This window comes from Stenella coeruleoalba, assembly GCF_951394435.1.
Source record: "Stenella coeruleoalba genome assembly, chromosome: X".
In the NCBI taxonomy this organism is placed as follows: domain Eukaryota; kingdom Metazoa; phylum Chordata; class Mammalia; order Artiodactyla; family Delphinidae; genus Stenella; species Stenella coeruleoalba.
Genome location: NC_137152.1, coordinates 30,098,503 through 30,242,681, shown reverse-complemented (window position 1 = coordinate 30,242,681; position 144,179 = coordinate 30,098,503). Strand labels below are relative to the sequence as shown.

Here is a 144,179-nt window from a genome sequence, read left to right as displayed (position 1 = left end):
GGCCTCAGAGGGACTCGGGGAGAGGTGGCCTTTGTATGGGGGCAGCTAATGCCCGCGCGGCCGCCGTTTATCTTTGCTGCCACTCACACCAGGCTGGCCTCGCTGCTGGCTGGCCCAGGGCACACGCAGCAGCTCAGAGCTGTCCTCCAGGTCCTTATCTGTGTCACGGGCAGGAGACCGGAGGGGGAGCAGTGGGGGGCTATCTCAGCCCACCCAGAGGTCCATTGTGTTGGCTGCACAGAGCGACAGATCCGCACCGCAGAAATTTCTTTGCTCAGCCCCATTCTTCAGGGCACAGCATCCTCTCTCTCTTTCTCTCATTCTCTCTCTGCCTCTCTTCTCTTCCTTGCATTCATCCCCCTCCTGCCAGCGGGGCTGGGGGCTTTGGGGCGAGCACGGATTCTTGGCCGAGGCCAGCTGTTCTGAGAGCATTTTGTTGCACACACACGCACACACCCTCCCAGCCCTGCCTGTCAGCCGGGCTCCGGAGCCCGAGCAATCTTTTTATAGAAACGCTGAGGTGACGCGGCTGTCTTGTGGCGGGTCCTTGCCTGAGCGCTGGGGCTGTTTTGTCCTCGAAGATTGCCCTCCGGCAATGCCGGGCCAACGAAGCTCGGGCAGACTCTGTTTCCCCAAGGAAACGGCTTGGGCAGAGAGAGCTTTTTAGCTGTGCAGGGGCTTGGGCTATTTGGGGGCTCCTTTGGGGAGTCTGTTTTTATAGCTTCCAGGGCTCACTTTCACACACAAGATCATTTGATCCTCATAATAACCCAATGTTACAGGGTGTAGATCCGTCCCAATTCCTGGATGAGTAAACTGAGGCACAGAGAAGCCACACTGGTCTGATTTTACCAGCAGGGAAATTGCATAAGAGCAAAGTGAAGTAAATTGCCTACACCGCATTTGTTTCCATCCCAACCCACGAGATTTCAGGGTACACCGCCTATGCCCTTGTAGATTTCAGGATATACCGCCTATGCCCTTGAAGATTTCAGGGTACACCGCCTATGCCCTTGTAGATTTCAGGATACACCGCCTGTGCCCTTGTAGATTTCAGGATACACCACCTATGTCCTTGTAGATTTCAGGATACGCGGCCTATGCCCTTGTAGATTTCAGGATACACCGCCTATGCCCTTGTAGACAGCTATTAACCAGCTCAACATCGCTTGCTTTAAAAGCAACGTGACCTCGCCTCACTGACATGTCACAAGGTCCCTGACAGCAAAGCTGCTTTATACAGTAAAAGGCAAGGTCTTGGGGACCCAAAGTCACAAAGAACCATGGTCCGTAAGACCAACATAGGTGTTTGAGATTAAGCCAGGAGGAGACAGGGGCTGGGAGAGTGGGGTTGCACAGACAGAAATAGGACTGGAGGAATCTAGCCCTTTCTTCCTGGTTAGGACCATGTTGATGGCAATGAGAAGATGGGAAGAACAAAAGTTGGAGGGGGGGATGGGGAGTATTGGCAGGGCCATCCCTTTGGGTATCTGCTACGGGTGGTTGGAAGTGTCTAGAATTGCTCAAAATTTTAAATCCAGCCTTGGAGAAACATGCTGGGTACTACCACTTGTAAGTTTCTGCTTTAGATGGGCACGGACCTTGGAAGAGCCAGCCATCTAATTTTGTGTCTTTAGGGCACGGCCCTGCATCTGGAAGCTTTTGGCTCAGGGAGGTGGCTCAGGGCTGTCCTTGGCACCAAAGGATGAGGTGCTATGGCGTCCCCAAGCCTGGCTCAGGAAGGGGCTTCTGGACCCGGGCTCATACCATCATCCCTATTAGTTGCCATAGAATTGAAGTGCTTCTGCATCCGTTGTCCTAAGTGTCCCCTCCCCACTGGCTGCCCTGACACAGCTCAGAGCACACAGGTCCCTGACCCAGGGCTGAGGCTAGCACCCATTCAGAATGGCGGAGGCCCAGGCTGTTCCAGTTGTTGAGTATTTTGGATGTCACCCCCGTGGAGCCCTGCGGCTCGCTCCCACAACCGCATGGGTTTTTGCTCCCGCCCACCCAAGGCCTCTGAGCTCAGCAATGCCAAACGCTCAGCGAATTCGGGTTAAGCTGGCCTTGCTGCATTCTGTGAGCCGCGCCGCCCAGAGAATAATAGCAGCTCCCAGGATGTCAGGAAAACAGCCCCTGTTGATTTTCCAGCCCTTGAATAGCAGCTTTGGGGAAAATGTTTCTGATTTGTGCGGAGGCTCTCCCCTAGCCCCGGCCCCCGAGCGGCCGGTGTAATGCTTCTTTTCATGTGGCAGGATCGGATACGACCAGCGTGGGTTCTTTCTGTCAGATATTACGAGTGGTTATTACCGTGGCAGCCCAGCTGCCATGCAGGGCTCGGCCCTCGCTCGGGGTCTGGCGAGGCGCGGCTGTCGTATCTGAATTTCTTCATCTACAAGATCTGAATCCAATCTAGTGGCTGCGAGCCTGTTTGTGTAGCAGAAAGGAGGGGGGACGTGAGGGGGGATGGGGTGGGGGAGGCCCACGTGAGGTCGCCCATCCTTCCGGGAGGCTTTGCTGGTTAATGAAATCTCTGATTTGTTGGCTAGGGGAGGCCCCCTTTGGCTGACGTTGAACAGCTGAGGGGGACATCGGCGTGTCAGGATGCCAAATGGTGACAGTTTGGACCTGCACCAACAGAACAGGGTATTTTCCACCCTGATTGCCTCCAGTTCAAATGAGAGTGGGCTTATTTGAATCAGGTAGATCTGGGAAACAATCAGAGAGAAAAAGCAGAGGCAGGCTTCAGCGCTGTGTGCGCACGTGTGTATGTGGTGGCTGGCCATCATTTATAATGCCACATTTATAGAATTCGCAGGGCTGCATGTGTTTTTAAGCTTTATTTGAATCCTGATGCTCTCTAGACAGGCCAATTATTTCTCCCCCGAGGAATGCAGGCCCCAGAAGGATGGGGCCCTCAGCCCCACCCAGGCTCTGCTGCGTAGCTCCTGCGCAGGAGGAATATTCCTCTAGTCGGGAGCCCAACTTCCTGTGGGCTCTCCCCAGTCCTGTGCACGCTGAGCCTAGGCTAGGAGTCCATGGTTCTTTGATCCCCTTCCGGAAGTCAGTGGGGAGAACATTACCAAAAAGAAGGTTCCCCAGACACATGCTGCTGTGTCTGGAAGGCGCTTGCAAAGGGCAGGCACGTTTGGCTGCCTCAGCTGTGGTTTGAAGAGAGAGGATTAGGAAGGATCTGGCCCTGCTTCATCTCCTCACCTATGGAGAGCCTCCCCGAGGACGGGCACAGGAGGGAAGCGTACTGCGGTGGGGGAAGGGAAGGCACCTTCAGCAAGGTGAGCCTTTCTGCTTGGATTTATTTCTAGTGAAAAGCCATGGCTTTTCTCCTGGGTTCACACCAGCCCCAAACGCTCATCAGACCATGTGTTGATAAGGTGATCAGTTGAAATAACGCATTGCTCCGTCAGCCCAAGGCAGCCACGCCCTGAGTACTCCACGGCTGGCCCTGCGGGCAGGCCCTGTGCAACAAGGGCGAGGGGTGGGGAGGGAGGTCTGGGGACGGTGCGGGCAGCTGTGCTCCAGGCTTTTTCCCAGGTGCTGGGAAGTCAGATACTTTGCCCGGAGGGTCACTAGCCGTGCTCTGGGTGGGTGGGTGGGGAGGGAGGTCGGGTGGGTCTGTTTTCTTTCTGCATGCTGGGGATCTTACAGCTCCAGGAAAGCTCTATGGGGGCCGGACTCCCTGAGACACACTTAGGGTGCTTTCTCTGGTGGCATAGCCAGAATGAACCACTTCTCGCCCAGTCTAGTTTTTCATTAATTCATTCTGTTTTTGATCACTCCTTGTGTGACCAGCACTGAGCAGATGTCCTTGAGGAGCTCAAGATGGGGGACTGGATGGCGAGTACGACTCACAAGGCTGGGGATCAAGTGCCAGGTGTGTTTGGGAGGGGGAAGTGCATTCCTCAGGGAAGAAGGGAGAGTCACTCTAATGATAACCGACACACTGATTTAAACATTTATTCACTCCAATCACACAGATACACGCACGCATGCTCTCAGCACAAACAGCAGGGAGGCGGCGTCCTGGAGGCTCTACCTTTAGCTACAGCTGGAGTCTTTCTACTGAAGACTCTGCTTATTCTGACCAAGTCTCGCATCTGATGCCACACAGTATACTGCTGCACTGCACAAACCAGAGACCTATGGGGACAGTTCTCAGGGCTTCCAAGGGCTCTGATGTAGGTGAATGTGCCCTCTGTCTGGTCTCGTGAGAACCCGGTGACTGTTCCTTCCGGGGTGCTGTCCAGGCCGAGTTCCCCAGGAAGCAGGCTCTGGTTGGAGATTTGCATGTGCCGAGCTGATGGAGGAGTGCCCTCGGGAACAGCATCCGTAAGGGAGCACAGGCGGTAGGATGGGGCAGAGGAGAAATTGAATTGCGTGCGACGGGATCGCACCAGAGGCTCAGCTGATCCCACGGGCAGCTCTGGAACCAGGAGAGCCCTGCAGAGTTGTTCTGAAATTGAAGTGAGAAGGCAGGGACTATGTACCCCAGCATGGACTGGTCATTTGTAGCTGGGTACACATGGGGAGGGGTCAGTGACCTTGGGTGAAACCAACTCCATTGGCCGGGCGACTTCCAAGAGGGGACTCAGCTGAGGGTCTTCAGCAGCTGACACCCCAACAGCTGGGAGAATGCGAGCCTCAGCTGGGAAGGGGATATCTGGGGGGTGCTTCATAGAGTCCATCACAGATGTCTCCACAGAGTTTGCTGCTTCAGGGAGGACCCACACCGGCCTTATAGGCCACAGCAGGCTGGGAGATCCTCGCTCATGTCCCAGCCCCAGGCCCCTGAGTCACCTTTAGTAACACCCAGTCACACACACGGACATGTATCTGGAGTATTCATCACATATTTGGCTTTGATTAAGCTTTTTTTCGCTTTTTTTTCTATGAATAGGTTTTATTTTTTTAGAACAGTTTCAAGTTTATAGCACAATTGATAGGAAGGCACAGAGATTTCCCATATACCCCCCTGCAGCCCCCAACACACAGCCTCCCCCATGATTGACATCCCCCACCAGAGTGGTACGTTTGTTATAATCAATGAACCTACATCAGTACGTCATCATCACCCAAAGTCCATAGTTCACATTAAGGTTCACTCTCGGTGTTGTACGTTCTGTGAGTCTGGACATCTGATGGATCCATCGTTGTATGATTTTGCTTGGCTTCTTATGTTCCAGCTATCCTGTGGGGAGAATTTATCCTGCATCGCCATTTGTCTCCGGATGAGACAAGCACAGCAGACCTGAATCCAATTTATAATCTGAAGTTGAATCCAACCGAGTCCAGCTGAAATCAGCTAAATTGTAGCTGACCTGCAGATCTACGAGTGAGAAAAGCAGATGTTTACTTCTAGGTGACTCGGCTTCGGGGGTTTGTTTGTTATGCAGGAGTATCATGATGATAGCTGGCTAATACATTAACCCTGCTTGTTCTTTAGAATGATTGGGGAGTTTTAAAATATCCCTATCCTCAGGCATCACTCCCAGAGATTCTGATTGAATTGGTCTGGGGTGGGGCCCAGGTATTGGTAATTTTTCAAAGCTCCCCGGGGGATTCCAAGGTCCAGCCCAGGGTTGAAAACCATGAATCTAGGCCAACAAAGTCATAGCAGCCCATACCTATATGTATTCATCAGGGTGGCCTAAGCAAAATTATAAAGTCTTTAATACACCACCTCTTGCTCTTGGGTTCCTTCTGCCTTTTCACCATTACTATTTACTATTGTCCCCCTCCCCCATCAGCGTAACATCTTTTTTCCTTTAGACCCTCTTCTTTTCACTGTCCTTTACACCTTAGTGTGAATTCAGATAAAGGAGTTGCCTCCCCTGGGATTATTTGCAATTCAAGCTTCATCTCTGTGTTGTAGAATAAAAGGATTATCTCCTGTGAAAAGATCTGTAAAACTGGGCAGAAGAACAGAAGAGTATTTGGGCGGCAGGTAAGTTATCCCAAATCCCTCCCGCACTAGGAATTTGGACCTTCTCTTGGAGCAGAGAGGGGTGGGCTGCAATCAGGGGTCAGGCACCGAGACAGAGGTGCAGCAGGCCCCCGACTCCCAGAGCACTGAAGATTAGGGAGCGTACTGAACTCTTTTCCAATGCACAGAAATGGGTAGGATCCAGGTGGGTTAATGGCCTGCCTCCCTGAGTCTCCCGAATGTTAGGGGAACACAGCCGCTGTTCTGGGTAGTCTGCCGGCATCCCAGTCTCCTGGACCACAAACCAACCCTTAGACAAGCTAGGGCAGGCTCCTCCGCTAGGTTTGGGGCCCCGAAGTCCCCTCCCTGGCCATTCCCTTGCCCTCCTTATTGCTCCTCAGGCCAGACACCCCTTCTTTACTGCCTCTGACCCCAGTGAGCTGATCTTGCCGTCTTTTTCAGGCAATTGAGTTTGATTATCTACAACTGGGTCCAGACCTTTAAATCACAAAAATCCCTTTATACGCGGGCTTCAGGGAGGCCCACATGGGCCTGGTGGCTCCCCACTTTTTATCCTTAAACACAAAAGGCCAGTTATTATCCAGCCTGGTGGGACGTCATGCCTCAGCACTGACTCACACTCCCAAAGGGAGCCCGAGAGATTCCCTTGTCCTGCTCTAAACACAGTAAAGGTGGAAATTCAAGTTTAATCTCCAACAGGACATTCTGTTACAACCTCTTTTCCTAAAGGTTAAGGTGTCACCGATGGAGACATCGGTGGCATGGAAGATGCAGTAGCAAGCACTGTTTTCATTACATATCTAATATCTTCCATGAGGATTGGTGCAAATGACAGCATTTGGGGTGGGCGCTGTGATGCACGTCTCGGGGCCCCTTTAGTGAAGGGCTGATTGACCCAGCTGCTGCTGAGAGTGGTACTGAGTCTTCTGTATCTTCAGGGGCTGCCTCAGAGGGAAGGACCCTCGGTCACACCTCTTCCTGGGGCAGCTCGTGTCCAATGACTAATCAATGTGATACTGTAAAAGCCTGGCCATTTCGGCCCAATGAGGGACAACTTGGAAGGTCATTCTAGTTTCAGAGCTCCCCCTGGAGTCAAGGTCTTAGCTCTCTTTTGCTAACAGTGCCCCGGGCCCCTCACTTTTTGATGAGTTTGTGATAAACTCACTTCCTCTTTGCTTCCATTTCTCCTCGTCTGCTAGCCTGCTCCAAAGGGCTATTGGTCCAGTGTCCCCTGAAGAAAGATGCCCCGTCCTTGACTTCCTGGGATTGCCCGCTGGGTACCAATGCGCTGCAGTCCCTACTTAGCATTTGCGACAACTGTTCACAGAACTCGTGGCCACCAGTTTCCTGTGGTCAGCGGGCAATTCCCCCCACTTCTTAGCAACCATCCTTTCATATGGATTCATTCTGCTCGTCTCCATCTTTAGAGAGAGGGCGTGTGTCATGCTGGAAATAATTAATTCTCGATAACTAGTGGTCTCAGAAATGAGTAGATGACACACTCATAATCACCAGATGATGCCGATAATAATTATTATAAGAAAACATTGTGCACTATTTATTTGATATAGTTGTTTACCTTCTACTTTATGGAACTTGGAATCAGTTTATTAGCAAATAAGAAAACTTACTGACTCGAGCTTTGCCTCTTGCATCTTCCCCTGTAAGAAGACTCCTTCCGAGCACCAAAATGGTCGAAAACATGCAGCAGGAGGGAGCACCTAGAGGGGCAGCCAGGGCGAGATCCGGGTAACCATCCCCCAGACACCCGCAAGTTGGTTTAGCTGAGCTTCACTACTTACTTTGTAACTCTAGTGGATGTTTGTGTTTTTGTCTCCCCTGTATCTGGTAACAGCATCGTTTGAGAAATTAACCGTGACGGTTAATTGTAGGCGTCAATGTGGCTGGGTCACGGTGTGCCCACATATGTGGTCAAACATTATTCTGGTGTTTTGGAATAAGATTGACATTTAAATTGGTGGACTTTGAATAAAGCGGATGACTCTCCCTAATGTAGGTGGGCTTCATCCTATCAGTTAAGGCCTGAGTGGAACAAAAGACTGGCTTCTCCTGAGCAAGACGAATTGTCCCAGCAGATGGCCTTTGGACTTGAACTGCACCATTAGCTCTTTGTGGGTCTCCAGCCTGCTGGCCCACCCTGCAGATTTTGGATTTGCCAGCCTCCCTAATCGTATGAGCCAATTCCTTAAAATAAATCTCTCTCTTTCTATATATATATACACACACATATTGGTTCCGTTTCTCTGGAGAATCCTGACTCTCTCCCATTTCAGGGCATGAGGTTTGCTGGGGCAGCCGCTCACACCCTTAGCTCTAGGGGCAAAGCACACGTCCCAGGTTTGACCCATTAACAGAAGCCAACCACTAGCCACACAGTGACTTATCCACAGAGCCATGAAACACAAGCCTGGCCAATGAGACCTAATTGTGAGACATTGGCTGGAACTATTCGAAAAGAGAAGCTCTCTTTCTGCTGCAGTTTCTAAAGCAGTAGGATGTAAGCCTGGAGCTGCCAATGGGGTGTCTTTACCACCACTCCAGAGAAGCTTTCTTGACGATGAAGTCAACGCAAAGAGGGGCAGAACCAATAAATGGGAACATAGAGAATGAGTACTAATGATGTCATTTGAATGCCTAGATCCAGCCACACCTGAAACTAACTACCTCTGGACTTTTTAGTTACATGAAGCAATAAACTCACTGTTCTAAGATAGTTTGAATTGAGTTTCTATGACTTTTCAACCAAAGGAATCCTAATCGATCCAGTAACCCAAAGGCTTTTTTGCCTAATGTGTGTGGCCGAGTGGGTCAGCCCCATCAGGGTAAAGGTACACAGGGAGATGATAATGGAACACCCCTGGTTGTTTGATGATATATCCTGGGAGGTTGATGCTGTGTGCATGGTTAATTAAGGAGGCCTTGCAGTGTTGGAGCCCCCTGTGGTGCCCTGTTCCATTGGTAGCCCCCAGTGAATCACAGCTTCCGGTATTCACGTCCTGGTGTAGTCCTTTGCCATACCAATGCTGCAGACTTATCCATGTGACTTGCTTTGGCCAGAGGGACATTAGCAAGCATCATGCAAGCAGAGGCTTAATAAGTACTTCTACATTGGAGTTTGTCCCCTTGGAATGCTCCCATTTGGTACTCAGTAGCCATGTTGTGAGGAAGCCCAAGCCAGTGTGTGGAGAGGGCACGTGGAAGAGAACCGTGGCAACCCTGCTATCAGCCAGTGACAACGAATACGACTGTGAGTGGGGCCATCTTGGGCATTGCGAGCCCTGGTGAAACCTCCACATGTCTGCAGCTGCGTGAGTAACCTCAGCTAACAGAAGGTCCGCCCAGTCAAGACTCCTGAGAGAAATAATCAATTTGGTTGTTTTAAACCACTAAGTTTGGGGATGATTTGTTATGCAGCAATAGATAACTAAACATCCTCCAAAGCGAGCGCTAACAAGAACATGAATGAGGATAAGTGACAAGAGCTCCACTGGGGTGGATGACCTGTGTCTCACCCTCAAGGGTCAATGGTTGGGAGAAACAGAGCTCTGGTTTTGTGTGTGTGTGTGTGTGTGTGTGTACGCACGTGCTATAGCACCTAGGGACCTCCCATCTCATTAGCTGAGATAGAAAAACGGCCCCTCCAAAGGCCAAACCGTAGAAGGGGCTGGACACTATGATGTCTTCAAAGCCCCTAACATCTATTTTTGTGTTTTCGCGTTAAGTAAGAACAAATGAACAAACAAGCCCCAGGAATGGAGTTGTTGAGGAACTGAGTTGACGAGGACTGTGAAGGGAGGATTTTGAGAATGGAAAGGAGAAATCTTAGGTTATTAAGTCTCTTAGCTAATAATGTTAATTTCTCAAACTTACAGAGCACTTCCTAAGCGCCAAGCGCTTCGCGAACCTCCTCCCTTTCAATCCTCCTCGTGATTTCGCCGAGGAAGTTTCTGTTATTGCTCCAGTTGTACAGGTAGGTAAACTTGAAAGTTAAGTGATTTAGGTGGGGTTTCTCCCCGAATCAGACCCTAAGCTGAGATTGCAGCACCAGTGGTGAATAAAAATGGTGCTTCCAGAAGGCACCAGAAGGAAGTGGAGGCGGGGAGCCAGTAATGGGCAGGTGAGTGCCGTGGGCAACTGGGACCCAGTCCTCCTGGGGAACTCTGGGAGACCGTAGAACACACCTCAGAGCTGTTTCACCCAGAGGCAAGGGAGCCGGGGGATTTGTTTTCTAACTCCTGACCTCGTTGGCTGAAGACTGCTCCGGGGACTCTCAGTTTCTTTGGCACCTCAGTCCTGCCCTGTGGAAAGTGGCATTTGCTCCTGCAGCCAGAGAAAGCCCTTAGGCTTCTCGCAGGTTCCTGCAAGTAAGCAGCTACCAGCTTGCCTGGGGATAGTGAGTGCCGGGTGCACACAAGCAGGACATCGGCGCATCTGCCACGTTAACTACTTGCCCAGGGTCACGGCCAGGGGCAGTGGTGAAGCTGCGATCTGAACCCAGTCAGCCTGACTCCAAGTGTGTGCCCTTCCTTGACCTCTCTGTGCCCCAGCGTCCCTCTCGGTGGAAAAGAGCAGACCTATGGACAGCACCTTTTCCTGACAACCCATTTGAAATGGTGTTAAAATAATTCATCCCAAGCAAGGCAAAGCCACAGCTTCCACGCCCTGAAAGAACCCCAACGAGTCTGTGAAAGAAATCCTTCGTGACACATCCCTGAGCTGTTGCTGTTTTAGAAAAATGCTCCCAGCGGATGCCGACCTGCTGTTCCGGAGGCCCGCAGAGGCCGGTCTTGCCCTGGGTCGGCTGCATCCGCCCTGAGGGCGTGATGGACCCACGGCCAGGGGTGGGGAGCGAGATCAAAGGCCCTGTGCACGTTCTCACTTTTTGAGGGCTTGGTGAGCTGCGCCATTATAGATGCCTTTAGTGGCTGCGGCGGCCCAAAGGCTCGAACACAGCGAGGTGTGTCCGTCCAGGCTGCCGGGACACGTTGCCTCTGCTCAGCTCAGGTTTCCATTTTGGGTTGGGTCCCCAGCGTTGCCTCCATAGCCCCAAGACAGGAAAAAAGGCTGGGAGGCGGGCAGCGTGAGGAGCAGAATCTAGCCACTGAAGGAGGGGAAGGAGGCAGTGCGGTGATGGCGCGGCGAGTATGCCAGCAGGGCTCTGGTGTTTGCCGGAGAAAACCTCGGGCTCAGGAAAGCACGAACCCCTTGGAGGCAGAGGAGATTAACCTCGCTCCTCTGGAGAGAGCCTTGCAAAGCCGGCCTCAGGCTATGAGCGATCCTGAAACTGCCTGCGAGCGCTGGGCCCCAGTGGGCTGGGCTTGAGAATGGAGAATCGCTCGCTGTTCAGCGGTGGAGAGCTTGAGCCAGGCAGCCTCGGGGACACTCAGGGCCTGAAGAGTGGCAGGACCTCGATGATGCTGGCAGGACCCGCGGACAGCATGTAACCCAACTTTGATTCTCAGAAACTGAGACTCAGCTGCCCGACCCACGGGTGCTTGGGGCTGGGAATTCAAAGCGGCGGGCAGAGAGGGCCAGGCTGAGCAGAAGGCAGGTGTGGCTTCTGCCCCCATCCTTCTCCAGAAAATAACTCGGCCGTATTTTTTCTGTGTCTGCTTTCCCTCCTGCCTCGAAGCCGTCCGTTTCCATAGTGCATGAATTTCCGAGCAGGTAGGGAATGCCTCACCCATCTCTCAGGAAATACACGTTCTTTGAACCCGTCTCATCAGTATGATGAAGAAACAGAGAGCAGATCTAATCTATTGGTGAGTTTTTCTAATTACCAGATTGATTTACTAGGGAAGTCTCCCCAGGAATTTGAGTGCCTTGCAAGGTCTTGCAAGCTGTAAACGTGTTCTCTGAAAAAAGCCCGGCCAAATCCACACAGATATGGGGGAACCGGGTCCCTCTAATCAGGGCACAGAGTTTATTTGTTTTCTAATGGAATCTGAATAGAATTTAACGCACAGCCATTCCGTGTGGAGTGCGTTTATATTTTTAATTAACAAATGAGGAGCTATTTTGTTCCCCTTTGAACAGCAGTCATGTGGGCCTGGTTCCTTTTCGGCCAATTTAGTCAACTTGGATGATTTTAATTATAACAGTCACGAGCACCAGAAATTCCTGCCTCTGACAGCTTCCCGACCTGGTCCATTGACTCTCATTTAAAAACAAGTTCTCCCAGAACAGAGGTCTCCGAGGGCGCAGGTACGCGTCGGGAGAGGGGGCCGGGGACTGTGCCCTAGGGCACAGGCGGAGAAGAACCTCTTCTTCCATTCTGAGACCCATTAGTCCTGATTACAAGGTTTAAAGGAGCAGCGGCCCCTCACGGGAAGCGCTGGCGAAACACGTGGACGTGTAGGAAAACCGTCCCAGCTCTCAAGCTCCCTGGCCCTGCCGTCCTTTCCTCAGGAACTTGGCCTCGGTCCCACGCTTCTTAAACTTGAACATGCACACCAAGCCCCTGGGGATCTTGCCCACGTATAGATTCTTGACTCAGTTGGCTTGGGGTGAGGCCTGAGATTCTGCATTTTCAACGAGCAAGTCACTGCTGCTGGTCCACGGACCATATTTTGAGAGGCAAAGCTTTGGCTGGCGTATCCGTTTCTGGGGGCGGTCCGGAATCTAGAAGGGGGCAGTTGCCTGGAATGCACTCAGGAAGGGCAGGTGCGGTGGTGACTAGGACTGGGTACGGGGAGACACATGGAAGGCAGTCTTTGGTGCAGTCACAGTACCTCCTTGGGGCTGCTGCAGCACCAGAGACACCCCCCACTCCCGTGCCCTGGCACCCCTCAACACATTCCCCATCAAGGTGGTTGCCTGAGCCCTCAAGGCAACGCCAGTGGCCTTGGCTGACCGTCACGGAGCAGTCAACCATGTGCGTGAAGGTCTGATGATTGGGCTGGTTGAGCAGGGGCGTCTGGGGGAGGTCAGGAGCTCTCTGGGGGCTGAGGGAGCCAGCCAAACCACTTTGGAGGCAGAGACAGTCCATTCTGGAAACCAATCTGTCCCCCAGCCCTCCCTGGGCTGGCAGAATGGATGCTGAATTAGCAAAGCGGAGGGAACACGGGAACACAATGTTCCCTGAGAGGTTGCAATCAAAAGGGTCCCAGCCCCCCACCCCCTGCTGAGAATTCTGTGAATTTATGATGTGTCGACAGTTTGAGCCCCAGCACATAGCAGTCTGATGGGCTACAATTAGGAGTCTGTGTTAAGCCCCTCCCGATTCCTCCATCATGTATTCATGGAATTTATGTGGTATCAGCAAAGTGAGCTATGTGCACATTTGGGGCAGGAATTTTAGAACTATGATGTAATCATCCCCAGAGAGGTGGCCACGAGAGGAGAAAAGTATAACAGTAAAGATGAATTAAAAGTCCCAAGCCTATTTAGATCTGGATTCAAAACAATGTGTCATGATTATTTTTATGACATTTCTGAGACAACTGGAGACTTGAACACTGCGTATTTGACGGCATTGAGGAATTTTTGTTAATTTGGGGGTGTGATAATGGAACGATGGCTATGTTAAACAGAGAGCCCTTATCTTTAGTGATGTGTGCTAAAATATTGATGGATGAAATGATATGATGTCTGGGATTTGCTTTAAAATAACACAGGGACAGGAGAAGTGGATGAGAGTGTGAAAGAAGATTGATCGTGAATTAGTAATTGTTGGAGTTGGGCGACGGGTACCTGGGGGTTTCCTCTATGATTCTATCTATTTTTGTATGTTTCAAGTTCTCCATATGAAAATGAAAAAAATTCTAACTCACATCATGCATTTTGCTGATATCACATAAATGCCATGAATGCACGATGGTGGGTGGGGAGGTCTCCAAGTTTGTGGAAAGACACTGCTCTCGTCTCCCCTGTGCTCTGGGCTGGAAAAGGGGAGAAAAATGTTAAGAACATGATAAGCCGATTCACCCACACCTCAGTGATGTACTGCAAAGGAAACGAATGAGACTTCACTTTTGAAGACTGTCTGGGGAGAAAACACTAGTCTATTCTGGAATATGTCTCCAGAGCTCCGAATTAGTTCATCCATCTTTCTCTGTGGGTCTCCTTCTGGATTTTCAGATGAATAGAATCTTGGGAGTCATCTTATTGATTTGTTTGACCCTTATCCCCACCCAAGGCTGGTAGACCAGCTGCCCCGAGCAGACTGCAAGACTGACTGAGCTTGAGAGTGTTAGAGGTGAGTCTCTGAATTGGGAAGGTGGGCTGCACCGTGTTCGTCATGGCCAAAGCAATCCAAGGTCAAAATTTTAATTTAGCCTCAAACTGAGTTGACCAGGGGATGCTGAGGAAAGGGATCATCATGGGACTAGATGTGATGATCACGCGACTAGGCGGAGCAGAGCTAAGTGGGGTGGGAGCGGGGAAGAGGTATGGGTTTCAATCACTTTTGCTCAGGCTCGCCTAAGTTTCCAACAATGTCATAGTTAGCAAAAATCAACCTGGTTTGGTTTTAAGTATAACAACAGATACACGTCCCTGAGCATTTGCTATGAATCTAACACTGCGTTACCACTTGATGAGCACCTCTGTAGTAGGTATTTATTCCCATTTTCCAGATGAAGAAACTGCGGCTTAGAGAACTCAAGCCATTGGCCAAGATACATAACTAGTAACATTCAGGGTCAGGGTCCGGACTAGGGTGAGGCAAGTGAAGACTCAGGGCACAAAATGTGAGGAAACCTTCACTCTCAGGGTCAAGAGAGGGTTGATCCTTAAATTCTGCACCCAGTCACCTTGCTTGCCTCAACCTAACTCTGGCCCTGGTCAGGATTCAAACCCAGGTCTGTACAACTTCTGCGTCTACACTCCTAAATGAGCGCCCAGGGATTTTTCTTCTCTAGTAAGGGATTGATTGGATGGGGTAGCTAGGGAATTATGATCGAGGGAGCAAGAACTCTAACCTGTAATTGGTGGGATAAGAAGGGAGGACTGGAAAATAATCCCTTTGTACTCCACCACGACAGGCTCATCCCTGAACTTGACGTTTTAGGATCACAGTTTTTATTGTAGGGCTTTGTTCTCTCTCTGTGAAATTGCACCTTGCCTGTCCCATGAGTCTGGGTACTGGAAGTCTGCAATTTTTCCACCTGAGCCTTTGCAGCCCAGGGTCTCTGCAATAGAACTAGGCATAGACTTCTTTGAGGCCTTCACCTCAAACTTCTAGTAATCAGCCTCACTTGCACCCTGATCAGTCCTGGTAGACAGGAACTTCCTTACTCTTTGGGGTTATTTTAATATTAGACAAAGACCTTTGCCAAAGTCTTTTGCCCTATACACTGCTGGTGGGGATGTAAATTGGTTCAACCCCTTTGGAAGGCTGTTTAGCAATATCTACTAAAGCTAGCCCTAAACCAACCACCCAGCAATTCCACTTTCAGGTATGTGCACAGAACGTTCACAGCGGCTTTATTCATGATGGCCCCAGACTGGAAACCACCCAGATGTCTGTCAACACGAGGATGGGGAAATAGACTGTAGAATACTACACAGCACTGAAAAAGAAGGGCCAGGGATGAATCTCACAGTTTAAAAAAATGCTGAGCAAAGAAGCCAGACACAAGAGAGGTTAGAATGTATGATTTATTCCATTAATATGAAATTCAAAACCAGGCAAAACTAATCTATGGTGATAAGAATCATAACAATGGTTACCTTCGGAGGTTTATTGATTGGGAATGGGCGCAAGGATGTTTTCTGGGCTGCTGGCAGTGCTGTAGCTCTTATTTCTTGCATTTAAAAAAAGGCATTGCTTTTATCTCTTTTTCATTTGGCAGAATATCTAAACTGCCCCCCCCAATAGCTCAAGGTTCTCGCTTGCAAACCACAGAGTCCACTCTAAATTGCTTAAGCAGAAAGGGATTTATTATGAGATACTAAGTAGCTAAAGAATGCCTAGGAATTCCAAAGACCAGGCCTTGGATGCTTCAGATCCAGGGCAACGCAGACAGGACAACTTAGCAGGAAACACCCGACCACAGCAAACGAGTGTTGTAGCTGGAGCACCCCTGACCCCTCTGCCTACAGCTTAGCCCCTTTGACCCTCAGCAGCGGGTGCCAGAAGCTCTACCTCGGCTGTCCCAAACTGGATGCCTCTGCCACAATTCTCGCCAGAAGAGCTGATGTCTTTGTGTGAGACTGATGCCTCGTATCGCTCACATTTGCATCCAGATCTTACTGTGACTGATCGGTGGTACTCAAGTCATGCGCCTGACCCCTGACCATAGAGGATCCTGGGGGTTGTAGTTTTTAGCTTTTGGGCCCTATAATGGTGGAAGGCAATCCAAGGGCATTAGAATGGGTGTAAAGTGAGCCACTCACACTTCTCTTTTGCCTTTTTCTTTTTCATGGGGAACTGGGGCAATCAGCATTAAGCAAGTGATACGGCAAAGTCCTTGTCCCTGGTGGGAAGGCTGGATGCCCTTTCTCTATGGGTCTTGTCCACATTTAGCCCTGCACGACTCTCTCCCATGCCCTGAAGCGGGCCTTAGTTGGCTTCAGATGAATTCCCTCACATGGTTGGCTAGGAAAGACCAAAAGTCACTGATTTGGAAAACACAGCAGAACCACAGGCCAAATTTCACCCACAAGAGAGAAATAAGAATGACATCCAGGATACCTCGGGGGAATTTCTGTGAGTATGCTCTTGCCTTATTTCCTGAAAAATTCAGAGCATTTTTTAAAACTTAGAAACCATATTTGACAATCCCAGCTGATTTTTGCCAGTGCAATAAGATGGATAAATTTATACGATTAACATGTTTCTTAGGGAATGGACCGTATGTGTGTGGAACTATCTCAGGAAGCCTTTTGGGGTAGAAGCTGAGTTGGGTGGGAAAATTACTCTTCAAGAAAAGAGAGGGGAATCTAGCAGCATCTGAGGGGGAGCTGGTTTCAGGAATAAGGTAGTATGGAGAGAGACAACCAGACGGCACTGACCAGAGGCTGCGTGATGTAAAGTCATCAAGGACTTTACTGAACTCATGAATTCTTTGGTAAGAATGAATGGCTTGGGGATTCTAGGATTGTGATTCTGAAGAAATAAAGGAAACTTGGCATCTGTTTTGTTTTTTGGCACACCATGCAGCTTGTGGGATTTTAGTTCCCCAGCCAGGGATTGAACCTGGGCCCTCGGCAGTGAAAGAGCAGAGTCCTAACCACTGGACTGCCAGGGAATTCCTGCCATCTGTGTTTTCAACAAACCCTCTTTATAATCATGATGCAGTTGGCTTAGGCTGACATGCTTCTAAGGTGACCCCAAGTGTTATTTACTTCCCCTCCAAGCAGGTTTTCAAGAGGACTCACCTCTCACATTTCGTTTAGGTCTTCCCAACCTTCCTCCCCACAGTAAAGCATTGCAGAGGGCTCTGCGGAAATCGATGTTTCCAGAAAACGTGTGTGATATAAGAATGTTTGGGGCTGCAAGTACTAGGTTAGCAAACTAAATGTGGTTTAAATAATGAGAATGTCTAACAAGAAGTCTGGTTTCAGGGTTGGTTAATTCAGCTTTTTAGACAGGTCATTAAAAACTGAAGATCTTCCCATCCTTCTCCATCACCCTCAGAATATTGCATTTTAATCTTCAGCATGTCTACTCGTGATCACAAAATGGTTGCCACAGCTCCAGGCGTCATATTCTTACCCAATCATGTCCAAGGCAGAGCATAAAGAGGAGTTCCTCATTACATACCTTTTTCAACCAGGGAGAAGCATCTGTCCCAGAAGTTGCCCAAAAGCCTCCCCTTCAGGTACCCCAGGGTTATATGGCCATGATCTAGCCACAAGGGAGCCTGGGGAAGTGAATATCTGGTAGTTTCAGTCTTTTAGGGTAGGAAGGCTTTGACAGGAACAGAGAAGTAGGAGAGAAAAAACTGTTGGAGAGTATCTGCCATGGCTACTACTTCTAGTAGCAATGAAGTGTCTTCAACGGTTTTTGATGTTTGTGTTTCCCTCTCTTCTTGAACAGAGATACTGAACCACCCCTCTTCTTATGCAGGTTCAACATAGAGCAGAGAAAAGAGAATACCCAAAATATTAGGGAATTTGTGTTTCTCTGCTAACTGGCTGTGAGTTCTTTGATAAGTCACACCCTCACCTCCTGTTCTGTGAGGTCAAGACCTTTCCAGCTCTAGCCTTTAGCATCATGCCATCCCTTACAGCACTGAGGTTTCACAGCTGTGTGTCTACCTTCCGGGTTTTTTTTTGGGGGGGGGGCAGTATCTTGATCTCCAAATGTCAACTGTTACTTCTTCTGTTGTCTTTATGCTTGCCATTTCCTCCTTCTACCTTTTTATTTCTAATTCTATTGTGGGCTGAGAAATCAGATAACCAAGTTTGTTAGGAATCTGTGTTGATTATGAGTCACTAAGCTCTGAATGGGGGACCAGGAAGTTTCCAGTGTTAGTGTAATGTCTAGAGTGGCTCAGAGGCGCAGAGACTTTTTTTTTGGGGAAGGAGGTAATCTATCTATCTATCTATAGGTCCCACATACCTCGGAGCAACTAAGCCCGTGCACCACAACTACTGAGCCTGCGTGCTGCAACTACTGAAGCCCACGCGCCTAGAGGCCATGCTCCGCAACAAGAGAAGCCACCGCAATGAGAAGCCCGCGCACCGCAACGAAGAGTAGCCCCGGCTTGCCGCAACTAGAGGAAGCCTGCGCACGGCAATGAAGACCCAACGCAGCCAAAAATAAATAAATAAATAAAATCTTTGTAGTTTGAAAATAATCAAACTTACAGAAAAGTTACAGAAACAGTATTGTAAATTCCTACATACACAAGTCATTAGGAGTCAACAATTCTTTTTACCTCATTTTCTTTTCTCCCCCCATCTCTTTCTCTCCGTGTACACACACACATACATACATGCATGATGATCATTGCTATTGTTGCTACTATTATTACTGTTGTTACTATTGTTATGGCCGAACCACTTGAGAATACATTGCAGACATCATGATATTTTAATCCTAAATACTTCCACATGTACCTCCTAGGAACATGGGCATTCTCCTACGTAACCACAGTACAATGATCAAATTCAGGAAATCTGACATTGAGACAACTATTATTTACTCTACAGGCCTTATTCAGATAGTGCTAATTTTCCCAATGATGTGCTTTATAGCATTAGTTTTCTGATCCAGTGTCCAGTGTCCAAATCAAAGTCCCATGTTGAATGAGACCTTTTATTTTTTTATTATTATTTTTTAACATCTTTATTGGAGTATAATTGCTTTACAATGGTGTGTTAGTTTCTGCTGTATAACAAAGTTAAGAGACCTTTTAAAATCATTATTGAGTTGGGGGGTCTGTCTTCTGAGAGCTGTGGGTGCCGGACCACTCATCTGCAGATAATGAGTTGTTCTCAGGGTGGACAGCTAGAGAGGTCTTTAAACTTTTCCGAAACTTCTTTCACTTACTTATCTCACTTGATCCTTAAAACAGGCCTGTGAGGTAAGTAGGGCACAGGTTAGCATTTCCATTGTATGGATAAGGAAACAGAGCCTCAGAGGGTCACACGGTGGGTTCAAGCCAGGAGATCTGCGGTCTGGCCCCGGCTTTGTGCTAATCCCCGGACCTTTCCTCCACTCCCCAGCAGATTAGTGGGCAGATGAGAGTTTAGCCAGGCCTCACCCCTGTGGGAGTTGGCACTGGTGCAGATGACACCACCTGTCTCCCGGTTGGCTGTTGTCCCTCTGGTGCCAGGGACTAGGCAAGCAGAGGTCTAGAAGAATGCCAAGGTAGGCAAGTGGGGAGGGTCTTCCCTCTCCCCTAGTCCTGGCAGCGGTGTTACTCAATGACATCTGAGTGCTACACTGGGGCAATGAGTGGCTCAGGGACCAGTTTTTCCATCCCCTGCAGAAGAGGCTGGCCCGATGGCTTCGTGCTCCCTTCCTGCCACATGAATCCTGAATGCTGCGGCTGCCCCACCCATAGCCCTTTGGCCCTTACCATTTAATTCGCTCCCTGCCCTTCCAGTTGCCAGCCCCTCTGCATCTCTTTGTCCAAGGGCTTTTGCTGCGCCTACACACACACTGAGAGAACTGATGCCGACCGTTGCCTGGGAGCAAGCCTCAACGGATGCACTGTTACATAAATACCCCAGCTCCCTTGCCCCTCACATGGGTGAACTCTGAGACACGGGTACAAAGTGTGGTCCTTGGACTGGTGCCAGTCTGGAAACTGTCTATCACTGGTTTGCAAAAAGAACCAAAATTGAGAGTAAGCATTTGGAAACTTCTGTAGTAATTTCATAGAGTAGTTATGGGTTTCACAAGTTTTTTTTCAAGAAATTGGGGTTTGTATTTTGTATGTTTTTAAATTTTTCTAGTAATTCCTTTTTATTGTCTATTCAAGTATCAGGGGGAAAAAGTATTGGTCCATTGGAGATTAAAAAAAAAAAACCCAAACCCCGCAATCCTTCACCATAGGTAGTTTGAGAACTGTTGTCCACCATTTCCCAGCAGCGGGACTCAGTCCCGTTCCCGCCCCTCAGTAATGCATGCTCTGTCACTTATCTTCCCTTCCCTGTTTTGCCTCCCTACCACCTACAGTGCTTCCCGAGATAGTCCCCGAAATAAACTATTTACATGCAAATTCTTGTCTCAGGGTCTGCTCTGAGGGGGAACTCAGCCTAAGACAATGATTTCTATTCCTTTCCAATTTATTCTAGAACCCAGTGACATCCTGTGATTTTTCAAGTGTTTATACTTTAGGAGATGAAATGCCTAAAGTTTCTACTTGGAAATACCCTTTAAAAATACCTCAAGACTTTAACAGCCTTTAGAATCATGCAGGAGGCATTTTCTTTTCTTTTTAAATAATAAGAAAAATGTATTCCCTTCATTTTAAGAAGCCCAGTCAGTACTCAGGGTTGGGTAATTCAGTGGCTCAGCGATGTCACCAGTGACCCAGGTTTTCCATCAAGAGGCATTTTCTATCCCTCCCATGTCTTAATTCACTAAAATAAATGATTATGAGTGAGACTTCCTGGAAGGTGATCACCTATACCGATCCACACCTTAATTTCACAAAAACATCTAATTGCCTGCTGCCTTCTACTCCCTTTACCCTGCTTCGCCACCGCAAAAGCCTCGAGCATTGCCTGTACCTTGCATCTGTCTCCTCAGCGCTGGAGTTCTCGAGACCCTGGGAGAGACCAGGGCTGTGAAGCAGGATCATTTTCATTCTCAGTCTTCCAAATGCAGGGGATTTCGAAAGAGCTGATCACAAATCAATGCAAAGAGCCACAGTTTTGGCTTTGTTCCCCGTCTGCCGTTTGTATATTTTATATTATGCATGGGCCGGGGGCGCCCACGGTGAGGCCTGCTGGTTATAACCACGATCAATCCATCCCAACCTATTTTTAGGACCTGCCAGCCATCAGGACAACTTCCATAACTATTGGTGTCTTCTTTTCCTTACTTAAAGATTGGTGAAAGGATGCAAAAATACTTAGTGAAAGGGTCGGGCTGACCAAGTGACAGACTGGCTTAGGACTCGAGGTCCAGGCTGTCAGACGGCCATTAGCACCTTGATCTCCGAGCAGGGCAGGCAGACGGACTGGGCACCCGGACGTGGTTTTATCCCTGTCATTAGGATACGGTGGGCTCTGGGTAAGCCTCACAGCTCTAGTGTAATGCAGAAGAGGTGTCAAAGGGGCCAACGAGACAATACTGGTTTGCCACTGTCTTTTCAGTCTAGAACTTTGCCCCTAACCACACCATAGTGACCGATACTCCCCAATACTATAAGCGGTGGCCCAGGGCAATACCAGTGGTTCTGCAGGGCACGTGTGCACAGCAGCATAATTACCTAACGGGAGCAGCAAAGGCCTACACTGTCACCTTTGAACTTGGGGTGCCTGATAATATAAAGGACGGCCAGGTACATTTGCATTTCAGGTAAATAATATTTGTCAGTGTAAGTATATCCCAAACTGTGCATGGGGGTATACTTATACTAAAAAAGAAGATTGATTGCCTATCTGAAATGCAAATGTAACTGGCCATCCTGTATTTTTTTTTTTTCTGGTACGCGGGCCTCCCACCACTGCGGCCTCTCCCGTTGCGGAGCACAGGCTCCGGACGTGCAGGCTCAGCGGCCATGGCTCACGGGCCCAGCCTCTCCGCGGCATGTGGGATCTTCCCGGACCGGGGCACGAACCCGTGTCCCCTGCATCGGCAGGTGGACTCTCAACCACTGTGCCACCAGGGAAGCCCATCATCCTGTATTTTTATTTGCTAAATCTGGCAGCCTTACCCTCGATCCCCGTTACCATTTCTGCACGCCCCTCCCCGCAGCTTCTACTGGTTTTGCTCCCAATGGGCTGCACCTCTGATTCTTCTCGGCAGGCCTGCTCTTGGGCTGCTGGAACCTCTTTGCCTACCAAGGTGGAGGGTGGAAGTGCCTGGGAGTTTACATCCCCCATCCCCCCCCCAGGGTGGTCCTTAGCCAACCACCAATGATTGCGCGGCGCGGGAGTGAGAGAGGCTAGCTCCGGTGCCCTGGGTCCAGCAGGGTCAGGCTGAAGCTCCCCTCTGCAGAGCTGGGCCCAAGAGTACGCATGAGCACATGACTGGCTTCCTCTCCTTCCCTGTCCTGCTTCCCTACCCCCTTACCAGTGTCTCCCGGGAGCACTTCCTTCAGAAGTCGCTTGCACCGGAATCCTCAGCTCAAGGTCTGCTTTGGGGGAACTCTGAGACAACTAAGCAAGGGAGGGGATTTCAGGGGAGTGGGGAGGCTGACAGTGAGTTTTCAAGAGGGAAGGGAAGGGCAATGGGGAAGGCTTCCAGGGAGAAAAGCCCTCCGCTGTATGCGTCCTTTATATTATGGGAGAGGGAGCCGGTGAAATTAAGCCACCCTGATTCCTGATTCCTTCCCGGCTGGGCTGGAGCCGAAGGGTTGACAGCCAGTTGGCCTCCTGAGAGGGGGATGGGCACCTACATCCTTCCAGGAAACCCACTACCATCAGTGATGCTCTAAAGTGTAAGCTCGTATTGAGGGTCTATTAGCTGGATACCAGCCGTCACTCTCCAAGACTGCTCGGCTCAGTTTGGCCGTTGGTAGGACTTGCAAGCGCTTAGCAAGCTGCCTGCCGGGTAGAAGGTACCCTGGATATGCAGGAAGAACGAATGACTAAATGGAGTGACCCCCCCATCCTTACAGCCATGGGCCATGCTTCCCCAAGGCCTACCTGGTTGGATCCAGTCTCTTAAAAATGCTGCAAATGTGCCGAAGACACAGGATATTTAACAAGCCTTCAGATTCTTTTTTTAATTTATTTTTTAAATTGAAGTATAGTTGATTGACAATGTTGTGTTCATTTCTGCTGTCCAGCAAAGTGACTCAGTTATACATATATACATTCTTTTTCATATTCTTTTCCATTATGGTTTATCCCAGGATATTGAATATAGTTCCCTGTGCTATACAGTAGGACCTCGTTGTTTATCCGTTCTATATGTAGTAACAAGCCTTTAGATTCTTTTTTTTAAAAAAGATTTATCTATTATTTGTTTATTTACTTACTTTCTTTTTGGCTGCGTCGGGTCTTAGTTGTGGCGCACGGGATCGTTGAGGCATGCAGGATCTTTCGTTGCGGCACTTGGGCTCTTTGTTGTAGCGAGCGGGCTTCTCTCTAGTTGTGGTCTGCGCGTTTTCTGGGTTTTCTCTTCTCTAGCTGTGGTGCGCAGGCTCCAGGGCGTGTGGGCTCTGTAGTCTGCGGCACGCGGGCTCTAGTTGAGGTGTGTGAGCTCAGTAGTTGTGGCGCGCGGGCTTACCGGCCCCGTGGCATGTGGGATCTTAGTTCCCCGACCAGGGATCGAGCCCACGTCCCCTGCATTGTAAAGCGGCTTCTTTACCACTGGACCTTCAGGGAAGTCCCTGGATTCTTAAGAGCTGGGGCAGGGAGGCTATGTACACTGCTTTGCCCTGTGGAGAGTGCGAGCAAGCAGTAGCAGAGGGACAGGTGCTGGGCCAGCTTGGGTCCCTTAAAAAAGGAAAGTTCATTCTCAACCTCCACTGCCTGTTAAAATAACCTGGGACAGCTTGAAAAAATCCTGATGCTTGCGTCTCACCCCCAGAGATTCTGCTTTCATGGGTCAGGATGTGACCTGGGCATCAGGATTTTTTTAAAGTTTCCGGGAGATTGTATTATGCAGCTAGAGTTGAGAGCCGCCGGACTAGAAAATTCTGTGTCTGGATGGAATGCCTCAGGACACAGATTAAATGGGATGACGGTGTTGGAGATAATCAAGGCATTTGGTTAGTTGGGCTCCATTATTTAAAATTCTGCAGTGTCTGAATTTAAGGAAATAAATGGTTCCTAGATTGAAGAAAGCTGTTCTATTTCAGCAGTTACTAACGTGGTTCTCAAACCTAAGTGTGCCGCAGATTTACCTGCAGGGCTTGTGAAAACACAGGCTGTTGGGCCCTGCCCCTAGAGTTTCTATTTCAGTAGGTCCAGGGAAAGGCCCCAGAATTTGCATTTCTGAAAAGTTCCCAGGCGATGCGGATGCTGCCGGTCTGGGGACCACATCTGGAGAACCACCGAGTTACTGTGAACTATATTTGGGGCTGAGCTGACTCTCTTTCGAATGAGTTTTGCTTTCACTCATTCATTCCCCCTTGCTTTATCCCTCAAAAGTGTCCTTAGGGACTGTGTATTAGTTGGTTTCTTTCTGTTATCACGCTGTGTAACAGTCCCCCAGATCTCAGTGACTTATAGCTACTAATGTTCATTTCACAGTTGCAGATCTGGAGGTTGGCTACAGTTCAAGCCGGGCTAGATTTGAGTCCAGGCTTCAGTCTGGGTTCCTGTTTGCCCCACATGGATTCATTCTGAGACCCAGGCTGAAGAAGCAATGGCTACCTGGGACATGCTCTTTTCATAACGGAGGACAGAAGATTCTAGAGCGCTGGCAGAAGCTTAAAGCTTTAGCTTTTAATTGTCACACTGTCACTTTCAGCCACGTTCTATTGGCCGAAGCAATTCACATGGCCAAGCTCAGTCAGAAGATGGGGAGATACATTCTGTCCACAGTAGACAGTATCAGAGACAAGGAGTAAAGAAAGAATGATGGACAAATAACATGATCTCTCTCAACCTGTTAGGTATCAGGCCCCACATGAAGTTCTGTAGAGATGCAGAGAGATAAAACAGGGTCCCAGCCTCTGAGAAGCACAGATTGGCGAGACACAAAGCTACAAGAGGGTGACGTGGATGACACGGAGGGTGAATGAGCAGCAGCACGGAGGTGGGACTGGCTCTCATTGCTGGGATGTCTACCCTCCCACATGATGTAACCAAGGCCCTTGGAGCTGTGCCCAGGCTTCTGGGAGCCAGGACAGCGTGTGGGAACAGCTGAGCTGGCCCACAGCTGCAGGGCATCGAGCAAAAGGAATTGAATCTGGGCCTGGGCTGGGGCAAGTTTGTTCCAGAAAGCAAGTACCTAGTCCGAAGCAGAGAACAACTGAGAAGGAGAACTGGCTTTTTATCAAAGGGCTGGCACAGAAAGCCAGAAACACGAGTGGGCCTTGGGGAAGCGAAGCCCATGGTGATTTTTGGAGGCAAGAGGTTGGAGGGTAAGGGCTGTTTGATGGGGTGCCTATTGCGCTGAATTGGAGGCAGGGAAGGCCCTATGCAAGTCATCAAGTTGGAGGAGAGGAAAAGGGAAGTGAATCTGGGCAGCCTTCCCAGAGGAGAGGGCATTCCAACTGGGGCATGGATGGTGAGTAGGAGTTTGTTAGAAGGTGGAGGTTAGATGGTGGAAAGAGGAGTTTCAGGGGTTTGGGTGATAATTCCAGGGGCACACAGACCCCTCCTTTTTCCATAAAGTTCCTGCAGTTGTTATCTTCGACTAGTTCACTCCCCACCACAAGCCAGCATTCTGTTGGATGCTCCAGGCTGCCCTGCCGCCCACAGCTGTCTCTGTGTTTTGCAGGTCACTGAGGTTTTATTGCCTCTGAGGTTCAAGGATTTTTCCTCTTCAAGTAATTACCACTGAAATTATGTGGTTTGATCTCGGAGTGATTATAAAACTCTGAGAGTCCCAAACAATATAACTTAGACTGAGTTTTCCAGGGACTGGGGCCCAGAACCGACATCCACAGCGCTGGGCTCAAACACACGATCGGCCAGGACTCTTGCCCTTCAACTGCCCTCCCAGTGTGGGTGGGGGAGAGCCCTGCCTCCTGCAAGTGCTTGCTCTGCTCCCAGAGACTGGGTCAACATTTGGTGAGCTGCTATTTTTAGAGAAGCACAGTAAATCCCCCAGGGTGGCGTGATTAAACACTCCAAGGTCTTAAAGTCACCTTTCAAGGGATCTAAAGGTGTGCATGAAAATGAGCCTTCTGGGGAGTCTGCCATGACATCCCTAAGCTTCTGAACTGGATGAGCTGATGAGGCCAGGAGGACCTCAACTCCAGAAAGAAAAGCATTTGAGATGGAAGCAAAAACTTGCTCAAAGGCATGAAGGGGTACGCATGGCAAAGGCGTTGGGAGAGCATGCTCAGTGGGTCTGGGCCAGTGGAAGTGGGCGGGCCTGGAGAATGAGGCTGTTGTGGAGGACGCTAAAAGGGTCGGGCTTTGTCTTGTAGGCGGTGGGAACCAGAAAAGCCTTTAAAAAGGGGAAGTGGCATCCTCCAAACCTTATCAAGTTTCCGCTGAGAGTTCCGTGGAAGATGCAGGAGACTGGAGAGCGATAAGAGAGAACCCTGGTTAGGGTCATGTCATTGGAGCTGGGGAAGAGAAGATTGGCATCTTCTCTTTAGTCCAACCTTTAGTTTTTTTCTGCAGGAATTTCAAAGTCAACCTCCTACAGGGATGGAGGAAGGGTGACGTAAGGGAAGGAGCAGGCTGAAATTGTTTTTCTTTTTCCCCATAATGGCGTCATGGGCTTTGTGTGTGAGGTGCAGAAACACCTTGCGGAGTAATCACGGGAGAAGAATCTCCACTTCTGCCAAGATATACATTCACTTCTGCTTTCCTTTAAACACATGGCCCTCTCTCTTCTGAACTTTTGATGGAGACATGGATGTATAAAGAAATATTTCACTTTCCTCTTAATAACACCATACCAGACCCACAAAATGAAGGGAAATGATTTATGGCAACTAATACCTGGCCTCAATGTCAAGGAGTAACAGAGGGTGCTGGGGACTGTGAAAAGCCAGATAGACATGTCGAGGTCTAAAAGGGGCCATCGGCTTCTCTGCTTTAGCTGCTGAGATCAGATTTTCTAATTTTGCAAAAGAAACAGGAAAATTATTTTAACATGAAATCTTTCGGTTTTGAAGCAGTGGCTCTAATTCACATTTTTTACAACACTATAGAGGCCAGATGTGCGGCGTGGACCCCAATTTGCATCTGCGCCCCCAGATCTTCATTGGGGATAGTCCCCTTCGATGTGGGATGGTCGACTTTCCCCGAGAGCGACACCTTCAAGACAGACAGACACGGTCCAGATGACAAGGCTATGTCAAAGGGCCAGAGAACTGGGGTGGGCACAGGGGTCCAGATGGTGGCCCTCAGAGAACTGCAGAGGGAAGAAGGCTTTTGCTTCTGGATTTGGTTATTCCAAATAACCAAAGTGAGACACTGCTCGCGCCAGGTGATGCTGCCTGCTCCCCTTGCAATAATGTTTAATACACTAAAATCTAGATCAGTCAAGAGTCCACGGGCGGCCGGGAGTCACGGCGGGGGCAGGCAGACAGTTGCCCGGCCAGAACCCACTGAAGCTGGGGGCAGCCAGGCTGACTGTGTTCGTTTCTTAGGGTGCTACAACAAAGTAACCACAGCCAGATGGATTCAAGCAACGGAGATTGAGTCTCTCAGAGTTCTGAAGGCTAGAAGTCTGAAATCAATGTGTCGGCAGGGCCACACCTCTGAAGGCTCTAGGGGAGGATCCTTCCTGACCTCTTCCAGCTTCTGGCGGTCACAGGCACTCCTTGGTGTTCCTTGGCTTGTAGGCGCCTCCCGTCTCACACAGATAGCTTCCCTCTGCGTGCAAGGAGCATGCGCACCACCTCCTTTGGAAGGTGGCCTCCCCGAGGCAGAGATGATATCAAATGCCGTCAAATCTAACGCTCCTTGGAGTTTTGAGCCCTCTCTCCACGGCCTCTCCTCAGCGTCACCCCATGCTTCAGAAAACCACTAAGGCAGCCCGATTCATGTTAGACAACTCTAATCTTTATCAAATTCGTCCTGATGCTGAGTCAGAATCTTGCCTCCCTGGCACTCCACCCCCTTAATCCTTAAGTTTACCCACTGGGGCCTGGCGCGCAGATATAATTCATCAAATCATCAGGTATCAGAACTGAAGGCCACCGAAGGCCAACCCCTCATCTTAAGCTCCTTCTCCTGCCTTGGTCGGAATTGGCTGCCACCTGTATATGTCTGCTTCGCCCCTGGATTGGAATCGTATTTTATTCTTATTGCCACACCAGGCTTGGATGCCCTTTTTGAAAACTCAGCTTGCCCTTGTCCTCCCAGGAAGGAAGGGAGGGTGGCAAAGGCGCTCTGCACAGGTCTGGCAAATGGAGGACTCGTGGCCACGCTCGCGAGCCAAGACCCCAGTGGGCGGGAGATGCCTTCACCGCAGATGGGGCGATGGCGGCAGGCCTGTCTCCCCGCAAACCCTGGACCTACACGTGACCCATAGCTGCAAACAGCTGCTACTTCTCCTCACGCCCCCCCAGCCCAATATAAAAGCACACCCATCATCGTATTTATAGAACTAGTAAATAAAGAATAAAATAGCAAGTTAAAGTAGGTTTTGATTGCCTACGTGTTGGTAAAACCCAGCTGGAATAATTTGATTCATGCATGGAAAAATGCCTCCGAAGCAGGGCCTTTTTTTAGTGTGCCGGAACTGAGTCCCTCCAGCCGCAGATAGAAATTTCTGCTCCTAGAGTTTGGCTCCAAGACTAAGAATTAAAATCTAAAACGAGATTCCAAGAGAACTAATTATTTGCTCCCTTGAAACATGCCAACTAGCCTTTCCCCAATCTTGCAGACAAAGCGGCTGAAGGAAGGAAGGGGCGAAATTTTCCTTTCTGGCACCCAGCCTCTTGCTGGGAGGTGCCTCCCGAACCCCCATGGAAGGGAGCGAAGGCTGTGTCGTCTGTCAGGACTCTGGACATAGCCCCGTGGCACAGAGAGCTGTGTTTTTAGGCCAAATTAGCCTCCTCGTGAATTCGATTGCTGTTCCCAATATCAAGGGGCTGTGACTAATTTTATATTCTGCGAGCGCTTTTTGAGGAATGAAAAATCTATCCTTCCTCAACCACCCACTCCCTCAAAGAAGGGTTTCCCTTTCCCAAGATGCCAGATTGCTTTGCAGACAATGCCACTCACTTGTTATGGGAGATTCTGTGTGATGTTGGCATGGAAGAGGCATCACTACTCCTGTTCCAGGCTGTCCTCTGGCTTAATGGACACTGGATTTATCCATGGTTGCTGACAGCTGCTGCTTTTCCTGCCTACGATGCCCCCTTAGTCACACTTGTGCGTGCACGCGTGTACACACACACGCGCATGCACGAAACCTCAATGTGGTGAGCTTGGAAAATACTTTTGTTTTAGAGATTGTGTGGGCTGGTGGAAAGATGGAAGGAAGCTATAACAATTAAGAGCTGTGCTTTGGGGATTCGATCCCAGGAGGCAAACTCTCAGAAAACGTTCCTCTACTGCTCTTGACAGTTTTTCTTTTCCTTTGCTACATGGGCTACCGAGTTGGCATCCGGTTGGGTTTCTGACATTTGTCTTAAAAAAATAGGAATTCTTCTGAGAGGATGAAGGGGTTCTCAGTCACTCACATTTTAGTGAGAATTAGTCCAATAAACTTGTTGTCCTCTGAACGCCTTTTTGGGTTCAGCTACACTGAGACAGTGAGATTTGGAGAAAGAGGGGTGATTTTGGAAACAGTGTGCCTTGGGGATGTGAAGAGGCTTACTGGGTCCAAGGGAGGGAAGGAGATGAGAGATGGAAAATGGACAAGGAAGGCAGGTTCCTTCTCTCCTGTCACATTGCACAGACGCCTACATTTGGCTTCCGACCTTTTCTAGCATTCAGCTGCAGCTGATAGACTTTGGTGATTTGTCTAAGGAGACTGACCACCATTTTAAACACTGTTTTCATGGGGGACATTTGTCCCCGGTTCTGAACAACCAGTTTGCAAGGGAATCTTTTCAGTCAGTAATTTAGGCTGTGCAAATGATGAAACTGACATTCACAAAGGCCAAGAGGTGTCACATGTGTCAGAGTGAAAAAAGGCATTCTTCTAGACGTAGGGCGCGTGTCAGAGATCAAGGAAGTGCTCTCGGCACAAAGAAATCCATGAGGACGAGCTTGCGGGGTCATGGTCAAGTGCTTTGTCACTGCCGTCTGCCAAACCCCTCGACTCCCTGCTAGCCTTTATTTTGAGTTCTACCCTGACAGGGGCTTTCCGGGGTGTGGCCCCAGAAGTGCCCAGATCCCTGTCTGCTGCCAACGGCATCCCTGTGGAAGTTCATTCTCACCCTAAGAAACTTCCATGGAAACCTAATTATCCACATTGCTCTGATTGCCGTGGCTCCAGCAATTGAAGTGACGCACGGCTTCTTGTCATCAGGACGCCACCGGAATGGTCAGGATCCTGTCCCTGTGAGGTGCAGGATCCGTGTCTGAGGCTAGAGAAGGCGTTTGTGCTTTGGAGCCCACGAACACCTGCGATTGCGTGCAAAATGCCATGTGTACATTTTGGGGGGAAGGGAGCTCATTGTTTTATCAGATCCTCGAAGAAGTCCTGACCTTCCCCACCACCAAGATTAAACATTTGCACAGATCATAATTTTAGCGTCACAGTAAATGATTTCTTATTAGAGAAGATAGTCAAATGAGGAAGATACCTAGTGAAATAATTGCATCTGTCAGAATAAGTAAAACTAGGCTGCACTAACAAATTCAGTGGCTTAATATAAAAAAGTTTATTCCTTACTCACACTTTGTGCTCGACGTGGGTGGGCCAGGAGAGTATGCCCACCACAGTCACTCAGACAACCAGGCAGAGAAAGTTTTCACCTCCTACATAAGCTTCCCCCATCACTACAGCAGCAGGAGAGCAAGTTGACCCCTAAGCTCGCGGGCTGTCGAGGTTCCACCCAGGAGGGCTCACGTTTAATTGGCCCAAACAAGCCACACGCAGAGAGGTAACTCCCCAACTGGAGGGGATGTCCGATCCAGCCACGTGCCCAAACGGAGAAGCGGAATATTTGTGAACAGCCCTAATGACTACCGCTGTGATGTAAAATTTTTTGAAAGAAAACCATAAAATGTTCAGCTCATCGACTTTAAAAATTAAGAGCAAGGAACATAAAACTGTATTCAATAAATATAGTAGATAATAAAAAGAATTTCACGTCCATGTTATGACCAATTAAGATAGAAAAAGTTAAGGGGAAAGAGATTGAAAAAGAAGGAGGGAAAGAAAGTGAGAGGAGAAAGAATCGGGAAGAAAATGGAAGGGGCTTTTGTGGGGAGAAGTGGGGGCCAGGACAAATGCCACAGCCAGGTCGGTCTTTTCTGCCGGCTGAGCCCCACATCTCATACCATTTCACCCCAACCTGCAGCCCCAGGGGGCCATATCCTCAGGCTCCTGGTGGTCTTCCAATTTCCCCAGCCGCCCATCTTCTGGGGACTGCTGCCAGTAAACAGCAGGACCCAGTGCCCTGAGGGGGGCTCCTTGCAGGAAGCACCCTCACATGTGTGTTTCATGGGGGGCAGCATCCGACAGGCCATCAAAGTGAAGCTAAAAGCCAGGCATGGCCTATGGGCCAGTTTCCCACCCCAGGCCACGCCCCTCCCACCCCCATCAGCCACCAGGGGTCCTTTTGTGTGCGAGGACAAAGGCTGGGGACCTACACAGGTGCGTCAAAAGCAGCGAAGCAAATCACCCCTAATGCAGGAACTCAATTCACTGCACGTGGTGAAACTATTACATAAATATGCTAAGCACGTATTTTATAATAGAAAAGACTAGTTCGTTCTCTCTGTACGTCTGCATGGTTTTTTTTTTTTTTTTTTTTTGCTGTACGAGGGCCTCTCACTGTTTTGGCCTCTCCCGTTGCGGAGCACAGGCTCCGGACGCGCAGGCCCAGCGGCCATGGCTCACGGGCCCAGCCGCTCCGCGGCATGTGGGATCTTCCCAGACCGGGGCACGAACCCGTGTCCCCTGCATCGGCAGGCGGACTCTCAACCACTGCGCCACCAGGGAAGCCCCGTCTGCATGTTTTAAAGGCATCAACTAGCCCCAGGGGCTGGGTCTTCCTCCACCCGCACTCCTCTCCCGGCTCCCGGAGCTGAGCCTGCCTTTTGCCCTAGGAAGCAATGCATGTGTGACCATCCCCTTGTGGCCACCTGCTATTCCCACCCAAGGTCCACTGCCGAGGAATGAAGAGGTCCCCCAGGACTTCTCTCTGTGCCCCTGCAGGAGGTATGTATGTAGCTGAGAGATGGGAAAAATCGGGGGCCGAGGGTGGAACCTTAGTGGGGACACAGGGCTGGGGTGTCTTGTATTTTCCAGATCGGTTTTGGTTCCTTCTTCAGTGCCATCACCCTGGGATAAAATGGTGAGAACATTGCTATTCAAGAGGCATGGCCCCTGTCTCAGTGAGCTCTTGCTGTTTAACCAACTACCCCAAGATTTAGTGGTCTAAAACATGACCGTTTATCATTTCTCACTAGTCTTTGGCTGGGCCAGGTGCTTCTTCCAGTCTGGGCTGGGCTCTGTAGATCTCCACTGGCCTCATTCATGGGTCCATCTAGCTGGTATGTTGACTGGGACATCTCTCTCCCTCTACCAGGCTAGCCCTGGGATTGTTCAAGGCCATTGTAGGGTTCCAGGGACAAAAAGAGGACAAGTGCCAATGCTCAAGTGCTTTTCAGACCTCTGGGTCACTTTTGTTCCTATCTCATTGGCCAGAGTAAGTCACATGGCCAATCTAGATTAAGGGGTAGGGAAATAGGTTTTATTCCTTGATGGGAGGAGCTATAAAGTCACATTGTAAGGATAGGGATACGGGGAGGGGACTAGTTTGGAATCATTTGCACCCCACCACTCCTGAATCCCAGCCTTTTTATTCCACTTCTTCTCTGGTATAGGGTCTCTCCAGTGCCCTTCCCCTCCACCCCACAATCCAGGGCACACAGTCAGTATGGGGCCAATGTGCACCATACTGTGAGAGAGTTCAGGTGCCATTACACATAGGCAAAGGTACCATCTCTTGGAATATAATAAAACTAATCCAAATAACTGTGCGTTTAAAATAAAATAGGAAGTTCTCTCTCTCAGGTTAAACAGCCAGAGACCAAGGTTTCTTCCAGCTCACTGATTTACCACCTCCAGACAACGTCCCTTGTCCTCATTGTCTAAAAAGGCTGCCAGAGCTCCAGCCATCACAACCATAGGCAGCAATATGGAGGAAATGTAGAAGAAGGACATATCCCTCTCTTAAAGGAGAACTTCCCAAGCCTCACTCTTTCTTGCTTCCTCACTGGTCTGAAATTAGCCGTTCGCATGGGTACAGGACACACCTACCTGCAAGGGAGACCCAGAAAAAGCTGGGGCACATTGATACTGCTAATAAATTTCCCGTGACTAAGGAGGGGGAGCATAATGAATGTTGGGATCTTTGCCAAACCAGGTTTTTCACAAACATGTTATGTGACTGTGAAATCATGAGACATCTTTGCATGTCTCATTAGCATAATCATCACACCTGGGGTGGACTCATGTCACCTAGTTAGTTCGGTTCAGGTAAAGGTACACAGTCCCCTAGGCAATTGTCATCCCCTTGTGGCCCAGCAGCCTCTTAGGCAATGCTCTGAGAGGGCCCAGGACGGGTCCACCTACTTCATGGCAGGGCTGAGGTTCCCTTTCATTTTTTCCCAATTTTAATTGAGATGTGACAACCACACAGTAAAGTTCACGAAGTTTAAGCATGCAGCTCGATGAATATGTGTAACCACTACCCAGATCAAGTTAGAGAACATCTTCAGGCCTCCTACCCCCACCCAGAAAGTTCCCTCCTGCCTCTATGCCATCAATACGCACCCTCAGAGGTAACCATGATTCTAATTTCTGTCACCATTGAGATAATAGGCTCTTTTCAGGCTGTGCGGATTCTTCCAAAGGGGACCTATGCTGTTGGCCTCTGCTCTCTACCTGTGTTTTTTAGGCAACGCTCCTCTCTCCCTGTCTACTGCAACCAAGCAGGAGGAGAATAAGAAATAAGGTGGCAGTACCCAGGGTAGGGTGGAGGAATGGGTGGATATAAACCCTTCCTGCTGAGGTCGACCGGAGCTACGGTTCCACAATACAATACCCTGTCTGCTGTGCTGGGTTTAAATACACCCCATCAATCACCGTTACGGCCGAGACCTCCAGACACCCAGGTTATAAAAGAGCATGAAGCAGTCATTCTCAGGTATCTGCTCCTCCGGTCTCCTCTCGTGAAGCTTTTATTTGCTCTCTGGTCCTGGTCTTGCCATCTCTCAAGTCTTCCCGCTCCCAAAGGAAGATGGTCTTTCCTGTTTGGCTTCCCCTCCCAATACCACCATCCTGCCCCATCATGTTCTCCCTGCCGGCACCCGATCAAAGGAATCTGATGATTTATAGGACAATTGGACACATTCTTCGTGACCGCCGTGACTGATGGGTAGAGGTACACGGAGACCCACTTCGGTTCAATCGAATAGACTTTATGACATCGCTATTCAAAGCACCGTCCCCAGACTAGCAGCGTTGACCTCACCTGGGGACGTGTGCAAAATCCAGATTATTGGGCCCCATCCCAGACCCACTGAATCACAATCTGCATTTTCACAAGATCCCCAGGGGATTCAACTGCCCAGAACGTTTCGGTCGTAACACCCGTGCTCTAAGGTGGCACGGGTACTTTATCAGGAAGTAGGGGCCCCCAGAAGCACCTGGGTCCGGGTGGCCCCCTTCCAGCCTCTGTGCCCCGGGTAGGAGCTGGGCAGAAGGGTCCCAATGCTGTATTATTCCATGAGGGCCCTGTCGCACTGGCTCTAGTTTTGGAAACTCTCTTTCCTTACTACCGGTCCACAATCCCTGATCTGCAACAGAAATGCAAAGGTTCAATACGTTTCACAGAAATGTATTTGGCAGCAAAACCTGGTCTGAGCTGATGTGAGCCTTTTTATAGTCATTATTTCCCCCGCTTTCTGTGACTATTCGTATGTTTGAGCACAGCAATATTCATGTAGCTGATTACCCACCAGGGGATGTTTCCTAAGACGTGGTCTTACTTTCTACAGGTCTGCCTTTTCTAATAAAGGAAAACCTCTCAATTCTGGAATTTATCTGGCCTGAAGGGTTTGGGTGGGTTCTGGACCTTTATCTCCTTTTCTCCTCATAGATGATGCATTCAATTTCTTTAATTTTCCCTCTCATTTTAAATAATAACAATAATAATCATTATTATGGATTACAAAACTAAGTCTGGTTTAGAGAAATTCAGACTATGGAAACAGGGGATCCTGCCTCAGCTCCCGATCACAGCATGGTGTCTGTATTTTCTTTCTCTTTCTTACGTACACGTATAGGTGCACCCGGAAACACACACGTGCACACATACATTTTAATAACAAAAATGCAATCACACCTTGCATAGCCCTCTGCACCCGCCCCCCTCCCCCACGCCGCTGCCACACACGCACTTAATGTATCAGGAGAAACCCCACGACAACGCTTATGTTTGGTACATGCTTTCGGTACCCGATCGGCTGCATCCCTGGAGACTTCCCGCTTCCTGGCATGCCTTCTAACTGCCAGGGTCCACATCTTTCGGCTTGAGTGCTTTCCCAAAGCTCTGCTAAAAGCAGGGAAGGCTGGCTGGCAGTGCCAGGGAATTAACAGCCCAGGGAGCAGCCCTCAACCTAGGAACCTCGGGAGCTGGTGTTTAATTCTGCCCGCTCACGCGCTGTTCCTCGGGTGCGGTAACGCTGGGGCATCTCTTCGAACTCCCCTGCAGGAATGAGCCCCGGTTGCCCACAGTGGTAAGTAGCTTGAGAACACACCTCTTACTGGCGGCCTTCCCTTCCCTGCCTCCCTTCCCCCTCCCCTCCACCTACCGCCCACACCTCTCCTGTGTTTCCTCTACCTCTTGAATAAATAATTTGCACTTGTCTTAGGGTCTGTTTCTCCAGAAACCCATACTATGACAATCTAGAGATACTTTTTGCTCGTTATTAACTGCCGAGGATGCCACAGTATGGATACACCATTTCTTTAACCGTTCCTTATTGCTCTCCTATTATTAGATAATTATGGTGCTGCTAATTTTTCAACATGACAGTTGAGGCTGGTAGACCTCTTGGTGCGTGTATTTTTGGGTGCAAGCATTTCTCTTAAAATATTTTGGACCACCTTCTCTTTTAGTTTCTCTGCTCCATCTAGGCAGGCTCTATTCTGCTTTTCTGCTCAGAATCTGCGTTCTCCTGGGAGCTGGTGCCAGAATGTCTCAGCCAAGGTCACCACCTGTCCTAGTTTTCCCTCAGGACTTGGGACTTTCAGTGCTATAACTGAGACAGTCCCTGGCAAACCAAAATGGTTGGTCACCCTATCTCTGATCCTTCATCCGGGCTCTCAGTTTCCAGAGCACCTGCTTTCAATCCCTCTGCCCTCAGCCTCCACACCCAGGATCTCCTATTCTAGCTGCCTCAGGGTTGCCCCTCCCAGCTCACAGGGGACCTTCGGCTCCCAGAAGCCAGCTTCATCACTAGTTAAACACACTCACATGCACACCTGCAGTTTCACAATTGTCCCTCAGGCTGTGATGTCACAGCAACCCTATAAGGTAAGTACTCGGACTGCATTTGATCGATGAGGTTCAGAGAGATTAAGCAACTTGCCCAAGGTCACACAGCTAGGACGGGATGCAGCCAAACTTGGATTTGGGTCTGGGTGACCTGAAGACCCCTGTGTTTTGCTGCCTTTCTTGCTCCCGTCCTGCCGCCCTTCACCCAAGTTCATCAGCTATCATTTTAACGCACCAGCATCTTCTCCCATCAGGCGCCATCCTCTCAGGTCTTACCCCCACCAAAAGCAAAAAATACCAAGTGATTACTTGGTTTCCTTTTCCCTGGTCCTGTCTGTTTCTTTCCAGGTCCCTGGCTCACTTATTCCCCTGCATTTTCCTCATTTGCATAGAGGCTCCTTCCCTGATCTGACGTCTCCATCCTGCTTCTCCGTAGACACAGCAAGAAAGAAGCCCCAAACCGCAGATAGGAAAGCAGAGACACAGACAGGTGGTGTGAGAGGCTGAGGCCACAGCTGGTGGCTGGCAGAGACTGGCTTGAAATCCAAGTTTGCCTCTTAAACCTCGGGGTGTCTCCATAAATATACGGTGTTTACCGAATGCCTGTTGGTCCACCCTGCTGTCCAGATTCCCACGGACAGGGAGCCACATGTGACCTCCCGGGGGACGGAGCCATGGTTCCTGTCTTTATCGGCATTTGGCAAAATGAATTCCAGTCTCCCCGGATGTGTCTGTGAAGAGGGGGATGAACAAAACAGTTCCCCGAGGAGCTGGGAGCCTGAGAAAGGCCCGGCTCCACCTTCCAGCTATCTCCGGCCCATCTGGCCAGAGCAACCCTTCCTTGCAGGAGCCTGGCCTGTGCTTCTCTACGCTGCGGCTCCCGCAGTGTTGATACATAAGGCCTGCAAAGCCCTTGGAGGGAAGCCTCCGCCAGGGGCCCAGGGGCCAGGAGAATGCAGGCCCTGTTCAGCTGTCGCCCGGCAACGCCACACACAAACATTTGCTGACAGGAAGAGGCGAGCGGCATTAAAGCCGCCTGACAGGGAGGTGATGGGGCAGCGGGGAGAGGCAGAGGTAGACAGTGTGTAATTGCCAAGCCGGAAGGCTGGCCTGTGGCCAGCGCGTTGAGTTTAACCGCCTGTGTCACTGCCCTCCACATCCAAGGAAGATGCTGCCCGCGGCCATGTTTCCAGGCTGAGTGCCCTGTCGTGGTCTGGCCTGGGCTGACCCTGTCACAGCCTGGGCAGCTGTCCCCGGGGCCCAACTGCGGAAGGAAAGGCCAGCTCTGGCTCTGGGGCGCCCCCTCCGGCAGGGCTGCCCCTGCTTTCATCTGAACAGCTGGCGGGGCCTCGGGTCCCTGCCCCTGTTCCCCCTGCCCCTCCCGTGCTGCTGCAAGCTGGCCGTTCTGGAAACAGCCTCTGACAAAGCAACGGGGCCCACAGAGGGTCTTTTGGCGACCACAGCCCCTGTTCCCTGACACTCTCCCACCAGTAGACCTGGAGCTCGGCCCAAGCCTGGGGCCAGCACAGACACCCTGAGGCATCCAGGTGGGTTTTGGCAATGCTAGAAGCGTCTTCCTCTGGAAGGCTGAAGATTCTCTCCCGCCTTCCTGAGGTTCCTGCTTCTCCTGCCCATGTGCGCTTCATGAACCTCCCGCTCAGCCCTAAATCAGCCACAAAGCCCCTTCCAACGTGCCCACAGTGGCTGCACGATGGGGACCCAGGAAAGAGATGGACGCAGCGAGGAGCAGCGGTGAAACTGTGCCCCCAAAGGCAGCCGGCCCCTCGGCCTACAGAAGGTCAGCCCGCCGGCAGGCAGGCTGTGAAATCTGATAGCAGTCCTGTAGCTTCCAAGAAATAATTATTCCCAGGAAAGTGTTTTCAAGTTTTAGATAAACTGCTGTTTAAGAAGCAGAGAGGACAGAACCCGAACAGTGGCAACCGTCTGCGGCTTCCCCCAGCGGGCCCGTCATTAACCATTGCTCCCGGAGCTAAAGGCTGCGGCTCTATCCCCAATTAACAGCCGCATTCCAGCAAGCTCCCTGTTTATCAAGGCATTAACACTGACATCTGGGGATGGCGCCTGCCCTGGCCTGCCAGCAGGGAGGATTGAGCGTCCATCCACCCGCACTCAGGCTGACGGCCCCATCCCTTGCCTCCTCGACCACGGGTGGGCGCAGATGGGATGCTGTGGTCCCCTCCCTCCCGCACCCTTCCCCCCACCGCTGTGTCACTCTACAGCCCGCCGAGTGTGGGCCAAGCAGCCCCGTCCCTATGGGTGTGTGCACGCGTGCCCTGGTGTGAGAACCTTATATTTCAGGAGAGGATGGCGTCTGGGGAGGATTCTCCAAGGAATTCTTTGAGAACAGAAATGATTTCTCTCCCCTTCTCAACCCCGTGTGTGTGTGTGTGTGTGTGTGTGTGTGAGTGTGTGTGTGTGTGTGTGTGTGTGTGTGTAGGCGTGCCACAGTTACTCCCCTTCTCCTATTTCTCCCCTTGGTTCTGTCTTTTGCTTCCTCTCCAGTCACTAGCATGAAAGCATTGATTAAACACCCTTCTGCCCCGTTTTCTAGGCTGAAGCAAATTCTGTTGAGTATGTACCTGTTGGAGGGACATGAACCCTGGTCCACCAGCCCTTGTTGGAGCAGAAAGGCCACCGGCTGCCTCATTCCAAGGACCTGAGACCACTGGAGTTGGGAAACTATTCATTCTTCATCAACAGCCCTTCCCACATGTGTCCCTGCCCCCAGCCCCGCCAAGCACCCACCCCCGTTCCATCCAATTTTCATTACTTCTGCTGCACATTCACTGGCTTCTTTGTGGCCATGTTCCTCGTCTGATCCCCTCGATGTGGGCATCTCCCAAGGCCCACTACCCACTTCCTGCTTCCCTCTCTCCCCAAACTTCCCGTAGGAGCCAGGCCAAACCATGCCCCGGGCTCGGTGGTGATTTCAGGACCCTGAAATCCACAGCTCTGGCCTCAGCCCGTGGTCACTTTCACCGGAACGCTCTTGTGGCACCTTCAATCCATATGAACCCCACTTCTCTCCCCATAGTGTTCCCCGTTTCCGTCGGAGATGTCTGTCACTATTCCCTCAGCCCACACTGGAGAATCGCATCTGACTCAGCCACTCCCTCCTTCAAAGCCAGTTTCCAAACCTGAGCTGGTTGTTACCCTATGCCTACACCCTGCCCCTCTCCTTGTCCCTCCTGCCACGCCACCCTGGGACTTTACTGATGAATTGGAAAGAGACAGGCATGGGCCCCCCAGCTGTGAAGAAGATCCCCAACCCAACGAAACTCACCAGGCTCTGGACCCTTCGTCCCTCCTACATGCAGCCGCCAGGTTCATCTTCCCCCGCCGGGGCCGCCCACCTCTGGGCCTTCGCGTGGTCAGGTTTCCCCAGCCTAGGATTGATTCCAGTGTGTTAAGAGATTAAATGGTACAGGTGCCAGCCCTTTGCAATTTGTGGCTTTGAACAAATGCTAGTTACTATTTAAACAAGGAGGGGGGGCTCAAGTCTCACCTCCTTAGAGAAGCCTTCTGGAAGGGGAGAGCAGTTCTTTTGCCTGACCCGTCAGTACCTGTTACCCATCCCCCCCCCCCCGAGTCTGTAGGAATCAAGTGAACCCAGCCACGTGCCCAGGATCCTGGGGCGGGCCATAGCTCGAGCTGGCCCCAGTTCTAGCCAGGCAGTGGCAGACCTGGGGAATTTTCTGGAACTGTTGGGAAAGCGCATCCTCTCTGTCACAGTCGCTCTACTGACGAAACGTGAGTCTGAGGCCTCTGGTGGCCATCTTGTCACCACCACTTGGGATAAGTGCCTGGAATCAGCCCTGCCTGAAGCCAAGCACCTTTTAACGTGCTGGTTTCCGGAGCCAGTAACTTCCGTGCCCCCACCCCTACCCACTGAGCCAGTTTGAGTGGCGTTTCTCTGCCTTACAACCAGAAGGGTCCTGCCTGCCCCTGAGACATCTCTCTCGGTTTGCAGCTCTAAACTGTTGCTTTCCCTACCCCTCACTGGGCTCCGGCCGCATTCGGCTTTGCGGTGTTATTTGGACCTGCAGGCAGAGAACCCTATCTCCAACTGGCCTGAGCCCCTCCTGAGGGGGGGCCCTGTCTCCTGTGTGCTAGCAGCCTGCGGCGGGTGATCGTTACCAGCAGGAACGCAGATGGTCTCCCCCTTACAGCCTCCTCACAATTCCCAGCCCACTGAGAGCTTTACCTATGCCGACCCAATTCTTACAACCACCTGAGGTCGGAATTATGACTGTCCCCATTTTGCCGATCAGAAAACTGAGGCATAGGAAGGTTATGTACTCGACCTAAGTAATGCAGTTCATTGGTTGCAGAGGCAAGATTTGACTCCGGGCCAGTTTGCTCCTAGACACTGACCAACGGAGCCTTTTAAAAGTTTGGCTGATATGTCCCTTGTTTTCTTGGTCCGGGGTGCTTTGAGTTCCTCCTATGGCCCTCAGTGCTTCCACTCAGGATCTGAATTCCTCTTCCTGCCAGACGGGGATAGGTGCATCACGACCTCCCTTGAGATCTATGGTGGGCCCCTCACCTGTGTGTGCTTTGGAACAGCTAGAGAGCCTGGGTTATTCGCTATCCCTCACAGCGTCCCCTGAGGGAGCCTGTCCTATCCCTGAGTCCTGTGTGCATTGTGCAGGGACCCCCTTGGCACTGTGGGTGGGGTGTGAGGCGGCTCCAGTCCCACATCTAACTGCTGTGTTTTAGCTGCCCCTCTGCATCTGTCCTTCCAGGGCTAGGCCCACTGGAAGGCCTTTACGCTGGCGGCCTGTGCGGCCAAACAGCTTGCATTTGCAGGCAACAGAGGCTGGAGTTAGGGCTACCCTTGGGATGCTGCCAGTTATCCCTTGTCCTACGCTTCGGTGGCCGCCTAATTTTGCGGGACGGTGTAGCCGGAGTGTATGGGCTGAAAGCAATCCCTCAGAATCACAGATTTCGATTCGATGAACACCTCCCTCACCTCCAACAGTGTAACATCTACATCGTGTTCTGCAGTTTCAACACTAACCGTTCATTTCATCATTACAACAGCCCTGTTCGTTGTCATGATTCCCACTGAGGCTCAGGGAGGCTCTAAGTAAGGGATGGTAAGATAGAGACTCAAAGCCGTGTCTCCTGGCTCGGGGTGAAGAATCTTTGTCTTCTTGACATCACGGGGATTTGGCCCTTTCAGTGATGCTCATTGATTTAACAATCGTACATCGGACGTTTTCTGTCTGCCTGGCACAGAACTGGGAGCTGGAGATACAGAGGTGATCACAGAGCTCAGAGCCTCAAAACAGCCCCTTTCAATGTGGTAAGAGTCACGATGGTGTTAAGAATGGAGTATGGTGGGAACACGAAGGAGGAGACGGTGAATTCTCCCATTTGGGGAAAGTGACAGTGTTAGAGAAAGTTCTGGAGAAGGACAGTCACCTGCTTGTCTTCTGTGATGCACAGACAGGTCACTTAGTTGTGACACAGATGTGGGCCCCCACAGGACAAGGACAAAGTTCTTAAGTCTTCCCCAGGCTGGTTCTCGTGTTTGTTCACTTGTCAGCTAGACCTGCACACACACACTCTGTCTTATCCTCACTCCGAAGGCAAGATCGCTAACATGCCCATTTTACAGGCAAGAAAACCGAAGCCCAGAGAAGTCCAAAGCCTCAGCCCTCTTGTCTCAATTCAGAAGAACTTAGAAGGGCCGTCTTCACTCTGGAGGTCCCTGTGGGATCCACCAAAGCCACTACTGTGATCTCATTGCCATTCGACTTCTCTGCCCAATTCTCTCGCTCCAACTCAAGCGTTGATCTTGAGACCACACGCCATTAAACCTCCTCCTTATAAGTTTCCATCTCGAAGTCTGTGTGTGTCCTGGAGAACCTGATCTAAGACGCCATGTTGCGTATCTTTTCATTTCGATTTTGGTCATCTGTGAGTAAGAAACCCTCCAAAATAACAATGACCTAGACACGCCGGAAATGGACCTCTCACATAAAAGCCCAGAGGTCGGAAGTAAGACAAGTGACTCAGGTGCCTTTGATCTTGTTCTGCCCAGCATGGCTTCCCGTCCCAAAGTTACCTCATGGCTCAAGATGGCTGCTCGAGCGCCCCATGACCTCCCTGTTCTATCGGGCAGAAAGGAGAAGAAACCAAAGAGGGATGCACTCCCTTCCCTTCTACAACACATTCCGGAAGTTGCTTCTGCTTATATCCCATTGGCCAAACTTAGTCACATGGCCGTACCATACTGGCTGGGGCCTGTGTGGTCTTTATTCGGGTAGAGGAGCACATGTCCAGCTAAATACTGGGGATTTTATGTCTACGGGGGAAGAAGAAGGTGGATATTTGAGACAGCTAGTAGGCTCTGGATGTGTGCCCCCCACGAAGCTACTCAGGACAGTGCAGACCGCCAGGGAGGGCAGAGGCTGTGTGTGGACTGCCAGGCATTTGGGCTGTCCTGCTAGTCTCTGGAAATCACCTCTCACCTCCACGCCTCAGCTTGGATCCCTGAGGACAGGCTGCTCTTGCTACCTGAGGGTCTTTTGGCCTTGCTTGAGGTCTCCTTGAAGGCCAAATCGGGTCACCCCTGCTTCCCAGAAGCTCCCAGGGGAAGAATGACTTTTCCTCTCATTTTCTCTCTCCCTTTCTCTTTGATCTTGTGGTTCTTAAACCGGGCGTCTTTAAGTCTCTCCTGGGGCAAAAAGGCATCCCTTGTATACCCACAAATAATTAAGTGCTACAGTCATTTAAGGTATACACAGACGGCATCACTGTAATTACAGAAAATATATTACACATCAGGCACAGGGGATGGGGGCAATTCACCACCCAGCATGGCCTAGAACCGGAGGTGAATGGATGCCTCGGGCTGGCCCCGGGTGGTATCCCTGCCTGGGCCCCTCTGTACATTTCCGGCCCTCTCTCCACGCCCTGCAGGCCTTGGAGCTGTGAAGAGTGGCCCCCTCCGATTGTACATGCATCGCCAAGTCTCCCCCTGCATTCCCCTTTTTGCTGAGGCAGTAGAAATGGTGAGTTTGGGAGTGCTGACTGTGTAATTGACCAAAGGAGAGGAAGTGATGGAATAGGGTAGAGAGGACATCTCAGCCCTGAAGGGGCGGGGGGAGAGGAAGAGAAGGGAGGGGTAACGGGGAGGAGAAACGGCAAAGGCAGAGAGATCAGTGGCTCCGAAATCCTCCCCAGGGTGTTTCCCAGGAAGAGAGAATAACCGTGAAGATCTACAGCTCGGAGAACAAGGCTTGTCAAAACAAGGCTCGTCAGTGTGCACCTGAATCACCTGGAAGGAAAGAGGTGCTGTGAGCCTGGGGGTTGATTGAGTAGGTCTGGGCGGGGCCTGAGAGTCTGCGTTTCTAACGTGGCCGCACTTGGAGTAGTAAGGATTTACAGGAACTTTGGAGGCACCCTCGCCTTTCACCCTCACAATGACCCTGGTTTACAGACCAGGGAATTGAGGCTCAGAGATGCCAAGTACCTTGTGTGAGTTCTCACGGACGGCCAGCCCTTGGCTTTCTGTTAGTCTGTAAGGCCGTGTCCCAGAGTGAGCGGGAGAGCATTTCCGCATGTGGAGGCTGGGGACGGTGCTTCCAGCTCGGAGGGTCGGCAGATGCCTGGGATGTGTCCTGGATGTGAGCCCAGAGGCCTGGGTTTTCAAGGACTGAGAAGCCGAGACACAGGGAGGAAAGAAACGGCTGGGGGTGGGGTGGGATGGGGGCAGCATAAAAACAGAGTAGGATTAAAAAGAGGAGTTGACCGTATCATCTGTAAACCGAGGCAAAGCTGGACTTTGTTACTAAGCCGTGTGCCTGGAATTTCTCAACCTGGGTATCGGCTGTCTCTCGGAAAATGCTCACACTTTGTAAGATCAGATCTCTGTGTTCTGCCTGCCCATGTCTTGATGCGGAGTCGCAGAGGAGGAGGGGCTGCTAAGTGAGAGCGAAGCCATAGAACTGCGTTTGGAAGAAGGGCATCCTCCGGATGGATGGGGGTGGGTGTGGGCGATGGGGGTGCGTGCCGAGAGGGTTAGGCGTCAAGTGAGGTAACGCACGTAAACAGCTTAGCATCGGGCTCTGGACTCCTCGGGCAATAGTAATTGTGAATTATATTAATAAATCCCAGAAATCTCTTGAAATATGATGTAAGAGTTTGGTGGCAAGGTCCTCCCTGCGATGGGTCAGCAACGCCTCTGAGAAACAGCAAAGGGAGGAGCCTTAGGGATGTTGTAAGTTCTCACAGAGCTTAGAATCTACCAGGGAGATGCCAGAGTACCAAGAGGCTCCTAATGGGTGAGCCAATTCAGGTGTCTGCAAGGGCTTCGTATCGGCTAGAGGCCGGGTGGTCCATCTGGGAAGGCCGTGCCGAGAATGGAGGAGGAGAACGTGGCAATGCTTCTGGGGTAGCCCGGGTCCTCCGAGAAGCAGATGTCAGGAGAGGATGTGCCAGGATTTTATTAGGGGAAATGCCTGTGGAGGGAGCTGGCAAAGCGGGCAGAGCAGGGGGGGCTGTGATGCCGTCTGACCCGAGAGAAGGCGAGAGGGCAAGGAGCATCTTAGACCGTCCTGCAGTCTCTGGAAGGTTCAGTGAGGCCAGTAGGCTGTCCTCAAACCAAAGTCAGCTGGCAGAAGAGTCCCGTTTCTCCTTAGCACCGCGCCTCGCTCAGTCATTGGCTGGGGTGGCCAAAGGGAGGTGCAGCCTCGGCCGAGATGCTGGGATGCATTTCAGAGCTGGGCAGCTGGGGCCCTGGTGCAGTTATGTTCCCTGAAGTTGGAGAGCTGTGAAGCACAGTTTCCAGTACAGTTGCTTTCCAATAATTTGCCTACCAGACGGGGAAAGCCCTTGAATTCTGTTGGGACAGGGGCCCCAAGCCAACTGCAGGGCTTTGCATGTAGTTGTCACTCCATAAATATTTGTTAAATGACTACAGAACTGGAAAGTGAATCCGTCCCAAAGTGCATGCTTTCCTTTTGCTAAATAGATCCTCCCGACGAGACTGATTACTTTCTTTCCGATAGTTTTCCCTTTTGTGACATTAGTCTATGTTTGCGAAAATTGCCAGGGCCTGGTGCAGCCCGCTGTGAAAAGTCTCACAGGGTGAGAGGCCCGAGGCCTTTTCCGCTCTTTGTGGACAGCACGGTCCTGCTGGATTCTCTCACTCGGGAAGAGCCTTGGTCCAGCAGAGCCACCTTGGGGTCAGATCGGCCACGAGTCAAGAAGCTAAGTAGAGGCTGCCTTGCTTCTAGAGGGAAAGGCCCTGTAAGTCCTTCGTCTCCGCTGATCGCTCCCATCCCTGCCCCTCCGCCTCACAGCCCACACGTCGTCCCCTTGGAGACCGTGTACACAGCAGAAAGCCTGCTGCACACACAACAGCCAGAAGAGGGAGGGGGCTTTGGAATCAGGCAGGTGCCGGGAGACTGGGCTTGCTATTAGGAGACAAGTGGCAGCGACCCACAGGACCCGGCCTCCAAGTCCCCCTAGGACTCCCGAGGTCCGGGCCCCGAGGGCAGCCTCTGCCTTGCTTCTCTAGGGGCCGCGGAGCCAGCTGGGACGTGTTTTCCTCTGTCAGTGCACCAGATGCTGTGCATCAGTCTTCTACACACGTGCTTCTGCCGGAGAGGATAAAGCGGCTTGTTCCTCCTGCACTACTACCTGAGTGTGGTGTGGCCACCGGTTACGGAATGTAGGTGTGTGTGCGTGCGTGTAGGCATGTGAGTTAGGGAGAGGGGTTGATGCCAAGGACGGGATAGCGTCAGGGATGCTACATTTCGCCCCCGACAGCTGTGTCTCGAGCATAAGTCGAACAGGATCTCTTAGCGCTAATGACCTAGAATCCGAAAACAACAGCACAGGTCCTGTTCTGAGCCCTTTATGTATATAAACTCATTTAACCCCGAAAACGCCCGTGAGAAGGTCCTACCATCATTCCGGTTTACAGATGGGCAAACCAAGGCACAGAGAGGCTAAGTAATTCACTTCAGGTAGTTCATGCCGGAAGTGGCAGCACAAATACTCGGAACTGCTCTACTACAGGGTCTGTCGTCACCTTTTAGTGCCTCAGCGTGGCCTTTGGCCTGAGTGGGAGAAGAAAACAGAAAGGTGTTCCCCAAGTAGGAGTGGACTTCTGTAACGCTCCCATTGCAGAGCCCCAGAGCGGTGACTGCACCGTGGGGAAATCCATGCTTCGTGCTAAAAAAGAAAAAAGACCCTTCGTGTCCAGATTACCAGCTACCCAAACCCCTCTAGTCAGTAGAGGACACAGTTCCTGGCACCAAAGAGAACGTCTGGAAATGTTGGACTGAATGTGTGTGACCCATAGGCATTGCTTTTGGAAACGATTCCCGCCTTTATGTCATTTGCTTGTTCATTACTTCCGAGGAGTTCAGAAGCCAGCAATTCTGGTCACACGTGCTTTCCAGTTTGCTGCACGGATTGTGAATAAACCCAGGTACGGTCTGGGAGTCTTGGTGGCTTGGACCCCTGCCTCTGATACCTGGACCCTGTGCTATGACAACGGACACTCCCCTGTGCTCTGCACCTCCCTGGATGCCTTTTTTTTTTTTTTTTGCGGTACGCGGGCCTCTCACTGTTGTGGCCTCTCCCGTTGCGGAGCACAGGCTCCGGACGCGCAGGCTCAGCGGCCATGGCTCACGGGCCCAGCCACTCCGCGGCATGTGGGATCTTCCCGGACCGGGGCACGAACCCATGTCCCCTGCATCGGCAGGCAGACGCTCAACCACTGCACCACCAGGGAAGCCCCCTGGATGCCTTTTGACGATCAGAGAGAGATTGGGTTGTTTGGTCTTGGTTTAGTAATTACTGTACATCTTCTATTTTTATTTTTATCATCAGCCTTTGAGAGTTGGTTTTATGGACATAGAAGCTTGGTGGGCTACAACAGAAGCAGCCATTTTGTGACATTCCATGGTTTCTGTGGGTCAGGAACTCAGGAAGGCCTCAGCTGAGCCATTCTGCTCAGAGTCTCTGATGCGGTTGCAGTTGGAAAGGGGCTGGAACGGGAACGGCTGGGGTGGGGGGTTACTGAGCCATTTCTCTCCTTGCCCGTGGCCTCAGGGCCTCTCCGCCTGGTCTTTTAGCCTAGGCTGCTTGGGGCTTCCTTACAGCGTGGTGGCCTCAGGACAGTGAGACATGGTAGCTCAGGGTCCCAAGCCCGAGTGTTCCACGGACCCAGGCAGAAGCTGCATCATCTCCTGTGACCTAGTCTTGGAAGTCACATAGGGTCACTTCCTCCACAGTTAGGTTTAAGGCAAGGGAACAGGGCCCTCACCTCTCCATGGAAGGAGTGTCCAAGTCACCAAGAGGAACCATCTCTGGAAAATGCAATCTGCCACAGAGGGGCGTTGGCAGGGGCTCCAGGACAATGCGAGAGCCCTACAGGGGTCTCTTGATCCCGGCTGTGTCCCTGATACTTACAAACCTTGGGCGCCTAGCTGCCCGAGGGCACTGCTCAGGGAGGTGCTGGATGGAGCCTTGCCTGGAGCAGGTGCCCTGGGAAGTCAGGGCTTCAGGGAGGCATTGAGGGGAGGGGTCCCAAGGGACGGGAGGAGCTGAGTGACAGCCATCCAAATCAGAGAGGTGAAACAGTGGATCCCGGGCCGAGAGGAGCTGAGTTCAGACCGCCCTATGGACAGCTCAGACCCCGCTTTGGAGAAGGGGAGGGGCTAAGAGTGGGGACAGGGCCCAGAATGGCGAGTTAGCATTCAGGATGCCTGCTGCCCTCGCGAGGGGCACTGGGGAAAGGGCTTTGAGGAGGGGAGGCAGGCTCTGGCATTCCGTGTCTGCCTGAGTTAGCAGGGTGTCACCCCTGGCTGGTCTCCCGCCACTAGCATCCCAGGCAGACAGAAACACATCCCTCTCAGGGTGGAGGTGGGGGGAAGGTCTCCAGCGGGGGAGGTAGAGGTGTGGGTTGAGGGGCTGCGTCCCAAATCCCTGCTCGGGAGCACGTGGCCCCCAGCCAGGCCTGTGTGAGAAATTGATTCCACAGCCAACCTGACCGCCTAAGGCCTCGACAAAGCGGAGAGCGGCACCCAGAAAGTGCTACCCCCCACGCCCAGCACCTCGGCGGCCCCTGTTTGAAGGTAAGTCCATCCGTAAGCCTGCCGTCACTCTGGGCTTAATGTACATGATTTCTGGCACTTACAGCAGCGCAGCTCCGAACGCTGGAGGAAACTCCAGCGGAATAATTTGCCAGGGGAAGGCGCGCGGAGCGGCAATTGCTCATGCACATCCGAACAGCGACGGCTCCCGGGCCAACAAGCTCCCTGACAATCCTGGCCCCCCTGGCCTCTCTGCACCGCTCACCTCGCCGCTAAGCAGGGGTTTTCTGAGACGGAGATTGTGCGCTCTGTGGCCTTTGACTCCGTGTATAGGCGCTGGTGTTGGGTGTCTTTGAACCCCTGAGTCGGGGTGGAAGCTGGAGGCGGGGCGATGGGTGGGGTGGGCCCTGCTGCCTCTCAGCCTGATGCCAGCACAGCAGAGGGATGGATGGGGGTTGGTCCCCGGGGCCCTAAGGATTTTCTAGGATGTCGGGACACTCAACTTTGAGTCAACGTGACTCACGGTGGTGCAGGCTCATCCCTTGGCTTGAGGGGCTGGGGGCCAGTCGCCACCCCCGCCTCTAGGGCTGCCTGCTCCCACCTGAGCCCCTGAGAGCATCCCCGGCCTCTTTCTATGGCTGCCTGGCTCTCTCCCCTCTGCTTCTGTTTCTCAGATTCTCTCTCCTTTTTCTGTTTCTGCGTCTCCCACCTTCATCCCCTCTCTGGGTCTCTCTCCCTTCTGTCTTGGTGTGTCTTGGCTTCGATCCGCGTGTGTCCCCAAATCCCTTGGTCTCTGTGTCTCCCTGTCTCCTTCTGTGTCTCATACTCCTTCTCTCTCTCTCCCTCTCCCTGTCTCTCTGTTTCTATTTCTACCTATCTCTTTCTTGCTGTCTCTCTCTTCTTCCCGGCCCCCCCCACCGCCTCAATTTCTCTGTCTCTCTCCTTTTTTCCCGTCTCTCTCCTGGATCCTGAGGCAGTGCGTAGCCTGAGCGTGCATCCTGAGGGGACTGTGGGGCCAGCAAGCCCAGCACAGCATCTCTTTTCCTCACCCAGCATCTCCCTCAGCCCCACCCGCCTCCCTGCCAACCCAGTCCTCCCAGCCTAGCAGTGCGTGAGGGCTGCAGTCAGACAGGGCAGCCTCGCCTCCCGGACTCACGGGCTATTTTTACCACATTTAGCTCCGGGTCTGCTGGCTGGGGGCTTTAGCTCTCTGAGCCGGTTAGAGACATGTGCACACATGAGCACATCCCAGAAGCAAGGCCTCCTGGCGCTGCCCTGGCCATTTCCCTGCCACGGGGACCCTGTTCCTTCCTCCTGCCTCCTTTAATTATTTGACTTGAGGGCATTGATGTCTACCCACGTGATGCAAATATGACCCCCTGGACCTGGGTTTGGATGGTATGAAACTCTCATACCTTATGTTTATTTACTCATCAAATCCCCAAAACAACCCTATGAAGTAGTTACTGTTATTATCTCCACTTTACAGATGGGGAAAACTGAGGCATAGAGATACTGTCTCCCCAGGAGGCACGATGAGTAAGTGGCAGAGCCGGGATTCGTACGCAGGAAGAGTGGTTCCCGAACTCCATTCATAAGTATCACGCTGCTCCCAGTCTCCTCCCACATGTGGTCGGAAACACATGGAAGTGATCCCCCATCCTCCAGCATCAGAAATGCTGACTTTCATCCCTCCACAAACACTCCATTTTTAGAAATAAACTCTGAATGTCAACTTGTACTGATTCTTGCAGTGGTTTTCATGTTTTTAAAAGCCCACATTTTATAGCCGCTGGTCTTAAATTTACTACTTTTTGGGACAAATGCCAAATGGCACAGAAAAAAAAAGAAAGAGACCCCTAAAGGAGAGAGGCCATGCCTTCTCTGTAAACCCAGCCCCTGAGAAAAACCTTCACCTTGTAGCCAACAACAGTAACAAAAGCTTCTGCCTCCATGGGCAAAGGGTAGGAATGTGGGTTATAGTCCATTTTCTAGGTAGCAGCAACCAAGCAGTTGACAAAAATTTCCTTGGGACGTTTGTAAGTCTGAGGCTGCCTAACTGGCCACCCGGTGTCCACTCACACTCCTTTGCAAAGCAGCCAGAGCCATGCAGATACGGTCATAGCACTGACCTGTTTTTAAGCCCCCAATAGCTTCCCATCACTCTTGGGCTAAAAACTGAACTTGGAGTCATTGTGCTGCACCATCTGGCCCCTGTGGACATCTTCAGACTCATCTTCCACCTCTGGCACTCCCCTGTGCCCACCAAACTCCAGCCACGCTGGCCTCACAGAGCCTCAGACTCTCCTTCCTGACCCCAGGACCTTTGAACATGCTGTTCTCCCAGTTCAGAATATGCTTCTCCAACCTCCTTTGAGCCAGTTCAGTGGTTCTCATAGGGAAGTCCTGAGAACAGCAGCATCAGCCTCAACTGGGACCTTGTTAGTAAAGCCAATCCTCAGGCCCGACCCCAGACCCGCTGAATCAGACACTCTGGGGGTGGGGTCCAGCACGCTCAGCTCTAACCAGCCACCTAGGGGATTCTGATGCCTGTTGAAGGTTGAGAATTCCTGGCCCAATCAACCTGTCCTTGGCTTCCATGTTTCAGCTCTCACACCACAATTTGTGCCTCAGGGACGATGCCCTGACAACGTCCACCTGAGCGTAGGTTGGGGTGCTCTCCTGCAAAGGAACTGTTTCAGTTTGCAATTGTACAAGTGTTGTGGGATTAATTGATTACAGCCCGTCTCTCTGACTAGACTGTAAGCTCCATGAGGGCAGGGATCATACCCATTTTGCTCTCAACATGGATCTCCAGAACTCTGCATGATGCCTGACACATGAATTACACAATGTTAACTGAATGAGCGAACGGAGGTTGAATCCTAGTCCTGAAGTTCCCGACTCCCCAGAATCCTGGCCTCCTGTCTGTTACATGGGGATGCCAGAACTGGCCTCTGACCTCCTGGACACGCCGTGATGGGGAGAACAGCCACCAGCAGCAGTAGTACTGCCACCAACGGTGCTCACGATGGACCGGGTGCTGTCCTAAGCAATCTGCAGGTGTAAATACCAGGAAAAGTGCATTGACAAGTCTGCACAGATGTGGAGATTTCCTCTCCAACCACTCATATCCATTCTCTGATCTTTGTTCTGTTCTTGTCTCAGGAGGCTGACCTCTGCAGATGGCATCACTGGGCTCCCTGGCCCTCTGGCTCCCTGTTGGGTGTTGCCAATGGGAGGCACCTGCAGGGGTTTGGAGTGAGAGAGGAGAGTGAGGCAGGGTATTTATCCTACCTCCTGAATCTCTTTTCCGGGTCACAGTATTGAGACTGGCTGCATTTCTCTACCAATAGCCACAGCTCCTGTCTGATGGCCTTGCTTCCGTGGTTGCCGAGCTGAACTGGGGCAAAACCACTGGTTCCCTTTTCCCTTTCAAGCCATCTTAGTCAGTTTGGGCTGCTTAAACAACGGATATCTATCTCTCATGGTTCTGGAGGTTGGGAAGTCCAGGATCAAGGTGCTGGCAGATCTGGTGTCTGGTGAGGACCCACTTCCTGGTCTGCAGATGGCTATCTTCTCCTGGTCTCCTCACATGGCAGACAGCAAAGAAGGAGAAAAGCAAGGTCTCTTGTGTCTTTTTTCTGAGGGCACTAACCTCATTCATGAGGGCTTCACCCTCGTGGCCTGTTCTCCTCTCAAAGGCCCCACGTCCTAATACCGTCACCTTGGAGATTAGGTTTTTAACATATGCATTTTGGGGAGACACAAACATGCAGTCCATGGCACAGGCCTAGGAGTGGTCACAGTGTCCTGCTGTTGCTAGCCCCCAGGTGTGTCACCATTCACTGTGTTTGGTTTGTTTTGATAGTGTTTTTCTTCCTTTTCTAAATGTATCATCTGTACTTTCTCCTCAACAGCAGTGTCCCGGTGAATAGAAAAGCATCCCAGCCCAGTGGGATTCCACTACCAGGCTAGATAAGGAAACCCAGACCACCAGGCAATTTAAGCCACTCCCGTATCCCCTCCCCTCCCCCACCCCACCCCCAGCAGGGAAGAAGAAATCCTTGGCCGCCACTGCCCAGCCCTGCCATCGGTAAAGCCCACCAAAGCCACTGCCTTGGACACCCACTCAGTTGCTACCTGGTAACTTCCCTTGGAGCACTTGGGGGGCAAAGGAGAGGGAACATGCCTGCAACGTAATTAACACTATAACAACTTGTTTCCCCCTTGGGGAAACACCATTAGCTGCTTCAATTGTGCATGAAATATAAATTACATTACTCGGAGGCATCCTGTCGGAGCAGACGCAATGCTAAGTGACGAGGCTCTCCACGGTGCATCCCACTCCCCAGCCAGCGGGTCACAAGGAACACGAGCCCTGAGGCCTAAAGCCAGCAGATCTGCCCTGTGACCTCCCTGGCTGATCCAGCCTCAGAGGACCCAGGGTGGAGAATCTTTGCGGGAGGAAGCCATGTCCAGACAGCATCATCCCCAGCCCTTTCTCGCTTTCTGAAAGGGTTTGGAGCCCTGGACCAAGCCTCTTCTCATGCCCAGCTCCCAGACACAAGTAGAAAAAAGGGGCTGCTTTCCTTCTCACTCTGTGTGTGTGTGCGCGCACGTGCACGTGTGTGTGTGTGTGTGTGTCAGTGTGTGTGTGAAGGGTAGAGGAGCTAGTCCGGGGTATTAACCTGTCAGGCTGAATGGGAAGCCAGTGGGCAAATGTACTTGAGAAGAGAGGGAGGTAATCCTTCACCAGTCAGACCCAAAGTTGTCCCCGGCCTCCATTCATCCTGCCGTCCATTAATTCACCTTGCTGAAAGGCTCACGTTCCCCACCTGGGCCAGGCCCCTGCAGCTCTCTACCTTGTTTCAACGCCAGCTGTCTGGCACTAACCTAAGCCAGCTTGAGACCCTCACTCTGCGTATCATTAGGTCCGGGTTGATAAGCTGCTGAGAAATAGGGTGCAGGGTTTCGGTCTGTCATCTTTCTTTGAAGACAGTGAGGAGCTTTCCAAGTCCTGGTGTCACGAGAAGGCAGTCTTTGCTTTGTCAGAAGAGACACGGGTTGATTTGTATCTGTTTCCATTTTGAGAGGGGGAAGGGACCCTGGGTACACTTAGCCATGACCACAGTTGTGCCTTTTATCTGAAGCCACCGGGCCGCCGATCCAGGGGCGCCATTCCACCTCTTTCCTAGCACCCTGGTGCCTGGTCCCCTGGGAAGAGCGGGGTGGGCTGCCCCTGGGTGTCATCGACAGCTGCCGGGCAGGCTCAGAGCCAGTCCCCTCTCACCAGAGCCCCTGTTAGGGCAGGAAGTTTGGAAACCCAGCCTGAAGCTGCAGGAGAAATTTGGGAAAATATCGTGCAATTACCCTAATGACAGCTGTACAAATCACACAACCACCCGTCATATCCCCCGCCGCCAAGCAGAGCCAAAAACAGGAAGCGCCAAAACCCACATATGGATTCAGGGAGACCTCTGGAAGCTGTCCCTGCAGAGGGCCTGGGGGGCGGGGGCGGGGGGGGGCGGCAGGAGCCAGAGCTGAAAAGGCTGCAGGGGCTTTGGCGCTGGTCGGGCCAGAGGGGACCACCTCAGGCCCGCCCCCTCTGGCACAAACCTATTCTGAGGACCCCCAGCTCATGGAGATCCTCCCGGCTGCCTTCTCTGCCAGGCTTCTGGCCTCACGCTCCCTTCCAGATCAGAGCAGTCCAGGAGACTCTGAACAGGGGCCGGGGGGACAGCTGTCAGCTCCTGGTATTCGTCTGGCTTGGGAAACCGCCTCCATTCGGAACATCCAGATATCGTCTTGGACTTTGATCAAGACCCGGATCAAATCTGTCCTCTTCCTTTTCTCACAGAGCCATCCCAGGCTCCCATACCCCGGTCAGAATTGCCTAAAAACACACCATTGTGCTCTGCAGTCCGCCTCTTGATTTCCGGCTCCCTTACAACCATCTGCCGTGAGCAAGCACAAAAGTACCAGGTGGGGGACAGGAGGTTTCTGTTTCAGATGTCTCTGTCTCTCTTTCTCTGGCTGCACCAGAGTTCCAGGCACACCGTAGGTGTTTCATCATAGATCCGCGGGACCATGCGAAACGATTGTTTTTCAATCGTCTGATTTCATGGGATAGAATTCGAGGTAGGTATTAATGGCTCCATTTTACAGATTGGGAAACTGAGACTTGAGAGGCGGCACAGAGGTAGCTCACAGATACTTGGTGTTTGTTGAGTACTCGTGCCAGGCTCAGGATTAGGCGCTGGGGATTACAGATATGAGGATGTCATCAGCCCTGGCCCTGGGGGCTTATTGCTCAATGAGAGGGTGGGAGACTAGGTCTCTTTGCTTTGTGACCTGTAGATGAGAGAGTTGCAGAGAAGCGCATCCCTGGGGCGTCCCACACAAATGACTGAAAAGCAAAGACCAGAGAAAGAAGACTGCTCTGAACTTGTGGCTGGAATGGTTGTCCCTTGCCTGTAGATTAGATGAGAACTGGAGGGCCATTAGAGATCATATCGTTTAGTGAGGAATAAGAAAAGATGGCTGATTTCTCAAGGACAAGGTGGCTTCTAATGCAATTCATGACAACAACAGCTACTAGTCTTTGAAAAGTCACCCCGTGGCAGGCCTGGTGCCGAATCGTTTCCTCACATTATCTCTGCAGCAGAAAAGGGTGCTGGTTACCACTGTGGCCTGTTGCCAGGCTGCCCTGGGCTCCAATCCTGACTCTATCACCATCTCCCAGCTATGTGACCTTGGGTGAGTCATGGAACCTCCTCTGGCTCTGTTTGTAGAAAGGGGATGTAATAGTTCTTCGCTCATTGAGGGGTTGTGGAGATGAATGGATTAACAGACGCAGAGAGTTTAGAACACCGGTGTTCGAAGTGTGGTCTGTGGACCAGCGGCTTCTGCATCCCCCACTAGAAATGCAGGGCTCAGGCCCTGTCCCAGGCCTGCCGAATCTGAATCTATATTTCCAAGACCCCGAGGGGGTTCACATACATGCTAGAAGCACTGGCTGGAAATAGCACCTGGAGTGGGGTAAGTGCTCTGTAACCGTCCGCTGTGATGAGTGTTTTATTTATCATTACATCTATCCCGCAACACACCACAGGGCAGGAATCTGAGACTCAGACAAGGTAAGTATGCGGTCCCAGCTCCCACACCCAGGAGGCAGGATTCCAGTGTAAAGACAGTCAGCAACCAGCCCTCTGCGCCCAGAAATGAGGGGCTTTCAGTGCTAAAAGCAAGATGGCCCCAGGAGAGCCAGTGTGGGTTCGGTTGGTCTCCATAGGTGCAGATAACACCAAATTTCAGGGGCCCTGCCTACGGCACACAGCATCACAGCAACATGCATTTTTTTTTCTTTTTTTTTCTGTGGTTAAATACAAACGTCAGAAAATGTACCATTTAAAGTGTACAATTCTGGGGACTTCCCTGGTGGCGCAGTGGTTAAGAATCCACCTGCCAATGCAGGGGACATGGGTTCGAGCCCTGGTCCGGGAAGGTCCCACATGCCGCGGAGCAGCTAAGCCCGCGCGCCACAACTACTGAGCCTGCGCTCTAGAGCCCGCGAGCCACAACTGCTGAAGCCCGCATGCCTAGAGCCCATGCTCTGCAACAAGAGAAACCACCGCAATGAGAAGCCCGCGCACCGCAGCAAAGAGTAGCTCCTGCTCGCCGCAACTAGAGAAAACCTGTGCACAGCAATGAAGACCCAACGCGGCCAAAAAAAATAATTAATCAATTTAAAAAAATAAAAAAATAAAGTGTACAATTCTGTAGCATTGAGTAGATTCATAATATCCTGCAACCATCACCACTTTCTAGTTCCAGAAGTCTTCCATGCCCCTGAATGGAAGCCCCGTACCCACGAGCCTCTCCCATTATCCTCTCCTCCCCAGCCCCTGGCAACTACTGATTTACTTTCTCTCTATAGATTCGTCTATACCGGACATTTCATATAAATAGAATGGACAGTATGTGGTCTTTTGTGTCTGGCTTCTTTCACTTAACATAGTGTTTCTGAGGTTCACACATTGCAGCATGTGTCAGAATTTCACTCCTTTTTATGGTTCCATTGTACGCACAGACAGCATTTTATTTACCCATTCATCCCCTGATGGACACTTTGGCTCTTTCCACCTTTGGCTATTGTGAATAATACTGCTATGAACATTGCCGTACAAGTGCTGTACAAGTATCTGTTCGAGTCCCTGTGTTCAATTCTTCGGGGTCTGTACCTAAGAGCTGAACTGCTCCTAGGGTCATGTGGGAGTTCTACATTTAACTTGTTGAGGAACAGCATGCATTTTTAAGGCCCTCTGTGTGTTGGGCACTGAAAAAACCCTTCAGATCCAGAGAGAAACACCACCTGGACTCTGCCCTTGCAGGCATCCGTCCAGGGGTGAGTCAGCGCGCGTGCCCGTTGAGGCCCAGGTGCCCCCCACCCCCGTCCCCTCGGTTGCTGGCCCAGGCTGGAGAGCCTCCATTTTGCTTTCCCCTGCTCTGCAGCCTCCTTCGAGGAACTAGAACAGAAATTTCTGTTGCTCAGTTACACTGAAGGAGCCAACGGGGGCTAAGGAAACCGAGTGGAGAGCACGAAAGTGTGTTGTAGTCCTCGAGTGCGTGGCCATCGGTGCCAGGGAGTTAAGAGATGGAGGGAAGAAGGCGGTGGGGGGAGAGGAGGGAGAGTCAATTTCTGGATCCATCCTTGGGGAAGCAGGAGTAGCCTCAAAGTAAAAGGGTGAAAATCCCTCTTTGCTTTCAAGAGGAACTGCTGGGCCACACCTCGTCTAAGGTGGCCAGGTCTGGTGGCGGAATTGAAGTGCTAGGTGTGGGAGGGTGGTCGATGCCTGGGTGGTCACCATTCAGGGGCTTCCTATGTATTCTGGGCTAATGAAGAGCCTTTGCTGATTTCCCAGATTCTTTCCCTGGGACCTCCACCTGCCCCGCCCCCCAACAATGGCAGGTGAAGGCTGCCGCGGGAGGTGGGAAGGTGGGCCAGGAGACAGCCCCCAACCAGGCTGCAGCAGGAAGCAAGCAGGGCTGTCTCCTTCGCCCCAGACCCCGGCAAGATGCGAATTGGGCTTTGTGGCTTCCTCCAGGTTAGAAGCCAAGACAGAGCAAGAGAGGTGAGAGCAGAGAGAGGAAAAGGAGGAGGAGACGAGGAAGAGAGAGCTTCTGCTGGAGGAAATAATGCCCAGAAGGGCTACAAGTCAGGACGAGGGGTGGCGGGGACGCCAATACTGCTGCTAGGGTTGGCGGGTAACGAACGAGGGGAGAGGGAAGGGCGCGAGGTCAGCGAAGGCCAGCCTCCAAGCTGTCTCGAATTATGTTTCCACTCCCTGACACAGCTGAACAGGCTGTTTTTTTTTCCTCTCTCCACTGTAAACACTCCAGCCTTCACCTCCACCGCACACTGAACCCCAAAGTGGGGCCCTTATCTGCCCGCCCCTCCCACCAACCTGTCCCTGTTGCCATGGAAACTATCTGGGGTAAGGTGATCTCTCTCTACTTCCAACCTCCCTGCTTTCAGCACCAATCAATCAAACCCCCCAACCCCATCTCTCAGGGGGAGGTCCTAGGGGAGAGTGAGGAAGGAGAGAAATTAAACACAGGAAAAAGAACAACAGTAAAGAAAAATGAACAAAGAGAAGGGGTGATGTAATTCCGGCTGTTGATCAATTCCTTTTGTCCCTCCAGCGACCACACCCTCCCTGTTCTTAACTCCTAAAGGTGGAAGGGACTCTCCGTGGGGGGTTTCCAGAGCCTCCAGCCTGGACCCAGGGCAGTATTTCTGGCCATGGAGACCTTCTGAGGATTTGCCTTCCAACTGTCCCCGCCCCTCCTCTGAAGGAAGGTCATTGGAATGACAAATCAGCCTGGTCATGGGTAATTAGAGACGGGCTGGGGCTTACCTGCCAGAGCGAGCAAGGTTATAACGGGGTTGACCATTGAGGATTTATTTCCTGTGGCAGATCGTATTTTGCACAAATGGCTAAAACAATAGCTTCTGCCTTACATGCTCTCCGGGAACCTTGTCTCGCTCACATGCAAAGGTGGAATCTATGTCCCTTCCCCTTGAACCTGGGCACCAATCAGAGTCCTTACGGCCTCGAACTACTCGAATGCTACAACTCGAATCGCCTGGCTGAGCCCAGCCAATCCCCAACTGATTGTTTTGGCTTTCTGCCATCGGCTTTGGGATGGCTTGTTTCACAGCAATAGAAAACTAGAATGAAATCAGACGTTAGGAATTAGAGGTCTGGGCGCTATGGCAAGATTTCCCACAACGAGCTCACCTCAACATCTCAACTTATCTGCCTCTAAAAACAAAGATGTTTAACTGCTTCTCCTATGACCTGGTTGACAGTTGGCTTTGTGCTGGGTACACATAGCCATAATCAGTCACTGCTCTGATTGCAAAAGGCTGTGAGAGATCTAGGTGACAATTATGGTCCAGATGCCGATTTCGTGCACCGAAAGAAACAGCCGTCCCATTTCCACCGGGTGCTTGTCTTAGCAGTTTGCCCAGGGATGTCAGACTTAACCATGCCAGCCGGTAACCTGCAGGTTATCTATTCTTTGTTAGTTACAAAACCAATGGACTATCTGTATGTTCTCTCGATACTTCCTTCCGTTTGTGAAGTACGGTCCAACTTTCAGTCCTAACTGTGCACTGTCTCCCCTGTACGAAGCTGTCACCTAGCTTTCTGCTCAAACTTCTTGAAAGTTGTATGCATCGGTGGTCTCAACCTTTAGCCTATCAGAATCACCTGGAGGGCTTGGTAAACCCCAAATTCCTGGACTCCACCCTCAGAATTCCAGTAGGTCTGATTCAGTGAGGCCCAAGATTGTGTGTTTCTAACAGGCTTCCAGATGTTGCGATGCACTGGTATATATTGGTACCTCCCCTTCTCCTTCTACTCCCCCTTCAGCCTAGTACGGTGTGATTTTTCCCTCCCCCAGGATTGTGTAATAGTCAAACCGAATGACTTCTGCTCATTCCCTACCCTCCTTTGACACCTAGGCATCGTTCAATGCCATTCGCCACTTTTTCCTTCTTGCAAACTTCCTCTTCCCTTTGCCTCCTGCTACATCTCTTGCGGTTCTGAACCCACCTTATTGCTCTCTCTTCCTCTCTTTTTCTTTGCTCTTCTCTCGAAGGTCGACATGCTCTACTGTTCTCTTCTTGATCTTTTCTCAGCCTCTACCCTTCCTGCCTGGTTCCTACCATCTACACACCAATGCCTTCCAAATGTATAGCTCCTGCCGTAGCCTCTTTGCTGATCTCCAGGCCCATATTTCCACCAGCCTACTGACATCTTGAGCTGGGGATCCTGTATACATTCGCCATGTCCAAAACCATCCTTCTGTAATCTTTGGTAAACCTGCTTTCCAACCTTTATCCCCTCAAAGCCAAATGATCATCAGATCCTAGCCAGAAATGTTTCTCTAATCCCCATTCTCCCCTCTAGTCTCCTTATCCACCCCCATCCTTGTTTGGATCCCCAGTAGCTCCTGCCTGGACCATTGCCATGGCTTTCTAAGCTTTCCTTGCTGCCAGCCGATCTCCCTGCCATTCCATTTGTTTATACCATTACCAGTTAGATTTCTTAATCTTAATCAGATCACTTAATTCCCTGATTAAAACAGTGGAATGACTCTCTGTAATTGTAGCGGACACTACCAGCTCTCCGCCCTCTCATCTCTTCACCATTTGCGTGGACGTGAGCTTCCAAGGTGCCTTTCCTCCTGACAGCCAAGCGTCTCTTTGCTGAGGGACTGCCCTCAGGCTGCCAGAGCCACTTCCCCTCTGCCATGGAGCAAGGACAGCCTAAGTTCCCCAGGGGGCAGCCCTGAACCTGTGACTAATGGGAGGGCGGCTGTAAGTTCCCCCTGCAGGACTAGGCTAAGGTTGCCTGTGGAAGAACTTGGAAGACCTTGACCTTTTCCTACTTTCTCTCGGGCTCTTGCTGATAGCATCTCCTAACAATTCATTTTCACAAGAATCCTCGTCTCCGAGTCAGCTTCTGCGGACCTTGACCTAAGGCAAGTACTCGAGGAGAAAAAAACCTCCTAAATCTGGAAATCAAGGCCCTTCGAAATCTAGTCTCAACAATGTTTCTGGATTCATCTTTCCCGAGTTCCATGTGACACTGCAGCCGCATCAGGGACTTGCATTCCCAGAAAAGGCCACGTGCTTCCAGACGCCTGTGGCTCCGCTGTTGGGACACGTCAATCCAGCTCATCCTTGAAGGCCCAGCACACGTGGGAAACCTTTGGAAATCCCTCTTCCGGTGCCACTGCCCCAGTTCCTTTTGTCTTTTGTATATTCCCCTGATACAATACTTACGGAGTTAATGCACGTAAGTCTGCTTCCCACATTCAGGTATGAACTTCCTCAGGCATGACCACGTTTCATGAATTTTGGTATTCTTGGCACTTTGCAGAGTCCTTGGTCCTCAGTAAGTGCTTGTTATGGGCTGAATTGTGTCCCCCAGAAAAAAATATGCTGAAGTCCTAACTAGCAGGACCCCGCCATGTGATTTTATTTGGAGACAGGGTCTTTGCAGATGTTGGCAAGTTACAGCAAAGTCATTAGCGTGGGCCCTAATCCAATATGACTGGTGTCCTAATAAAAAAGGGAAATTTGGACACAGGGAGAATGACATGTGAACATGAAGGCAGCGGCTGAGGTGATGCCTCGACAAGTCAGGGAACACCGAAGATTTCCAGCAAACCATCAGAAGCTAGGGGAAAGGCATAGAACAAATTCTCCCTCCCACCCTCAGAAGGAGCCAACCTTACCGACACCTTGACCTTGGGCTTCTGGTCTCCAGAACTGTGAGACAGCACATTTCAGTGGTTGTGAGTCCCTCAATTCATGGTACTTTGTTATGGCGGCCCCAGGAAATGAATACAGTGCTCAGTAAATGTTTTTTGAATGAATGAATTTGACCTAACCCTTATTTAGCACTTACCATATACCAGGCACTAAGCCCGACACATATACTAACTCCTTTAATTCTCATAACACCACTGTGAGGCAAATGTTGTTATTATCCTCATTTTACAGAGAAGAACATTTAAGCACAGAGAGGTTAAGTAACTTACCCAAGGTTGCAGAGCAAGTGATAGAATTTGAAAGGCAATCTGACTCCAGAGCCTTAGAACTTTGCCACTATGCTCTGCTGAATTAAGATAATTCTTCTAACAACAGTTGCAAATGAGGTTGTCAAGGCAGAGAGGGAAACTGGGACAGAGAGGGTCAAGGGCTGAGTTTCACTTGGGTGGTAAGTGGCAGAGGTGGAAATTGACCTTTTTTCCCTGATGCCTAATCTAGTCCCCTTTCTACAAAGTAGAAGGGGATGGGCCTTGAGAGTGTCTCGTGATAAACACTCACATTTGAGAGTCATTGCCACTAGTCTGGGTACCAGCCAGTAAAAATGGGGTGGGTAGTTGTCAGGGAGACCTGGCTCTCAGGGAGGGGGGGGATGCTCCGTCGCTGGTTATGGGCTAACCGTGGTCGTGTAAATTTTCCTTCTCAGTGAGTGTAACTTCCATGACTGATGGTCATAGGTAGAATTGCTTGGGCTTTAGATTTGTGGATCTGATGCCCATAAACCACATTTTCATATAGAATACATGTCTGAGGAGAAGCGGGCATGTTTTAATCTCGTGAGTTACGGCGCTGCCTCCCTCTAAAACGTCTGAGGCAGCCTCCGAGGAGCGAAGAGGTTGCTGTGACAGGGGAAAAACCCACCGAATGCCTCCCAGCCTCCCTTCCCCGCTCCTTACTCAGAGACCAGCATCTATTTACGCTGTAGGAGGGGAGGATGTTCTAATCGCTGTTTAAGGGCTCTTGCTGCCTCGGAGTGGCAAGATGAGAAGAGAGGTACACAGGCAATTTGGGCCTCTTCAGTCATGATTCCCAAATAGCTGTTGACAGCTGAGTGGTTCAGCAATGGATTTGGTTGCAAAGGATGGTGAGTGAGCGTGCGGTGGTGAGCGAGCGCGCATGTGTGTGCACGAGCGCGCGTGGGCGCATCTGTGCTTCTTCACAACCAAGTCGGCTCTGCTTATCAGGTTCAGTGCTGGGTACCTTTGGGGCTGAACAAGTGGGAGGACAGAAGGTGTGCTTGCTGGAGAGCTTCCAGGAGGGTGGGGCTGGCCGGAGATGGACAACGCGTCGGCCAACAGAGAGCGCAAGTCACAAACAAGCCTTGTGCCAGGAGGGGGCTCCGTGGGGGCACCCCCACGTGGTTTGAGGCTGGTGCAGGTGCGAACCCTGGCAGGTGCTGATCTGAAGGGGTAGCTGATGGGTCCAGAACCAGGGGAACCAGAGTGGAGCTGGGATAGACACAGGCCGACGGGCTCGTGAGTACTTGTGAGGACTGGGCCAGATGCCGGGAGATACGGCACAAGAGGGCAGGACGGAAGCCAGGCCTGGACGTGGGCAGGGTGGTGATCAAGCAGCAAGATGGTGAAGAAACAGGGAGCAGGCGATGGGGGCCTTAGGTGCAGCTTTGCCTGCAAGGGGAGGCCGGGAACGCTCTGAGCCAGGCAGGAAGAACCCAAGGAATCCCATCTCCCTGGAAGGATTTTACTTGCGGTTGGGAGACCTTTGGTGGTTGTGTTGTTCCTCATGATGCCTTAATCCTAAGGTGGCCTCATTCTTTACTGGCCTCCCAGGATGTCGTCGTCCCCTGGCTTTGCTCATCCCTCTGGCCACTCCTTCTCAGCCTCCTTTGCTGCTTCCTTCTTGCTTCCCCAGTCTCTCACCTTCGCGGTGCTCCAGGACTCCCTTGCACCTCTTCTCTTCTCTGTCTACACCCTCGCCCTAGGTCAGCTCACGCAGTCTCGCGGTGCTGAATCTGTACGCCGAGACCTGCCAGATGCCCGTCTTCAGTGCAGACATCCCCACTGGGACACCCAACAGCACGTCAAACTCAGCCACGCTCCCCACCAGCTGCTCAGGTCCCAGACCTCAGATTCACCCCTAACCTTTTTTCTCTCATCCAATCTTGCAGTAAATCCTGTTGTCGGCAGTACCTTACAACATAGATCCGGAATCTGGCCACTTCCCACCCTTCCAGCCGCCGCTGCCCCGCTCTGATCACCGTCCCCTGTGCCCTGGATCACAGCAGTAGCCTCCCAGGTGACCGCCCTTAGAACCTGTTCGTAACACGGCAGCCAAATTGCTCCTTTAGAACATGGCAGACCATGTCGCTTCACTGTTCACTGCCTTCCAATGGCCCCCATCTCACCCTAGGTAAAGCCAAAGTCATCACAGTGGTCTCCGTGGCCCTACACAATCTCCCCTCCCCCCACCGCCCCAACTTTACTTCCTACCACGCTCCCCAGTGCTCTCCCTGCCCCCCCCATGCCAAGATGGCTTCCTTGCCCTGCCCGCAACAGGCCAGGCACACCTCTGTCTGAGGGCCTTTGCCCTGGCTCTTCGTTTGTTTGGAAAACTCTCCCTCCTTTCCTTCAGGGCTTCACCCAAAAGTCACCTTCTCAGTGACACCTTCCTACACCACCCTATTGCCCCCCACTCTCCCTAGCCTGCTTCCTGATTTATTTTTCTCCATAGCTCTCTATCAACTCGCTCTATATTTTCCTCTCTAGCCTCACTAGAATGTAGGCTCTGGGAAGGCAAACATTTGGAAGTGTTTGGTTCACTATGGAAATTTTAATACCTTGAACAGGGCCTGGAACAAATTAAGGTGCTCAATAAAAACTTATCAGACACATAAAATTAGTTTCTCTCCTTGGGTCTTATTCTATGTTATTATCAACCTGTATATTTTTCTCTTCCTTCCTTCCTTCCTTCCTTCCTTCCTTTTCCTCTTCCTCCTCCTCCTTCTCCTTCTCCTTCTTTTTCTCCTCCTTCTCCTCTCTCTCTTTCCCATTCTTGGTTAACTAAATAATGCTTAGTTAGTAGTGCCTTAGACTAAGGCACTACTTAGTAGTACCTTAGAGGTTTTCACACCCTCTGTCTTAGTTGATTTGGGCTGCCGTAATACCACAGAAATACCACAGACCGGGTGGCTTAGAAACCAGAGAAATTTCTTTCTCACAGTTCTGGAGGCTGGAACTCCAAGACCAAAGTGCAGCAGATTCAGTGTCTGGTGGGTGCCTGCTTCTTCATAGACTGCCATCTTTTCACTGTGTCTACACATGGCAGAAGGTCAAGGGGGGGGTCTCCTTTATAAGGCACTAATCTGATTCATGAGGGCTCCACCCTCATGACCTAATCATCTCCCAAATGTACTTCATAATACCATCACACTGGGGATAAGCTTTCAATATATGAATTTTGCAGGGGACACACATAACCCTCTCACACACAAGATCTCATCCAATCTTGACAACAACCGTCTGAGGCCAACTGAGTACGTTTTCCCATTCTCCTGTGACTGAGGGGTCAGCCTTGGACAAAGGAAAATGAAGCAGGTGCTCCAGATGTCCCAGATTTATTCTCTCAGCTCAGGTGTAGGGCTGTTCACCTGCAAATGTTTGCTCCTTTTATTGGCTTTTCTTCCTTCTCTGCTCCCTTGCTGTGCTTCCAGGATCACCTCCCAGTCAAACCAACTGCATCTGAGTCCTTTCTCAGGGCTGGCTTCTGGGGGTACCTGTCACAGACTGAATGTTTTTGTCCCCCCCAATTCATATGCTGAAACCTAACGCCCGATGTGATGGCATAGGAGGTGGGGCCTTTGGGAGGTGATTGGCTCATGAGGGTGAAGCTCTCATGAATGGGACTTAGGTTTTATAAGAGACCCCAGAGAACTCTCTTGTCTGTTCCACTGTGTGAGGACACCGTGAAAAGAAGACCATCTATGAACCAGGAAGAGGGCCCCCGTCAGGCACAGAATCTGCCAGTGCCTTGACCTTGGACTTCCCAGCTTCCAGAACTGTGAGAAATAAATGTCTACTGTCTAGGGACTTCCCTGGTGGTCCAGTGGTTAAGACTCTGCCCTTCCACTGCAGGGGGTGCGGATTCGATCACTGCTAGGGGAACTAAGATCCCACGTGCAGCCCCACGCAGCCAAAAAAAAAAAAAAAAAGTCTACTGTCTATTGTTTGTAAGTCACCCAGTCCATGGCATTCTATTACAGCAGCCCGAACGGACCAACACAGCATGTAAACTAACACAAAGGGGGACCAAGCTTGTTGATGATACTGAAAGATCTACTCTGTGGCCCTGGACGAGGGTTGCCAGAGTTTGCAAATAACTCCAGGTTGCCCAGTATTTATTTCAATATTACACTTGGATTTCAGGTAAACCATGGGTACGTTTTTAGTATGTCTTATGCAATATTAGGGGTATATTTATACTAATAAATATTCGTTGTTTATCTGAACATCAAATTTAACCAGGCATCCTGTATTTTAGCTGGCACCCTGAACAGTGGTTGGAAATAAGGGTGAACTAATTAGCACACTGGAAATGATTACAGGGGCCTGGATTACGTGTGACTCTGGGCTGCAGCAGGCAGATCTGCGAACCTTTAACCTTTAACCTATCTAATCTGGGAATGGTTTGCATCCCATCATCCCCTTGGGCACCTTATATGCCAACTGTGAGGATGCTGGGGGAGAAACATGACCCAAAGAGGTTAAGGGGCTGACCACAACCCCGGGGTCTGTCCCCTGAGGTGAAAAGCCTCCTGGCCTTCGAGGCAGTGGGCCTAAGAAGTTTCCCAGGTGGCAATAATAGGAGTAGCTGCAGCGGCAGTAGCCACAGTTGGCGGAAACCCTCAGTCTGGGGCCTGCATGTCATCACAGAGCCAACCGTCAAAAATGGAAAGTTTTAGTCACACTCCTCTCTTTGGTTGCATCTGTGCGGTAACGGGGAAATTGTGCTGCAGGGGGTGCCCAGCTGACCTGCTACTCATCACTTCCCCAGAGAGCCGAGCTGGGGGCCTGACCAGGGGGCCTGACCAGGGGGCCTGACCAGGGTGGATCACAGTTACTAGATCATTTAACACACTGACAACTCAGTGAGGTAGGTAGAACCCCATTTGACAGATGAGGAAACTGAGGTGCATGAAGTCACCCAGCTTGGAGGTGGCAGGTCCAATGTCCAGACCCAGGCAATGTGACAGCCGAGCTGTCACTCGCAGTCACTGTAGCACACGCCTCAGAACTGTTCCGGGAACCATACAATAGAGTGTATAAGGGGCCCAGCAGAAGGTCAATGCCAGGTGGAGTCATTGTTTTACGTTCCTGTTATCCTCATCTTCCCGTGTGCCCTGAAATGACCTGTCCCAGGAGTACTGCTGACGACAGGGTGGCCAGGCTGATCCAGCTTCTCTCTGAGGACACCTGGGTGGCTGAAATCGACTCTTCAATCCCCCGATCCTTGCCATGATTGCAGTCACCCCGTGCATCCAACTTGCAGACCAAGAGTTTACTGCATAACCAGCAGTAGCTACCAGGTGCCCTGGAAGACAAGCCCGCGGCAGAAGGGGCGTGTACAACACACGCTCCAGGCGGGAGCAAATCAAACAGCCTTAGCTCAGGAAAAATAACCCCTCTGTATTTGGGGGTTGATCAGAGCTGACATGGGGTGCTGGCATTGCTTTTTGTTTTTTAACAGTGCTTGGATCAGACCTGAGCCCCGGTGCTGGGCTGGGCAGCTAACATATTGCCTCTTCATTTACAATCAGCCATAGTGAAGCCCTGACTTGGGGGTTCAGAGCTCCCTGCACGCTGGGCACGCCCTCTGCCGTCCGCCTGGCTCTTGCCTCAAGATCCAGCGTGTTGCTGACCAGGGCAATATGGGGGAAAGGACAGGATGGGCCCCCCGTATCAGGTGCTGTCGACACCCCGCCCGGTTCCCTCCTTGGGTGGGTTCAGGCTGTCTCCCGTCTGCCAGTATCTGCATCTCTCTGCCCAATGGCTTTCTGGAAACTGTGCACCACCCCTCTGCCTGTGTGCCCGGAGGAATTACTCCCACCCCCAAAACACCCCCTCAACCAGTGACAAATGGGAGTGAGTGTACGAATAGCCCAGATCCATCGAGTGGCAGTGGCCGGGGGATAACTCAGAGGTGTGTGTTCCACGCCAATTCTACTCAGAGTGTGGTCCCCGGACCCGTGACAAGCTGTGAAAAGTTTATTACTCCTTCCCTTTGAGATAAGTCCACAAAGAGAGAGTCCTTGTTTAGGAACTTGTAGAGCAATTTGACATTGCTGTGACATTTGTATTGTGCTTTACAAAACTATCCATCTACAGTGGATTGATACCAACACCAGAAAACCTGGCCTTGACCTTGAGCAGCACTGTTCTTGTTCTTTCCTAGTTTCCCCAGTGGGATGAAGCCCAGTTGCCTGCAGTGCCAGCTGGCTTGATAACACACCCGTTATTGGCTGCCTTCCCTTCGCTGTCTCCCTTCCCTACCTCCCCTCCCTCACACCACCAGTGTTTCTTGCATTTCCCAAATAAATGACTCACTGGCACTCATTTCTTTGTCTCAGGGTTGGCTTCTGGGGCAACCCAAACTCAGGCACCCTCCCCCACATAAGGCTGCCCACGCTGCCATCTGCTCCTCAGGGCGTGCCCCGGGAGCTCCTTGACACTCTCCCCGAGGGGTTAAGTAGCCCGTTAAGGATGACAAAGTTATCTGCCCACCTCCACATTCCTTCCTGCTTCCGTGGCCTAAGGCCAAGGTCACTGCCCCCACTGCCCTTTGCTTCTCCGGAGTCACGCAGACTGGCCACGGCTGATGGAAGACACGCTTTCAGGCGCTAGGCTGCCCAGAGTTGCCGAAATTCTGGCTAACATTGAATGCCCCCCACTTCACCTCCAGGCTGGCTCTTCCAGGGCCAAGGCAGCTTCGAGGGAAAGGTCTGAGGCAGGAATTTATAGGCCCGGATGGCAAGTCAGGAAAACCTGTTCTATTTCTGAAGCCACTTTTGCATGCACGTGGAATGCTTTTGTTCAGACAGAAAGTGTCCGGTCGCGGTCTTTTACGCCCTGAATCATTTCCATGTGGCTCAGAGCCTCCCTGGACTTGAGCCCTCTGATCCCTCTGCCTCTTAGATGGTGCGCTCTATCAGGGGCTTGCTCCTCAGTTGTTTACGGATTTCTCAATCTGACTGCTCAGGCTGAAAGAGGCCCTGCGGCCCATAAAAACCCTGCACTTCTAAATCATCTCTCTCTCTCTCTCTCTCTCTCTCTCTCACTTACTCAACTCAGGTCCCCAGGACTCCCACAGCCCGGAATTAAAACCATCTTGAAATCTAATTTTTACTTCTCCATCTAGCAACTTCTTGCCCTTTGGCTTTTTGGTGTGTCTGCGCAGGCACCTTGGACATCCCTGTTGGCCGTCAGCCTCTGGTGCCCTTCCCTGTTCAAGGGGCTCTGGCGTGGAACGCTTCTCTGGAAGCTCTTTTATAAGCTCTGTAGAGTTTGCTCCTGGCCTGGCCCAGGCTGGGGTCAGCAGGTCTGTTGCAGGAACATGCACGCTGGCACAGGTGAGCCTAGCACCGTGCCGTGGCTCGCGGCGGTGCCGAGGAGTGTAGCTGTTTCAGCCTGGCTGCGGAGAATTCCCTGTCATAAGTAAGAGCTACTGAGAGGCTGGCTAGGAGGCGGGGGAGAGGCAGACTCTGCAGCTGACTGTCTGGGTTGAAACTCTGGCTCTGCCTCTTGTTACTTGCGTGGCTCTGGCCTCACTTTCCTTCGCTGTGTAAAGGTGATAATAATAGCACCTACCTTTTGAAATTGTTCCGAGGCTTTGATGAGTTAGTATAGATGAAATGTTATGCCTCATAGTGTTAGCTATACTACCAGTACTAGTATTAGTACTACGACTCCTCCACCACCCTACGTTTTAAGTAGAACTTACAGAGACAAAATAGGACTTAAAGTAAACGGCAGTGATCAGAGACGGCTTCCTGGAGGAGGGGGCTTAAATTAGGCGTGAAAGGACAGGAAGGAAGGTATGAATTGTGGTCAGAGAGCAGACTGACAGAATGTATTTCCCAAAGATGGCAGCCAACAATATCTCCTAACCCATGGGCTCTTCCACGATGTGACTTGAACACTCCTCTCATCGAGACCTGAGGTCTATGTCCCCTCTCCTTGAATACGGGGTAGGGGGCTTGTGACTGCTTCGGTCAATAGCATACAGTGGAAGTGATACTGGGTGACTTCTGAGGCTGCGTCATAAAAGGCAATGCAGCTTCTACCTTGTCACTGAATCACTTGCACTTGGAGCCCAGAGCTGCCGTATAAGAAGTCTGCCTACTCTGAAGCTGCCATGCTGTGAGGAAGCCTATGTAGCTTGGTGTCTGTTAGGTGTCTGGTCGGCAGTCTTTGAGTCTTCCCAGCCCGGGTGCCAGACCGGTGAGTGAAGGAGTCTTCAGATGATTCCCAATCCCAGCCTCCAGCTGCAAGTCACCCTGAGCCTTTGAGCCTTCCCAGCTGAGGCTTTAAACATCCTGGAGCAGAAACAAATCATCCTCACTACTTGATCCTGACCCACAGAATCCATGAGCATAATAAAACGGTGGTTGTTTTAAGCTACTAAATTTGGACACTGTGTTATACAGCAATACTACCCGGAGCAAGAGGTGAGAGGACAACTCCAGCGGCAGGGCCGCCATGAGCAAAGTCACCGCAGAGGCCACAGTGACTTGCAGCTATCTAGCCCTAGTCCAAGCCAACGTAATTCTTTTCAAAACTTAGTGGGAGGGCTTCCCTGGTGGCGCAGTGGTCGAGAATCCGCCTGCCGATGCGGGGGACGCGGGTTCGTGCCCCGGTCCGGGAAGATCCCACATGCCGCGGAGCGGCTGGGCCCGTGAGCCATGGCCACTGAGCCTGCGCGTCCGGAGCCTGTGCTCCGCAACGGGAGAGGCCACAGCAGTGAGAGGCCCGCGTACCGCAAAAAAAAAACAAAAACAAAAAAACTGAGTGGGTTTCCTGTGTATCAAGTTATAATGTATTCCATTAGACAAGAACTACATCCACAAATTTCTCTGAGACGGGTACCTCTTTATTTTATGCTGCAAGTCAGGGCTGTAGGACAGCCTCCTTAAGATTCTTAGAAAACATTAAATCTATAAGTCACTGCATTGAGCCTTTTGAGATCTCAACAAAGGGTCTTATGACCGTACCCTTGGTCTAATCTTACCGTGATCCCACATCGTAGTGGCAGTCTGGATGCCAATTATTACTTTGAGACCCTTGCCAGAAAAGACCATGGGTGAAAAACTGTTTTATATTTGAACCCAGCAAGTCCTGGCTTCTTCACATTTTGGCAAAATTCCGCTTGAAAACAAAATAGTTCTTTCTTTAGCCCCTCTTTATTCTTCTGTATTTTATTGCTATTCATCTGCTGCTTAAATTGTTAGTGACTATGACAGTAGAGATTTTGGATAAGGCAGAAGGTAGAACGACATTGTGGCAAAAGGGAGTAACCATGCTTAGCTAGGACCTATTAAATCCACACGTATTGAATTGTGGTACACAGGTCACATGCTTTGGCAGCATTTTTGATGCCAGTTAAAAACCCACATTCCCAGGTCATCAGTCAGATCACTGAGTCAGAAGGGGCTGTGTCCTGGAATCTATATCTTACGGACATTCTTATGCCCACTACATGTGAAAAAAAATTCTTACATCAGGCTCTGCGGGCGTCCATTTTTTCCTATCCGGGTCCAGATTCTGGTGCTACCTCTGATCTCTCTGCTCTCCTTTTGCCCCCCTGTATGGGGCTGGGTGTGGGCAGCAAACAGATGGCACACTCAAATAGGGTATGCATTGAATCAGGAGACTGGTTACAATGGTACGGACAGGGCTTCAAGACACCAAGCAAGCATGGGGCGGTACCTTCGGTTAAGCAACGGTGGAGAGCTGTCATCACTGCTAGGAAGGGCAGCTAGAAGTTATCTGAACTTGGAGAACCTCAATGTCATTTGGCCTTTTCCCTAAAGAGTTCCTTTAATGTCCCTGGGTCGTTTAGTGGGAAAAACCTGTGAAGGGGCGCCCGGGCTATGGAGTGAGAGCCTTACTCAGTGGGGTCAGGTGGGGATGAGGCATCTGCCTGCTAACAGGGGGCCCCAGGGGGCTCTGAGGAGAAAGGCTGGCCCCAATTGTCCTCATCTCCTTTGCCACTGCCTTTGCAGGACTTTCCTGTGTTTCCAGCCTTGGAGGCCCTCCTATCTAGGCAGGAAGAGGATCCAATAAATAAATTCACACTAAGGTGCTAGAGAGTGATAACAGCTAATCCCTTCCAAGGGTAATTGCTCTTGGAAAAAAGGATGATTTCACTCAAAAGAAAGAGTGTCTCTGGGAAGAATACCACTCTTCGGTGCTGGCATGGGAGAACCTTATGGGCAGGGCTGCCTGAAACCCTTCAACTCAGCCCCTTCTCTTGCTTTTCTGTGAGTCTGATTTTAAGCACGTTCCCCCAAAGGCTTTCAAATGCTTCTACTTACGGAAGCTCCATGAGGGAAGGCCCATTTCTGTCTCTTCTGTTCGTTGATGTATTTCAGAGCCTGACATGGAGTAGTGCTGGCTATGCGTTTGATGAATGAATGAATGAATGAATGAATGAATGAAATCTCTCCTCAGGAACCTGGCTCCTGTCTGAAGTGAGACCCGCTCGGCGCCTTGCCCCTCCCCTCCAGTCTTACCCGTGGCCTGCCTGGGATGGAGCTGAAAAATGATTTTTCATACACGTCACCCTCATCATAACATCATCCCTCAGAGCGAAGCTCTCTGACCACCCTGAAGACCTGTTTAATGTGATGAAAGGTGATATAATGGAGTTGAGGAGAGCGAAGCAGAAAGCAGACAGCCGTTTCAGAAAAGTGGAGCAGGCTGTCCCTCCAAGGGGAAGAAAAAAACAAATCCAACACCTTCTCCCAGAAGACGCTAGAGTAAGAAGACGTTTCGGTCAGCTCCATAAGAAGGCAAAAATGAAGGCCAGATAAGCCCCGAGCAACCCCCCTCCCCAGCAGCAGATAACTAACTTACCATTTATTTACCTTGGAGCTGATTATGTAGTCGGTTGAGGCAGGCAGGGAGATTTTATTGACATTTGGTCTCCCTTCACACAGTTTTGCGACAGGCAGCCATCAGGGACCGAGCTGCAGGATATTAAAGGATTTGGAAAAGTTATCAAGGAATGGGACATATTTATCAAAGCCAGAGTGATATTAGAAAGCTGGGCTGCTGCTACACCTGGGTCTGTTACTTGATTAAAAAAATCATAATGATTCATCCTCTGGCTGCCTTCTGCACCTGGGTGAATGCTGAGCGGTTCTGCGGGACCACCCTGGGCCAGGGATTTGCACATAAAGACCCTCTTGGGGTCTGGCAGAAAATGGGGGGTGATCGATCACACTGGTGGCCGGGGGTATGCGCCCGCGCCCAGGCACGTGTAGGTGTGATCAAATCGTGTCTTCAGCAGGAAGCTCCTGTGGGTGTGCCGCCTGACCTCACCTGGACTGGACCAGTGTCCTCTGAGCATCTTTTCTTTCCAAAAGACTATTCAGAGTTGGTCGAGTGACTGCAGGATTGGAGCAAAAGGAACCATGTGAAGTATCCCCGGCTGCTTCAGCCACTGCATTTCTGGTGAATAGCAATTATGTAATACAGAAACTCTCCAATTTCCAACAACCAGTAAGTAAGAATATACCACGAGTCACCTCTATTTAGCTCTCCCCCAAATTTTTCCACATGAATTATTCAGTGTATGACTGTTTCAATATGTCTGTCTTTAAAAAAATGCTGGATGAACTTAAAGAAGCAAGAGGAAGAGACTGCATTGCAAAAATGATACCCACCTGCATATTTATCTTTTAAAAGGAAAGTCTTGAATGCGTTCACTCAGGTGAAAATATCATTAATTGCAAAGACTGACCACCGGCCACCAGGATGCAGGGGGTTAATCTGGGTTTTGCCATCTGATTCCAATCTATTCGGCCCTGGCTATAAATCGCTTATACGTCTGGGTGATAAAAAGCAAATATAAATTTTCAAAAAATTTAACCTTGCATGGTATAGAAAGAGAATACATAATATTCTCGGGCATAAATATGTCTCAAGACAAACTCATTGCGTATACCCAGAATACATAATGGATTTTACCGAGACATATTTTTCCCCCAGCAAGAAAAAGCCAGACATTCTGCAGTACATTGATCGGGTGGTTTCCACAACTCTGAGATGAAAGCTGTGTCTCCCACTCAGGGCTGTCCACGCAAGGGACTGGGGAATCTCTGAAGACTCTCAGTGCCCTTCTAGAATGACACAAAGTCCAGCTGAACAAGAGGAAATCTGGCCGAAGCTGGGCGATGGGAGACCTGGAGCTTCCGCATGATTCTGGGGCACCTCTTGGCCAAATCGATCATTTCATGTGATTGGTTCCAATTTCTGCATCAGGAATTGGAGGAGGCTGATCCAGAAACTACCGATTTCTAAGGCAGTGTCTCTCAAACGTCAGCGGGCAGGCAAATCCCCTGGGCTCTTGTTAAAAATGCAGATACTAATTGGGTAGGTCTGGGATGGGGCCTGGGAGTCTGCATTTCTAAAAGGCTACCGACGCTGCTGGTCTGAGGACTTCACCGCAAATAGCCAGGGTCTGGGTTCCTTTCCAGCTCTGACGGTCTAAGGCCGTGACTCCCACCTCTGGCTGCACATTAGAATCAGCTGGGGGAGCTTTAAAAGATGCCGTTGCCCGGACCACGTCCCAGACCAATTAAATCGGAATCTTTGGGGGTGCGACCCAGGTAATGATATTTGTTAAAGTTCCCCAGGTGATTCCAAGGTGCAGCCGAGGTTGAGTAGAGCTGGTCACAGGCCCCACGTGGCTTTCCCACATAGAACCAGCTATTTTGAGGTCTGTCACCCTCGTAGGCTCGCTTGTGACAATCCATTAAATAGAGCAGATGTAGTTCACTGACACGGGGGTCTACGCTGGGCGACTGTGTTATGGACGCACAGCCCCCCCATCCCCCCCGCACACGTGAGGAGCCCGTTTGTCCAGGAGCCCAAGGCTGATGGGGTTCATGGACTTTTACAGGGTAACAGGCTGACCCCAGCGGAACTCTTCCTTTGTGATGCCTCTTCACTAAAGGCCAGGTTAGTGGTTGCGAACGCAGATGCCTACCTGGGCCGGGGCGGGCAGCACACATCATAAATCAGAGCTAGATGTTTGCATATTTAAATATCCAAGTGTATTCTTCCCTTCCTCAGAGAATTACGCTCTTTCACATGTTTCTTCAAACTCGTGGCCATCTTTTCCTTTTTGGTAGAGATATGGGTACAGTGTAAATATTTATCTACTCTATGAAATTCAACAGGGCAAGTGAGGGTGGAGTCAGGCTCACATAGAGCCTGAGGTGTGTCCAAATACACGATACTTTTACTTTTGCAAATGGACAAAAAGGGGCCTGTACAAGTGAGGGCTCCTGGAGGTTAAGCTTCATTGGCTTCAGGAGATAAAAGACGGCGCAGGTAGAATCTTCTTCACACACCTCTGACCAAAACTGTACCATAAAAATAAAAACAAACACTGATGAAATGGCTGGGGAAATTTAATCCAAATAATTCCATGGAAAAGATGAGACCCTCTTCTTCTGTGACCTTGAACGGTAACAACAACCAGGAGTAAGACCCGGCTGGCCTAGATCCTTATTACTCAAAGTGTGGTCCCCGGACCAGCAGCACTGACGTCATCTGGGAGCTGGTTAGACGCACACAATCTCAGGTGCCGCCCCAGACACTGACTCAGAATCTGCACCGCCATCTGATGGGTATGACCGTCACAGGATGAGGAAATATTGCTGACTTAGAGAACACAGTGGAAGAAAAGAGGGGAGGTAGCTATTGGTCCGTTTGTTCATTAGTTCTTCCTTCCTTCCTTCCTTCCTACCTTCCTTCCTTCCTTCCTTCCTTCCTTCCCTCCTTCCTTCCTTCCCTCCTTCCTTCCTTCTTTTCTCTATGCATCCATTCAACAAGTATTCTTTGAGTGCCCCCTCTAGGCCGGGAGCTGTGACCTGCTAGTTAAATGGGATTAGTAAAAAGACCCGCAGCGATGATTAACCACCCGGCTTTTCCTGTCCCCCACCCCCACTTTTCTCTCCTTTCTTCCCCCACCCCCAGAACACACACCACACACGCAGAGCGGGATCGCTGGTGCATGATGTTTGGTTGGGACAGGAACCTACTTGTTAGGCTGCAAAGAGCCAGATGGGTGTGTGTGTACTGGATTCCTGAAAGAGCCTGGCACAGGGTGTGGGGTTCGGGTTGTGGGGAAGGGACATCCCCCAAAGGTCAATACCACTAGGGGACAACAGCTCGCCCCTTTTGAGAGGGCGGGTCTTTGAGAGGCACAGGGAATGACTGCGGTGAACGTCAGCCCTGGGTCTCTTAGCCTCTAGGGAACGCCTCACTACTCAATGCCCTGGCCTGCAATGCAGACGAGTGAGGGTTAAGAGTTTGGGCTCTCAGATCTGATTGCTTGGAGCTGAGGCTGTGGGCAAGTTAAGGTCACCCTCTGTCCCCTCTTCTGTAACATGGGCGTGGTAATGAGGTCCTTAGAGGTGTTGTGAGAATGTGGCAAGAAGGGTGCAGAGAAAGTGAACCTCCTGGTAAGCAAGAGCCTCTGGGACTGCTGAGGCCATATCAGTCACTCACAAGTTAGTATGAGTTAGATCTCACAGCGAGGCTTTGATGTGAAGTGGGGAGGGATGAAGTTACCGGAGAGGGGTGACGGTTTTGAAGGGGGCTGGTCCAGAGAGCAGGGTGTGAGGTGCCCTTTTCGAATGTGAGGAAGAAACAGTAATGCACAGAACTTCAAGGACTAAAAGCTGTGCTGGTTACCTCCTGGCAAAGGCCAGCGCCTGGCGCCTTTGCTCCTAGCTAATTCTGTGTTTATCCAGCGAAACATCAAACTCGTGTCCTCTCATTAACCCTTTGTTTCTTCTTTGTTCCTGATTTAGAACACGCCACACTCTGATTATTTTTAGAGCTGTGAGAAGTCAGAAGTCACTTGTGTTTACAGAGAGGCCCAGCTGCCTTCAAAGGCAGGAGGGGGGCGTTCACAGCACCCTGCCCTCTCCCCGGGCCCCAGGCCCCGCCCTTTGCAATACCTTCTGGGGCGCTTGGCTCGACAGAAGAAAAAACACAAAGGAGAGAAATCTTTTCTTTCTCTTAGATGTTTACTTTCTCAGTTTCCCCTGTGACCTGCGTGAGTTAAAAAAAAAAAAAAGTACACACACACATACACTTTTATGTTTTTCCCTGCCAAGTGGGGAGAAGCAGGCAGCCGCCTATGCAAGTCGGTGTTTGTGAAATCTGGGCATTCCTCCCATCCTCCCTCCCCACCTCTTTTCCTTACGATGTCTCCTCAGTACACCATCCAGCAGCCTCCAAACCAGGCCAGGGGTGAGGCCTTGAGCCGCATTCAGAATTATGGGTGCCCTTCAGTGGACGCTCCCAACCAGAGCCCCATCCTCCCCATTTGAAGAGCCACGGTCCTAGTAGGTTTTCATCTCTGCAACCTAAAGTTTCTGCTTTGGTGCCGTGGAACGAGGGGGCTTGGAAGCTCTGTATCCATCACCCCTTTCCCCAAACGAGGGTGCCAAGGCCCAGAGAGTGGACAGGCTTTTTCAAGGTCACCAAGCGTAAGGGTCACTGGGGTTCCTTCTGAATCCCCACAGGGCCCCTCCCACAGAACTGAGCTTGGTGTCACTCCCACGGCCCTTTGAAGCGTTACTAAATGAAGCCACTTTGAGCGCACAGGGAGCAAGGGAAAGCAACTGGACAGACCAGGGTGTGAGAATTCACACTGCTTAGGGTGGAAGGAAGGGCCATACTTCTGGTTTATGCTGAGTTCCCCTAGGCACCAGAGCCCGGACTCTTCTGTCGTTTTCTGTTCAGAGGTAGTAAGCAGGCTCTGCTTAAATTGTGGCCATACTAGCAACATATCTGGGTGGTTGGATGTGACCAGAAGATTCTATCACTTCCCTCCATTGTGAGGTGTCTACATTGTACCAGGGCAGGACCACAGAAATAACAGTCCTGTAGCTTTGAGACTATGTGAAAAGACACACACACACACACACACACACGCACACACATGCACACACACGCACACACACGCACACACACACACACGCGCACACACACGCACTCCTTTACATACACGCATGGTCATGTACACACACTCACGTACAGCTCGCACGGACCATGACACTGCAGCCGTCACACTGCTGTGCGTTCCCCTCCCTCCCACACACACGTGTGTAATTTGTGCAGGGGAGGCTCTCTCCTCCAGATTTGTGGGTCTAGGTCCCAAAATACCAGCCTCTGAAATGGAATCTAATAAAAACCTACCTGGTATGCATGACTTTCGTTATCTTCAGAATCTTCCAAGAGCTGACCACATCCCGGGCGCCCTCGGAAGTGTTTTCCATGTTGGAAAAGTTGAGCCGCATTTGCTGCCAGTAGCTTTGCGATCTTAGGAATGTAGCTTAAATTCTGGTGCCTCAGTTTCCCCATTTGCAAAACGAGAGTAGTAATACACAGCTCTTGGTATGGTATGTGTATACTGGGGGTTTCACATATAACATTAAGATTCTGGCTATAAACACACCCAAACTCTTCCTGCTCTAGGGAAGGAGCACAGCAAATGTTAGTCGTTTTCCCTCTCTCTGATGAATTAACAATGCTTATAAGCATGTTGCTGGGGTAATATGGTAGATTTCCCATCTTATTATCTCAGTAACTAGCTATGTGATTTGGGCAGGTTGACTCTCTTTTGTTTCAGTTTCATCATTCATTTAGGCAGGCAGACAGCCAATATTTACGGAATGCCTACTGGAGGCCAGTCATCGTTTTAGATGTTGAAGATACTGCAGTAAATGAAACAGACCAAATTTTGGCCCTCACGGAGTTTCTAAAGTGATCTAATTAGTTATACCACAACCAAGATGATATGACTCTTAACAGAAAGGAAGACTCTATGAAGACTCTTTATAGGGTCTAAAAGAACACATTGCAAAAATGTGTCAGTCTTAATACATCTAGAAAGGTGCTGAGGTCTGTTCAATTCTCTATGCTATGATTCTTGTTTCTAAGGTATATCTGTTAGGAATCGTTTGGTTTTAAGTGACGGAAAATTTAACTCAAACCCAAATGGAATTTATTGGCTCAAGTAACTGAAAAAAAAAAAAAGTTGAGGAGAAATGTGGGCTTTAGGCAAAGTTTGATCCAGAAGCACAAAGTCTACCAAGCACCTGGTTTCTCTTCATCTCTCTTCTCTGAATTATGCCATGTTGGCTCCAACCCCTACTTGCCCCAAGACCCTCCTTATGATAACAGAATTCTACCTAACACCAAATCTTAAGCATCTTTACATCACACTGCCCAAGAGGCTTTCTCAGATGTTCCACTCAATTTCTCCTCACATCTCATTGACTCTGCCCCTGGAGGTGGAGGGGTGGTCCACCCCCACAAATCGCTCTGGCTGGTAATGAAGGAAGGGTCCCCAAGGGAAAAATCACAGTCCTTTTGCCGCAAGGATGGGGAAAAGCATGTTGGGGAGATAATGCTTGGGGAGGAATCCCAAGCACATGCTCAGGGCACCAAGAAAGCAGGAGGAAGAAAGGTGATTGTTAAAAGAAGCAATCTGATTTTTATTTTTTTATTTTTGGCCATACGGCACGACATGTGGGATCTTAGTTCCCCGACCAGGGATAGAACCCGCACCCTTGGCAGTGGAAGTGCAGCATCTTAACCACTAGACGGCCAGGGAAGTCCCCAATTTGATTTTTAATATATATGTTTAAAAGCATTGAAGTTGTCATAATGGGAAACATTGGAACCGTGTTTTCATTGCAATTTCATTGTTTTATAGTTGAGCATTACTTTTATTTTGAATAACACGTGGAATGGTGCAGGACACCATAATATTTTCAGCGCTTGGAGGTCCCTAAATTCTTAATTTAGCCCCTGCGGGCAATCAACAAACCTCACCCCTTCCAGGTGAAGCCCTGATTTCCAGTGTGGTGTACTGGGTTCTTTGATGGCAGGATCACTGGAAATGGGTAGGGATTAGTAAAGTGGGTTTTGGATTTATCCATCAGGTTCTTGTGAGTCTGGTTAGTGTAGGTCAGTCCTTCAGAGGCTGATTATCCCTGAGAGAACTAAAAGCATTGATTTCTGGGCTGGCCACGATGAGATCCAGGCCTCCACCAAGGTGATCGTAGGTGGAGACAGATCCTGAGAGAACTGTCTCCCTTCTCTCTCTTGGTGACCACAGGACTTCTACATAACTCAGTCAAAAGGAGGTTCAATAGAAGAAAGTCTGGAAGGGAATACAGCCAATCTTTAGCAGTGATTACCTCTGGGTGATGAGATATGGGTGATTTTCATTCGTTTATTCCTTCATTCTATTATTCCCATATTTATTATGGCATTGTGCCAGACACCATTCTAGGTACTGAAGGTTGAACAGAGTACAAAGCAGGAAAGAAAACCACCCACCTTCACAGAGCTCACATTCAAGTGGAGGGAGATAGATAATTAACCAAATAAGTAAGTAAACTCTAGTATAGCAGATGCTAATAAGGCTAGGAAGAAAAAGAGACCAGGGGAAATTGATGGGGAATCGAGGGAGATCAACCTTGTCAGGGGACCTTATCCCTTCCCCACATCTTTTCCCGCTGGTAATCAGAAAGGTTTTTTTTGAAGCCTGCGAGACCTCTTTCTGTGTTGTCAATCAGTTCATTGGTGTGAACCGCTAGAGTCCACCTATAAGTGATGTCATGTGATGCTTGTCTTTCTGATTCTGACTTACGTCACTTAGTATGATTATCTCTAGGTCTGGGGATTGCAAATCTAGATAGGTGTCCAAGGAAGACCTCACTGAGAAGGTGGCGCTTGAATAAAGGTGTGACGAGAGCTTGGGAGTGGGCCATGTGAGTATCTGGGGGACGAGTGTTCCAGGTAGGGGAGACAGCCAGGGCAAAGGCCCTGAGGCAGGCTGTGCCGTCCACACTTCCCCTCTTTGCCTTTCGGTACTGGAGAGCTGTCCACTGGCCACCCACACCCAGATGGGTCTGCCATCCCCTGACAAGGTTGATCTTGTATTCCCACCTCTCTGCAGTGGACAACCAGCCAGAGCTGTGCTGTCCTATATGGACACTAGCGGCGTGTGGCTTTTTAAATTAAAATATAAATTAAGAGTAAACAGCATTAAACATTCAGTTCCTCAGTCTCACTAGCCACATTTCAAGTGCTCAATAGGGACAGGCGGCTGGGGGCCACCATATTGGACAGCACGGCTCTAGAACGCTTCCGTGATTGTAGAAAGTTCTGTTGGACAGAGCTGAGTTACAGGCTGGGACAGGCAGTTTGACATTCCCTGGCTGTCGTTCACAGCGAACCGGCCACCCATCGGAAAGGCTTGGAGGCTGGAGCTGTGCTTTCAGGGACTTCTCTCGCTGTCGGTTCATACCCCCCCATCCTCCCCTGGACCAACTCAAATGTCACCTCCTCTGTGAATGACTCACTCCAGCCCTGAGTTCCTGTTCTACATGCCATATACTAATAGCATTCCACACGTGGAATTGCATATCCCGTTGACCCTTGAACAATACCTTGAACTGCACAGGTCCACTTATACACAGATCGTTTTCAATAAACATACAATCGACCCTCTACATCTTGGATGCAGACCCTGAAGATAAGGAGACGCGACTGTAAGGGACTTGAGCATGCATGGATTTTGGTGTCTGTGCGGGGTCCTGGAACCCATCCTCCTCCGATACTGAGGGCTGACTGTAAGCACGTACGTTGCCATCTGGCCCATGTGACTGCCAGTCTCCTGTGGGCAGGGGCTGCATCTCATTCAGCTGGATGTCCCCAAAGTTTAGCACAAACCTGGCACTCAATAAATGCCTGTGGCCTTCTGGGTTACAGTGCCTGCTTTCCCCCCACCTACGCAGCTGTGTGTCTTTGCACGGGTCACTTCACCTCTCTGGGCTCCTGTCGTATCATCATTAAAATATCAGTGCCTAGGCCTGGTGATAATATTGGGGCATAGTCAAAGCCATGCAGAAGATTGACAGAAGCTCCTTTGGGTGTGATATTGTAATAAAGAGAAGCAGATAAAAGACTGATCCTGGTAGCAGATGTGTTTCTCCCATACACAGGCTGTGTGCCCTTGAGCAGTGCATCCAACAGTTCTGAGCCTCTCAATTCTCACCTGTAACCAGGAAATAGGGAGTTATTGGGACCACAGTGCTGGAAACAAGGTCTGGCAGATCATAAGGGCTAACATCTACGCTAACTGCAAATAGAGCCATGGCATCTCTGGAGACCCAGGCTGGTGGTCCTGGGACAGTCCCGGGCAAGGCTTGGAGCTGGAATTCCCTCCCAGGGCATGGCAGGCTGCCCCCGTGAGGTGCTCTCCCCAGCGAACCTGGCCGTGGCAATGAGCATCATTCATCCCTGCTTGCAGTGAATGTCTGGTGACATTTTGAAGACGGCAGCCTGGCTTTGGCTTTGCCAGCAGCAAGGGGATTTTCAAATGCTCGATGGATGCCGGTCCCCACAGAAATACAAACCGGAATTGCACGTCACACATGCGAGAGCAGGTACAAAATCATGTGATGGAGACGTTAGGGCGCCCAGGGGCCCCCCACGTGACTTGAACGGTGGTGGCCGCAGGGGGTCATCTGTCCTCGCTGCCCAGACACGAGGAAAGGGTGGGCCAATTCGCCATGGATGGGAGCGCTGCGTGGGAACTTGGGGATTACAATTCCACACGCCTGGAATCAATATTCTATGCTCGTGTTATAATTCACTTTGCGAGGGAGACGACGCAGCTCTCCGAATTCCTGGGTGAAGTAAACCACGTAGCCCAGAGATTAAGGGGATTTCTGTGCTTATAAATCGCACCCAGTGGTGGGTGGGGTGAGAGCGTGGAGGAGGCGGGGGCGGGGCAGGCTGGGAGGGAGGCTCAGAGTCCCACCGCCAGGATGGCACGTTTCGTGGGAGCCTAACACGCCACACCGAGCCTCAGCCCAGCGTGATGTCGCTGATGGAAACGACACAAGAGGTGGCCTGGAGTGCTTGGGTTGACTAAAGCAGCCCTTATGAGGACCAAGTCAGCCAGGCTGTTTATGCAAGCGCCATAAACAGCCGGGACCCCTCCTGACACCAACATCATCTCCTGCATCTGTAAAGAAGAGACGGAGATATGTGCGGAATATTTTTCCACTCAGACTTGCTACTGAGTGGAGTCTCTGCTTGGTTTTGATCTGCTGCGAGGAAAGTGATGCACATGAAAGATCTAGAATGTACCAGGCCCTTCCACACGGGGCCGAGGCAGTTTGGGGCCGCCCGTCCTCACCCTCCTCACAGGCCCTCCCAGACACCACTTTCACTTGGGGAGAGAAACCGGACAGAAGCTTCAGAGCTGGCGGGAGGCCCGTGTCCCCGGCAGAATGGGGTGAACTTGCCGGGGCAGATCTCCCTCCAGCCAAATTGGGCCTCTCACCTCCAGGGCTGTAACTCCAGCGCCGGCCCAGATTGTAAGCGAAATGCCTTTCTTGGTGTCAGCCGGTTCCCTAATGGGTAACAGTCAATGTCACCGGATTGGACATGATTAAAAGGTGCCGCTTCTTAGGCGGGCCTGGGGATCATCGCCCGAGCGCAGAATTAGTTCTCAGCCCCCCGGGGAGGGGCCCCAACCCCGAAGGAGAGAAGCCTCCACTCCTGCTAAGGAAGCAGAGGTAATAACTAATAACCTCCCCTCCGCCCCGCCTTCCCCTAACCTTGTCGTGAACCGTGCTTGTTTTGTTCAAAGAAGTGCTCGTGCAACCACTCTCACTTTAATGAAAAGCAGACCCCGCTCACCGTTGCCCCTCCTTGGGCAGCAGAGATAAAAACCTAATGGCATGTCAGATCCTTGATGGCAAACCCGCCAGGAAAACAAAATTATCAGGGTAGAGCGGAGGCAGCGGACCGTATCTGCTTTTGGACCATAAAATAACATAACCTGATGACCCTCTCATTTGCTGAAGGGGCGCCCGGCTGGAAAACACCGAGGCCTCTTGCAAAAGTTCCCGCCGCCTGCCTGCCTTGGCCACAGCTCTGCTCTCCAGCAACTTTGCTGTCTCGCTCTTCTTTTCCCCTCCCCTCGGGCATTTCAGCCCTCATTTCAATATCCAAGGCACAAGCCCTGGGTGACAACACGTTTATCACCACCACAAATTGTGAGACTCTGACAGGAAAAGGTCCAAAGAAGGTGTCTTGTGTGCAAGCATGCGTGCAAACGCGCGCGCACACACACACACCCTACTCTGCACTGAAAAACAAGATGCCCAAACGATCTCCATCAGATAGCGGAGTCAAAGGCCCCTTACCTATCAGGCTACTAAAGGAGTCTCTTGACGATTCACACAATGACATTTAGTGGCCTCCAAGAGATATTTTGAAACAACTTCAGAAATTGAAGCATTGTGAAAACATTTTAAAAACAGCCCTCTTGTCAGATGAGTATAATGATCCCAGAGAACTTTCTCAAGTCGTGGGGCTGGCTGCCAGGGCTACTTTTCTCTTCCTTCCTTTCCGCCTTTCCCCTCCCTCCTTCCATCATTCACAAACAATTATTGAGCACATACCACGAGTCAAGACCCAAGACAGGTTCTGGAGAAACCTCTCTGAGCAGCACAGAAATAGTCCCTGCCCGATTTCTGGCCACCTGTCTTGGCAGGTGCCGTTTCTTGCCCCCCCAACACCCAATAATACCTCTTCTTTCCCAATAATAAAACCCCCATTATCTAGCTGGGTGCTTGGATTTCCAGAATAAAAATTACACATCTCAGCCTCCCTTGCAGCCAGGTATGGCTATGTGACTAAGTTCTAGCTAATGGGATGTAAGCGGAAGTATTGTGAGAAGCTTCCAGGAAGTGTTATTAAAACAAGAGGAGCATACCATTACCTCCATCTTCCTTCTCGTGGGCTGGAATGTGGATGTGATGGCTGGAGTTCAAGCAGCCATTTAATACCATGAGGTGGAAGTCATGTACACTGGATGGTAGAGGAGCAAGATAGAAAGATCCTGAGATGGTAGAATCATTTGGAAGACTGACAGCTCCTTATACAATTAAACATATACATACACTACACTCAGCAATCTCACTCCTAACTATTTACCCAAGAGAGATCAAAAACCTATGTCCACACAAAGACGTGCAGATAGATGTTCATAACAGTTTATTTCATAATAGCCCCAAACTGGAGACGATCTTAATTTCCATTAACGGGTGATTATACAAATTGTCATATATTCATACAATAGGATACTACTCAGCAATACAAATAAACTATTGATACGTATGACTACATGGGTGAATCCCAAAAGTATTATGCCGAGTGAAAGAAACTGGACAAAAAAGAATACATACTGTATGACTCCAAGTATATGGAATTCAAGAACAGGCAAAACCACTCCCTCTCTGGTGATAGATGTCCGAACAGTTGTTGTCTATGAGTGGTGGAGGTCAACTGGAAAAGGGCATGAAGAAACTTTCTAAGACAATGGAACTATCCTATATCTCAGTTGTGTTGTTGAGCACATGGTGTATACATTTGTCAAAACTCATCAAACTAGAGCTTCCCTGGTGGTGCAGTGGTTGAGAGTCCGCCTGCCGATGCAGGGGACACGGGTTCGTGCCCCGGTCTGGGAAGATCCCACATGCCGCGGAGCGGCTGGGCCCGTGAGCCGTGGCCGCTGAGCCTGCGCGTCCGGAGCCTGTGCTCCGCAACGGGAGAGGCCACAACAGTGAGAGGCCCACGTACCGCAAAAAAACCCAAAAAAACAAAAAAACCAAAAAACTCATCAAACTATACCTTCACGATCTGTGTATTTCACCATATGCAAATTATACAATAATACAATACAAATTATACAATGATAATAATAATAGCCTTGATCCTGTTGACTTTGTGAAGCCACTCTTTTAGCCCTGAACTATCCACTGCTGAACCTCATTTACATGAGAGAGGAAGAGAGCTCCACAAGTCTTAGTTGGCATTTTCCATCACTTAGAGCTAATCTATGCTGACGGCACTGTGTCTTCTCCACGCCAGTCACCGACCGTGCGTGAGGCTGACTCGTCTCTGCTCTGGGCAGTGGAGTTGATGCGGGAGCTGGTCCTAGGAGCCAGGGTACAGGTGGGGTTTGACACTGGGGTTAATCTGATCGCCACAACTTAGAAAAGTCTCTCCCCAGTCCTTGTTCCGGGGTTTCCCAGCCTGAACCCACAGCCGTGGCTCCTCTTGGGCTCAGCTTTTGCAGCAAATCCCTCCCCTCACACCTGGCAGCCCATTCAGCAAGCAGGATCCTACCTTGTGGGGTTCACTTGGGTCAACTGATTGCTCTTGAATGCTGGTGCTAGGACTATTCTTAGCATACCGCCAATCCCCAGGAGGCTCTGAAGATGCACAAGGCTGAGTAACAGCTGCATCGCGGCTATTACCAACGCTATTATCATCATCATTATCGCGGGGATGCGGCGTTTGTGGTATGCCAATCAGGGGATATTTGGGGGCCTTTTCCATAATTGGAAGAACTGGTCTAGGATGTGCGTGGGTCTCCATTTGGAATGGGAGTGACCTAAGGGGAAGTATGTTTCCTTGTACACAGTAGGGGCTGGCATTTCTGGCAGGGCCAGTAGGCAGCTCCCTGCCTGGAGGAATTTCAGGTTGATCCTCTGTCCTCCCCTCCCAGCCTTCTCAGCCCTGCCACCTCTGCCTCACCAAGCAGTCCTCTCACCAGCAACCACAAATTCTACAATTAGAGTTTCATTTCTTTGACTTTGTATTTTCTCTGCCATTAAAATGCAACACCTCTTGCTGTGGTTCCTAGAATGACATTTTCTTTCTTTTTTCATATTCCCTTTTCAAAGAAGGAAGTGGAATACATAAAAGTCAGCATAAGAGGGTGTTGGTGTGGAGATAAGGGCATGGAGAAAAGGGAGGTTGGGTGAGGTCTGTGAAGACAAAACACTGAGAAGAAAGATGAGCGCTTCCCATGTTTCCAGTGTGTCCTGGGTGTTGGCATCCATCATGTTCTCAGGGCAGCCCTCTTCCTGAAGTTTTATTTCACGAACGCTTGGCACTTACCATGTACCAGACACTGTAGCAAGAGCTGTACAAACTGGACTCATTTAATTCTCATAACAACCCTATGAGGTGGTATTAGTATTAGTATATTAGTATATTAGTATCCACATTTGATAGAGGAGGAAACTGAGGCACAGAGAGATTAAGTAACTTGCTCAAAGTCACATGACAGGTAAGTAGCAGAGCTGGGATCCTAACCGCAGTGGGCCACCTCGCTGCAGAGGCTGTGCTCATAAGAGATTTTACGTCATCCCCCAAAGAACAAGTTATTGCTTCCTCAGCACTGGGTGATCCTACCTGCCCAGATACCTTGCTTTTCCATTCAAACAATATTTCCTTCAAATAGATATTCTGAGGGAACTCTTACTCTTATAATTTTCTTTCCACAATATGTTTTCATTTTCAGGATGCATTTGCATATTCCCAGGATTTCACTTCCCTCTCAAGTTATTTCCCCAAAGGAAAAAGATGTGGTATCTGTTTCCTTTAAAGAATGTCTAAACCAAAACACAACAACAAAAACTCCCACCGAGTTGCCGTTGTACCATCTTGGTGGCTCAGAGACACCGAGACCCGGGGCACAGCCCTGCAAGCGTCTGAGACATGTTACCTGGGATTCGACGGTAAGGATCCTTGAACCACCCGAAAATATTGTTCAACTAATGTTCATCACAGCCACAGGCAAAGAAAGGAGGTGGTGCAACCCTGAGAGATGCAGAGGACAAATATCTGAGTGTTTTTGATGGAAGAAACGCCAGTGTGTGTAACAGTCTTTCATATGTGTTGCTGTGGCTGTGGAAGATGCTGGAAGCTGTCGGCCCCAGCACTAGCACTTCTACAGACTGGGGCAGTTGGGAGCTTACCAAGGCAGGGGTGGGGTGAGATTTTGGAGAATAGCACCTGGAGTCTTTTTTTTTTTTCCCAGAGAAATGAAAACCACATGTTTTCCTTTCTCACTGAGGAGAAGCCTGCCACTCCATAGACAATTTCCTACTCGTACCCGAGCGGAATGGAAATCTTCTGTGAATTTTGTTCCTGCCTTCATGGCCTTATGCTCATGACTGTGATGTTTCATTGTTTGTGGAGGTCACAGGAAGAGCCGGTCCTGCTTTGGAAAGATGAAAGGCAAAGAGGACCAGGCCTCCCACTGGCTTGGGCAGGGACGAGACAGGAGCAAAAGGCCACAGACTTTTGGAGGGTACAGGGAAAAGGCAGGGCTCTGACTGAAAGCAGGCGGTGCTCCAAGCCTGGCGGGGGGTCGGTGTCTAATGATATCCATGGCTTCTTGCCCCCATAGCTCTCCGCTCTGTGACTGGGGCTCCTGATTTCTCACCTGAAGGCCTAGCCTTTTCTCGGGGTCAGAATCAGGGGTCAGTCCAGGCCAGCAGCCCACTGGAGCCTTCCCTGAAATACCACGGCCCACGGGTAGCCACATCAGTTTGCGTAGAGTCTCTCAAAACTTGCTGGCCCGGAACCCCACACCCCATCACAACCCTGTAGTCTCTTAGGACCCCCCATCTGTGAGGCCTCTGCTGTATGTCACCACTGTCAGCATTCAGGGGACTTTTCTCCCCTTTTTGCAGCTGGTTCTACCACCCAGTGCCTGCCCAGTTCAGTGCATGGATCGCCAGTGGCCCGGATCTGGCCTGCCCCATGCTAGGGAACTCTCTTTCTTTTTTTTTTAAAATTAATTAATTAATTAATTAATTTTTGGCTGTGTCGAGTCTTCATTTCTGTGCGAGGGCTTTCTCTAGTTACGGCAAGCGGGGGCCACTCTTCATCGCGGTGCGCGGGCCTCTCACTATCGCGGCCTCTCTTGTTGCGGAGCACAGGCTCCGGACGCGCAGGCACGCTAGTTGTGGCTCACGGGACTAGTTGCTCCGCAGCCTGTGGGATCCTCCCAGACCAGGGCTCGAACCCGTGTCCCCTGCATTGGCAGGCAGATTCTCAACCACTGGGAAGCCCCGGGAACTCTCTTTCTAACTGGGGTTCTAGAAGGACTGAACTCATGAGTGAATGGGCATCTTCATGCACCCAGCCATGTGGTCCAATGCTACACACACCTTATCTCATGGGATTACCAGACCATCCTCCGAGGTAGATATCATTATTCCTGTTAAAACATCCTGGATACCTGGGGCTCAGAGAGGTTAGGTGACTTGCCCGTGATCTATAGCAAACTTTCCTAAAGTGGGTTCTGTGGAACACTAGTGGCATGGTGAAAAAATGTTAGAAAACATCACATTCCATGCTTCCCAACTGGAGGTTCAGAACAGACATATACATGAAAGCCTCTGAGAACTGCTTCACTTTTTAAAAAAATTAATTGACACCACTCCCTAATCTCTAACATCCACCTCTTTTTCACTAAAAAAAATTTCTCCAATTTATTTGACCATAGAACATTTTCCCCATGCAACTTGTAGTACATTCAGTTATTATATGACAAAAATTCACTCCCTCTGTCTAAAGCTTCATGGAAAGAGTAAACTTCCATGTCCCATTGATGTCCCAAGTAAGCTTCTTTGTCACAAGCTTGGCCATGTGACTTGCTTTGGCCAATGGAATGAGGGTGGAGGTGACAGTGTGCCAGTTTCAAGTGTAGGCCTTAAGGGGCATTGCATGTTTCTGTGCAAATTTTTCTTCTGTGCTTTATTCTCCGTGAGAAGAATATTCCCCAGGGCGCTGCTGCCTTTCCATTGTGGACCTCAGAATGAGACCCATGGAGCAGAGATGCCCCAGCCAACCAGCAGATGCATGAGTAAAAACTAAATGTTAATCATCGTGTGCCACTGAGTTTCGAGGGTGTTTGTTATGCGGCATTGTGATCAGGGCAATAGCTACCTGATGCACTCTTCCTATTTAATATGTCATAGAATCCTAGCACTCCGTGGAACTTTTCTGGGAAACGCTGAGTCACAGTTAGTCAATGGCTATGCCAGAGGCACTCAAGTCTTCTAATTCCAAAGCCTGCTTGCCTCACTGCATCAAGCTCGACAGCCGCCTCTAGGGTTGGAAGCCTGCCCTGAAATAGCGTGCCTTTGGGATTTCTTACTGCAGGGAGAACTACAGGGGGTGGGGCAGGTGAGGGCTGAAGCATCTCCAGGCTGGCACTTTGAGGAAGGTTTGGAGCCCTCAGATGGAGGCAGCAGAGGCAGGGAACCCGTATGTTCTGCTGTAGTCCATCCTGGGCCAAGTCCTTGGAGGTACCGGATGGCAGAGGGTACGATCTCAGAATTTGTTAGGACCATTTTCAAATTCTTTCATTTCTTAAGCCTGCAGAAGCTACATTATTTCCAAGGTCCTTGTCCGTAGCCTGAATTCAGACCGATTTGCTGAGTTGGTACAAAGTGCAGAACTGATGGTACAGAAAGACATTAAACTACCGACAGCCCTTTAGACCACGTCAACAGGTCATCCATAGCCTCAACTGCAGAAACATTTCATTAAATCTCTGCAGTTTCTCCCCAGAGAGTAGGAATGCCCTTCTATCATTTAAAACAGACGGGGGGGGGCTTCCCTGGTGGCGCAGTGGTTGAGAGTCCGCCTGCCGATGCAGGGGACACGGGTTCGTGCCCCCGTCCGGGAGGATCCCACATGCCGCGGAGCGGCTGGGCCTGTGAGCCATGGCCGCTGAGCCTGTGCGTCCGGAGCCTGTGCTCCGCAGTGGGAGAGGCCGCAACAGTGAGAGGCCCGCGTACCGCAAAAAAAACAAAAACAAAAAAACAGATGGAGGCCTGGCACGATTTTCACTCCAGCTGGGACAGTGGATTCACCTGAACTAAGCTCTAGGGAGGGCTGGTTAATAATCTTCATTCAAGAAACATATCTTGAGCACCCTTGGGTGAGGAAGCTGCTGTGCACCACTGGATCTGCAGGGACCCAGCCTGGAGGGGAGAGGAGCAGGCCAGTGACAATTACAATGCAGTATGTTGCGGGTGTCGGCGAGGTCTGAGGACTTTTTATAGGCAGAAAAGGAACTATCAGGGGCTGTCCGTATACGGAGGCGGTTGTGAAGCCTCCACCTCCAAATAGCGGCTGTAGGGCTACCCGCGCAGTTAAACTGGGACAACGCGCACAGAACAGGTGTGATTCGTTAGCTATGGGGTGAAGCCCCGCCCAGGGGCTGTGACGGGCCAGCTGGAGAGCAAATGAGCTCCCAAATGCCAACCTAAGGTTCATAAGGGCATGCTCTGTTTGGACAAAAAGACTAAAAGAAAAAAAGAGGCTGGTTAGCCATGGGACCTTCCAGAAAAATGAGACCTGGAGGCAGAGGCTGGTGGGGCCCACCGAGCAACTCCAGGGTGGCTCAGGGTCCTTGAGCATGTGGCTTTCCTCTGCCCAAGAGCCGAGAGCGGGGCCCTGGGACTTGGGTGAGGCAAGCGAGGCACCCAGGGGACGAATTGAAAGAGGCGCTCACTGTCAGGGTCATGGAAGTGCAAGATGGGCACTTGGTGATGTGCTGTCGGTGCCTCACTGGCTCTACCCGGGTCCCAGCCCTGGCACAGAGGCTACGGCACCTGCTCTGGACTTGGGAGGTGTGTTTTGAAACTGGGCTCAGCCACTCTTTAGCTCTGTGATCTTGAACCAAGTCTTAACTCTCCAAACTCCAGCTTCGCCATCTGTAAAATAAGGATGCAATTCCCGGCTCAGAGAGGGATAAAGGAAGACGTCGCTTGCCGAGTTCTAAGCATAGAGCCTTCAGTACGTGATTATGACTAGCTCGGCAAGGTGTCCTCTCTGCTAGGCGGGAGTCCTCGTTCAGGCTTATCTGAGAGATGTTTCTTAAAGTCACTGTAGTGGATGCTGGGATGTACCACCACGTTCCCCTTCAGGACCCCGGGGCTGCTCCCCCAGCTGCTGAGAGAGCTGCCGGCAGGGAGGCCTCACCTGTCTGCCTCTGCAGGGATTGCCTCAGATGCAGAGAGCTGCCTCATCCCAGGTCGGCCCCCGTCTCCCGCATCCAATGGCTGATCATCTAGGGGTACACAGGCCCAGGTCTTCACCCCAACAGGGACAACTCTGAAAGGCCACCTCAGCTCCCAAGCCCCCATGGGGGTGGCTGAGACCTCTGAGTTGTGGCCATCGCAGTCCCAGTTCCTCCTCTGCCCTATATCTTGCTTCCTTCACTCCCGACCGGAGTTCGCTCCAAGAGCTTTCCTCCACAAACTTCGGACATGTCACGTGCCCACTCCTCTGGGGGTAGGTCTGCTTCCCAGGAAGCTCTACCTGCCGTAACCATCCCCCTCCCTCCTTCTATTTCTACGCTCACCATGGTAATCAGGATTCTTTGGGTTGTAAGCTTAGGCAAAAAGGACAATGAGTTGGATCACAGAATCCCAGGAAAGTAAAGAGGTAGGAAAAATGGAAACCATTGGGTCTCCATATTGGATACTTGAATGCCACCGAGACGCCTTCTTTTGCTCAGGTCTGTGAATTCAGAGCTTCTGAATTTTGCATCTCAAGTTCCAGACTTAAGTTGGATTTAAAAAAAAAAAAAGAGGGACTTCCCCGGAGGCACAGTGGTTAAGAATCCGCCTGCCAATGCAGGGGACATGGGTTTGATCCCTGGTCCCGGAAGATCCCACATGCCACGTAGCCACTAAGCCCATGGGCCACAACTACTGAGCCTGCGCTCTAGAGTCCGCGAGCCACAACTACTGAAGCCTGCGCACCCAGAGCCTGTGCTTTGCAACAAGAGAAGCCACCGCAATGAGAAGCCCGTGCACCGCAACGAAGAGTAGCCCCCGCTCGCGGCAACTGGAGAAAGACCGCTCGCCGTAACGAAGACCCAAGGCAGCCAAAAATAAATAAATAGATAGATAAATAAATAAATTTATTTTTAAAAAAGAAAGGAAAAACCAATGCCTTTCTAGTTTGGGAAACTCCAGGGAAGAGTTCTAACTTGCCCTCTCTTGGGTCAGGTACCACTTTGGACCAATTAACAGTGTGCAGTGACCATGATAAAAAGTGGTCACTCCCGTGGGAACCACCAGGTTTTAGGGGTGCGGAGAATTTGACAGCAGCAGAGGAGAAAGGAGAGTTTGGCAGATAAAGTAAAAGGCATTAGAGAATGTTGTCATATTTGTAGTTGCCGGCATCAGAACCCCTTTCTCTGAACCTAGGTGGGTGACAGGCCCCCCCCCCACTGTCACTTGAACAGCTAAAACTGCATGGCACTCACTGTAGCAGATGCTGTCATGCCCGCACAGAAGCACTCGGAACTCATGGCCCCTGTATATGCCAATGTAAGCACGTGTGACTCGCCATACAGGGCACACTGGAAGGGCGCAGAAATTAACATCCCCTGGGGGACGGGGTTAAGGCCACCCTCAACCAACGACAGATGGGAATTGATGGATTAGAACTCCAGTTTCCTCACCCCTCAGGTGGGACAACTCCAAGAGGGTCTTAACTGCCGCCCTGAGGTTCCCAAGAAGGATGAGCCCCGATTGCCCAGAGCAGGCCCCTCCCCTTTCCTATCTCAACACCTGACTTCCCTACTGGTACTTCCTGGTGTCGCTCCCAAGGAAACTACTTGCACTTGAATCCTTACCTTGGGGTTTTCCTCTGGGGAAACCGAAGCTAAGACACTGGCCTTTCCAATATTCCTAGTGGGAGGCCATGAGCACGCAGGCTTGGCCAGTCAGATCCACCTGCCATAGATTTGAATCTGGAGCAGGGGACAGTGAGAATTCTTTCTGGCAGCAGCCACGGCGGTGGCAACATCCAGTTTCCAGCCGATACCTGCGAGCGAAGGAGTCGAGTGTCTGTCAGCTGTTGGCAGGACAGGCCGGTGTTCTCTCTGGCCTGGGTCTGGCTCCCCAGCTGCCCTCTGTTCCTACCTGCTTTCCAAGGCTAGCTCAGCAGCGTTACCGGCAGCTTGGTGAATGAACCATCTACTATGGCTTCAACAATTCTTTTAATGCTCCAATTAAGCCAGACTTCGTGCTAAGCACCAAGCCACAGTCAACTAATGTGGCTGCCCGTATCATTTGCTCATAAGCAGAGAATGTGATCGTTGGGCTGGAGGGAACGTCTGGCATCACTCTGCATCAGTCTGATTAGTCATCCTGGTTCGTAGATGTAAGTTTCTGTTGAGCTGGACGAGTGAGCTGATCCGTTCTCAGGGGGCCGAGAGCATCCGGTTTCTGGGGCTGCCCAGCTGAGGATCTAACTGCTGCTGGCGGTGGATTCACCAAAACTCCCCCTCAGAAGGGGACGGGCAGACATTGTTCCTCCATGGCCCTTGAATCAAGGTTCTTGATATTTGAAAGAGCAGCTCTAAGCTTTCCACCTGTCACCAGATCAGACTCATACGCGAGCTTCCCTTTTCAGAGCAAGGTGGCAAATGCCGTGAGCTGGGGAAGGCGCCAGTTCCTACTGAGAAGACTGCATCTTTCTGAGAAGACTGCGCAGCGGAGAGCAAGGACAGACAGTGCAAAGTGCAGCTCTGAGCTACCATGGGACCCTCCTTAGTGCAGTGAAGAGGGAAAAAAGGAAACTATTTTCTTATTCTTCTACCTTCTTCCTGGTCTTGATAAAATTAATGTTGCTCAGTGCCAGTCTCCTCTGAATATGTACATAAGAAACAGAATAGAATAGAAGAGGGTAGAGTAGACTAGTGTAGAATAGCATAGCCCGTAGTATAAAATAGGATAGGAAAGGATAGAATAGGGCAGGATAGGGTAGGGTAGGGGAGGCTGGGATAAGGTAGGGTAGGGTGGGGGTACAATAGGGTTAGGATAAGGTAAGGTAGGATAGGATAGGATAGGATAAGGTAGGGTAGCGTAGGGTAGGGTAGGGTAAGGTAGTAGAATAGGATAGGATAAAGTGACCTCACTACAGGCAAACGATACCATCTTTCCTAGTGGTTCCTGCATCAGCCTTCCCTTTCTCCCACGAAACAAATGCCCTGCAGCTTTACGTCCAGCAAAGAGGGTGAAAATTAACCAAAAAGAAAGCTCTCTAGTTGTTTCAGAGTGACTTTATGGGGGGGAGTCAGAAAGGCCCTGGTCGGCTGAAGCTCCATTTCCACACTGACACACTCCTCTCTTGTTAATATTTGCACTGAACAAGCCATTTTCTGTGCTGACATTTTGCATCTAGTTAAATGCCAACGAATCCAGAGAGATGTGGCTTTGACTTGCGGTCTGCCCTTTGGACAAACGTCAGATGCTGTGGTCCTTTCATTCTAATTTCTGATATTCCCCATTTTGGATTCTTTCACCTCAGATTTTTTTTTAAGTGGATGAAATGCTTCTGACTTAATATTATCTCTGCTGAATATTTAATTGAGAAATGTTGTTAAAAAGGCATTTGGCTTAAATGAGCTAAGTGTATGCATAGATATGTCTTTTCTGACAGTAAAGTGGCTTTGAATGATTCGGAGTATTATGAGGGAATTACAGAAAAATTTGCCCTAAAATGTTAAATATAGTATTTTTTTTTTAGAGCTCACAGCTTTGCTGAACGTGAGGGAGAGAGTGCTGTTGAGTATTACTTTAAAGTCTAGGGGGAGGGTGGGGCGTAGTAATGAACTTATGGGCTCTGGAGGAAAACACGGTTTTCTTCCTCTTCAGGCGGCTCCATGGATTCGAGGCGGGGATGAGGGCTGGCTGAGGCCCATCCGCGTCAGCGCATCCCTTTTCTCCCAGTGTCCTCCCACGAGCCCTGCTCACGGCTCTGAGACCACACCCTGGGACCATAACTGACAGCCAGCGGGCGTGGACAGTTGGCCCAAGCTAGGCCCCTTCTCAGTACTTGGGATCAGGACCCATGGAGTTCAACTGGTCTCCTCAGTTGAATGCTTGCTCTGGGAAGTGATGAACAGCTGGTCTTCTGAAGAAGGAGGGCCTATCAGGCAGAAGTGTGTGGCCTGGTGGGTTAGGAGGCCCTGAGCCCGGCTCCTAACCTCCCAGCTCCTGGCTACCATTTCTCCTAAGAACTGCCTGTGCTATGTGCCCTGGGGCCTCTGAACTACCCCAGATTCCTTACCTAAAGCCTCTTTATTTAGCTAGCTCTGGGGCCTTCCATTTTCTGAAATCAAGCAATCTTTGCTTAAACTGGTGGTGCTGTGAATTCCAGGAGAGTTGGGGACCAAATTGCTCTAAAGCAGGTCCTATGTTCTCAGCAACTTTCATCCTACAGGTTGGGCAAAAAGTTCTTACGGAAAAACTCAAATGAACTTTTGGGCCTGCCCAATAAAATAAGAGATGTGTCTTCATTAAAAGGCAAAAAGGATTGGCAATAAAAGACTGCATTCCACCTCTTTGGGGTCATGAAACTTTAGAATTAGGGTCAGGCCCTAGGATTCAGGCTTTTGAAATTCATGAACAATATGGAAACTACCCTTTACATCTTTTTTTTTCCTTTTCTTCGTTCTGAAGAATGTCTACCACGCTTACATTCTCCAAGCACCATATTCACAGGTTCAACAAACCTTAAGGGCCCACTATGCACCTGGTATCTTATATCCATGTACTGTGGATTCAGAGATTAATAGGACAATTTCCTTCCGGTGAGGAACTCAGCCGTTGGGTGACACAGACGGGAAACGGATGAGTAGAGCAGAGGAGGTTGCGAGGCAGTCTGGGAGCCCAGAGAGGGCATGGAGCATGGGGAGAGGGTGGGTCCCTCGTACCTCCAAGAAGTGAAGCTTGAGCTGAGCCTTGATGGCTAAGCATGTCAGTTCAGGTCCTGGGAGAAGCAGACACCAAGATGGGATTACACGCCCAAGTGCAGGCTCGCAGGGGAGGGGGCAGGAGTAGGTGGGAGAGCCTTCAGGCCAAGATACAGGTCTGATCCCTGAGAAAGGAGGGAAAAGGAAGGAGGATGGGGTGGGAAGAGCCTCAGACACAGCGCAGCTCTGAGAAAGGCTGTACCAGGCCGATGGGGAGCCCCGGAGCAAAGACCGCCCATCAGAGACGTCCCGCGTCCGGCAGAGCGGCCCAGCTCTGGTGTCCCCATCTTGCGGTCACTGGGTGGGGCAGCCTGGGGAGCCTGTGGTCTCAGCTGCTGTGGCTCCTGAAGGTACAGCAGCTGGGGGCTGTCAGCTAAGAGCACTCCTTCCAGAACCTTCTCCACTGAAGGGAAGCCTGAGTAGGGCCTTCCCATGGCTGCCACACTAAATGAAGATTACTTTGGGGGAGAAGATGGGGAAAGTCATTTCTGGCAGGGTGGACAGCATGAGCAAAGAGGCATGATGGCAAGAGTGAGCATGGCATGCCCGGGAGATGACAAGTAGTTGAGTATCATGCCTGTGGGCCAGAGGGAGGTTAGACTTTTGTCCCCCATAAGGGGAGTAACTGAAAGACTGGAAGGAGAATGGCATGATCAGATCTCCTTGACTGGAAGTTTAAATGGGCTGCGAGATGTACATTTTAAGCCCCAAATGTTCAACCTCTTCATCATGGCTAAAGGCTAACACTTACTGAGGACTTACTGCATACTAAATGCTCAGCATTTCATACAGTAACTAGATGGGAAAAATCCCACAGTAGCTTCATATATTGAGCACCTAATACGTACCAGGAAACTATGAAGCCCTATTCCCATAGTAACTCATTTAACCCTCACAATAATCCTATAGGGAGGGTCCTCATTCACAACTGTGGAAATGGAGGCACAGAGAGGTGAAGTAACTCGCCCAAAGACACACAGTTGAGAAGGGGCAGAGCCTAGATCTAAACACTCTGTCTCCCAGCCTATACTGTACTCAACCTTGGCTCAAAATTTGGGCTCCCTAGAGAGGCGGACGAGTGAGAAATTGTCCCATAAACCTCTCCCTCACATGCCTGCCAGCCTATGTAAGCAGGCTGCCTAGAAATGTGAGAGGTGTGTGTGTGTGTGTGTGTGTGTGTGTGTGTGTGTGTGTGTGTGTGGAGGGTATTCATCTGGAAGAAAGAGTTTGGTATTTTTCCTGCCTTTCCCATGTTCTACTTCCCACCACACCCCCTGTCACTAGCATAAGTTGGGGTCTTCAGGAGAAGCGATATCACCTATGCCATGAGAAGCTGCCAGAGGGGCACCTGGTAACTCCCTCAGAGGTGTGATCCTGAGCTGCAGAGATTAGTGGGCTGTCAACACCAGTGCCCTGGAATTCCTGCAAGAGCCTGACTTGGTCCTAGAAGGAGGGGGCTTTGAGAGCAGAGGCCAGCACCTGCTTCCTGCCTGCAGAATCCAGAAGGAGGAAGGACGGCTGGAATCTTCACCCACGATGGCAGGTGCGGCAGAGAAGGCAGGATGGGGCGGCGCGACCGCATTCCCAGGACTCGGTGTGGCAAAGGTGAGTGAGCTTCTGGGGCATCACGTGAGTCCTGCAGAAGGTAAGCTGCTTGCTGGGTGGAGCGGGGCCACAGTGGGAGGTGACTGCCACGTAAGGACAGCCAGAGGGTGTGCCACCCACGCTCGTCAGGGACAGTGCGGTGCCGAGGGCTTTGTGGGGACCCTCTCAAGCACCCATAAATATGCCCCCTGAGAGGGCATCGTTTGGGTCCCTCCTTGGAGAGAGCCCAATGATGGGATTATGGGTGGGCTAGTCTCGTATGAAACGTGTGCTTTTCTCCCTTCCCTCCTCCCAGACTCCAATGCTTCGAGGAAGGAAAGGAGGAAGACTCCAAAACAGGCAAAGAGAGCGGTAGGGAAATGGCAGCGTGGTGAAAGTGTAGATTCTCCTCCCCGTTCTCAGGGCAGGTCCCCAAACCTCAGGCCGAGCCTGAAGAGGTCAGACTGGGCAATTTCATCCCCAGAGTTTACTGGAAGCTCTGGGACCTGGTAAACCTATCAAGGCATGGGGTGGAGGCCGATGGTTACAGGTGTAAAGGCAGGTGTTGGAGAAAATTCTCTGCTCCCTGTTAGGACCCCATGCACTCCAGTCCGTGTACTAGGCTAGTTTTATACACATCTTCCAACCAGCTACATATGCATTGAATTCTGGGAGGCAGGGGATATGATTATCCTCATTTCGCTAAGGAGGTAATTGAAGCTCAGAGAATTTAGCGTCCTTTTGCCCCAAACCTTTAAATTCAAATCATTTCCTTCTTGGTCAACTTCTTGATTTTAGGATTCTTTATGTCATAAAATAGGAACTTCCCAGAATGAGGGTTCTAGCGTGGAGTCTAGGGAGGCTTTGAGTGCGGGTGAGAGGGCACTGTGGGCAGACAGCTAGCCAGGGGGTCCCCCTGTAGCGGGGGCCCATAGGTCGGGGGACAATCTGATATGCCTCTCCGATGACCCAGCCTCAGCCAGTGATGGGCATGTGGACACGTGAAATGACTTTACCTCTGGTTTTCATGGTGCCGGATGCCACGGGCGTTCAGTTATGGGAGGAGCCTGGTAGAGACAGCCCTGTGTGGAGTTCCCAACATCCCTGCAAACCCATCCTTCAGCAGCCTGCGCCTTCCCTCTCTCCCTTTAAGTCTCTGTGATCTATTGTGATGCACGAGCGCACATGTACGCACACATATACAGGTGCACACATGGGCTGACATACTCATCGCATACACACGCACAATCACTAATACACACACGAGTGCCCACGTGCAAATGCAGACCCGCATGCGAGAGAGAGAGAGAGAGAGAGAGAGAGAGAGAGAGAGAGAGAGAGAGAGAAAGAGAGAGAGAGAGAGAGAGAGAGGAAAACAGACTTCCGGAATCAATCAAAAGAGAGCTAGAAAATGTGGATGGAACAGAAAAGTCCCAAGCCAAGCATGGGGAGGTAACAGGCCTCTCTCAGACCAAGGGGGCTGGACTCTGTGGACAAGTATTGAACCTCACATGGGGACATGACAGAGTCATCAGTCAAAAGAAGCAACTTGTCCATTGTCTCGTAGTTTGCCACACTTTGAACAGTCGGAGGGGTTGGTCTAGAGTAGCTACCTCTCCTGGTCTGGAACATAAAAAAACAGCCGAAAAGGCCCAGGGCCAGACTGGCAAGGGGCTTCTCCCGGGGGAGAGCAGACCACCTCCATCATTCGGGAGACCACTTTAGGCTCGTCTGGGAGGCCTTTGGATGTGTCTATTATACCAAAGATAGTGTTTTGAGGTCCCACCTGTTTATTTGGTTGGCTGTCATGTAAAAGACAAACAGCAGGAGAGAGAAAAACTGTTTTAACTCAAGCAATAGCGAAAGACTAAAAATGAAATCCATTCAGTGTAGTTAACAAGAATTGATCACCTCTCCTGCTGAGTATTGAAAGAAAAAGAGGGAGAGAAAGGGAGAGGAAAGGGGGGGAGAGGGGAGGAGGGAGGGAAGAAAGGAGGGAAGAGGAGAGAGCAGGAAAGAGAAAGAGAGGAAAGGAAGGAGGGAGAGAGGGAGGGGTGTGAGAAAAATCAACATAATCCTCTTTGGTGTATATGAAAAATAACATAGAACATTTTCTTATGCCCGTTAAAAACGCCTTTTCCCATTTGTGTTGGATGTATAGCCCTCCCGGTCTAGCGTTGTATTTTCACTTCGGATAAAGACATGGTACCACGATAAATTGTTTTTTCTAACTAAAGCAAAAGCAAAAGCAAGGAGATAGAAACAGTGCAGCCATGTAGATGGATGGGTACTGATATCCATTCTTAGTATTGCGGCAATAGAAAGGGGTAGGGACTGTGGCTAACGGTGTACAACAGCCTTGTCTAAAGGGGGCAGCCACCATTCAGCTCAGATCTCATAAGAGATGCTAAAAATTCAGAGTTTTATGGGAAATCTCCAACCTTCAAAATGTTGGATCAATTTTTTAAACCCGTTTCCGGCTATGCTTATATTGGAGACTTCCGGTTTGTCACCTGTGCCCTAAAAGGACAACTAAAAGATAAGAAATGAAATCTACCATTCATTCCTCCCTTCAAGTCCTCCACCCTCCCCTCCAGATGCTTTAGGCATTAGTAACAAAGAGATAGGCTGGTGTTGAAGACTTCAGCACCATCAGAACCTTTAAGTTGAAGAAAGTGAGCAGAGTTGTATTGAATGCTGTAGCAGTTTTTAAATATGTCCCCCAAATTCTTCCTTTGAGACGTGGGGTCTATGTCCTCCGCCCTTGAACCTGGGTGGGCTCTGTGACTGCTCTGACCAATTGAGTACCGAGAAGATCATACTGTACGACTTCTAGGCTGGGTTATCAAAGGCCACACAGCTTCCACTTGATTCCTTTGAAATGCTTCTCCTGGAATGCTTGCTTTTGGAATGTTCAGCTTCTCTCGCTCCCTCTCAGGACAGCCTTGGAGCTCAGTCGCAATGCTGAGAGAATCCCAAGCCCCAGGGAGAGGTCACCGGCAGGTGCTCGGGTGGACAGCTTTCCCTGAGCTCTTGTCAACCACCAGCCCCGTGAGGGCACCATCTTGGATGTCCAGCCCAGCTGAGTCTCTGGAAGATTTCAGCCCCAGCCACTAGCTGGCTGTGACAGCTTGAGGGACCCCAAGTGAGAGCCATCGAGCTGAGTCCAGTCAACTCACAGAACCCGAGAGACAGTCATAATTGTTTCAAGCCACCAAGTCTTAGAGTGATCTGTTACCACAGACAGTAGCTGGAACCAGCGTGAGGGGCTAACACGAGATTCAGCGCTGCAGACCCACTTATTGTTCAGCTCCTTTGTATTTGTCGTTGTTGTGGCCCCGGGTCTCCTGGAGCTGGAGGGAGGAGGGAGGCGCTCCGTGGGAGATCATAGCCTCAGCGAGCCGGGAGGGCTGCGAAGCGGACTGCCTGGGCTCAGAGGGCCTCCATGTGAGACAATTCAAATGTGAAATGTAACCTTTAAGAAAAGAGCCTGACTTTACCTTTGCATCTTGGAGATTTGGGATACAGAAGGCCTGTCAAATCCCTTCCTCTACCGGGCCCTGATCGCATTTCTGTCTTATGTTTGGACACAGGACTCAGACTGTGTACACACGGAGAGCAGGTTCTGGCGCCCAGAACACAGAGTTCAGCACTGGTGTCTCTCCTCTTAGGAAAAGAAAATGACAGAGAAAATCAAGAAAGAAAAATAGATAGGAAAGAAGAAAGGAGAGAAGAGAGAGAGGGAAGGAGGGGGGGAAGAGAGGGAGAGAGGCAGGAAAGAAGGAAGGAAGGAAGGGAGGGAGGGAGGAGGGAGGGAGGAGGGAGGGAAGGAGGGAGGGAAGGAGGGAGGGAGGAGGGAGGGAGGAGGGAGGGAGGGAGGAAGAGGGAGGGAGGAGGGAGGAAGAGGGAGGGAGGAGGGAGGAAGAGGGAGGGAGGAGGGAGGAAGAGGGAGGGAGGAAGAGGGAGGGAGGAGGGAGGAAGAGGGAGGGAGGAGGGAGGGAGGAGGGAGGGAGGAGGGAGGGAGGCGGGAGGGAGGAGGGAGGGAGGGAGGAAGAGGGAGGGAGGAGGGAGGAAGAGGGAGGGAGGAGGGAGGAATAGGGAGGGAGGAGGGAGGGAGGAGGGAGGGAGGAGGGAGGAAGAGGGAGGGAGGAGGGAGGGAGAGGGAGGGAGGAGGGAGGGAGGAGGGAGGGAGGAGGGAGGGAGGAGGGAGGGAGGAGGGAGGGAGGAGGGAGGGAGGAGGGAGGGAAACCAACTGGCAAGGTAGGGCTGCGTTTTTATTTCCTGCTTTACTGAGTGAGGCACTCCCTTCATCAGAAGCAGATGTACGGCATCTTGTCAAAGTCTACCTAGGCAGGAAGCATCGGTTGAATTTACCCAGGTCACGGCTATCTGTTGTCATTCAGCATGTGGAACTGTTTGAACTTACAAGGAGTAACCCAGCAACAGCCATCACCCCACGTGTCCACTGTGCTCTGATGACGCCAGCACAACGGAAACGGAGGCTCATAATTTCACAAGGTGACAAAAAATTGGATTCTGATGTTTCACCTCCACCTGCGCATGAGCAGGGAGGCCAGCTGAATACACAAGCTCTTAGGGCCCGTGGGCGCTGCACGGAAGCCCTGCTCCACCCTGGCCGGGCCCCTGCCCTTTGCTCCACCCATGCCAGCCGCCGACACTGGGCTCTGCTGCCAGCCCCACAGCGGGCTTTTGTCAATGAAAGCACACCCCCTGCGTGGCTGATCAGTTTTGCTGCGACAAGGGCCAGGGGGAAAGAAAGATGCTGGTAAGAGGTCAACCATTCAGACCCCACTATTGAGAAATTTGGATTTTTTTTTTTTTGTCACGGAGAACCAGAACTGATGTTAATCTTGGCACTATCCTTGAAAACTAAATCATTCATAATAATACAACAATAAGGGCTTCCCTGGTGGTGCAGTGGTTAAGAATCTGCCTGCTAATGCAGGGGACACGGGTTCGAGCCCTGATCCAGGAAGATGCCGCGGAGCAGCTAAGCCCGTGCGCCACAACTACCGAGCCTGCGCTCTAGAGCCCGCGAGCCACAACTACTGAGCCCACGTGCCACAACTACTGAAGCCCGCACGCCTAGAGCCTGTACTCCACAACGAAGAGTAGCTCCCACTTGCCGCAACTAAAGAAAGCCCGCACGTGGCAACGAAGACCCAACGCAGCCAAAAATAAATAGCTAAAGTAATTAATTAAAAAAAATAATACAACAATCATATATAACATTTACTGAGTCCTGACTCTGAAGAAGGGGCTGGAGTGCTTTATATGGATGTTTCATTTAATCTTCAAAGCAACCCTGTGAGGAAGGCCTTATTATTCTCCCATTTTACAGCTGATGATCTTGAGGCACAGAGAGGTTAAGACTTGCCCAAGGTCACACAGCCCGAATTTGACACACAAGCAGTCCGGTACCAGAGCCGCGTTCTCAATCACGTTTGGAAAGGTGACTGCCAGCTCAGTCAAGAATTCCAATTGCTTCTAAGGATGCAAAAATCATTTTCATCATACCCATTTCTGTTCTTTAAAAAAAGTGACCCCACTGATGATTCTTATCCATTCATTAAGTCACAGCTGCTCCTTGACCATCCTGTTAGCCCTTATTTCATGCACGTGGAATGAATAAAATTTCACTTCATTCAAAAAGACCCTCGGATTCAGACTTACCACCCTTTTAGACTGGCTTTCCCATTATTATTCGGTAACTGAGGTTTTTCTCGGAGGCTTTGGAGACTAGACTAATCACAGCTGCATTTGAGGGGATCACCGGGGATGGGATGTTTGAAAGTGTCATCTAGATTGGCAATCAGGGGCCAGCCCGTGTCATCAGCTGCCGACTCCCAGGGCAGAGCAGTGACGGGATGAGAGCCCTCGACTTCCACTTCTGCTGATGGGCACAGTTGGTGGCCTCTGGGGGTTGGCTAGAACCCAGCATCCGAGGAGAGATGCTTTGAGCTGGAGGCAGCTGAAGGAGAATGTGGCAAAGAATGGAGGCATTTGAGGTCCTATATTCGGCTCAGACCAGAGCTGTTCTTGGGTTGTAAGATGTCCCCGGGCCTGAGTTTGGGGGCAGGTGCAGAGTGAGGAAGATGGCTCCCTCGCCGTCTCTGGGAACAGATGGCGGGGCCTTCCCTGCGAGCAGCCAGCCTGCCAGCTGATGCTCAAACATCCTGGCTCTCAACCCTCGCAGAGTGGGCTGAGGCTACCTGGGGCTTTAACCCAATTCCCCCCCCCCCCACCGCCAGCTCTGTAAAGAGGCAGAGAGTTGCATTTTCCTTTACAAACAAAACAAACGAAAAACACTTTCAAAAAAAGGGGATAGGAGGGAATTCCCTGGCAATGCAGTGGTTAGGACTCCGCACTTCCACTGCAGGGGAGACGGGATTGATCCCTGGTCAGGGAACGAAGATCCCGCAAGCGAAGCCGAGCGGTGCGGCCAGAAAAAAAAATGTTAACAAAAAAGGGGATAGGAGAGACTTTGCAGGCAAGCTGCAAAAGTTTTCCCTTAAATCGTTTGACTTTGGGTAGAAAAAAGTCTAGGTTCCCAGAGCCATATGGTATTGGGGGTCATTGAGTTTGGGGTCTAATGTTGCCAATAGATTTTTCTGGAGAAAATAAAAAGTCATATTTTCATACGAAGGCTCCTCATTTTGTTGGTTCAATTATCAAAAAAATTTGTAAAAGCCATATGAGCCAAACCAAACACACCCGAGAAACTCATTTGGTTTCCCGGCCTCCAGTATGCAACCTTTGGAGAGCCCTTGCCTCTTGTAGAGACGGGGAAGCTGAGGTGTGGAGATGAAGAGACTGTTACCTGGAGGAGCAGCAGATGGCTTGCAAGCACTGGGCCTGCAGCAGGTACCATCAGTGCCCCACCACCTCCCCACCCACCTCCCCGATTCCGTGGGTTCTCTTCAGCCCCAAGAACAATGTCTGCAGCTCTGTGCCTAATTTTTTTCCGTTTTTTTTTTTTTTTTTGTCACATTGCATGGCTTGTGGGATCTTAGTTGCCTGACCAGGGATCGAACCCGAGCCCTCGGCAACGAGAGCATGGAGCCCTAACCACTGGACCACCAGAGAAGTCCTCTAAAGGTCACAGCGTCTGTACAAACTGGAAGAACTGAGAAGTATCACCCCCTGGGAGCAGCCCTCAACCAATGCGAGTTGGGAGTTGGAGTATAAATGCCCCGGCTCCCTTGCCCCACTGGGTGGGATAACGCTGACATGCATGTTCTACATCTTTCCCAGAGTGTCTCCAGGATACTGAGATCCGGTTGCCCACTGTAGTGGCTGGATTAATAACGCACTCATTACTGGTTGCCCTCCCTTCCCTGTCTTGTTGCCCCGTGTCTCCACCAGGGTTTCCTGCGCTTCCCAGATAAGCTAGCTGTGCTTGAATCCTGTAGGCAGGGTCTGCCTTGGGGAGAACCTCAACTTAGCCCAGGTCTGAATAGCTGTGATCTGTACAAAGAAGAGAGCGCCTCTCTCTGGGGTGCTTTCTGATGCAAACATTACAATGACGGGCGTGGGATATTTCTCCATGCAGAGTGAGGTATCCTATGACAACTTCGAGAACTCTGGGCCATATTAAGGGCACCTGTTGGTTCCAGGCAGGCAAGAGGAAGAAGACGGAAGAGACTGTCTACACCTCTCTGAGGTCCAGGAAAAGGCTATGCCTGGAATTAGAGATGCTGGTTCAAATACATTTGGAAGAATAGAACATTTCGGCCTTCCCCAGCACAAGTAATTACTGGGACTGTGTCTCTGAAAATCACCTAAATGCAAAATCATTTGCATGCCATTTCTATTTAATAATAATTTTATTAAAAATAAAGTTCAATTCAGTGATGAGAAGGAGCTGGGTAAATTATCTCCCAATCACTTTCTTTTTCCTTTTTCCTTCCCTCTGCCCTTCTCCCCTTTGCTCTGTCCTTCCCTGTCCCTGCAGGCCTGAGAGGCAGAAACCAGCTGGGTGACACCACACAGCTGAGGCCACCATTTAACTCATTCTTGTCCACTGACAGTGGGACAACGGAAAGTCCTAATTGTGAATTTTCTCACAAATCTTCTGACTTAAGGAGGCAATGATAAAGCCTATTGACAGGGTCTTACCCTTTGCGATGCTAGGGGCCCCTCTGACATCTGGGGAAGCCTACAGACCTTTTCTCAGAAAGCAGATTAAGTACATAAAATAAAATACAGAAAAATCAAAAAGGAAGCCAATTATGCTGAAATGCAGTTATAAAAATATTAAAAACCCAGATGTGTGACAGATGCACATTTATTAATGCATTAAATGTGATCTAGTGGCAGGTCTAATAACAACCATAATTTCCAAGTCGTGCCGAGCCTATTTCAAGATACCTGCAACAACGATATAACATGATATAAAAATATCTGTGATTTCTCTTGGTGATAAACTCACAGATACTCCGAACATAACTGTGCACTTGCTAAACTGCCGCCAGAGGTGGGTGAAAATAAATATGTGATTTTTTCCCAAACAAATGGACAGACCCCTTTGGGGATTAGCCTCTCACCCCAGATATGAGGCATGGGGTGGAGAGAGCCATTTCCTTTTTGCCTTCTAGTTTCTAGAGGAGATGTCAGGCTTTCGTCTTTCTGGAAAATTGCTCAATTGGCCCTGCAGCCACATTCTTAGGGACCGTTTGTTGAACACCTACTGTGCTCCAGGCACTTTATTTACTTTAAAAAAATCTATTTAGACCTTCAGGTCCAGGGAGCTGGTTAATCGTAATCCTCAGCTCCTAGCACGTAATGAAACCTGGACCAGGTAAGACCCTGCTTGGGTCTTATGCCCTCTTTCTCTCCCCACCGTCATCTCCAATCCTCACTTTCATTCCCTTCCCCCTACAGGCATCCCCTCTGTGGTATGTGCTTGCTACGCGTCTTTATATATGCACATAGCCGTGTAAAACAGGAAATGCGCTTTTCTGTGAGTGGGTTTTGAGTTTCCATGACCAGTGTTGTGTCATGAACCTCACTCATTTATCTCTTCACTCCACACAACGTCACGGAGAGCTATTGCTCTTGCTGTATGTGGATTTTGTGCATTGCTTCTTCCTGCCACATGGTATTTCATAACGTCCATCCACCTTTCTTTTCTCATCCATTCCCCTAAGGATGGACACCCAGGTTGTGTCCAACTCTCCTCCAAGCTGTCCCCAACAACGACTCAGTAGTGAGCGTCCTTATAACGATGTCCTTCTGGACCTGGGCGTGGGACCATCCCTCTGGGCTCTATACTTGGGGCGGGGGGGTGTCACAGCGCATATGCCAATTAAATTGCACTAAACCAAATCAGATTCCTTTTCAGAAAAGCTGCTGCAGTTTACACACCCATCAGCTGTGCCTGGGATCGTCCCTCTCCCTACATCTTCATCAGCGTTTGATACGTTCACTTTTTTATCGTTGGCCATTTAGATGGTTATAAAGGATCAGGCTCTTTATACACCATTAACAGGTGTTTTTGGTGCCCCAAGTACCAGCTCCCCGGAGCAACTCTGGTATTGGCCCCAGCAGTGATGCATCGGCCTGTGTGAGTTCGGACTCACCCTGCAGTTGTGTCTCATCTCAAACACGCAGCATACATCTCTCCATTTTTTCTGCCTCAAGGCCTTTGGAAAGGCCTGGGAACCTGCTCAGCCTGGAAGCAAAGTCCAGAAATGTGGGGGAGATAACTGCACTGGGGACAAATGCTCAACTCAACTAGTGGAGAATAAAACCCCAGCCTCTTGTGTTCCCAGCAGACAATTCTAGGAGGCATCCCATGTCTCTTAGAGGTCCTGATGGAATCCAGCCCCCAGTTTCCTACATTACAGACCTCAATAATTCATTCTTGTGGCATTTCCTCCTTCCCCTGTTTCTCTCTCCTTCTGTTGCCTCAACCCTTCTTCCTGAGCTCACCTCCCAAATAAAATACCTACACCCAATCTAAGACAAATACGTTGTTTCCGTCTGGAAGGTACAAAGCGATCTCCAGTGGCTTAAGTGACACCTACCAACATGAATTACTCTGTTACAAAGATCAGGTATCACCAGGCCTCCAATGCTAAGAGAGGGAAGGATGAAAAGGAAGGTTTTTAAAAATCTCAAGCTAACATCACATCTTATAAGCCCATACTAGAGTTTATACAACCTAAAGCCTTTCGAAGTAGGAACCCTAGAAACGCCAAGAGCAAAGGCGGTACCATCACAAAAGTATAGAGCTTCCATTGATGATGTCTCTGAAAGGGAAACAGTCGCTTGAATGCTCGTATTTATTTATTATTTTTTTTTCACATCTTTATTGGAGTATAATTGCTTTACAATGTGCTTCTGCTGTATAACAAAGTGAATCAGCTATACATATACATATAACCCCATATCCCCTCCCTCTTGCGTCTCCCTCCCACCCTCCCTATCCCACCCCTCTAGGTGGTCACAAAGCACCGAGCTGATCTCCGTATGCTATGTGGCTGCTTCCCACTAGCTAGCTATTTTACATCTGGTAGTGTATATATGTCCATGCCACTCTCTCACTTCATCCCAGCTGACCCTTCCCCCTCCCCGTGTCCTCAGGTCCATTCTCTACATCGGTGTCTTTATTCCTGTCCTGCCCCTAGGTTCTTCAGAACCTTTTTTTTTTTTTTTTTCAGAACCTTTTTTTTTTAAGATTCCATATATATGTGTTAGCATACGGTATTTGTTTTTCTCTTTCTGACTTACTTCACTCTGTATGACAGACTCTAGGTCCATCCACCTCACTACAAATAACTCAAATTTCGTTCATTTTCATGGCTGAGTAATATTCCATTGTATATATGTGCCACATCTTCTTTATCCATTCATCTGTCGATGGGCACTTAGATTGCTTCCATGTCCTGGCTATTGTAAATAGAGCTGCAATGAACATTGCAAGAAATGACTTTTCCAGATTTAGGTCCTCGAAATCTCCCTCTACATGCTGGGTAGAGAATTGGGTAATGATTGGAAGGGGCAATAGAAGAAGTGGGGGTCTGGTTTTATAGTCAAGGCAAGCAACCAGCCGGGAAGCAGAGATGGTGTGAAGTGGATAGATTCTTAATATCTTTTTGAGGAAACAGGGTTGAGAGCTGCTGGCTGGAGTGGCGGGGGGAGGGAGGGGACGAAGCAGGGACCCCACTGATACTGGACACCGGCCTAAGTCAGAGAATGCCAGGGAAGCTGGTGGGTCACAGGACGATTGCACACTCCCAGGGGGATAGTGGGATCATTAATTAGTTCATATTTGTCTGTATATTCTCTCAGAAAAGAGCCTTTATAATCCTCAAATGAAGCATGAAATTTTGAGCTGAAAGAGGCCATGTAGTGCAAATGAAGACGGAAATGGTTAGGATGGGTGGACCAGGGTCATTAGTCAATTACCAGGAGCTGGAACGTCAGCATCTCTCAGAGAGTGGGCACATCTGGTGGTCACAGAGAGTCTTTCAATGGCCAATCTCTGACTCCAGCTGAGATGGGTTCTTTTATTTCAACCTTAAAATAAAAGCCCTTTCCGTGAAGACAGTAGGGTACCTACCATCAGGTTAATTTCTTCAAAAAGGAAGAAAGAACAAAAGGGCATATGGAAGGCGTCTTAGGCAGACTATCAGTGATTCTGATAGTAATCACTCAAGCATTATTTAAACCTGAGGCAACTTCAACAGTCTTCAGAGATGTTCTCACAGCTGTGTGTGCACTGGGAGGAAAGGTAAGACTGGGGAGTGCCGGGAGGCCCGGGGAAGGGTAGGAGAGGCAAAACATTCCTCCCAGGAAGCGAGGCCGATAGACCAAGATTAGATGGAAGTGTCACCTTCTGGACATTTGATATTTGCCCCTCTCTTTTATCTGAACATTCTTTTCCGGTGGCTCAGACAAAGCATCAAAAGTGATATTAAAATGCTAGTTAGGAAACATCACCTGCAACAAACCCTGTTCATCAAAATGTTAGCGCTCTCTCCGGGGGCCTCGTGTTGGGTTTGTCAACAAGCTGAGGCCATGGAGCTGGGCCTCCGTGAGGCCCAAGAGCATGATTTAATTAATATCCTACCCATAATACCTTGCTGGGTTTATGCAAACAAATCCCTGTCACTCCTCACCTTAGGATTTACCCTCTCCTTGATGCAAGTGTTTATTTACACACAGTTTGACCTCATCATGATGTTCAGCAGATGTGGGTCTTACTTATTTGCATTGTTTTGTGACAGTTGCAAAATTCATTAGCGGCTCAGGGAGAAATCCTCTGTGGACTGCCCCAAAGATAGGTGAAGTAAGAGGGTTCACACTAATTAATCCTCCCTCTTCGGCAATGCTGGATATTAATGATAACATAGTGCCCCTCTCAGAAACTGCCTGGATCCGTTCAAAATCTTGTGGTCGCAAGTGACAGAAACGGACTCTCGGCTCCCTTGGGCAGAAGGGAATGTGATGGGATGCTATTGGGAGTTTAGAGCAATGAGGGAAGGCAGGAAACCTAGTCAGGAACCCAGCTGGGCAGCAGGCACTCTAGAGGTCAGGATGGGTACCACTCCTGGGGCAAATGAAACCTCCTCCAAGCCCTCTTCTTGCTTTGTGTCACCCTGCTCACCATTGGAGATTCTCTCGGAAGATTAGGGCCCCCGCCTGCCCTTTGAAGGATTAAGGTAGTGAAGGAGAGAGCTCATTGGCTTCCATAGGGAGTGGGCAGGCCCCTTGATTATCCCCCCTCTCACCACTCACACAACATGACATGGGAGAGGAAATTACCCACAAGCAAAACCGGCGGGCGGCTAGAAGAGGGAAGTGGGTGTGCAGGGCCGTGGTGCAAGAATACCCAGCACGCTCCCTGTTGTCTGTGAGCCAAGGCCAGTTTCCAAGCCCTGTAGGCATCGAATGTTTTGCTGCAAAATGTCATATGGAAGAAGAAAATGAGAGGAACTGGGATTATTCCACTCAACAAAGAAGGCTCAGGTTGGGATGGGGTAATGGCGTATGAGCCCACCATCTCTCTGTGAAGGCGAAAGCATTGTTGGGCTGGGGACTTTTGCTCATTCCTCAGACCAACTTAATTGTAAGACGTGTGGTGTGGGGACTGTCATCCCGTTTTACACAGTCGAGAAAGATGGGCCTTTCTCCTCACGCTTTTCGCTCTGTGGCAAGCTACTTCTCCAGGAGGAACTTTCCCTTGACAAGTCCCTACCTGGAAAATATCGGCCAGCTTGTTTGCAGCTACGCCCAAAGCTAAAATCGAAAAGATGGGCTTTCTGACAGACGTGCTGATCAGGCAACCAAATGATAAAACGACCTCATACATTCAACACACTTTTACTGCGTATCTGCGATGTGCAGTCGAGAGAAGAGCGGGAAGAGGGTTTTATGGGCAGCGTTTAAGAGCAAGGCAGGTGGAGACGGAGGCTTCTCGAGTCCCCGGGTTGTCCTGGGGCAGGCGCCCCTTCCTCCTCTGCAGCCGCTGATCCCCGGCACAGGGGGCGTCTTGTCTGTAAGAGTCCGAGGGGGCACAGCAATGACTGCAAAGGCTCATCAGACAAGGGTACTTTCGTTGAAGGTCAAGGCTGAGGATGGGGCTGGGGAATGGAAGGACCTTGAAGTCCCGAAGGCAGAAAGGGCAGGGCTGGGCCAGCCCTGAGCACACTCTGTCCTTTCCACTTGAGAAGACTTCTTGGAAGGAAGCAAGGTTTTGGAAGCTTTTGAGAGCAAAGAAGAGGACATGGTAGATAGCCCGGAGGGAAAGGGACCGTCCCCTCTGCCTCCTCGCCAGCTCCCAGGGCTTCCAATCCCCTCAGCATGATGACGACTTCCAAATGTGGATCTCATGGCCAGACCACTCTTTGACTCCAGACTTACACATCCAACAGTCTCAAAATCCACAGGATAGAGGTGTATTTCTCACTCATGCAAATGTCCAGAGGTAGGCAGTTCAGGGTGGGGTTGGCCATTCTTCTCCAAGAAATCCACAGGGACCCAGCCTCCTTCTATCTTGTTTCATCTTCAGTGGTCACTTCTCAAGGTCACTTTATGGTCCAAAATGGCTGCTGTGGCTCCAGTTATCACATTCACATTCCAGGCTGCAGGAAAGATGAGGGTAAGCCTCCTCCCTTTAAGGGCACTTCCTAGAAGTTGTGCATACCATTTCCACTTATATCTACTGGTCAAAACTTACTGGTTATAGCTAGCTGTAAGGAATGCTGGGAAATGTTGCCTTTATCCCAAGTAGCCACGTGGTCAGTTAAAATTTGAGGTTTTGACTATTAATAAGGGAAAAGACATTAGGGTTCAAACCCCTAGGAGTCTCTGCCAGAACCCCAATCTAAATGGGGTTCTTTTCTTATTTGTTTCCATAGCTTTCTCCACCCCTCCTTCAATAATTCATCCCATTTGTACTTGCTTAGAGTCTATTTACATTGATAGAATTTTGAGCTACCTGATGGCAGTGATCTGACCAGTTTTGTTCTTTTCTTCATTTCCAGTGCCTAGGCAGTGGAATGAACTTTGCCTCTCACGTGGGTTCCCATAGCATAGGGGACATACTTATGTTACAGCAACCGCAAGAATGCAGTGTGCGTGTGTGTGTGTGTGTATGAAGTTTTGTTTTTATTGGGTTATAGGAAATGGGATGAGAAATGTCACCTTGGAATATGCCCCCCAGGGAATGTCCACCCTAATCTTCCTGGAATGGTTTTTGTGTTGTGGTGTTTTTTAAATTGAGGTTTTAAATTTAAAAGAATACATTTTTATCATTTAAACATTAATAATGCAGATATTTTACTGTAAAAACTGAAGCTCGGGACTTCCCTGGTGGCGCAGTGGTTAAGAATCTGCCTGCCAATCCAGGGGACACAAGTTCGATCCCTGGTCTGGGAAGATCCCACATACCGTGGAGCAACTAAGCCCATGCGCCGCAACTACTGAGCCTGTGCTCTACAGCCTGTGAGCCACAACCACTGAGCCCGCGTGCTGCAACTACTGAAGCCCGTGCACCTAGAGCCCGTGCTCTGCAACAAGAGAAGCCACCGCAATGAGAAAGCCTGTGCACTGCAACGAAGAGTAGCCCCCGCTCGCCGCAACTAGAGAAAGCCCGCACGCAGCAACAAAGACCCAACGCAGCCAAAAAAAAAAAAAAAAAGACAAAAAGTGAAGCTCTCTAGGGGTAGACAACTGAATTGTTCATGCCTTCTCTATCCCTCCCTACTCTTTGCTCTGCCCCTTGACTTTGGGGCTTGGCCATTGACCTGCTTTGGTCAATGAGATGTTAGCAGAAATGAAGCAAACAGCACCCTGAAACGTGATTGTGCGGTCATGCATTCCCTCTAGTGTTGCTGCCATCACTGTGAGAAGAGCTCCCCCAAGGAAATGGCCACCCCTTCAGGTGGCCCATGACAGCAGACCTGACCCAGTCTGAAGAAGAGTTTTCCAGCAGAGTCCAGGCCAGATCAGCCAACCCACAGTCAACCCACAGATATGTGAGTATGAGCTGTTTTAAATCACTGAGGTTTGGGGCTGTTTGTTACGGTAGCAGTGGCTGACTAATACACTCCCCTTCCCCTGCCTCTCTCACTCCATTTTTACTCCTCAAAGGTAATTGTGTTCACGTCCTCTCAGACCCTTACTCTGCTTGTACACACGTATTTCTGTGTATGTAACTACCTCTGTGACTAAACTATGAACTTCTTAAAAGCTGGACTGGATCTTATTTATTTTTACTTTTTCCCCTTGGAACAGTGATTGAAAATACAGCAGAGTGGGAAGACGGGTTTTGGCACATACAATTTCTACTCAGTAATGTACTAGCTGTGTGACCTTGGCTAAGCCACGTGACTTTGCTGTGCCTCACTCCTTTTATCTGTGATGTGGGAATATGAAAATCTACCTGACATGGTTGTAGGGAGGATTCTAATTTGTAAGCGTGACTCTCCTAGCAGGGCACCTGGCGAAGAGCGTGCATTAAAGAGCTGGCATCTTTTCGAGTAGGTACAGAATACTTGTATGTTGCTGTTTAAGCGGATGCGCCTGAGATAAATAAAGAGCTGGTGCGGACAATGCGGTGGTTCAGGTCTCTCGAGCGATGGAAGTCTCCGTCCAGCCTTGAGCGCCCTCCTTGTCTCGTCACTGTTCTTTGCTTTGAGTGCATCTAACCTCACAGCCAAGTTTCATGAGAGAACAAGCAGCTTGTCCTTTGGGTGTCAGCTGAGGGAATGGAAAGTGCATACTGGTCCACCCATCAGGAGCCCTGGGCTCTGGGGGTTACCTCAGTCCATTGGGCAAACCACTCAGCTGTCATCGCTTGAGCCCAACACCAGCCCACGAGCCACGGTGATGCCGTTATCCCCACTTTGCTGATGAGGAAACTGAGGCATGGAAAGGTTTGATGACTTACCAAACAACACAACATCAATAACTGGCAGCGACAAGAGCAGACTCGTAACCTAGTGTTTTCCTACTATACCTCACTGCCTCCCAGACTGTCAGGAAAATTATGTCATCTGACCCAAGAATTCTCCTCTGGAAGCTCCTCCCAGCCTGTCTATTTGAAGATAAAAACAACCACAAATTCAGTTTACATCTTCTTTTATTCCCTAGCCTATTTGAGCCAAGGCTGAATGGTGCCAATTTGCCTATGGTGGTTTTTATGATGTGGGCTGGGTTCACTGGGGACTGCTCTGAAACCATCAAATTCGTTTCAATTAGAAGTGTAACTTAATGTCCAATTTTCCAACCAGATTCCCTGGGTAAAAGAAGACCATTTTGTTTGCTGAGCTGCCTCAACCCGATGCACACTATTTCTGGGTACCAATTATGCCCAGTTGTGCGCCCCGGCTAAGGCATTTTCTCCAAGTTAAAGGGAGGCACAACTCAATCAAAAGAGAGGTGGGAGAATCAGCATGGAAAATGGGGGGATGTGTGAAATTTGAACCAGGGTAGATCAGTTCCAGAACGTTGCCCAGGGATTCCTAAAAAGAACCCAGGGAAAAGTAAATAGATCTCATCCTTATTAACACTCCAAGCCCTTAAATGAGTCCTGATGTTAATCCCTAAGAGATGCCTAAATGCCTATTTCAAATTGTTGCCCCACTTGTCTTATAAAACAACTTGTACTTCTTTTTATTCTCTCCATGTTCAAAAATCAAGGAAATTCCTTTTGCAGTCTAGGGCCAAGGAACAACCCAGGCCTGGCTTTGATTACCGAAAGCTGGAGAATTTTGAGTGAAAGCTGCAGCCGGCTGCCAGCCTTGTTATTAGCAATAAGCATCAAGCCGTTCTCGGGAGATCAGGGGCCTTTTGAGGATGTCTGACAGCGGCCCGCACTTCCCCTCGACAGCACCTGCAGTCACCGCTGGAGGTATGGGCCTGTCCAGAACTCCATTTCTCCTGGCTGAATCGGCAGCTGTAACCCACAGAGAAATAACCCCTTATGTTTATATAATATCTACCTACAAGCGACTCCAATCGCCATCCTCCTGTTTAAGATTCTACAACGGTTCCCCATTGTCCCTCAGAGCAAGTCCAAGTGCCTGGGCTTATTTTTCTAGGTCTTGTGACAACAGACCTCACCTCAGTTATGCAGGGGCTTTTTTCTTTTCTTTCTTTTTTTTTAATAAACAGCTTTCCAGGCCAGACATTCTTCTGCAGCCTGCGAGGTTATTATGGAGGGAGTAGAAAGATCTCCAGAGCTGGAAGGCTTGGTTCAAACCCCAGCTCTACCCCAACTATAGGACCAGGGCAGGCAAGTTACACTCTTTACCCAGGAATCAGTTCTTTTCTTGTGTAGAAAACGATGCATTCCGAGTAGATGATCTAATCTAGCATGTCCTTCGACAATCTGAAATCTTACAATTTTCCTCTCCATCGACTGTCTTTTTCTTCCCTTCTCGCCTCTGTCTTAGAGGTTGGACGAGCTAAGATGTTTGCTTCCCAGCCTCTCTTTCAGCTGTCAGTGGCCAAGTGATGCAGTCCTGGCTGACAAGGCACAGGGAGGTCTGCTGGGGTGGCGGATGGCTGTGGCGCCCCATGTCACATGCCCTTAGCCCGCCTCTGATTTCAGCGGCAGCTGCAGTGGACGGTTTCGTGTCCTTTGGACTCACTTCACGCAGACAGCATCTAACTTCCAGTGTGCACTGTGCACCTTCTCGCTCTCTACTCTGGGGCTTCTCTGATGCTATGTAAGCTCACTGGACCTGCACACAAGTAAATCCTGGAGGTGTGGGGTTCATGCTCTTGGAGTCGACCCTTAGTCAATGGGGGACAGGGCCTGGTGGGGAGATGCTCCAGCCGCCTTCAGGGGTGGACAGGTACCCCTGCCTTTCAGGGGTACACTTCTGGGAGGCATTGCATACACCTCTCTGGAGGTCCAGGTGGAACTGAGCCCCCATTACCCATGGCAGCAAACTCCTTAGCAGACCTTCCTGTCTTTTTTTCCTTCCCTCTCTTACTCTCTGTTCTTCCTCTTCTGCTTTCCAGGAATCGGTTGCCGAATAAACTAGGCGTGCACAAGTCTTTGTTTTGGGCTTTGATTTTGCAACAACCCAAACTAAAATAGCTGGCATCACCTTCTCTCTTTCTTCTATCTTGAATGCAGATACAGATGTGATGGCTGGAGCCAAGCAGCCTTTTGGGGACCAGCGTGAGGGAAAGCCTAAGAAAGTGGCAGAAATGTCACCTCTGACATATTTGAGTGACTGAATCAACACCAGCAACTGGCAACTTGTAGATTTCTTGTTATATGAAACTTACCCCTATTTATTTAAGCTATCGCTACTTGGATATTTTCTGACTTATAATTGAACACAATCCTAATCGATATATTAGTTTTGCTCCAATATACTATGATCATTCTTAATCTCTGTGTCTTTGATCATGTTGTTCTCTTTACCTGAAACACCCCCTCCACTCCTTTCTGTTGTTCTACATTGTCTTTTTCTTTTATGAATCAGATGGGGGGACAAGGGGAAGATGGCGGAAGAGTAAGACGCGGAGATCACCTTCCTCCCCACAGATACACCAGAAATACATCTACACGTGGAACAACTCCTACAGAACACCTACTGAACACTGGCAGAAGACCTCAGACCTCCCAAAAGGCAAGAAACTCCCCACGTACTGGGTAGGGCAAAAGAATAAACAGAGACAAAAGAATAGGGACGGGACCTGCACCAGTGGGAGGGAGTTGTGAAGGAGGAAAGGTTTCCACACACTAGGAGCCCCTTCACGGGCGGAGACTACGGGTGGCGGAGGGGGGAAGCTTCGGAGCCGTGGAGGAGAGCACAGCAACGGGGGTGCGGAGGGCAAAGCGATGGATACTCACCTCCTCCTAACACCTTCCCTGAAAAGAACTATGGTCTTTTGCCTTCTATAAAATTCTTTAATACCTTTGTATATGGAGAGCCAAATGCAATCTTGTTTTCACCACTAGGTTACCCTACTTCCATCCAGCATTCATTAGACATTCTCTTGCAACGTATTTATTGATGTATGTGGACTCTATCCTCTGTTAAGGTGTTATCAGTTTTGTATATCTCACCGCAGGAAGCATTGACCTTCGTACATATACTGTTGCAATAATAATTGTAGTTAACAATGATCCTGCGCTCACTGTGGGCTAGGCACTGTGCTAACCTCATTTGTAGCATTGACTTACTGAGTTTTCACAAGAGCCCTGCAAAGCAGTGTGATATCCCCATTTTTCAGATGAGGAAACTGAGACCCAGTGAGGTGGAGACACTAGCCCAAGTTCCCACAGCTTAGGAAGTCACAGAGCTGTGATTTCCACCTTGGTCTTTTTCCCTGCAAGGCCCAACTGCAAGAGCTCCCCTCTTCTGTGAGTCATGGATTTTAACCTGCATGAGGAATGGGTGTAAGGAAGGTTTGCAGAGGGAGCATTTTACTAAGAATCAGACTACCTGGGCCCTTGTACCCGCTTTGCTGGTTACTTTGTCATATAAACTCAACCAAGTGGCTTCACAGCTCTGAGTTTCAAAATCCACATTTACAAGTTGGGGATAAAAATAACTCCAGTTCTCACCTGAAGAGACTTTTGTGGGGATGGCATGAGTTCGAGTATGTAAAAGTCTTTTGTGAACAGCGAGCGAAGCAGCTGGAGACAGAGGTGATGGGTGATATGGTGGAGATGGTATTGAGACCAATACTGGGTGGCAACACGTGGGCCTCAATGACACCAAATCACAAAGTGATTCCAAATATTCCAATTCTCATTGTGGAGAAGGTTAAGGATTATTACCTCAAGCAGTTACTTTCGAGTATATTTTCCTTTCTACCAGAGTGCTACATCATACAAGTCTGTCTAAACGAATTTAAAAGTACAATAAAAATTCTAAGTGGTACAAAAGCATGGTGTTATAATTTAAATGGTGGCATATTTGTCCTGATTGGTACGTAAAATACTGGAAGGTCTTATAACTGATGTATCTCAGATTCAGTGAAATACCCCTGCCACAAAGGAAAAATGTAAGGGTCATGAGAACATGTAATGAGGCATCTTACCTTATCTGGAGTCTTAGGGAGGGCTTCCCTCAGGAAGTGACATTAAGGTCCATGCAAGGAGAGGAAGCCGGGAAAGGACCACTGAAGTTTCCTAGAAAGGAGGAAAGGAAAATATAGCCCCCATTTCATCCTCTCACGGGATTTCCCTACCTGTGTCTTTGGCAGGCCAGACTAGCAGCTCCCTTACATGCAGTTCAAGGCCAGCTGTGTTGTATTTGGTGCTGATCCTGCGTCTTAACCTGGGGATGAATGACACTGGCTGAGGCAAGGAGAACGCGGCTTTTTGCCTCAATTTGCTGCTCCTAACCCTGTGCCCGATTCTGACATTGATTTCTCAGATCTTCAGCCTTCTTTTGGTCTGGGGCTTCATTTCTGTGAGCTTATGACCTGACAGCATCACTAGAAGAAGGATCTTTGAAATGCTGCTTTGCAGCAGTGGGAAGGGATTGCTGATCGTGGGCACATACAGAAAAGGGTCAACCCGAGACTCTGGAGGTCTCCAAAGTGAATTTCAAACCGAGAACTAGGTGAAGGTGAAAACAAAACAAAATGGCATCTTTGTAATACACAGACAACAACAGACTAACCAATAAGCAGCCAGTTGTAAAAGGAGGGAGTTGGCCTGATGCCGTCTAAGATCTCTGCTAGTCTCGTATTCTAAAATTATGAACAACACATAGCAGTGGCATCGGACATGAAGGCAAAGAGTCCATGCCACGTGGGTTTAGAAATCACACCAACACTTTGAAGGTCTACCGCATGCTCAGTGCGGTTGCTAAATATTCTGTAAGGAGACAGAGAAATGTAAACCTGAACACTCGAGTCTGCGGTCGGGTCTGGGAGGTGACACGTGTGAAAGAATTAGACAAATTCTAATTTGTCTAGTTTCTCAATTCTCCTTGAGAAACCGCTACAAGGAGAGCCAATGGGAATTCACAGAGGGAGAGTTCAGCTTGGGATGGATGGAATGCTGTCAGTCAGCTATTGCCACAATAATTCTGGGTAGCTGCCCCACGCTCCCCTTACAAAATCTCAGTGACGTGTAACAATAATCATTGATTTCATTACTAGGTCTGCAAGTTTCGGCTACCCTGGCCGGGCTCAGCTTGTTATCAGCTGATGTGGTGTGACTGAGGTCACTTGGCTCTGCTCCTTTCATCTTTCTTCCTCTCACTGGCTGGCCCAGGCACGTTCTGCTGACAATAGTTTTGGTCCAAGAGCACACATGGAAGCATTGTATCACTCTGCTAACTTCCCAGAAGACGAAGAAGGCCATCTGCGGAGTGAGCTTCGATAGCTTAGAAGATGTGCTGCCCCCGAGCTGAGGGACTGTTTTCTTCACACCTAAACTTGTCATCACGTGGTCCAGCAGAGGATCACTGAGCCGCTTCCACAGCAGTCTGCACAAGTGGTTTGCGTGCTAACCTCCAGAATGTTCCAGCCTCGTCAGATAGTTTCGGGGTCAGTGGAGAAGGGGAGGTGACACTTCAGGCTTTGACTCTGCATGGGGATGCAATACGATAACCCTTCATGGTGATTCTGGTCTGATTTTCTGAATTAATGCTCAAGAACTATTTCAGACCGAGTTTAGGCACCACCCCAGTTCTGCTGGTGCCCATCTCTCCCTCCCTCTAGCCCTTGGGCACCTGCGTTTGTCAGGCAGAGCAGCCTCAGTGACCACTCCCGTCCCTGCGCTTGTGAAGTACCTCACTGGGCTTCAGCCTGGCCTCTCGCTGCCACGTCTCCAGCACCAGGTCTAAACCACAAAGGCTTTGGTTTCCCTAGAAGCTTCTGGAGATGCTGAAGAACACAGCCTGGCGGTGTGGGGGAGTTAACACCTTCTGGGGTGAGCTGTGACAAGGAAGGGACAAGTGGCAGGAAGGGACTGGCTTCACGGCCCTCCTACTCCCATCAGAGTTCCAGATGCAGTGGTTCCACAGAGCTTCTTTTTTTTTTAACGTCTTTATTGGAGTATAATTGCTTTACAATGGTGTGTTAGTTTCTGCTTTATAACAAAGTGAATCAGTTATACATATACATATGTTCCCATATCTCCTCCCTCTTGCGTCTCCCTCCCTCCCACCCTCCCTATCCCACCCCTCTAGGTGGTCACAAAGAACCGAGCTGATCTCCCTGTGCCATGCGGCTGCTTCCCACTAGCTATCTACCTTACGTTTGGTAGTGTATATATGTCCATGCCACTCTCTCACTTTGTCACAGCTTACCCTTCCCCCTCCCCATGTCCTCAAGTCCATTCTCTACATCTGCATCTTTGAAGGCTATTATTCAGCCTATCACGAGGCCTGTTCTTCCCTCTCTAGCGGAGCTATTTCACGCACCAGCCCCAGAATGTTTCCTAGCACCCCCTGCCCATGTCCTAATCGTACCCCTTCAGTACTTAACATTTTTGTGCATGCCAGCGCTTTCCAATTGCCTCCACCTGCTTCTCTCTCTGCCTGAAGGCTTTTGGCCACTGGGGCCTGCTCTGCCTGTGTATATGGCCGGGGGCGGGATGGGGGGAGAAGTCAAAGAACTGACGTCCCCTCCCGCCCTTCCCTCTCAACCCTGAGAGCAAGGCCTTAAGCAATGCCTGACAGCATCTGGTGGATCAATACCCCAGCTCTCTTGTTCCTTGGTTGGGATAACTGAGGTGTGTCCTACACTGCCCCCCAGAGGTCCACAGTGGGATTGCTCTCCGGTTGCTCACAGTGATAAGTAGCTTGGTAACACTCCCTTTGTTGGCTACCTTCCCTGCCCTGTCTCTCTTACTCCACTCTCCTACTGGCATGTTCTAGAATTATCCCCCAAATAAACTACTTGCACTTGAATCCTTGCCTCTAAACTAAGACACTCATCTTGCAAATATTTCTCCCAAGGCTTGTTCATGCAGTTCTCCTGCCTGAAATGTCCCTTTTCTTCTCATGCCCAACTGCTCATCTTTCTAAACCCTCTTCTGCCCTGGGGTCTCCCCCAGCACTCTGTACCTACCAATCTCTCCTCTTCCTGCCCATCCCAAGTGATCACAATAGGCAATTATCTGTACAAATAATCGAGAGAGACAGCGTGGCATAAAGGTTAAAACAGTGGCTTCTGAAGCTAGACTATATGGATTCGAAACCTTCTCCGCCACTTACTATCTGAGTGATGGTGAGCAGGTTACTTAATCTCTACAAGCCTCGACATGGGGGTGGTAATTGAACCTACCTCCTGGGCTCGCTGTAAGAAACAGATGCTAGCAGAGGCAGCCTTCTTAGTACGGCACTGGGCACATAGCAAACACCTAGGAAGTGGTGGTTATTGTTGGTCACTTTAACAAGTTAGTATCCAGTGCACTTTTAGCATTGCACGAGCCTCTTTCATATACGTATCAAATGGGTAGTCAAACAATTAATTCTGAGGAGAGTTCAATAGCATTTTCTCCTCTGGAAGGCAAGTTCTTTGAAAGCAGGGACCAGTCTGTGTTTACCTCTGCTTATACACAGTGCCTGGAGTGGTGAATTGGTGTTTGACTATATATATATATATATACATATATATATATATATATGTATATATATATATATATAATTATTTATTTTTGGCTGCATTGGGTCTTCGTTGCCGCGCGCAGGCTATCTCTAGTTGCGGCGAGCAGGGGCTACTCTTCGTTGTGGTGTGCGGGCTTCTCACTGCGGTGGCTTCTCTTATTGCGGAGCATGGGCTCTAGGCACACGGGCTTCAGTAGTTGTGGCACGAGGGCTCAGTAGTTGTGGCACACAGGCTTAGGTGCTCCGTGGCATGTGGGATCTTCCCGGACCAGGGCTCAAACCCGTGTCCCCTGCATTGGCAGGCGGACTCTTAACCACTGCACCACCAGGGAAGCCCTGACAATATTTTTAAATGAATATTATATCTAAAGGACAGAAAGAGAAAGGAGAAGGGTCTGAAAAAGGACGAGGGAGGAAGGGACCACATGGGGAAATACAGTCAGCTTCTTTGTAGCTCTCCCTGGAGCTCATCGGATGCCTGAGAGGGCAGGCTGAGTGGGGCAAACAGCCAGGAAGCCCTGGGCAGCAATGAGAACCAGTTTTGCCTCTGGCCCTGTGATAGACAGGGATGCGCCACTGCTCAGATCCCGCGGCAAGGAAGGGCTCCCTGCCCAGCTGCGAGGCGCGTGGTCAGCACACAGCCTCTAGCTGCCAGCTCCTTCAGGGAGCATCTCCGCTGCCAAGAGCTGTCTGGCCTGAGGTCATGCCTTTCCCCAGGGTGGGCCACGTCATTTCTGCCCAACGTGAGACTTCCTACGGGCAATCCTTGTCCAGAGCACCCCACTGGGTTGGCCGAGTCTGGTGCACATGGCAGCTAGACCCTCCCTTCCCACCTGCCCCCCCCACTCCTGCTTCCTTCCCGTTTTCCACAGGTGTTGATCTCAGACAAACTTCTTGACCCACAAACTCCACCTCTGCTTCCACAAAGCACAACCTGTGATGGGAACAAAGACTTGACCTCCTTCCAAGTTCAAGTTAATGCTTGAGGCTCTCTTTGGAAGTGCAGGGACCCAGAACCACCTTCTTGTTTTCTTCTCTGGCAGTTTAACTCCTCAGTGATGTTAAGTGTCCTGACTTAAGCCTGGGAATGTTCTGAGCTCACTGTCCTTTGGCCCAGACAAAGAGAGCTGTTTATCTTTCAACTTCACTTAGAACGGTAAATAAAAAAACCTCATTAATTCAGACTGTTCTTATTTGGAATTTGTGATGATCCAGAGAGGGGCCCCCATGGATGTCTGTTTACTTTTGCATTATCAGGGGAAAAAGAGCCCGCCAGGCCAATGGCGACAGTGAGCACGATTGTAAAGGAACCATTTCAACAACTTTGAGGAAAAACACCCTTCTCTCGCTTTAAAAGCATCAGTTTACAGGCAGAAATTCAGGTGACATTCTTATCAGTTTATGGATCTCAAAATACTTTTTAAAGCAACCCATTGGTGGTCTAGTTGGCATCACTCTATGTTAAATTCAGTTGACTGAGCTCCCATTCCCTGTGGAGCATGAGATAGGTCCTGTGGGATGTAATGAGATGAAAACAATGCAATCTCTACGCACGAGGAGTTTACAATCACAGTGGATGCTATCACCGCATTAAATTTTTTTGTTTCGTATTTCTTCTCAAATGTTTAAAAGTGTTCCGTAAATATCTAGCCCCAGCCTCAAGCCTGGTATATACTAGCTATACAGTAAGTACTTGTTAAACCAGAGAACTCTGAGTCAGACTGTCCTCCCCCACTCACTGGTCACCCGGCACCTGCAGAATTTGGTCCCTAGAGCCCCAGCAGGTTGCATGTTCCCTCCTGTGACATCGAGGAATGCCTCATATAGCTCGCTCACTCTCCCAAGGCTGTACACATCACAGAGGAAATCCTCGCCCACAACAGTCAGCTGTGATCTCAACCTTTTTGAAAAAGGCCCCTGTTTAAAATGGCAGTCGTGACCTTGGCTCTTCGCGCTTTGCGGGGACAGGGCTGGCTGGGTTTCTGGCCTGAGGCTCAGCCTGCAGGCACCCAGAACTTCCAGACAATTACCATTCCCCTGGAATTGCCCTCACTCCTGATTGCTATTGGTTAATTAAAGAAACCTAGGCTCCAGACTATATTACCCACTCATATGTCACATCCGATGTAACTAACGAGTTTTCAGCAGAACAGGGTTTTGTGTGTGTGTGTGTGTGTGTGTGTGTGTGCGGCGATGTTGTTAAATTTGATGCACAGTGCTTCTCTCCACAGAGAGGGGTTCCCTTTCTCCCCTGTGACTTTTCAGCCACTGTACAAATGCTTGAGCTCTGCCAGCTGTAATTCTGCAAACTTTCTAGTGTCACCCAAGAGGTTTTTACCTTAATCACGCCACCTTGACTTTTTTTGCACTTAGTAACTCCTCACCCAAAGAGCCTCAAACACGTCCTAAACTCTCTAACTATTACCAGTTTAGAGAGAGAGTTCTCTTCCCTTCTGGCAGAGCAGACGACTAAAACACCTGGTTTAATGAGACTCATCTAGTCAGAATTGAGTCTGTTCTATTTAATTCAATTCAATAGGAGTCCAGCACCAACCTAGGTGCTTTGGGGATGGTAAACAGAGACAGGGTCCCTGCACTCAAGGTATGGTCTTGTTGGAGAAATAATAGAAGATTTCTATAACATTTGCAGAACAATATACAGTTGACCCTTGAACAACATGGGTTTGAACTGCACAGGTCCGCTTATAGGTGGATTCTTTTCGGTAAATGCGTCCTACAGTACTGTGTGATCCGAGATTGGTCGAATCTGCGGGTGCAGAACCGCGGATACAGAGGGCTGACTGTAAAGTTCTATGCAGATTTTCGACTGCGTGGGGGTCGGAGCCCCTAAGCCCCCCACCCCCCGTTGTTCACGGGTCAAATGTAATTCATTCATTCACGCAAAAAACCATTTATTGAGCATTGTATTAGTTAAGGTAAGGGCTCAGGCGCTGTAAGAAAAAGGACCCCTAGTGCGGTGGCTTACAAAACAGAGGAATTCATCTGTGTCTCATGTAACAGTTCTAAGGTCAGTGGTCCAGATTTGCAGGGCAGCTCAGTTCTATGTGGTTCTTCAGGAACCTGAGATCCTTTGCTGTTGGGCCCTTCCACCCACTAGGGTGCTGCTCTCATCTGTAAGGTCAGCGCCTGGTCAGGGGCACATTTGTGTCCTAGCTTGGGGGAAGGTGAAAGGGGAACTTCAGGGCCAGCAGTTTTTAAAGCGAGCGAGGCAAAGTTCCACACACATCTTCCACTTTCATTCCATCGGGGATGACTTAATTGCACGGCCGTATCTAGCTGCAAGGGAGGCTGGAAATGGCAATTCGACTTGGGTGCCTATGTGTCCAAGGAGGAAAGGAAGAACGGACTTCGAAGAGCAACCAATAGTGTCCCATAAGCATATCCTGTATGCCAGAGACTTCCAGATCCCACAGTCACAGCAATGATCAAGAAGACATGGCACTGATCTCAGAGAACTTAGATTCCAAGGGGAAAGAGAACAATGAATCGACTACTAAAACAGTTTTGAAGTAGGATGGTACCCAGCTCTGATACCAGGGTCTGCATTCTTAAGCATTTTGCTCTACGAGCCCTGGACTTTATGTCTTTTCAAACACTTTTGCTTAACATTTGCCAAAGATTTCCCAAGCTCAGGATAAAATCCAGATTTTGTTAGCAGCACCCTGGGAGAGCTGGCCCTGCCTGCCTAGTTTAGTTTCCCTGGGCAGATTGCCCTCACACCCTTGGCTTCAGTCGTGATGAACTACTTGTAGTTTCCCGAAAGCAGACAATCCTTTCATCCTTCTATGCCTTTGCCCAGGCTCTTCCGTCTGTCTATAACGCCCTCCCATGAACAGTGCCTGGTACCTCTCCCTACCCCCTCACCCCTTACCAGCCCAGATGGCCTTGAAGTCCAAGCAATTAGACTTGCTGCTTTCACTCTCTTCCCATCATATCCCGTGCATGTCTCAGTGAGGCACGGGACTTTGTGTGAGGTGATGGAAAACACCCAGCCTTGGCAATCAGACAGATGAGTCCAAATTCTAGCTTCACCACCCACTGTAACCTCATGAAGGTACCAGATTTCTCTGCCTGGAGATAACTCTGTGAAGGGGGATGGGCTTGGTTCAAACTGGGTTTCTTTATGCAGTGCCAGGAACCGAGCAGATGCTCAGGAAAGGGCTGTTTCTATATGGCCTTCATATGTCTGGCTCCCTTACGATAGGGTGAGCTTGTTGAAGCAAGGACTCCACTTCAGGGTCCCGGGGTCTGGAGCAAAGGAGGTACTGGATTCCTGTCTGTGAGATGAATAGATGGCTTAATAATGTTAATTCGTACTAAGATGTGGATTAATTACTTTATTCTGTCTCTTTCAGGGGCATTTATATTTTTTAAAGGACCACAGGAGGATAGAAATGTTTCATCCAAAGAAATGACTTTCCAGTGGAATTTTAGACAAGCAATTTTGTAGCAAAAGAACCTGGGTTCTTGCAAATGCCAGCAATTCACCAGTTATCCTTCCCAGCTACTGCTGAGTTCCATCTTAACCAGGGGACTGACATCCACCTCTGGCAAACCATTCTGTCCTCTTCCCCACCAGGGAAGCACCTAACTGCTTCGTGCCCTGCTCCCAGTCAGAGGGTGAAAATACATCAGGATAATTAATTTACATGGAACTTTCCAATACTGGGGCCTGGGGAAAGGACACCTTGGGGGAGGGGTTAGAAGACCTAGGTGCCCTGTCCCTCGCCAGCTGTGTGACTTTCCCAAAGCCCCTCTAGTCTCTGAGCTTCAGTTCACCCATCTGCAAACTAAAGTGGCCCATTAGGACAGGTGGTGTTTAAGGTCCGATGGGACATCCTGGGTCCCGCGACGAGGCTGTGTCGATACAAGGAAGCGTCCTCCACTTGGCTCATTCCTCAAAAGGCCACAATTGGCACATTCAGGAACCAAGTGGCTTCAGACAGAAGCCATGTGTGCTCAGCAACACCAAGGATGCTGCAGAGACGGCATTTCCCACGGCCCAGAACCACAGAGTGCCAGCTCGCCACGCCCCGCTCCACGGCCCGCCTCTCCTCCACCCTCCCCGATGACTGCAGCCAAGGCCGAGATCTCTGGTTACAACTCTTGCTTTTCTTTCCTGTCCAGCCCCAGGCCTGCCTCCTGAGCCCATCCCCTGCCAGTGGACTCTGTCCTCCTCTCCTATAATGCTTCATTCAGGCACACGTCAGCCTCGCTAATTATCATTCAGCCCGAACACCTCCGACACATTGGCATTTTCATTGATTCAAATTAAGAGTCAGACTAATAATTAAGGCAAACTGTCCCCCCCCCCCATCCTCACCCCCTGACTGATGGATTCTTAGTGTCAAAACATTAACCTTTAGGTTTGGGACCTTGACGCCTTCGAACCCCATAAGCACCTGACAAGCAAGCAAACTATAGAACCTTTCCCTAAATCAGCTCTTTCTATCTCGACGGTCTTTATTTGTCTATGCAAATAGATATTTATCTTGGGAAAGAAAAAAACCTTATATTCTAAAGGACACATATACAGAGGACCAACCCACCTATCACTGCAAAGGTGGAATTTGAAAGCCATTTAGCAGCTCCTTTGCCCCTCCTGAATAGGATTGAAGGCGCTCCACTGAATACCTGAAAGAAACCCTACGGGCAGTATGGAGACCCCATTAGGAACTCTGTCAGACCCAGGGTGCGGGACCAGATTCTTCTGAGCATGAATGAGGTGTGTCAGTTGTCTGTTGCTGGGTAACCAACCACCCTCATCATTAGTGGCTTAAAACAGTAGCAGATCACTCCATTGCTCACGATTCTGCAATGTGAACAGAGCTGGGTGGGGAAGACTCATCTCCACTTCATGTGGTATCTACTGGGGGGCTCCACTGGGGAAGATCCACGTTCGAGATGGCCCGCTCATGTGGCTGGCGAGTTGGTGCTCGCTGCCAGCTGGGAGCTCAGCCGGGGCTGTGGTCCAGAGCCTCCGTGCTCCTCCGCACGGCCTCTCTAGATGGTTTGGGCTTCTCCAAACATGGCAGCTAGGTTCTGAGAGGGAATGGAGAAGCAGGGAAGGCAAGCCCCAGTGTGCGAGCAATTATTAAGCTTTCGCTTGCCTCATGCTTGCCGGCGTCCCGTTAGCCAAAGCTGGTCATATAGCCAATCCCCAAGTCAGCGTGGGAGGGGACTCCACAAAGAAGGCAAGACATTGGGGGAGGAGAAGACAAACGTACAGTCTACCACAGATGGTAACTGAGGAGGAAACCCTAAAATTAACTTTGCAAAAACACAAAACTACATACCTTATAATTCAAAAAATTTTTTAAGCAACTGCTATCCAATCATCTCTTTCAAATTGGAAAAAAGGCAGATCGGTTGAGTTCCTCCTGGTTTTCTCATTTATAACACGAAGGAGTCTGATGGCACTGGGATCTCCAAGGACCATGTGGTTTCAACGTGCCGTGACTCCTTAACCAAGTGACTCTGTCCTGTCTCTCAAATTCCCCGTCAGCTCCTACGTGGGAGCACAGTTCTCATGCTGCAGTGTCAAGATATGGAAGAGATAAAACCTGCTAGATGTTTGAGTTAAAAACAGAAGCCTCTAAATGTATGGAATGAGGGCTGGCAGGGAGCTAAGCCATCACCTGGCCACCCCCTCATCCGAGAGGGGGCAAGAAGCCGAGGCCCCCTCTCTGTCCCACTGTCTCTCTGCTGGGTCTCTGTCTTTGCTCACTCCGTGTTTCTCTATGTGCTTCCTCTGCACCTCTCTTCACCTGGTGTTTGGTCTCTTTCTCTGTGTCCTCCATCTCTGTCTCTCTCTTTGATCCTTTCTGATTCGTGCACTCTCATTCCTCTCTCTGTGTGACTCTGTCTCTCCCCACGTGTCTCATTGTGTGTGTGTGTGTGTGTGTGTGTGTGTCTGTCTGTCTTTCTCGCATCTTCTTTCTATCTTCTCAGGGTTTCACACGCCTGAGTCACTCTCTGGCAAGATGTCTTCTCACATCCCGGCGTCTACACTTGGCTGCCCTGCACGGTTGGACTTGAATCCCTGCCCCGCCAGCTGCCAACAGGTGGCTCTGGGCCTCTGTCTGGCGGCTCCTCTGTGGGCAGGCTTGCTGTTCACAGCTGGTTTGCCATCCAGACCCTTCCAAGACTGGCATCAAAAGTGAAGCTGGAGGGCTGATGTCTCTCGGGGCAACTCAGTGCTGGAAGCCAAGTGCAAATGCGAGGGCAGAGAACACACATATGCAAAACACACACTCAGACACACCCTCACACATACAAAGTTTGGTGGATGCACTGACCAGCCGCCCAGCTCCCCCATCATGGAAGGACTTGTTGCCCAGCTACTGGGAGTGTCAACAGCGAAGTGGACACCCTCCAGCTGTGGACACCCTCCGTCCCTTCAGAGATGGCCTCAGTGGCAGAGAGCACCTCGCCCGAGGGCACACCCCTTGCTGGGCGGCCCGTATCTGGGGGTGGATTGATACAGAATTTTTGCCCTTCTCAACTCGTCTCTGAAGGACCATTGTAGCTCCCCAGCGCCCAGTGGACTTGACCAAGGCTGTCATCAGGTCCGCTTCACAGCAGCTTGTCAGCTCCATGTGCCCACTCTTGCTTCCTTCTCTTCCCATCCTTTCCCCAGATGTTGATCCCAAGGTCTCTCCTTAATTAACATGCTGCCTGCTAAACTCAGTCTCCAAGTTTGCTTCCCAGGAAACCCAGCTGGTGACACTCATAGTCTCTCTCTCTCTCTCTCTCTCTCTCTCTCTCTCCCCACCCTCCCCTAATTTTCTTCTCTCCCTGATGCCTACAACATACCTTTCTCCTTGGAGCTCTCCTTTGTCATTTACTGAAGCCCTGTTCCCCAGGCAACTCATCTCGCCTGTGTTTCTGGTCCCACAGTCCCGGCAGCTTGCTTTAGCCCTTGCAGTTGTCTCTCAGATGGCATGAGAATCTTCAGTGGTTCCCTGCTTTGCATTTTCCTCATCAGTACCGTAGAAAGAACACCAGCTCAGGAGGGGAGAGGCCCAGCTTCAAGACTGACTGCATCACTAACCACCTGTGGCACCTCGTGCAAATCATTCCCAAACCCTGTGCCTCAGTTTCCTTGTCTGTAGAAGGAGGTTCCCCTGAAGTCTCCCGCACAGGGTGAGAGATGGCCCTTGTGTTTGTGCTGTGCTGTGTTACATAATCCTTAGTTCTATTAAGTGTATCAAGTGGGTCCTTGAGTTCATGTGACAATTTTTCCCTTTATTCTCTTTCTTAGTCTTTCACCTATTGGTTCTCTGATTGTTTACAGGCAATGCAACCCTCACCATAATGCCTGATTTGATTCCCGCAGCCATCCTATGAAGCTTGCTTTATTATCCTCTTCTACAGATGGGAGCATGGAAGTTCAAGGGGTGGAGAATCTATTTAAGGTCGCGTGGCAAGTGAATGCTGGTGTAAGATCTGAACCTGGGTTTGATCGTGTCCAAAGCCCATGCCTCGCGAGAGGGAGATAAGTCCCCCCAGTGTCATGAACAACACCATGGGCTAGGATAGGACCAATCTGTAGATGTGAATCCCAGAAATCCTAGGGAAGAGATGATGACCTTGCTACTTTCTTGGAAACTTGGTTCTAGTCTATTTACTACCCAAGAGCCAGGGGTAAGCGAAAAAGGATCTCGGCTCAGGAACCCTGAGATCTAACCAAAGTTCTGCCTTTAACCAGTTGCAGATCTCTTAAATGCAGTGGGTTTCCATTTTGTCATGGGGTAAAGAGCTGTATGCTCTCTGAGAACCCACCGTTCCAGTTCTCAAATGCAGGTCTCTCACTGCAATGCCTGCTCTCTACTCTCTGGCTTTCCAAATCCCACTCATCCCTCAGCGTGTAGCCCCAATCTTATCCCAGAGTTGTTCCCATTGACTTCATTCTGCTCTGACCTCCTCCATTTCTGGCTACCTGGGAGCCCTAACTCTTCCCACATTCATTTAGATGCTTATTCCTGTGCCATGGGCAGAGTACGAGGAGCTCACCTTTGGACTCTGACCTACATTTAAATCTAGACTCTGGAATTTATCTGCTGTGTGACTTTGGGTGAGTCATCTAACCTCTCTGAACTTCAGTTTCCTCTTTGTAAAGTGATGCCACTGCCTGTTTCACGGGGTGATTGTGAGAAAATGAGATAATGCTGTTATGTATGGAAAACTTCAAGGTATTGTATGTATCGACACCTCTGCCACTTACCAGCTGTGTGTCCTTGGGCAAGTTATTCAACCTCTCTGTGCCTCCATTTCTTATGTGAAAATGGGGATAATAATAGTACCTATCTTAGGGGACAGCAGTGAGTATTGAATGAATTACTAAAATTAAAGCATTGGAAACAGTGTCAGGCACTTAGCAGGTGATAGTTTATGAGGTCCTTACAAAATACATGGAAGGCCAGTGGAGAGCGGGAGTCCTCTTTGAGAGCTGGGGAAGCTGAGGCCCCGGGAAGCTTGTACACACTGACTCACTGGCTATCGGCTGCTTCCTTCAACTCTACCCTCACCTCCTTCACAGCCCTTGGTCTCGCCCTGGTCTGTGCCAGCAGAGGCTGGCTTCAGGGAGCTCACGTGTTACAGGCTCCGGCAGAGCTGGAAACACCAACGTGTGTGTGTGTGTGTGTGTGTGTGTGTGTGTGTGTGTATCTTCTGCACCCCACTGGTTTCGAATGGGAGGCGCTCAAGGAGAAAAAGGCGATGCTTCAGCATGAGTGCACACAGACAGCCCAGGCAACCACGCAACCAGGAATTCTGGGCCCATCGGGTGGTCTAGTAGCAGGAGCTTTGGGAGGGTACACTCTGCCCTCCCCTCCCTTTGTCGCATTTTGCAGGTGCCCAGTTCACGCGCTCTCCCTGCACACAGATGGTGCCTCTCCCACCACACAGACAACGCAAAGCCGGCTCTCTCCCGTCCGTGACAGCTTCTAGAGCCCCAGGGACACACAGGTGTGTTAATCCTGATCCCATTTGGTAGCATCTCTCTGTCCTTGGCTCCTTGTCCCTTAAAACCTGTGATAAGGGATAAGGGGATTGCAGTCGGAGAGAGTGGGAGAGAGAGAGAGAGAGAGACAGGAAGAAACATCCCATAAAAGAAGAAGGAAAAAGGACATCGAAGTGTGGATCAAAAGGGAGGATCAAACTCCCCTGATCTAAAGTCAAGGTCGGGAAAGAGAGGAGACAATTATAATTTCTGCTTTTTGGTAGAAAGAAGACCCGACATCGATAGCGGGTTCCTACAGCCCCGAGTAAATCTGGCAGAGAGAGTGAGAGACTGGGGGCTTGTGTGTGGCTGTAATGAGGACATTCATGTCGCTAGTGCCGAGGGAAGAAGGAAGCACGAAGTGGAACTCTCCGAGTGCGTTCTATTGATAGATCTAAATCGAACACAGGAAATGGCCCTCGCCACGGGGATACAGTACCTCGGAAGGCAGCCATGGGACTCAGAGTGTGTGCAGGAGAGCATGCTGTTAACTCAGGACCGCAGGACATCGCACTGGGTTTTCTGCCAGAAAGCGGAGGCTATCATTGTGTACCTGTCTTTTTTTTGGCCACGCTGCACGGCATGCAGGATCTTAGTTCCGGGACCAGACCATGGATCGAACCCAGGTCCCCTGCACTGGAAATGCAGAGTCCTGACCACTGGGCCGCCAGGCAATTCCCCCTCCCTCTTTTTTTAACACTGCATTTAGACCCCGGGAAAGCTCTATCCTCCCTCTTGGTGTGCGCGTTCACTTGTCATTAATGCAACAGCTACTGAGGCCGCTGCGAGGGGCAGGCACCAGGGAAGCAGAGATAAATAAGACGCCAGCCACCGGCTCCAGGAGTCCCCGGTCAGGAGGGGAAAACAGAGACATCTTCAGATAAACTGCCTACATGGCAGAGAGAGATGCAGAATGACGTGGATGTGCTCGTGTGCCGTTCAACCTCAGGGACTCAATGCCAAAGAGCCAGAAACTCGGTGACAGTACTCGGCGTCACCTGTGTGGTTAGAGGGAATGCAAAGACTTTGACACACTCGCACACACCAACAGCCCTCTGTGAAAGATGAGGTTCCCTTCGAGAGGCCTGGAGATGGGACGGGCTTGTTCAAGGAAGCGGGTTGAGGCTTGCGTGCATTTATCCAGGGCTGCACATCGGTCTGGAATGGGCTGGTGGCCACCAGAGCTTTGGAGCTGGCCGTGCTGCCTGGGAGAGTGAGGCCGGGCCAGAGGTCGTATGGAGTCAGAGGTTGTCCACCTGGGCAGGGGAAGTGGTGTCTTCTGGTGGGGTGATCTGAGGGCTACAGGACAGTCCCTAGATAGCTCCTCCCCTACACGCACCTCTGTGTTGTAATATCCAAAACGTCAATGAGAGAGAAATACTTCCCCTGAGCTTTTAACAAAGAATATCTTTCTTCTGCAGAGGACTTCATGTCTTGAGCCCCAAGAGCATTTACTCTGGCTGCCTCTGACATCAGCTCCCTCGATGCCCAGGGCCTCTTAGGGCACTCAGTTTGTAGTGAAGGGGACTCCTGGGGGTAGGATGCGGTGAGGATAACCACGGAGGCGTTAGCAGTTTCTTAGACCTTCTTTTTGAAGCCTCAAGGGGATCGGAAGAGAACAGAGCGGCAGCTAAAGTGGCAGGTTCTAGAAGTGCAGAGGAGGAGCCGCCCCATCGCCTTGAGCAACGCTGCCTCTGGGCTGTTGTGATTTAAGAGAGGGGCTTACGAATGCTCATCAGGTGGACTGCTGTGGGCTCAGGATGTGCTATTTTTTAAGAGACAAGTTAGTTATGGTGTCAAAATGTTGAAAGGAAGTGGGGCATCAGCTCATGGTGGTTTCTTCCAGTGGAAACCCTTTTATTTTTATGTGTCAGTGTGGGGGTGAGTACGTGTGACAGATGTTGATAGGTGTTTAGGCAAAGTCTGTCCCCTTTTTTGCCTTGCTAATAGAACCTTGGTTTGTTTGGTGGCAATGTGCTCAATCTCAGGGAATAAATCATGATGATTACACCCAGACGACGAGAGCAATTCTGTTTTCTTTCACAATTGACTGGTACTTTATGACCAGGTATGGCCAATAAGAGGTAAAAGGATCTGTGATGGAGGAATACTGGGAAACACTATTCCCTAAATGAAACAGTTGGCCACAGGAGAGTAAGGGCTTTTACCTCTTCCTTGCTTCCTGAGTTGTATGCTGACATGTGAGGATGATGCATGAGGCTGCAGCAGCCATTCTGAGGCCATGAGGCAGCAAACCTGAGGATAAAAGTATTGGGCTGAGGACTGTGCCGTGGATGGGCTTTAGTGGTCTTGTTAAATTGCTGAACCAACCTTGCAACTGCCCACAGCCAGACTACTTGTTAAGTAAGCCATAGGCAAAGGTCACTGTTAGGCAGATTTTTTTCTGTTGTACTGAAATATATCCTAATTGTTACTTCATACTGATGACGGAAATCGGGCACCAGAGTGATCAATAAGTTGAAAACGTGTACTGTGAATTCTGCCAGATGGTAAAGTACAAACTGTTCTCTGCTTAGGTGACGTGCTGAGCTTTACTGACACCAAATCTATTTGTAGATCGATTGATATCTATTGCCTTCCATTGTGACACAGCCCAGGACAGTAGAAAGTTCAATGGAATGGTGTCAAGAGAGCCAAGTTTGGGTCCCAGGTCTGTCATCTTGGGCCTCAGTTCCCTCGTTTCATAGAAGAAACAAAAGGGGTTGAATTGATTCAGGGTCTCCTGACATTCAACCTGGCAGTGATCCGGGACAAATTTTCCAGACTGCAAATTTACCACTGAAAACCTCTACTTCTTCAAATCTATAAAATTCATCTTTAATGTCTTTAATGTGAATTAATGTTTTATTTCAGTGAGAAAAGAAATGAATGGGAAAGAGTTTAAATAGATTTCCACTGTTTATTGAAGAATTTAATAAATATACAACTATAGAATTTTAATTGATCCATGGTGGAGAATTTAGAGAGCTTGCCCCTCCTTTGTATAGTTTGTGTTGGGAAACACTGAACTAGATAGATCTTTAAGACTCCTTCCAGCACTAGCATTCTGGGTCTAAATAGAAAAATGTGTTGGAGTTCTTTGCTGATACAGAGAGCCAAAATGGCAACCTCGGTGGTGTTCTAGTTTCAGAGGGCCAGGGCAAAAGCACTTGGGACAGGAACTGGCATGGCATCCCAGATTCCTGCCTCTCGTTCAAGCCCACATTGCCTTTCTAGGTCAGGGAGCTTTTTGCCAATATCATGTTTTACTCATGACCCCGAGTGAAAATCTGAACACATTGTTCTGTGGAAGTAAAGCAGAAAACTCCAATTTCAGAAACTTGTCAGATCCTGGCCTGTGGAGAGCCATCGCTTAGGCCCTTCTAATTCTCATTTTAATAGGACAGGATCAATGGCCGAGGGTCAGATTGCCAAATACTGGAACACTGTTTCCTGAGCACTGCTATAGGCTCAGTGCTGTGTGAAGACATGAGCCGTCTGCTCTAGGCTGTCAGCATATGCATACTCTAAAGAAGTTGATACTACGAGAAGCCCAATCCCATCTTTTCCGGACAAGAGGAAAGCAGTTGATGGTTCCATAAATGGACAGATATGATTATTTTGCTCTGGAGTGGCACTGTTCTCTGATTTGATTAAAGCAGACGTGATGAGCATATCTCAGTGACTGTTGAGGCTTCTCCCTTTCAGTGTGGCCTCAGAGAGCCTCTTGGACTGAGTTGTCTTGACTCAAAACCACTGCTGAGTTTTGGAAACAGAACCCAATATTCCCAGTGTCTCCCCACGACAGCCCAGGGGTATCTTATTTCATTGAGTCAAGGATTCAACACATCTTGATTTTTCATCACAGGACCTTCTGCAGCCAGCCAATCTGGAGTCCCGGTGAGTTCACTGCATTCTTTATCCCAGGGCCAGCTTCGTAGAAGGTATTCTATCAGTTCTGCTGTATGTTGGTCTGACCCTCAATCATAAGGTGAAGCAAGAAGACGATGCTGGTTGAATACATGTGTGTCTGTTTCGGGGTGAGGGAATGGCTTAAGAGAAAAAGGAACTGGATCAGAAATTGAGTTAGACTCAAAGAATGTTGCAGGTAGAGAAGGTCAGCACACCATCTTTCCATGTGGGGAAAGCCTTCCTGAGAGTGAAACTAAGGCCAAGGAAAGCAGTGAGATGGAAAAAAGGAGATAGATTCTGAATTGGAACTCCCATGTCCAGACAAAGCCTTTTATTTCTGAGGTCTGCAAACCAATAACCCCCCTTTTCCGTTAAAAAAACAAGAAAAAGTCAAGTGAACCAGAGATGTGGTCCCAGAAGTTTAGCTTCTTTAGCAGGAAGACAGGTAACAAGGAAGGTCTCAGAATTTTCAAGAAGGTCAATTACAGCAAGGCCTCAGACTCAGGCTCAGAGACTGAGAAAAAATAATGATGATAATAAAAGTGCTTTGCAGGTACAGAGTGCTTCATAGTTTCTAAAACATCATCAGCTCTCAAGAGCACACAATATGTACTCCAAATGTGGTCTCAACAGTGCAGAGCACTGTGGAACCATTAGGGCTTTGATTTGAGTATCGCATGTTTATGAATGCAATCTAGGGTGGTGTTCCTTTGGGCACCTCGCTCGATTGCCACAATATTCCTATGGGGTTGGTAGGTCAAGTATCGTTATTTATCATCGTTCCTATTTCTATTATAAAGAAATACTCAAAGTCACAAAGCTAGTAAGTAAGTGGCAGAATTGGGAACAAAACACAAAACATGTGATTCCAAGCTCAGTGCTCTTTCCACCACAGTATCATCCAGTTATCGCTCCAATCACTCATATCCATTCAGTCATCCATCTCTCCATCCATCCTTCTGTTATATTCATTCATCCATCTATCTATTCATCTATTCAACAAATACTCAGTGGGCTCTTATGTGACAGACATTGTTCTGGGTTCTGAAGATGAAAAGATGTAATCTTAGTACCTAGACTTCCCTAGGCTTTTAGGACAAATGAGGTCACACTAGAATTTCTATCCGTATTAGTCAGAGTTCTCCAGAGAAACAGAACCAATAGGAGATATATATATATATATATATATAGATAGATAGATAGATAGATATAGATAGATAGATATATATACATACAGAGACAGAGAGAAACAGAGACAGAGAGAGACATAGAGAAACAGAGACAGAGAGACAGAGAGATAAAGAGATGGAGACAGAGAGAAGTACAGAGAGAGACAGAGACAGAACAAAATGGATTTCTTTTAAGAAACTGGCTCACACGATTATGGGGGCTGGCAAGTCCAAAATCTACAGGGTCGGCTGGCAGACTGGAGACCCAGGGAGGAGCTGCTGTTGCAGTTCAAGTTCCAAGGCTATCAAGCTGAGGACTCAGGTGCAAAGACTTTCTGCAGGCAGAATTTTCTCCTACTGGGGTAGACCAGTCTTTCGTTTTATTCAGGCCTTTGCCTGATTGGATAAGACCCATCCACATTAGGGAGAGCAATCTGCTTTACTCAAAGTCCACCGATTTAAATGATCATCTCATTCAAAAACATCTTCACAGAAACATCCAGATTAGTGTTTGACCAGATACCTGGGCACCATCCTAGTTGACACATAAAATTAACCATCTCAGTATCTAAGTTGCAGCAGTGCCTTATTTTCACCTGCAAGGCCGCAGGATCACAAAATTTTCCCCAAATATTTCTGGGAATTCCCAGAAAGAGCCTTAAGTGTGTATGGGAACAAGTCCCTTCCTCAGGGACCCTGATTCAGGGCCTCTCAGAGGACACAACTCTTCTGGGGGCCATGGTCATACCCAAAGCTCCACCACACAGCAGTTCTTTCTTGACGGTGCCAACCCTGAACTCCTAGGATGTCAAAGTTGCATTGAGATCTGGGCTGGAGAGAGATGGGGGAAGACTGACCTCCTTTCCTAACTTGGTTGGCTCTTTAAACCTTGGGTCCTGGAGAGCTCCACCCATCCTTGTCTGGCATGTTGACCTTTACTCAAATGGACTGATTGGTTTCACTTAAAATGTATGACCACAAACCTCAAAAAGGCACCCTATCCACACGACAAGCCTCCCTAGGCAGTTTGTTATTTGCCTTCTGATAAAACTATTTTATACCCTCTTCTTTTTCTTCAAACCCTCTATATTTCCCTCACTCTTTACTCACAAGCCTATGAGCTTAAAAATAATCACCCAGGACCTCTATCTTTTTCAACATCAAACCAACAAATTGACCTGCTCTGATTTCCATGTTACCGAGTTACCAAATCCAGTAGACACACCTCTTTCATCATCTTGCTGGTTGTTTCGGGAGCATTTGGCAGAGTTGGTTCCTCCTTGCTTTTTAAAATACTTCCATCTCTCAGCTTCCATGCCACAATTTTTGCCCTTTGTCCTATACTCAACCGCTGTGAAGAGAACTCCAAGGTTCTGTCCTAGGTATTCTTCTCTTATATACACCCACACTCCTTAGGTCTTCTCATCCAGTAACATGATTTTATATACTCAACCATCTATATATGCAAGATTTACATTTCCACCCTAGACCTCTCCCCCTGCACTCCAGGCTCATATATCTTCTACCTGCCCAGTTGTGGTAGTTTGGGTCCTCTAAGAAGCAGACTGGCTTGGACATGCAAGACATTTACTTGGGCGCGGGAGCAGCTGTGAAGCAAAGCAGGTAGGGAGCTGGAAAAGGCAGGAGGGGGCTCCAGACAGTGATATGCAGGTCTGACACCTGTGGAGGGAGAGGGGGAAGGAAGGATACTTGGGTAGGAAGAGTCTTGGACTGCAGCACAATCCCAGAAAATGTTCAGTCAGGTCAATAGGGAGTCCTTGAGCCAAAGTCACCTGTCAGAGATGTCACCACATCCTGCCTTCATAACCGACTATATTTAGTCATTGCCTGAGAGTGGCCTGTGGGACATGTGGCCTCAGTGTGAAGTGTAGCAGCGGAGACCAGCAATCAATTTCCCTTCCTGCAACAAGAGATTTAAGAGATCTGTGGTGCATTTTTCATGGCCCCAATATTAGTTGAAGTTTCCTCTTGAATTTCTAATAAACATCTCAAACTTCACATAGAAAAAAATGGAACTCTTGGTTCTTTTCACTACATATGTATTCCCCTTAGGTGTTCATCATCTTGGTAAATGGCCTTACTTTCCTCCAGATGCTAAAGCCAAAAACCTAGGACTCATCCTTGATTTTTTTTAATCCCTCATTCTCTACATTCAATCCACAAGTAAGTCCTGCTGGACTTACCCACCCCCCACCCCCCGCCCCGAATCTTGAATCCACTACTTCTCTCCATCTCCACAGCTACCACCTTAGTCCAAGCCTCTGTCCTTTTTCACCTGGTCTCCTAAATCACCTCTCCACTGTCACCCTTGCCACCTTACAGCTGATTCTTCACAACACCCAAAATGATCCTTCACAAAGTAACTTAGAACATGCCACATGCCTTTGTTTCAGTAGCCTCCCATTTGAAATAATTATACTAAAATCCAAGCACATTTCCTTGCTCTACAAGGCCCTGTGTGATATGGTCCCCACCTACTGCCCCAGGCTCATTAGGATCTAGGCACACACACCTCCCCTCTATTCCTCAGACACATCGCCACCCTCCCTAGAGCCTTTGCATACCCTACTCCTAGAGCTTCATATCACTTACTTCTCCTCATTCTTTAGAGATCACCTTGCTGTTGCCTTCTTAGCCTTACTCTGACCACCTTTTTAAAAGTAGACCCCCTTGCAAGTTACGCATTAGTAGAGAATCATAATTATTAATTTCATAGCCCGTATCACACTCTGCAATTACCTTGTCTATTCGTCTCATTTATGTACTTATCTGTCACCTCCTCCATGTAAATCTAAGCTCTAAAGAACAGGAACCTTGTCTATCTGATTTAATGCTATTTCCCCAATGCCTAGCACAGATCTGGAAATAATAGTAGAAGCATGTTGACTCTTTGTTGACAGCTGAGTGAATGAACTTTTCTTTCGCAAGACCTCAAAATTGTCTTTCAGGTGCTATCGATGGCTGTTTTAGTTAGAAATAGATTTTGCTGCATTAAACAGTGGCTTAGCCAAATTGTGATTTGTTTTTCTTTTTCATGGAACAAGAGGTTCGGAGGTAGTCAGTCAGTTCAGGACTGTACCATGGTTCCACAATGCCACCAGGAGCATAGTCTGTTCTGAGTGTGTGGTTTTCTCCTAGTCTTCTTGTCTCATGGTCACAAGATGGCTGCTGTGCCATCTGTGTAATATCTGTGTGCCAGGTAGGAAAAAGGGGGAGGCCAAGGCTATAAGTTCAAAGAATCTTCCTCTTTAAGGAGCTATCACAGGTTGCGTTCCCCAGGATTCAAACTCTTAGATGAAGATTCGCATGTAGGAGATTAATTAGGGAGAACTCTTAGGATCAACACATGGAGAAGGTGGGGAAGGAAAAAAGAGTGGAGAAGTTGGGCCATGATGCAGTCACAATGACGGTCTCAACCAATCCCATTGGGAGCTCTGGAGCTTGATGGCCCTCTGGAGTTGACCCAAATTGGGATGAAGGGGCCAGATATTAATCCTTCATGTTGAGAAGTCACTGGTGGCTAGCCTCCTGGGGATATGATTTCTTCAGCTGAGGCAATCTATGTAGCTGCTAACAGCCAAGGGATATCTGCCAAAATCGTTCCCAGTGGCTGAAGCAACAAGTTGTTTATTCCTGAAGGGTAGTCTAGGGGTGAACCAGAGTCTCCCACACAAGCTTTCCTGGAAGACCCAGATAATGACTTCTATTTCTATCTCAATGGCCAGAACTATGGCGTGTAGCTACCGTTAGCTGCATGGTAGCTGGGAAAGGTATATTTTAGCTGGGCATATTGCCACCATGAACAAAATGAAGGTTCCGTTAATAAGAAATAGAGGAGCATGTTTAAGATATTTAGGAAGATCACCGGCAGCCTCTGCCATGGTAGAACACATGCCATATCCTCTCTTCCGCTTCCCTTTCTTCTCTCTATTCTCCTACTGCTTTGGCATTAAAAATAAGTAAACAAGCAAACCAGACAAATAAGCAAAACAAACAAATAGCCTTCCTCTTTCATTAGCCAAGACACAAAAGCTCCCATGCATATGAAATTTCAGGCGTACAGATCTTGCAAGGAAGATGGTCGCCACCACGTTAAAGATATCTTCATCTTCACTGGGGTTAGTTGAGCCAAGATAAAGAGATGTAGACTCTGCCCCCAGGAGACTCACAATACAATAAGGAAAGAGACAATCTGATATAAGACGATGACCTAAGTGGGAGGAGAGGAAAGTTCTAGAGACAAAGGGAACTGCAAAGAGTAACACCTTGGTCTGTGTCAAGGAGTCAGGGATCCAGAAACTAAGAGATACCGGACACATCATCTTAAGGAGAGAAGAGCAGATATCCTCCAGACACCAGAGTGACAGGCAGCTGGATGACCGGCAATATACAACCCAAGCTAGGGAAACTGAGCGCTGGGCATCCAGAATCTAAGCCTGGGGGAGACAGAGTGTGGGGTAGGCTCAGGGAACTACAGCAAAACCAGTGCTGGCCAAGGAACCAGAGTCCCTTCTCTGGCTGCTCACTCTTCTGCTGCCCAGGTCCAGAGATGCTCTTCTGGGTAGGTCTCCAAGCTAAGGCAAGCGTAGCCTCTGGCAGGATTGCTGGAGAGGGAGGGGGAGAGGAGGCTTGTAGCCAATGGTGGGTGGGTAATGCCTATGAATTAATTAAATTTACACAAACAGCCCTTTCACAATTGTCTAGACAGGAAATAGAGAAGGGAGCTCAGTGGAAAACATCAATTGTGCCCACGCACCTAACTGTTCCAGTAACATGAAAGCAGCAGCAGTTGGAGGTACTTAGGGCAGCTGTGGTATGACAGAAAAAGCTCTGGGTTTGAATTAGAGCTGTAGCATTTCCTAAATGCATGGTCACAACTTCTTTGAGCCTTGTTTTCCCCCTCTTTCAAATGAGATGCAACGGACCCTGTTGGTTGCCTACCCCATGACTACCTTCTTTATCCTTACTTACCAAACCTCAGTATCATTCAGGAATCCCCCTTGTTCAAGGAGGTCACGTGTTTCAAAGGAATCAGCCCTCAGCCCTGTCCTCAGAAGGCAGAGAACTCATGATTCCACAAAGTTAAATATGGCAGTCCCAGCCCCCTTGGCAGTGATTGGTTAGGCATGAGCACGTGATTTAGTTCTGGCCAATGATCTATGAGGGGAAGTCTGCGGAAGCCTTCTGGGAAATATTTGGATAAGAAAGAGAGACAAATGAACATGAAAATCTCTCTACTTCTCTTAGACTTTGTGGTATCTGCAAATGACTTCCAGAGGCAATCTCATAACGCAATCTCGCCAAGGACAAGTCGCTATGCCAAGAATGCAGAGGGAAAGATGGAAGAAACATGAGACCAACTCCAGAACATTCCCACCTTGGACTCCTTATTACATGAGGTAATACATCCTCTGTTGTTTAAATCTGTCGCATCAAGACTTTGTTATTTGCAGCTGAAGGCCATCCAATTGACACAAAGGATATCTACCACAATAAGGGTTAAACACAATGACATGCGAAAGTACCAACCCAAAGCCAATACACTAGGCCCACAATATATATATATATATATTCATCTATTTCAATTCCATTTTGCTACACTCTCTCTCAAAATCCTCATTATTCATGTAAAAATGGGGTTTTTTTAATTTGAAAATTTCCTTGTCTTTGGTGCTGTCTGAGGCTCACCATCGTCCAGTCAATTCAGTATTTGACCTGCTTCTGTCCAAGTGCTGGTCCAGAAGTGGTCCCCAGAGTATGTCTCCCAGTCAAAACCCACAGCGTGGGACTCTGGGCATAATGACAGAGCCTCTGATTTGGGGCTTACGGATAATTCCTCCTGGAAAGAATCAGGACATCTTAGAAGGCAGTGTACATTTTTAGAAAATATGAGTTAGGAAAGTTGGAATTAACTTTATTTGGAAATTGGTCTCATGGAAGTTAGGAACCTCCAAAAGGATCCTTGGATTTACCATTTGAGGATTCTTGTGTTGCTTGTCCAATTTGGGAATTAGTGCATAGACTCCAGATGAAACCATCTGACAGCACAAAAGCAGTGTACAGTGTAAATATTCTTATTTCCTAACTACTTGCCAGCTATTTCCAGTGAGTAAATATTTACACGTTTTCCTCTCCCCCTGCAGAAAGCAGTACTCACATATATGAACATAAATATTTTGGTGTATGTAAATATTTACTCACACGAGCAATATATTTCTTTTTCTAGTCTCCCTTACAAGTTCTTTAATAACAGAACAATCCCTGCTTACAAATAAGTTCTGATCTTGCAACTGCCCTGGAACATTCTTCAGATGACAGGCATTTTATGGTTGTGGTTAATTGCTGGTTAGCCAGAACAACAGGGGTCGAAACGGACCTCAGCATCCTGCTAGCTGTGTGACCTTGGGTAAGTTGTTTAGCCTTTCTGAGCCCTGAGTTTCCTGATCTATAATAAGGTGAGGGTGATAATAGTATCCACCTAATAGGACTGTTGAGAGTGTTAAATGATTGCACAGAAAGTGCTTCAAAGACTATCTTAAATATTAAATTTTATCATTGCCAGTCATTAAAAATAAATATTTCATCATTTTTAACTTATTACCATGGATATAAACATGTTTACAAACAATACTGTAATTCTGTATGTGTTAC

The 144,179-nt window shown here is 49.7% G+C and overlaps 1 long non-coding RNA gene across 1 annotated transcript; it reads left to right on the top strand.

Annotated features, from left to right (window-relative positions):
* Positions 1-5,319: 5,319 nt before the first annotated feature.
* LOC307180067 lies at positions 5,320-8,405 on the top strand. The gene is made up of 3 exons (XR_013825661.1): positions 5,320-5,377; positions 5,891-5,962; positions 7,980-8,405. It is a non-coding gene; the product is annotated as an uncharacterized lncRNA (long non-coding RNA).
* The last annotated feature ends 135,774 nt before the right edge of the window (positions 8,406-144,179 follow it).